The 143,380-nt window shown below is 37.6% G+C and overlaps 2 protein-coding genes and 2 pseudogenes across 4 annotated transcripts; all 4 read right to left on the bottom strand.

Moving 5' to 3' along the window:
* Positions 1 to 32,875: 32,875 nt before the first annotated feature.
* LOC309966507 (olfactory receptor 2A12-like) lies at positions 32,876 to 33,800 on the bottom strand (annotated as a pseudogene). The gene has a single exon. The product of its transcript is annotated as an olfactory receptor 2A12-like (transcript).
* Positions 33,801 to 78,490: 44,690 nt separating this feature from the next.
* Positions 78,491 to 115,836, bottom strand: OR6B1 (olfactory receptor family 6 subfamily B member 1; the record flags this gene model as incomplete). Its single annotated transcript, XM_082846239.1, is given in 7 exon segments — positions 78,491 to 78,825; positions 78,828 to 79,480; positions 104,065 to 104,165; positions 114,512 to 114,575; positions 114,904 to 115,532; positions 115,536 to 115,577; positions 115,579 to 115,836. Coding segments are annotated over 7 exon segments (2,082 nt in total).
* Positions 103,027 to 103,968, bottom strand: LOC309966505 (olfactory receptor-like protein OLF3; the record flags this gene model as incomplete). Its single annotated transcript, XM_082846610.1, is given in 2 exon segments — positions 103,027 to 103,695; positions 103,699 to 103,968. Coding segments are annotated over 2 exon segments (939 nt in total).
* Positions 115,837 to 130,820: 14,984 nt separating the features above from the next.
* On the bottom strand, positions 130,821 to 131,779 carry LOC309966503 (olfactory receptor-like protein OLF3; annotated as a pseudogene). Its single transcript has one exon. The product of its transcript is annotated as an olfactory receptor-like protein OLF3 (transcript).
* Between the last annotated feature and the right edge of the window lie 11,601 nt (positions 131,780 to 143,380).

Raw genomic sequence — 143,380 nt, 5'->3', positions numbered from 1 at the left:
AAAACATTGATTGACAAGACGTTGCGTGTTTATGCTTAGTTCAGTTTTAGGTATATGGAGATTTTAAAAGAAAAAGGAAGTAGAGAAGAAGGGAGGGAGAGGGAGAGAGTTGACGGAGAGAAAACACAGGGAGCAAAAGAGAGAAGATACAGCACCTCTCCCTTCACTTCCTCACTATTACTTTACAATTCCTGCGGGGGGAGTCAGGGGGTGAGGCTGTTGGGGGGGGGCGTGGGGCATATAACACAGGAAAGGGGAAACTGAGCTCTGGAGAGCTACAGAGAGGTTAAAACCAAAACTGCTTCCGAAAAGTTGATAGGATTCAGATGGTTGGTGTCAAAGACGGAACTAAGTCTGGGGCACAATTTTAAAAGGCTGTTTATTTGTAGACGTTAGGCTCAAACTCATCTGCTGTTGCTTTTATGTCAGTAGGGGTACAAAATTGTTAGCAAGGACAGTAAGTTTTATACAGTAAAAAAAGGAAACACTGAGACAAGTCTCTGATTGGCAAACATTCTACTATGGTGGGAATTTTTTTTTTTTTTTTTGAAGAGGGAGAGTCCTTCTCATTGGGTTTTAAGGACATTTGGTAGCTCTTGGTTGGCTGCAAGGAGGTAAGGGAGCAGTTTAGGGACACTCAAAGGCAGAAGGGTTGTCCAATGTTAGAAGTATTTTCTGTGTTCCATTTCTTGAAACAAGTGGTTGGTTGAGGTGTTTCTGGGGGGTCAAACTGCCACAATGGTCCTCACAGGGCTGGTGGCAGGCAGCCCTGTGCCATGGCAGGCAGTTGGCATTAGGAAAGAGGTGGAGACCACTCCAGCATGGAAGACAACAGGAATGAAGACATGAAGTGATAATCAACAAACAAGGGGTCTCGCTATTTAAACAGTGAGAAGACCACCCTAATGAGAGGTCATGAGAAATGAAACCTGTGCCACCAGAAGATGAAATTTGAATGCCTACGACTAGACCTTTGGATAGTCATAGGACTAGACCTTTGGATATCATTTACAGGGTTTTGAAAACAAGTGTGAATAAAAAAACAAAAATTTAAAGAAGGTTATAAGAGAGACATTAATAAAGAGAGACCAAGTGACTTATAAGGGAATCACTACTAAGCACAGAGATGTTACTTTGAAAATAATTCTGGCCTTAATGATCCACATGTTCTTTGTGGGAAAGAAAAAAAATGCTCAGCATTTAAGTCTTGGAGAAAAATACACACACACACAATTTCTGAATACCAGAGACTGAGGGAAAATTCTGCCCATCCTAACTAGTGGAAAATACAAAGCTAACTCCAGGAATGAAGAGTTTGTACAGATTAAGAAAAACACTTAAGTGTTACATGCTAACCGTAGGAGCCCATTTTTAAGAAATTTTCTCAGGACTCTTTGAGTCAACTAGTTAAAAACAGCTATACAAGAGAAAGCCTTCAGAAAAGAAATAGCTTTTTCTACAGCTAAGAAAGTAGGGTTTATTCACAATGTGTGTTAGTGAATTTTATTTTTTAAGTTCATGAATAAACAGAGACGTTAACCAAATGTTTCAGATTTGTGTTCTATTCGCCATGTAAATGGCAAAAGTTACCAAAGTTATTATCCATGCATCCCATTTCCCTCCAGGAGAGATTCAAACCATTCATTAACAAAGTTAAAAAAAAAAACCACCTCATCTTGCATGAAATAACCACTGTCCCCTTTTGTGGACATCCTCCGAGCACTGATACCTTTAAGCGCCCAAGAGCAGTCTCCCAGTTATAAAGAAGCCATATTAGGGTCGCCCTTTGAATAACACAAACTACACGCTAAAATAAAGGAAGATTTTGGAGGTGAAAGAAGTTGCAGGCACTTACCTTCAGTCTTTCCCTCACCCCACTGCAGATTCAGAGCTGGAACGGAAACTCGGCTACCTTGGGAAAGCTGAGGTTTTCGGTTGCTGTACTTCTCAAAGACCATAATTGACTGAGATCATTGGTGACTTTGGGCAGCAAGCGTAGCAAAATACTGGATGTTTCTACCGAAGTTCCACGGTCTTTTATGACGACTCCTTTTTAGAAGAGCTCTCCCACCTACAGTCTTCCTTCTTTTTCCGTAAGCACAGCACCCTTGGGCTGCTTTCCCGCTGCCTAAATCGTTCCGTGGTTGAAGCGTTTCCTCACTACCCAGATTAAAAGACAGGCAGCTCCCACAGAGCTGTAACTGGCTATTTGATTAAAACTGGGATTTTTTTTACCCTTATTGGGAACATCAGAATCACCTGATGCCAAATCACAGCACCTGATTCTGATGTCGGTGTGGTGCCGAGTCCTGGCCCGTCATGCTCCGCGTGTGCTGCTAAGGACAGTGCTGAGGCTGGGAACATCGCTCAAAACAACTTCAAGGATGTTACTAGGTGTTGTGGGGAATGGGGGTGGGGGAGGAGTGATGTTTGTAAAAGTTAAACCTATTCCCCAAATAACCTCTTACTAGGAGAACCTTCAGGAGGATCGTTTTGATCAAGAGAACCTGCCCCTTCTTAGATCTATACCACCTGCAGGAATTTTAAAATGGGGAGAAGGAATCTACCTTACAGTCAAATTGCATTTGTTTTCCCCACCCCTCCGTTCTATCAAACAAGGCATTTAGGGATGGGGGGATGGGACTCGATTTTAGGAGCCAACAAAGACACTTCCGGGTCAAGCCTGGATCTGTCTCCCTACCCCTTACCCTGGAGAAATTTGCTGAAGCTCAAGTAGGGGAGAGTGTCTTGACCTTTTCCTAAGGGAGTTTTGAAATATGTTCAACCAGTTCTTTTTCCAGTTTACATTGATACAATCCAATCCTTACAAAAGGTGCCAGATGACAGAGAATCAGAAGTGGCTTCTCTGGGTAAGAACCTACTTACCACAGGGAACTTCCCACCGAGACCCTCCAGGAACGTTCCAGACACACTCCCCCACCACAGCCTTTAACCCTCTGTCCACTCGGCACTTTCCCCTCCAGTCTGATAGTCTCCTAGCAACATGCATTTGGATTATACCCCTCTCTTAGTACACCCCCTCTCCTGGGGGAGGGAAAGCTTTGGTGTTTGGGGGCACAAGAGAAGACGTGTGTCTGTCCTGAAGGTGACGGTCAAGAAGGGATTTTCCTTTGAGGTAGCTTACCTCGTGGGTTATTCCTTGCCTGGCACCGTCTGCATCAGCCAGAAACTTGTTGGAAATGCAAAACCTCACAGAAACTCCGGAGTGGAGCCCAGAAATCAGAATTTTAACAAACCCTCCAGGTAATCCTGGTGCAAACTCAGGTGTGAGAACCACCGGTGTGTCGTGTCTTCTGTGTTCTTCTCCTTTCCAAGTGCAAGAGAGAGAGAGAACAAAGGGGACTTACTACTACTTTTACTTTTGTCTGGAGCCTGTAAGGAAAAGGGAGAGACAATAAACAAATAAATGATAGATAAACCCACTGAACATAGAAAAGGACACACTTGCCCATAGAAAGGATAAATAATGGCTTATTCAAGACACATTCGGTTAAAGTTCTCTTTGAGTCTCCGTAGCTGCAGCTGAGAAGATGCTTTTGTTTTCAATTAAGAAAGTTGGCCTAGTTGATCCCTAACATCTCTTCCAACGCCAATTCAATGGATCTAGGAGTTTTTAGGATTAATAAAAAGTAGCAGGGAGTAAGAATCATTAAGAATATAGGAAGGAATGCTGTATTAAGTTGGGAAATATGTATATATTTAAAGACAACTTCTCAGACAAAATAGTTTTGTGCCCACATCACAGTTTTGTTTCAAACATGCTGGTAAATGAGAGGTTGCTGGTAAGCCGTGCTCCAGGTTGCCCCCTGAGAGTAAAAACATTTTGTAGGAAAAAAGAAAGGCAATAACAATAAAGAACTGTATGATTAAAGATTATTAGGCCACTCACAAAATAGATTAAAATGCAGGCAAGTTTCAAAACTGATAGTCAGCTGAGTGGGTGATCCAGAAAGGATCTTGAGAGATCACGAAAGTCCCTTAGAAAACTGTTGGAGTTTTATCAGGATTGTAATTGCTTTCAGCAGGGGCTGTGAATTGCCTCTTCCCCAAAGGCCTGTCTCATTACAGGTTTAAGAAAACTCTTTCCTCAGTTTCTAGTTTCTCTCTTCTCACGGAGTTTCTTTTTTCATTTTTGGTAAGTAATTTAATCTTCCCGAATCTTCCTGACTGCTTCGTCTATAAAGTGGGGAAAATAATTTCTTCCCCAAATGAAAGAATAAGGCTAGAAAAAAACAACTCTCTCTTTAGAGTCTTCCAAGGTCTATCACTGACTAATCAAAAGTATACATTAAAGGGGAAAGTTAATATGATGTCGTTTTCTATCCTTGAATTCTGATCTAACCGTAATGCCAAGCCTGTGGTAGATTGGTTTGTTCTATGTCATGTATCAGTTAAACACTTACATAGTTTCTGCTATGTGTTTGCATGCCTTATGCATTTACAAAAGTTAACTCAATCTCATGATTACCCTATGAGGCAGCTGCACTGTTATTCTCCCCATTTACAGATGACAGAATTGAGACAACGAGAGGTTAAATAACCAGCCCAGGCACAGTATCTGCTAAGTAGCAGAACCTGGATTTGAACTCAGGAAGCTGGATCCAAAGACTGTGTTCACCAAACTGTCTACTAATTGATATCCTGTCCCTCTGCTTGATTCTCCACCAGTCAGGCTGTGCCTTGTCAGGGATCAAATGACGACAGATCTTAAATAAGTTGAACTTTAAAGGGCCCCAGTAGGAGGGAATGAAATACCTAGTGCAGATAGTTAAAGCCTAGGTCATTTCCTTGTATTGAATTGTATCGCCCACTGCCCGGTCTGATGCTTGTGCATTTATATTTGTCATCTGTCCCTGGATTGAACCTTCTACACCATAGGCACTAGGATCAGCCCTTATTGAGAAGATGGTAGAGAAAGTGTCCCAGAAGCACCTGTTTTGACAACTGAGGTTCCCTACCTGTGTACAGTTAACCCCAAATAAGGTTCCCTACCTGTGTACAGTTAACCCTTGAACAGCACAGGGTTGAACTGCAGGGACCCACTTATATGCAATTTTTTTTCAGGAGTAAATATTATAATACTACACAATCTGTGGTTGGTTGAATCCACGGATACAGAAGAACTACCTGTAAGGAGAGCCAACTATAAGTTACACACGGATTTTCAAAAGCCCATGTTGTTGAAGGGTCAACTGTAAATGCTGCTGGTCACCTAGCAGGTTCTCTACACTATTCTTAAGAAAAAAAATATACCATCTCAGGACAGAAGATATTACTGCATTGGTGTTTTTAGAGCCCCTGCCATTTTCTCGAGGCTTTAAAAATACCACTTTCTCAGGTAGTACAAGAATGAAAGGATCCTTGCTGGGGATAAGAAACCAGAGATCTCTGAAGACTCTGAAGGCTAAAAAACCAATGATAATCAGGTGTAATAGTGATAACTAGTAAGTATATGGCTGCTACCAACACAACTGCTTCTTCAGGTGTGAGAGGCCCCAGAGTGGGCCCCCTGCTCTTGGATGCAGACCTCAAGTGGAAAGAGCCTTACTTCCGGGCAGCTGGACACACATGTTCATATTCTGTTCATATTGTGTCCACAACTGGGGACAATCCTCAGGCTTCAGGCTTGACCAGTGGTCTCTGGATAATATATACTTGAGAGTGTCATTTTCTCAGTGTATGCGTCAAGCACTGTGCTGATGCAGGATCTTATAGGCAGGTCTTAATCTTCCATGACATAAGGTTATTCCTATTTTACGGATGAGGGTCCTGTATTTTAAGTACTCACTCCATCCACACAGTAAGTAGGGAAAACACGGTTCATTCACCCATTTCTCTGGCTCCAACCTAGCAGTCGGTGTCTGTTCTTATAACTTCATGTATCTCTGTATTCTTGACCTCTGATATCTGAGGTATTGCACTGCTCTCATATAATGCCAGTGTTGTGTCCAGGTGTGTGTGTGTGTGTGTGTGTGTGTGTGTGTGTGTGTGTGTGTGTGTGTGTGTGTGTGTGTGTGTGTGTGTGTGTGTGTGTGTGCGCGCGTGTGCAGGCAGGTTGTCAGGGAGCATTTGTCTCCACTGTGACTTAGTAGAAACTTCCTAACTTTGGGAGGACCCTCCAATCACCAGAAGGCCACTACTGCTGGTCTTTTCCTGTAATGCAAGGTTCTATAAGCTTTACTATAACGCAGCTTACAATACAGTATTCCCAACTACATCAGAACAACAAAAACATAGCTCTAATATCTTGGAAGTATTACAGAAATGTAAAGGAAAGATGTGTGAAGGTGAAATTTTACTCTAGAAATTATTCTCTCAAAATAATGATTTTGAACCAGGTGATAGTTTGGAAATGCAGTTTTTATTCCCTTATTTTAAGAAGATTAACTTTTTTCTTTGATTTTTCCATTCATTCTCTGTAAAACAAGTAAGTTAATGGAGAAATGCTTTATATTTTTACCTAAAAATGAGCCATGTTTAATATTATAACCATATGATTTTTCCTATTTTTGATTATATAGAGAAGATAAACATTTGATTCACTGGAATAACTTTATAGTTTACAAGACTTGCTGATATTGCTGCATATACTTAAGCTTATTCAAAATATACAGCCTCACATTTTAGAATCTGAGGTACTGACTTTGGGCAACAGTTAAGCCAGTTTTTAAATTCGCACTGGAAGCACTGAGATCGTCTCCAGAAATATTTTCTTTGAAGAGTTTCTAACTCTAAAACTGGTGGCAATTTATATTTCAAGGAAATATGATTATCTTGCTCAGAAAGGGGAAGAAACATAGAATTGCCTTTATTTTAAAATTATAATGACAATCATACATTGGCAGCACATGTGAACAATTTAGACAAAATTATGATGGAAAAAACCTGCAACAAAGAAGTTTGTGGATAATGATCCTCTACCAGGTAAAGTGAATTCTGTTTATTTATATGTTTATTTAGATATTGTAAGTGTCTACAGCAGCAATCTGGACTTCCCCTTTTTTAATACCTATATTTGTTTACCGTGTTGAATATTATATATTTTAAGCTTTGGGCACTATATATTTTTTAAATGAAAGTTAATTATGTTTAATTTTGTAATTAATGTAGAATTTTATAACTCGAGGTAAATAAAATTTTTATGACTTGTCAGAAAATAGAGAATAATCAATATCGTTATGATACATTTTAAAATAAAAACTAAAAATCTTCTGCAAAAAAAGGAAACCATTAACAAAATGAAAAGGCAACCTACCAAATGGGAGAAAATATTTGGAAATCATATATCTGATAAGGGGTTAATATTTAGAGTATATAAAGAACTCATACAACAATAGCAAAAAAAAAAAAAAGAAGAGAGACAAGCCAGTTTCAAATGGGCAGAGGATCTGAACAGACTTTTTTCTGAAAAGGACATACAGATGGCCAACAGGTATATGAAAAGGTTCTCAACATCACTAATCATTAAGGAAATGCAAATAAATCACAGTAAGATACTACCTTACACCTATTAGAATAGCTATTATCAAAAAGATAAGAAATAATAACTGTTGGCAAGAATGTGAAAAGAACCTTTGTGCACTGTTGGTGGGAATGTAAATTGGTGCAGCCACTATGGAAAACAGTATGGAGGGTTCTCAAAAAACTAGAAAAAGAACTACCATATGATCCAGCAATTCCACTTCTATTTACCCAAAAGAACAAAAACATTCACTCAAAAAGATATGTGCACTCCCATGGTCACTGCAGCACTATTTACAATAGCCAAGACATGGAAGCAACCTAAGTGTCCATCAAAGATTAAATGGATAAAGAAAATTATATATATATATATATATATATATATATATATATATATATATACACACTTACACATACATATACATAATGGATGACAGAAATTTTGCCATTGGCAACAACATGCATGGACCTTGAAGGCATAGGGTAAGTAAAATAAGTCAGACAGAAAGACAAATACCATATGATCTCACTAATATGTGTAATCTAAGATAAAAGAAGACAAAAATAAAAACAAAAACCGAGCTTGTTGTTACAGAGAACAGATTGGTGTTTGCCAGAGGCAGGGGGCAAGGGGTGAAGGGTGGGCAAAATGGGTGGAGGTCAAAAGTGATCAACTTTCAGTTATAAAATAAATAAATCAAGGGGATGTAGTACAGCATGGTGACTATGGTTAATAATACTATACTGCATATTTGAAAGCTGCTAAGACAGGAGATCTTAAAAGTTCTCTTCACAAGAGAAAAAAATTTTGTAACCATGTATGGTGATGAATGTTAACTAGACATTGCAGTGACCTTTTTGCAATATATACAAATAGCTAATCATAAAAATCACCATTAGCATCACGAAGACAGTTGTTCAATCTGTTTTCATAAATCCAGAGGAACTTTTGCCACCATGAAACAGAAATAATGTTGGCTATAACATAGCTGTCTCATGCTGCTTGGTGCTACCCTAAAGCATCTTCAGAGAAGTTGTTTCAAAATTACAAAAATACTGGTGAGAAAAATTTCAAGAGCTTCAACAGCGGATTACTTTGCCTTATTAGAAATAATCCCACAATAAATGTAAGGTTTGAGCAATGCTCAAAACCCATACCTCCAGTACAATTTAACCATTACTAATGAATTTCGTTCATTTGACCAACCCCCTTGGGGTTACAGTGTAGACAAGATGCCCGTTTACCCTAAATTCCTCACTTTTTCACTAAGAGCAAAGATATTTACTAACCTAACCACAATACAATGATCAAAATCAGACAGTTTAATACTGACATGATTCTTCATTTTATAGTAAATTATATATAATTGGCCTCTAGCCCAACCACTCCCCGTGTAGGACCCAATCCAAGGTTACATATTATATTTAATGTCGTCTGTCTTTAGTTTCCTTTCATTTGGAGTAGTTACTAAACCTGTCTGCCTTCCATGATGCTGATATTTTTTAAGAGTATAGAGCAGTTCTTTAGTAGAGTGCTCCTGCTCCTCGAGTTGAAATTGTATGAAATTCCTCATTTTCGATTCAGATTATTCACTCTCTTCAGGAAAAACAGGTATCCTCCTCGGTGTATCCATGAGTGGGTGTATGATGTTAATTTGTCCCATTGTTGGTGATGCTAACTTGGATCACTTTGTGAAGATGGTGCCTCCCAACTATCTCCGTTATAAAATCGTTCTTTTCCCTAATGTAATTTCTGGAGCATCCATTAAAATTAATATGTAAATACTCTGTTCCTCATAAAGCTTTCAGGCACTAATTTGAGCATCTATTGATTACCTGACTCACTCAATTACTGGTAATGATTTTTGCAAAATGTGGCCTTCCAACTCCTTCATTGCTTTTGTATTTAGTATTGGCTGTCAATTTTAGTATACGGAAAAGTTCTCTCTCTCTCTCTCTCTCTCTCTCTCTATCTCTCTGCATCTGTATCTCTTATCTCTCTTGCTCTCTCTCTTCCTCTCTTTCATCTATCTGTCAATGTGGGCTCATGAATATTTTTATCAAGGGATTACAATTATTTATTATCATTACATGCTTAACTGTCCTAGATATGAACCCTGAAAGCTTACTCCTTTGTCATTTTAACATGTTCCCATAATTTTTGAGTACTTCCTTACTTCTGATAAAGACATTTCAAGCTTTTTTTGTACATTCCCCACTTCAGCCATGGACACAGCCATTTCTTCAAAAAGATCTGATTACTTTCAGTAAATAATCATATAAAGCAATATCTGAATTTTAAAAATTTATATTTTTATTATGATTTTTACCAATTTTTTGATGTCCTCATTGAAAAGAGCTAGCATTTAATTTGGGAATGTATACAAATTGTTACAGGGGATAACAGATTCTTTTAATTACTTCTGAAAACATACCCTAACTGTCTTCCTTTATGGACTCAAATCAATTTCACTAAATTGAATAACAGCTTTGAAGAAAATGGTCTTGATATTATTCAGTAGTTTATTTTTAGGTAAAATATATATTGTAACCAGCACCCTATTACTGATCCAGTTTATACTATTTTCTTGCTTTTATTTCTATTTATAAAATTACAGGCTTTTGAACAGTTTAATTTAGAGAGTAAAATTTTAAGAGTTTGGTTCCTTGTGTGAATAATGTGGTACCTACCTTGTATGAGCTTTTGACATCATTTCAAAAGTTTCTTTCAAAAACATTATGAAACTCTGTTTAAAAGACTAAAGAGGTAATACCCCAAAACATACAATCACAGATGATCATTGTTAATGCTTTGTATATACAGTTATACCTTTTTACTCTATAATCCACATATATATACATATATATATATATAATGAATTTTACCTATTTCTTTCATTTACAAACGTATCAGGAATGATTTTCCATGTCAAAATATTTCTCTGCATCATACTTTGAACAGCTGCATACTATTTCCTTGAATAAAAGTATCTTACTTTATTTAATATTTTATCTCCTCATTAAGTACATACAGTATAATATTTCAGTGATTACATTTTATACATATGTATGTTTTATTTTTTTCATGAATTCCTGTAATAAATTCTGAGACTGGAATGTGCTCAGTCAAATCAATCACTGTGTATGGATGCACGTATCTCTGGTTGTCCAAAAATTAAACAAGCAGAAGTCCCTCGTGTACAAAGACATCTCCCCAGTGGGAAAGGATGTCTAAGTTGACAGTCATGACTCTACGATCCTAAATCTACCTTTTCCATGTGGTTGTCCCACTCTTATGGCTTCTCCTATCATGCTGGCTCCCGAAGGGCCACTGATCCTCTTTAAACACTTTGGTGAAAGTCTGCTTAACACCAACTTCCTTTGGCTCATTCTTATCTCAGGTTGATATTAGATACTGAGCAGGAAGAAAAATATTAAATGGAAATTAATATTCCACAAAGCTTAAGTACAGCCTGACTTATAATGTGTACAGCTGTTTGGTTAACAGGCTGAAATTCTCTCTTACTCTTATTCTTTCTCCACCTGCTACCTGAGCTATCTACCCTTTGAGAGAGTTGACACAATTTTATACAAAATTTGTCTGTGTTTCTTCCTCCCTAGGTTCCATGTGGTTCCACGTGAAAGAAACCACTCTAACACCACTATTCAGATTTCCTTTCTGGACAGCTTTATAACTATATTATTAAGAATAAGAGATACCGATTTCTCAAGTGGTATCTAATCTAGTGTTTTCTTCTCAATTCGAGTTTTTGGCTTGAGAAGAACTCCTGTTTCTCCTAGGTGATAACATCTGTAATTATTAGACTCTGTGTGTCAAAAAGAGGGAAAGGTTTTTACCTATACAAGTTAAATAATTACAAGTTAACAATATTTTAATATAATACCATATCACTTTAAAATGTTGCATAAATATAATGCCATTTTATCACACATGGCTTACAGTAAAGTTTCAATAGAACAATGTATTCCCTCCCAGATAATTATGAGTTAATTCTCTTAAGATGATGGATATTATTTTAGTTCACACATTTTTTTAATGTTTACGAGTATAGGATGAATTCAGCCATTTAAAATGCTGAGAATTACTGTATATCTTTTTGGGGGCTATCTGGTGTCAGTAAATGCAAATTCTCAGGCTGGTATATATTGAGTTGGAAAATGCATAGGAGTCATGCAAAAAGACCAGTGCAATTGCAAAGTGTTCTTATTACTCCTCTCATTGCATAATCCTGAAAGGGTGTTGCAGTTGGGTCATGGCCATCCTCTTTTGAACCATTTTATTGCAGTTTACTACCAGTTACTATAAAGAGAAAAGTGGCAGCCTGCTTGGTCTTCTCTAGGCGCCGTTATAAGGCTAATGACCTATAAAAGGGGTCTTTTCTACTCTTGGAATTAGAGTAGATTCATATGGTGAGGCTCTTCAGGCACCTATTAAATGTGTAGGCTTGGTCAAATATGAAAGTTAAAAGAGGTATTTCCTCACTATGAGATACGGATAATCCTCAAGATAAAAATCAAAAGGTACTTATACCAAATGTCATTTATTTGAACTGAGATACCCTTTCACCAAATAATAAGTCTTACGGGTAAGTCTTATATATCTTTATGTCTCATAATAACTAGTATAATTCTAGATGAAAAAAGCACTCAGGAAGTGTTTGTTAAATGGATGACTGTCATTTTTAGTTCAAAATATGCATACACTAACTATCTTCTATTTGCCACTTTCAGTTAACCAAGACATGCCTTCTATTTTAGTAGAAAAGTTCACAGTTAGGATCTGATCACTGGGAAATGAAACAGAGACAAAAATCATAGATCCCTTCACTTCCATAAATATGACTGCATTTGGGAGGGTTCTATATAAATGGGCATTAAGTTTGTAACACTGATTTTTGCTACAGTTAAAGAATATTTCTATATTACATAAAGTGGGAGACAGCAACATCTGTACTGCAAAATTCTTAGACACACTTGAACACAAAAAGCAATGTCTAACACATTTAATCTCTGAACAGAAAGGACAATAATATTGTTGAAGGTACTTCAGTCTATTAGTATTCAGTAGGAATATGTGTTTGTCAGCTTTTTGGTCTAGGTATTTTTGTGCCTGAATTAATAAATCTTTTAACTTTCCTTTTTCATCACCATTATTACCATTTTGTGGTTAAAAAATCATCAGCATGAAAATAAGATTGAAGATAGCTCAAACTCTTAAGCAGATACAGTACCGGACTAGAGAAGAAAAGATCACAAAAATGATGCCAAAAACGTCACTCTCCCAATAGAGTAAATAAAAGAATAACAGCTCAGATAACAAAAGGTTTACATGGTCAGTATGAGCAATTCTGTCTACCTGGGCAGTCCTGTGGCTCAGAATGTTTCTTGATCTACGCAGGTTATTTATTTCTCCACCTCTTGTCAGGAGTGTTGGCACTCATTCTATCCTATTTGTGATAGGAAAGATATTTATATAAAATATTGTGATTTCAAATCTGATAATCATCACGACAGGGTGATAACCTAGGATGGTTCCAAAAAAATTAGACATATGGCAAGCTTACCTCTTACATTGTCTCAGCAAAGATTTACTGTTAACTGTTACTAGAATTTTATTTTCCATCAAGGGAGGCTTCCCTGGACATCGATATCTTTATTTAGGCTAGCTAATATATAAAGTCATTTTATTAATTTGGCTATTTCAGAGCCTTATTCAGAGACAACGCCTAGATACAGAGCCTTTCATTCTCTGAGCCCCTTTTCTTTGAGAGAGTGGTGCTAGCCCAGACCGGCAGCACTCAGTTACACTGGGAGGTGATTGTGAGAGAGATGCTGAGGGAGTGCAAGAGCCCTCCACCCACAGCAGAGAAGGCAGAAGTTCCCTAAAGTCGGGGAGGGAGACATCGGTGTCTATTATTCTGCCTACAATGTACAGTATGAATTGGAGGAAAGCTCACCCAGGGATGTCGTTCTTGTCCACAGAGCCAAGGTGGTGTCTGCTGCTGTCCTGTCCTATCTCACCTACCTGTACTGAAAACTACCTCCCAGGGTAAATTAATCTCTTCTGCACAAGGAGATATTAGCTCAGGATCTTCTCATGAGAATCTTCTCTGACCTAGAATAAACCCCACAGAGGTGAGAAATGTACCTCTAAAATGAGTACAGTACCCTGCTCCCCCAGCAGCTTTCAGAGGATTAAATTCCAGATAAAAGAGGAGTTGCTCATTGGAACCCCAGGAGCATAGGTTTTATTTTAGAATCAAATTTAAAACATTCTTGAGTTTCTATTGAAAATTCAAATTCCCAGAAAGATCATAAGATATAATACATTTTTGTCTTCTCTCTAAAGAGGAGGTGGAGGGAAACTCCTGAATTTTCTCTCTGGAAGAGAGCTAAGATTATGTTGAATTGTCCTTGGAGGAAAAATTCTAGGGAACAGTCAGAGCAGACACTAGCATCATTCTGTTTCTACACAGATTTTCAAGTATCTCTAGGGTTATAAACCAGAGACAGATATCACAAATTACGGTACCCACGCCCTTAAAATGATTAGTTTTATGAACTCATGCTCCTCTACAACCCCCGTGAAGTATACATTTAGATGGTTGAGAGGTGGGTTTCCACGAAGACTGTTATGACAACCCTGAGAGAGAACAGATCCCCCAAGCCAAGGTATACTTCTATCTGCACTAAGGGTGGATAGGTACAAATCAGGAAGGATTCTAATAGCCAAAAGCAAAAATTATTAAGCCCTTCTTTGTTTCAGGATATGTGCCAGATGCTTTATACTGACTACATAGTTTAATATCATCATTATCTTCATTTTACAGATGTGGAGATTGAAGTTATATTAAATATAAATTTAAAATAAATTATAATGTATAAATTATTAATATAATTACATATATTAATACATAACAAACATAGTATACATACTTATATAAATAAATTATTTAAAAAATAAAGTTTTTGATTCTTTAAGTGGGAATCTCTGAGAATATTTCCAAGGGTCCATGGGATCAAAAGTATTTTCACAATAATATTTAGACACTTTTTGCCTGTCTCACTCTCACTCTCTTAGTGGAATTTTCCAGAAGCATCATGGCATGTGATATTGTCACACATAGAATGCAGAAGAAGATATGAAATCCATCTGTCTTCTCTGTTAAGCGAAACATTGAAAAATTTTTCAAAAATGTAAAACATAGCTACTGTTTTCACTGTTTTTTGTTTTGTAAAAGATAGTTATTTTTCATAAAAATACACTATATTATATAATGGAAATATTTCTAAATGAATTAAAAGTAAATATTTAATAAATTCTCAGTTTTAATTTCTAACATGACACATATCAACAAAGATAACGACGTACATAAAATATGTTTGTATCCTCAGTAATTTTTAAGAGTTCAAAGGGGTCCTGACCAAAAAGTTAGTTACCATTGAAGTAAATGATAGATTACCAATCTGGCAAGGGCCAGAGCTGGAAACAAATGAATTTTATCTGACACCAAAGAGTTTTAGTTTTCTATTGCTGCTGCAACAAATTAACACAAATTTAACAGCTTAAAATAACGCATCTATCACCTCACAATTTCCACTGGTCAGCAGTCCTGGTCCCAGTCAGCTGGATTCTCTGCACGCGTCTCACAGACTGAAGTCGAGGGTTTGGCTGGATTTGCGATCCTTATCTGAGGTCCTTGCGTGAGCCCAGCTTCATCTCACAGCAGATATCTCCCTGACTTCCCCCACTGATACTAGATGGAGGAAGGCTCCATCTGCTGTTAGAAGGCTTACCTGATTGGGTCAAGCCCCAAGATAACCTCCATATTTAACATCAACTGATTTGCAAAATCCCTTCACAGAAGTACCCAGAGTAGCGCTTGATTAAATAGTGGGGGTAGGGGGCAGATATTTTAGGAGAGCATCTTTAGAAGTCTGCCTGCAGTACAAAGCCTTTTTTCATAACTGCTGAGCAGCGCTTTCATTTTTTGGATCCTATATGTTTCCTCAGAAAGATGCATCTTGTCATCTTTATTATCGGCCGCATGTCTCCACAATTCCCACCCAAAATAATCATGACCCTCAATCCTAACTCAGAATGAAAAAATGTCTATTTCTGTCTTACTCTAAGTGATAAGATTAAAACATTTTAATTTCTTTTAATTCCCAAATTATAGGAATTTAATTAACTCTTTTTACAGAGTCCACCCACCTGGACCATGGCCTAGTCTCTCTTGCAGCAAAATCATCATATTTTTCTAAGCATTTACATTTAGAAGAGCATTTATATAACAGCTATAGGAACAGTTTATTTAATACAATAGATACAGCAATAACATGAGTATACCTAACATTTGGAGGAGCGAGTGTAGGGTAGGGATAGCCTTGAAGAAACATGTATATCCTATAAAGCCATGATATACATTTTCATATTTTTGTACTAATTTGATTACTTGTTCCCCTTTGAGTTTGTAATAAGCTTGTGCAGAACTATTTAGTGTAGAAGTGAGCTGAATAAAGGTTAGCTAAATAAAGTTCTTCCTCAGGCCAGCCATCTTCCATTGGTATTAGATTCTGAGGCAGCTTTAACCCATCTCCCCAAACATTTGATCATCATTATCATGTGACTTATTTAAATAAGGTAGTTGAATCTTAGCAACAAGCCAATATTACACCGTATTACAGTACAGGCATGGTACAATTCAGTTTCATTACAGAACCAATCAGTAAGAATTAGAGGTCTCTGCTATGCCTTTCCAACAGATCTGGCCCTTGTCCATATACCATATTATTATTGTGGACAGGTGTCACTACAATTATCCATGATTCACTTATTTCTGGGTTTCAAGTTAGTTGGGGACAAAGCCAGTTACCCTATCTCAGTTTAAAGACTCGTACTAAAACTAGTTTCTATTGTGGGCTGTTATATAGTGGGGCCCACTTCTGTGCCTGCCCCACCGTGACAAGAAGGACGTGGCGTTATTCAGACGAGTTTCTTTTCCTCCTAACGTACTACAGATTATGTCTTCTTCTGATCTGTTCTTCGTAAACAAGAGGGCAATCACGATGCATCAATGAAAATTACAAATGCCTCCAGAGAAAAAGAATAAGTTCCAAGGTCAGTAAGATCCCCATAAGTGTACCCCTTTGGCTTCAGCAGCTAGAATGGAGGGGCTCTGCCCCATAGTTACTTTGGTCTCCATCTGGATCAAAACAGTCAAGAGGTCTTGGGTCAGAGCTGAGTCCTAGCAGTAACCAGCTTTATTTCTTGAATCTGTCTGACCCATTTCACTGAAATCTCATCATGTTTTCAGGCTGACTCCTATCCCTTGCTTTTTTCCTAGAAAGAATTCCCTCTAATCTGTTCATTCTAGTTAAGAAAATCTTTTTTCTACTGGCTGTCATGCCTCATTAAAAATGAATTCAGCTTGTTCAGTGATGTCTAGATGGCCGCCTATCTCTTTTAAAGCCACTTTTTTGTTTTGTGGGACAATCCACCATGCTTGTTGTTGCCACTGTGTACTAATAGCATGAGTGCAGTTATGCATATGTTTTGCTCCCTCACAATATTGGGTCCCACATATAGGTCTTGATAAGTAGCCTACCTAGATGTAATTTAGTATGAGTATGCCGTAAGTCCTCTTAGAATCTTCCTCCTGTCAGGGTAGGGTCATTTCCCATGAAATTCATACCCACTGTGCGAAGTCTATGCTTTATTCCTGTCAGAAACCCACTGTCTTCTCCTATTCTGTTTAACAGCTTTCCATCCACAAAAACGGAGGTGATGTGTATCTGTCCATAGCACACTATGGACTGCTAGGAATGAAGCTGATATATTTTGTCCATTATAACCAAAGACCTTTCTAAGCATGTGATCATCAAGATTTATAGTTACACAGTGATCCATCAGCTGAGAACTGTACAACACATGGTCCGACGGCCACAGGGATAATGGCTCCCAGAAGTTTCTTCCTAATGAGATCCTTTGCAGTAGAAGCAACCTGAAAAATAAACGTCAGAAGTTACTGCTATATCACTACAGCTCCATTCAGTCACCAACAATGGCGCCAACTTATCATAAGACCAACGTGGTCCCAGGTGCACTGGCACTCAGGAGTGCATGCTTCCATTCTAGGTTCCAAAAGCAGCGTTGGTTTCGGCAAACATATGACTTCACATTTTTGTGCATGTGGCATAATCGTGTTAAGAGACAACATTCTCTAGCTGTGAGCTTTTCTTGAGGCATCAATATTAGACTTCCTTTACTGTTGTCAAATTTTTAAGAACGCACAACCTAGAAGGTGCCATTTATGTTTAATTGTGGGACATTACTGAGGACGATAACCTCAGGGAGACAGCCTGTCAGATAGCTCTGAGAATGTCGTCCTCAAGCCGTCAGCACTGCAGCTGGTCGCGCACCCTGAGGGGAATTCAGGATGGAGGAAACCAGGATACTGGCCCTAGACAGTCAGGGTGCATATCAAAGGAATGATTTCAATGAGCCCAGACTCATGTATCTTCTTATACATAGAAAAGCACTGAAATCATTAACTTAAGATATCTAGATTTTTTGGTAAAATTTATTTATTTTTATTTTGCTTTTATAGAGCAGGGATTCATCATTTCATGAGCTTGAAGTTTACAGTTGGAAACTGTTCTTTCTTCTTCAAATTACTTCATATATTTCTTTTTTAATACGTGTTTTGAGTAAGACGGACAGAAGACAGAAATGTCCAAATCTTTTTGTGAAAGGATAGCAAAAAGATATTTCAAATCAAATTGCAGAGCAATTTGTCAGTGGAATATTTTAATACCAGGGAATTGGTAGAAACAGAGAAAAATTACTCACAGTTGAGTTGTATGCAATTCAGAAATTGGCATGTTGATTTCAAATTGAGGAGAACCAAGAAAGCAAGAAGAAAACAATAGAGCATAATGACAGAATGGAATTTGGCACTTCGGGGACACACCAATTACTATGCTAATAAGTCCATGAATCAATCTGAATACGAAGGCTCAGGGAGCTCTTAATCTAGAGGCATGGATATTTTGTAAATTGTTTAGGCCCTTTTTGAGAAAGTACATTCTGTCATCAAGGAAAGCAGGGAACAAAAGTAATGACAGAAAATCAGATAATGACCTCAGAAAAAGTCTCATATGCATATGTTTAGAGCTAAAAAAGACACAGGAAGCTGGAAAGACTAAATTTCTTTCCAAGGAGAATGTTGGGAGTCATGGGAGACCTCCAGGAGGGGAAGTATGGGTAAGAAGCTGAAGAAGAACGACAAGCAGGCTGAGCAGGACCTGGGCCAGGGAAGCCTGTGTGGGCCTGAGATGGATCCTGGGAGAACAACAGGGGAAGAGCCCAGTGGGCTCAGCTGCGAAGTGAGCATCTGTGCTCCTACTGCATCCAGACCAGGGACCTCGGATAGCGGGCACAGGGATGCTTCACTATCAAATATGCAGGTTCTTTGTTTGTTTTTGTTGGAGATTTCTACAGCGCTTTATCATAAATGGACAAATCTATCAGGGAGAAAATCAGCACAGCCACAGCTGAATTCAACACCATCGACCAAATGGATATAACAAACATCTACAGACTGCTTCAACAACAGCAGAATACACATTGTCTCAAGCTCACGTGAAGTATACACAACGACAAACCACATTCTGGGCCATAAAACACACTCTAACAAATTTAAAACGTCAGAAATCATATAAAGTCTGTTCTCAGACTGCAGCGAAGTCAAACTGGAAGTCAATAACAAAAACAAAGCCGGAAAATTCCAAAATACTTGAAGATTAAGCGTTTCTTTTTTTGGATGTAGTTTTAAAATTTTTATTTATTTTTCCCTTTTTTCTCTTATTTTTATTTTTTCACACACACACACTGTATTTTATTTTTACAAGAGATAAATAGACTGACACCAAGCACTGTCAATGGATGACCACAACAAAAGCAACAATGATTGCAATTACCACACACGAAACACACTCACACTATGGCATAATATTGACATTCGGTCCAGGAATCCTCCACTGTAACAGCTCCGTTACTTTGCAGTGAAAATTGATTTGTATATTTTTTGCCTCTGAGTCCTTGTGGGATTTTTGTTTTTACTCAAACAGAAAGTCACAAAAATTATAATCATCCTCATCAGTTCACTCAGTTCCATGTCATTAATTTTTTTTATCTTGATCTTTTGTTAGCACTTTTATGAATTCATCAGTTTTCCATTAGAGTTCTGAAAATGCTTATTCATTCAGTTCAACAGTATAGTCAGTTACCAGAAACCTGTACTTGTCAGAGTCTTTTCCATGAATTCCTTGAAGATGAAACCCTTTTATAGGAACATTTTTGCAAAAGCATCAGAGTACACCCAGAACTGTCTGTAAATGACAAAAGACTTAAAAATGACCACGGTTAAAGATTTGATGAAAGTTCATAATAATGCAACTGACAAGGAAATTTAGTTATTTCTGAGATATACATTTTAAAGTAATAACTAGAATTATGACTTATAACATTATACCAGAATGTATAAGATTTTTAGAAATTTCATGTAATGTCTGAAACATTTATATTAACATATTTCCATACAAATAACCTAAAGAAAGTTTAGTATTAGTTGTTTTGTTTACACTGCAGGTTCTTATTAGTCATCAATTTTATACACATCAGTGTATACATGTCAATCCCAATCGCCCAATTCAGCACACCACCATCATCACCCCACCGCGGTTTTCCCCACTTGGCGTCCATATGTTTGTTCTCTACATCTGTGTCTCAATTTCTGCCCTGCAAACCAGTTCATCTGTACCATTTTTCTAGGTTCCACATACATGCATTAATATACGATATTTGTTTTTCTCTTTCTGACTTGCTTCACTCTGTATGACAGTCTCTAGATCCACCCACGTCTCAACAAATGACTCAATTTCGTTCCTTTTTATGGCTGAGTAATATTCCATTGTATAGGGCTTCCCTGGTGGCGCAGTGGTTGAGAGTCCGCCTGCTGATGCAGGGGACGCGGGTTCGTGCCCCGGTCCGGGAGGATCCCACATGCTGCGGAGCGGCTGGGCCCGTGAGCCGTGGCCGCTGAGCCTGCGCGTCCGGAGCCTGTGCTCCGCAACGGGAGAGGCCACAACAGTGAGAGGCCCGCGTACCGAAAAAAAAAAAAAATTCCATTGTATATATGTACCAAGTTATTAGCCTCCTTTTCCCATATGATTAGAATTGTTTGACTAATCAAAGTTCATAATTCAAACAATCTGGAATTACAGAGTTTTACACATAACATTTTTTAGTAAAATTTTTTTTTTTTAAGTAAAATATTTTTGAATGAAACCAGTGGCCTAGAAAAAAACTATTTTCAAATGGCAGCAATAAATGAGGGGAAAAATTTCTTAGTGAAACATTTTTCATCAGGCGTGAACTCCAGACAAACCATACATTACACTGGGTGTCAAGAGCACTTTTTACAGGTTTGTAGGAAGGTCATGAGGAGACAGCTCTATTACGGTAGCTGTCTACACAGACTACTGTTGAGAACGTATGTGAGGACAAGATAGAAAAAATACAGTAAAATAAAGAAAGCAATTTTCTTCCCTTTCAATATGGAATGGTTTTCTGCATTTTAAAAATCTCAGTTCAAGAAGCCAGAATTTTTTTTTCCTGAGAAAAAGCCTGTGACAGATAAGATAAAGAGAAAAATACCTGAAATGAAGGTGCCTTTAAGTGTCCACCCTGCTACACCTTAAGGAAAAGGCTTTCAGTGCACAGAATGATGCAAAAGGTTTCATGAATACATCGCTCTGTTCTTCCACAGCACGAAAATGAGCAAGGACTGAAAAGGGCAAGACCCCTCTGAATAGGGATGAAAGCAGCAGGGTCAGCAGTGCTGGTGAGACCGTCACTCCCATCTCGACTCTGCAGGGGAACCATGCGACCTTGAGTCACTGATTCTGAGCCTCATTGTTTTCATCTGGAAAACAGTGACAGCAGGGTCTAAAGGGCTGGTGTGAAGAATAAATACCATTAACCAGGTACACAGTAGGACTTAAATAAATGTTAGCTCTTACTAATTGTATTAAAGGGACCACAACTCCAAGGGAACATAAATCAGTGGGATTAAAGATGCAACAAAATTATGGTATTGTAAACTCTTTCACATTTATCTTGCTTCTTTTCAGTTATTTTTGAGTTTAAATAGAAAACACACCACTTTACTCTCATTTCTATTAATATTTTTATGTGCTGATTTTTTTTTTTTTTTTTTTTGGCAGTACGCGGGCCTCTCACTGTTGTGGCCTCTCCCGTTGCGGAGCACAGGCTCCGAACACGCAGGCTCAGCGGCCATGGCTCACGGGCCCAGCCGCTCTGCGGCATGTGGGATCTTCCCGAACCGGGGCACGAACCCGTGTCCCCTGCATCGGCAGGCGGACTCTCAACCACTGTGCCACCAGGGAAGCCCATGTGCTGATTTTTAAAATTAACTTTAAAAAGGAATTTAAAGAAATAGAAGAATCCTTTAAAGTAACCTCACTCCTAGACTGAAGAAAATACAGGTTTTAATAGTCAAATGGCAGTTCTGCTATGCCAAAATACCAATGTGAGAAAAAGTAGTAAATCTTATGAAAGAAAGTGGGGCAATTTAGAATATTTCACACTGAGTCAAATTAAAAGTTTCTACTGATCACTCTCTCAGAGTGACTGCCCTGGGGCTGTCAAAGTCAAAGCTCTGAGGAAGCACAGAGTTGTCCAGTTTTCATAATTACTCAGATATTATTTACTCTCTGCATCTGTAACTTCAACACAGCCTGATCCTCATGAATAGCTTAGTGTAAAAAACAAACAAACATGGATTCTGACCCTGACCGCCTGGGTTCAAATCCTGGCTTTGCTGTAGGCTAGGTTGGTGATCTCTCTGTTCCTCTCCATTCTTTAGTTCCCGCAGCTGCAAATTGGGGTGGATAAACCTTACCTCGTAGGACATTTGAAAAGTTAAATGAGTTATCCCACATAAGCCACTTAGAGTTTAAATATTTATTATAAGGACTGGAAGCCATTATTGGAGAGTGAATTCTGGTTCTAATATCATAAGGAAGCATGTCATAGAATCATAATATTGAATATTTCTCTGCTAAAATAAGGAACAAAAAGAGAATCTGTATACCAACAGAACTGGGCAAGCAAACCACTGACCTCTTCCTTCGCAATTTTTTATTTTTTATTTGGGGAACGTCCCCTGACATTCTTTATAGCCCTTTAGCCAGATCCTGTCCTACATGGATGAATAGCCGATTCCTCTTCTCTGACACAGTCATGACAAACCCAAGAGATGCCACAGAAGGGGACATAGACAGGGGTCCTGGAGGGCCAGAGGCATTAAGGCCACACCACGGGGATAGATAGTGGGCCCGAGAAATACCTTCAGGACCAAAGTCTGAAGATAGGTTCAGGACACAGGGAAGACATTCAGTCTCTAATACCTGCAGCCAGTGGTTCATTCACCCCCCCTTTCCTGTTTCCACGTGCCAAGCTTTCTCATGACTAATGAACTTAGAGTGCAGAATCTCTTCTTTCCTCTACAACATGGCCTCAGGCTGAGAAGAAACCTCACACAGAGGGAGAACTAGGATTGATTCTCCTCCACAGGGGCCTCATCGGGAGGCGAAGCCCAGACACACAGCTCTCAGCACAGAAATGTATGATAGACTCCTGCAAGTGAAGGCTTTTTCTATCATTTGGACACAACCCTCTCCCTACAGACACAAATAATGATCAGGGGACAGAACCGTGTGTTATCACCTCTACTCATGTCCTCCTTAGAGAGATTTAACGTCTCTGCTGCTTTCCTATCAGCAGGTGAATGCATTTCCCATGTTTATTCATTTTGGTCTTTCAGTATCCCATGAGAACTGTTACGTGCATTTGTTTGGGATTTATGTGTGTTTGTGTGTTTTGCTTGATTGGGTGAGGCCAAGATGTCTCTAAAGTATGTAAGACCCTGGAACAGAAAACAGAAATTTCAAAATCATGTCATAAATTAACTTTTCTCAATACTTATTTTATCAGTCTTAAGGTCGCTCTACTCTCTAAATTCTCCTGTTCATAGAGGAGAGGATATATTTATTGATCTTTCATGGGAGGGGCCCTATGGACCCTGTTAAGGCATCATCTTGTGGACACAGGTATCTCCCCATGTAGAAAGTGTTGTTGCCAAATAATCACTGCACATTTCTCACTTTCAAATATTTGTGACTTGGCAGTTTAGATATCTCGCCTTAATTTTCTCTGGTTTGCCATCCTTTTCAAACATCTCTAAATTTCACAGCTACGTTTTTATTTCTTCATTGCAGGTTAAGGCCTACAATTGAAATGTACACCTTTCTCTTAATCTCTCTGTCTCTCTCTATTGTCCTCTTTCTTGTGCACTAAGCGATAATGTTTGATGATTATAAAGTCCTTACAGTTCTAACTTTCTCAGTTTTGATCTTAACCTAGTTTCATAGAGAGTCTTAGTTCTTAAACTGTGGAGCAAGAAGCACTTCAACACAGAAGTGATATATTTAATGTATTAGAGAGCAGAATAAATATTTTAAGAGGAGGCAAACTGTGGTTATTTCATTTCTTATAGTAGTCGTGTGTCCAACAGCTCCTCAGTCCACTTACCTCCTTCTTCTCCAATATATACTCTCGTTTCATTCAAGTACTGCTCCCCAGCACTCCTACTCTGAAATGCTTACTCCTTGTTTCAAGTCAATTTTATCCTCGTATTACCCATTTGACATCAAACATAATACTAACCCTTCAAAGCACTCATGGAGCCTCTTCAGCCACCTCAAACGAAATTGGACTCCCTTCTCTGGTTGACTAAAACACTTACAGCATCCTTCAAGGTTGTGCTTAATTTTTTTTTTTTACATTTTAGTATTTTTATTGTCCACCTTTCCTGTATTTTACAAGCAAAGCCAGATTATTACAGAAAAATACATTTAACTCACCAACAACCAGACAGAGCTAAGGATAATAATCTGGTTCATGTTCCTTCACATATGCATAGTTACCATTTTATTTAGTTTGATGAAGACAATATGGTGACATTTAACACAGCTTTATGGATACAAAGAGGTGTCATCACCATCTGTCTCCTTTTTTTTTTTTGCTTTTAATCTCTGAATTGGCTAAGGCAAAATATTTATTCTGGAAAGTCTTAGATTTCTTGTGTCTATTTAGTATTTATATTTATCCATATTTTATATTTTACTAAGAGTAAATATTACAAAGCATAATTGGCTCCATCATTAATGATGGACATGTATTAAATGAAAGTCAATTTAGAGATAAAAGAGTTTCCAGACTACATTTAAATACATACCTACAGCTGCACCTAAATATCATTTTAATATTTCACCATCTCTGAGACAGAAATTCTTCCCACACAGGATTGAGTTCTTTCTTATTTTGTTAACTCCTTTTAGCATATAGAATTTCAATGGGGTATTTGAAAAAGATAAATGTTGTAAGCAATGATGAGAAATTAAAAGTGCTGATGACTCTTTTTACCATAACTTCTGCCATAGCACACGTTTTTAACCAGAAGAAGCTATTGTAGGATTGCTCCACCAAAACAAAGGAGTAAACCAAGACGGAGAAAGATACGAGATTAAATATACTAAGGAGTACAATACAGTATAAAGGCAGATGAAGTTGGTAGAAAGCAACAAGTCCAGACAGAAGGAAAACAGAATCTCCTCAGGGATGCGTATATTATCAGAGGTGGCCCAGGACGTTTGTAAGGTGTAGAAACTCCTAGCCATTGGCACAAAGAATCCAAGCAGAGGGAAAAAGTAGGGAATTGGTTAACATCACCTTTATTACTGGCAGCTGTGAGCCTTTAATCGATCCATACTTCCTGCTTAGAAAATCAGGCAACAGAAAATATTGACTAATAAAGAGTTTTCTATTCAAAGTTTCTGCCACTGCTGATGTGCTGTGGATGAATGGTTTTCAAGTGGGGTGTTGCTTCTCTTTCTTACAGCAGTGGATCTCCAGTGATTGCCTCTCCTTGATTGGGCTGATTAACAGGACCACACATTGCACTGCACTTCGCTCAGGAGTTGTAGATTTGGTGCTGACTCCCTTATCAAATGTTTACCATACACCAGTAATGGGTCAGGCACCATTTAGGTTACACGCACTAAGGGATACCACTGATCCAGAGAGTCAAAATCTGCATTCCCCTGATTCACATCCTAGGAGTAAACAGGAGAGCTGCATTCATGTCACCTTCTTTCTTTAAACTCTCCACCGTTCTTTACCATCCTCTCTCTCCACCCACTTTTAGGGAAAAAAAAAAAATGGAGTGTTTTTGTTGTAAAAAGGACATATGTTCCATAATACAAAGTAAAGCAATTCTGAAAAATACTAAGGAAAAATCTGAAAGTATCCCATACCAGATCACCTAAGCTACCCATTATGATTAACAGCTCAGTATCCTGGAGATTTCTTCATGAATACATACAGATTCCAGGCTAATAGGACAGATAGATGAATAACTTAACACAATGTAATTATAGGATATTTTAGGAAAGTATTTTGACTTTTTTTGTGTGTAAATGGAATATTTTCCCAATATGAAAATAAATTAAGTAATTCAGGAAATTACAACCATATCACCCACACATTTGGTTACTGGAATCCTACATCATCACTTTGCTTTTAGAGAAATATAAACAAAAAAGGATAAACCGATAATGAGAAATATTTTTATAAAAATTGGTTCATACCCTTCATGCTATTTTAATATATATGCATTTACATATATATATACACATATATATGTATTTTTAATGTAGCAGAAAGAAAAGTACCTACTATGAAACAAAAATAATCTACTGCAGAATCCTTTTTTAACTGCATAAATTCTTAATGTACTCTCCTTGATATAAATATAATTTTTCATTGTATTTAGATTGTAGCCATTAGGTTTTTAAACATAATGCCTGATTTTGAAAGAGTATTAACTGAACCTCTAAAATTGAAGAATGAGAAAATTAGCACATTTCAATTTTCCACTTCTCAAGATTTAAGAAGTTTTGCTTCAGAACTAAAAGTTTTTAGCAGATACTGCCAGTTGTCTGCCCTATGGCAATTAGCCCCTTCTTTACTGACCTGGAACTGATCTTCTTCAGGTATTAGGTGGTAGAGTTATCAAAGAAAGGGGCCTCACTCTGAGCCACAGGGAACTGATCTAAGTCAAGCTCTCAATTTCATCTGCTTCTTCAGTGACTGGTTTAGAGACAGCCATGTGGCCCAATTTCACCAATGGAATGCAAGTAAGAATCTGCTGAGAGGAATTATTCTGGAAAAGATTTTCTTCCCTGATAAAAATGGAAATACATACGAAAAGAATTTTTCTTTGCTTCTTTGTCAGTTTTAAATATTGTTATGTCAGAAAAATTCTCCCACCAAAACATCTAAAAATGGCTCATCAACCATACTGCTCTCCCCAAATAAATCTTCATACTACTTCCATTCTTAAAGGTTATTCTGGGAATTAAAGACCTTATTTTCTTTCTACTCTTGCCTTACCTTTATTCTCCTTTGGTAATTTTGCTAACTGTTTCTCCTTCGGACAGAAGAGAGAACTGTCTGTGTTTTGTGTAGAATCATTGGATCCTTAGTGTAAACTATACTTGCATATAGAATTAGCATAGCATTAAGAATACAGGCTCTGGGGCTTCCCTGGTGGCGCAGTGGTTGAGAGTCCGCCTGCCGATGCAGGGGACACGGGTTCGTGCCCCGGTCCGGGAGGATCCCACTTGCCGCGGAGCGGCTGCGCCCGTGAGCCATGGCCGCTGAGCCTGCGCGTCCGGAGCCTGTGCTCCGCAACGAGAGAGGCCGCAACAGTGAGAGGCCCGCGTACCACAAAAAAAAAAAAAAAAAGAATCCAGGCTCTGGATCTAGATTACCTGTTTTAGATCCAACTGTTTCATATGTTATCTCAATGACCCTGGGTAAGTTATTCAACCTCTCTATTCCTTGGTCTCCTCATGTTAAAAAATGGGAATTAAAAAAAGAAAAGAAAAATGTATCTGTCTCTCCTCTAACTTATGTGCTCCTTGGTTTCAAGAAGAAGATGTGGGGATGCCTATTGTTCAGTTTGTCAACAGAGATTTATTGAGGGCCTTCTCTGTGCCTAGTTCTGCTCTAGATACTACAGACACAGCTATGAGGAAGACAAAGTGGATACTTACAGTGATTTTGTATGTTAGAAATTGTAAACTGAAAATAAACATTTGAACAGAAATAAAGCAGGATAACTTCAGATCCTTAAAGATGCCAGGAAAAAGATACGCTTGAGAGATATGACAGAAATTCACCTAGTCCAGACAAGTGGGACTCTGAAATATGCTGGTCTTTGAGAAGGTGACATTTGAGACCTGACAAATTAGAAGATCTGGTAGAAGAGAATTCTCTGTCTGTCTTTTCAGTCTTTTTATGCTCTTTGTTGATTAATAGACATTCTTAATTCCAATCTAGTCAAATTTATCAATGTTTTTTCTGGTGGCTAATAATTTTGTATATTAATTGAAAAATCCTTCCCCTTCATAACTTCTAAAAGCTTTATAGTTTGCCTTTGACACTTAGGCCTTGAAAGTGCTAGGCTTGAGCATCTACATGGTTACTTAATTGTACCAGAACCTTTTTCTGCAAAGCCCTTCCTTTCCCCAAAGATCTTCCATGCCATGTGTCTCGTATAGCAAGAGTTTATAAAGTCTTGAGTCAGCTTCTGTGCTTTGTATTTTGTTCAGTTTGTTTATTGGTCAATCCCTGGATGAAGACCACACTGTTTTACTTATTCATACTTTATAATACATTTTTATTATAAAATCCTCTCACTTTGTACTTCATCCTTTTTAATGGTGCCTGGTCTAGACTTTGCCCTTTACATTGTATTGATAGAATCAGCTTGTCAAGTTCTACAGACACCCACACATTCTCCTGAGATATTGTAGGACAGTGATTAGAATTATATTGAATATATTCATCAGTTTGAAGAGATTAAATGTTTGTAATATTATGTCTCTCAATCCAAGAGCCTGGCTTATCTCACATCATATGTCTGTATACATAGTTACCATAGTGCCTCAATAAATTTTTCTAATTCTCTCTTTATAGTTTTGAACATCCTTTGTTAGATTTATTTATAAGCATTTCAAACTTAAGTCCTGTTGTTTATGATAGCATTTTATAACATTTCATCTTAATTACAAATTATATTAACAAATTAATTTATTATTGTTATTGTTTTATTTATATTTGGCAGGTAAATCTTCTTTAGGTTGCAAAGAGTCTTATGAATTGATGTTGAATTTTGTCAAACAATTTCTTCATTGTATATTTTAATTTGTTAATATGACAAATTGTTTTTCATTGTTGGAAGGTTAAACAACTATTGCATTTTCAGAATAAAAACTATCATAATTTAATTTTATTTTTTATGGACTTGTTTTACTAATATTTTCTTTAAAAGGAAGTGAATACTGCCGCCATATCCTGCCTGCCATCTGCCGCACACAGTGGGATGTCACACCAGGACCTTCCTTCAGACAGGTCTGGACACCAAGAGGGCTAAAAATCCGCAACAGAAACTCTCTGGTAATTAAGCAGCACCCAGCAACAAATGAGCACAGCTGTGCGGCTGACAGGGTCTTGGTGCTCCAGCCTGGTGTCAAGCCTGAGCCTCTGAGGTGAGAGAGGCAAGTACTCCCACCTCAGAGGCTCTGGTGCCACGTAATATCAATCAGCAAGAGCTCCCCCTGAGATCTCGGTCTAAATGCTAAGACTCAACTCTACCCAACAGCCAGCAGACTCCAGCGCTGGACACTCCATGCCAAACAACTAGCAAGAAGGGAACACAACCAGACCCATTAGCAGAGAGGCTGCCTAAAATCATACTAAGTTCACAGACACCCCAAACCACACCACTGGACGTATCCCTGCCCACCAGAAAGACAACATCCAGTCCCACCAACCAGAACACAGGCACTAGTCCCCTCCATCAGGAAACCTACAAAATCCACTGAACCAACCTCACCCACTGCGGGCAGACACCAAAAACAACAGGAACTACGAACCTGCAGCCTGCAGAAAGGAGACCCCAAACACAGTTAAGTTAAACAAAATGAGAAGACAGACACATATGCAGCAGATGAAGGAGCAAGGTAAAAACCCACCAGACCAAACAAATGAAGAGGAAATAGGCAGTCTACCTGAAAAAGAATTCAGAGTAATGATAGTAAAGAGGATCCAAAATCTTGGAAAAAGAATGGAGAAAATACAAGAAACATTTAACAAGGACCTAGAGAACTAAAGAGCAAACAAACAATGATGAGCAACACAAAAAATGAAATTAAAAATTCTCTAGAAGGAATCAATAGCAGAATAACTGAGACAGAAGAAAGGATAAGTGACCTGGAAGATAAAAGAGGGGAAATAACTACTGCAGAGCAGAATAAAGAAAAAAGAATGAAAAGAATTGAGGACAGTCTCAGAGACATCTGGGACAACATTAACTGCACCAATATTTGAATTATAGGGGTCCCAGAAGAAGAAGAGAAAAAGAAAGGGACTGAGAAATATTTGAAGAGATTATAGTTGAAAACTTCCCTAATATGGGAAAGGAAATAGTTAATCAAGTCCAGGAAGCACAGAGAGTCCCATACAAGATAAATCCAAGGAGAAACATGCCAAGACACATATTAATCAAACTATCAAAAATTAAATACAAAGAAAAAATATTAAAAGCAGCAAGGGAAAAACAACAAATAACACACAAGGGGATCCCCATAAGGTCAACAGCTGATCTCTCAGCAGAAACTCTGCAAGCCAGGAGGGGTGGCAGGACATAGTTAAAGTGATGAAAGGGAAAAACCTACAACCAAGATTACTCTACCCAGCAAGGATCTCATTCAGAATCAACAGAAAAATTAAAACCTTTACAGACAAGCAAAAGTTAAGAGAATTCAGCACCACCAAACAAGTTTTGCAACAAATGCTAAAGGAACTTCTCTAGGCAGGAAACACAAGAGAAGGAAAAGACCTACAAAAACAAACCCAAAACAATTAAGGAAATGGTAATAGAAAGATACATATTGATAATTACCTTAAATGTAAATTGATTAAATGCTCCAACCAAAAGACACAGGCTCACTGAATGGATACAAAAACAAGACCCATATATATGCTGTCTACAAGAGACCTATTTCAGACCTAGGGACACATACATACAGACTGAAAGTGAGGGGATGGAAAAAGATATTCCATGCAAATGGAAATCAAAAGAAAGCTGGAGTAGCAATTCTCATATCAGACAAAATACAAATCAAGACAGTATGGTACTGGCACAAAACAGAAATACTTATCAATGGAACAACATAGAAAGCCCAAAGGTAAACCCACGCATATATGGTCACCTTATCTTTGATAAAGGAGGCAAGAATATACAGTTGGAGAAAAGGCAGCCTCTTCAATAAGTGGTGCTGGGAAAACTGTACAGCTACATGTAAAAGAATGAAATCAGAACACTCCCTAACACTGTATACAAAAATAAACTCAAAATGGATTAAAGACCTAAATGTAAGGCTAGACACTATAAAACTCTAAGAGGAAAACATAAGCGGAACACTCTACGACATATACCACAGCAAGATCCTTTTTGACCCATCTCTTAGAGAAATGGAAATAAAAACAAACAAATGGAACCTAATGAAACTTCAAAGGTTTGCACAGCAAAGGAAAACATAAACAAGATGAAAAGACAACAATCCTCAGAATAGGAGAAAATATTTGCATTGAAGCAACTGACAAAGGATTAATCTCCAAAATTTACAAGCAGCTCATGCAGCTCAATATCAAAAAAACAAACAACCCAATCCAAATATGGGCAGAAGACCTAAATAGACATTTCTCCAAAGAAGATATACTGATTGCCAACAAACACATGAAAGGATGCTCAACATCACTAATCATTAGAGAAATGCAAATCAAAACTACAATGAGGTATCACCTCACATGAGTCAGAATGGCCATCATCAAAAAATCTACAAACAATAAATGTTGGAGAGGGTGTGGAGAAAAGGGAACACTCCTGCACTGTTGGTAGGAATGTAAATTGATACAGCCACTATAGAGATCAGTATGGAGGTTCCTTAAAAAACTAAACATAGAGGGCTTCCCTGGTGGCGCAGTGGTTGAGAGTCCGCCTGCCGATGCAGGGGATGCAGGTGCGTGCCCCGGTCCAGGAGGATCCCACGTGTCGCGGAGCGGCTGGGCCCATGAGCCATGGCCGCTGGGCCTGCGTGTCCGGAGCCTGTGCTCCGCAACGGGAGAGGCTGCAGCAGTGAGAGGCCCGCGTAGCGCAAAAAAAAAAAAAAAAAAATACTAAACATAGAACTACCATATGACCCAGCAATCCCACTACTGGGCATATACCCTGAGAAAACTGTAACTCAGAGTCATGTACCACAATGTTCACTGCAGCACTATTTACAATAGCCAGGACATGGAAGAAACCTAAGTGTCCATCGACAGATGAATGGATAAAGAAGATGTGGCACATATATACAATGGCATATTGCTCAGCCATAAAAAGAAATGAAATTGAGTGTTTTGTAGTGAGGTGGATGGAGTTAGAGCCTGTCATACAGAGTGAAGTAAATCAGAAAGTGAAAAACAAATACTGTATGCTAACACATATATATGGAACCAAAAAAAAAAAAAAAAAGGTTCTGATGAACCTAGGGGCAGGACAGCAGGACAGTAACAAAGATGCAGACGTAGAGAATGGACTTGAGGACATGGGGAGGGGGAAGTGTAAGCTGGGACAAAGTGAGAGAGTAGCATTTGGTATATACACTACCAAATGTAAAATAGATAGCTAGTGGGAAGCAGCTGCATTGCATGGGGAGATCAGCTTGGTGCTTTGTGACCACCTAGAGGGGTGCGATAGGGAGGGTGGGACGGAGACACAAGAGGGAGGGGATATGGGGATATATGTATACATATAGCTGATCCACTTTGTTATACAGCAGAAACTAACACAACATAATAAAGCAATTATACTCCAAATAAAGATGTTGAAAAAATATTTTCTTTAAGATATTTGCATCTGTGTTCATGAACAGGATTATACTGTGTTTTCCATTTCACAGTGTTTAACTCAGCATTGTTATCAATAGCTTAAACAGTTAGGTATTTAGTTTCTCATTTTATAAGAAGTCTAAAGATAAAGGACTCAAAAAGACATTCAAGGACCCAGAGGCATGAGGATAGGCTCACACAGGTACTCCAAACCATCCCTCACATTGATTTCTTCTCCAGAAATCTCCATAGGGCACCCTTCACCTCTGCATTCCTCAAACTATAGATTAGGGGATTCAGCAGCACAGGGTTGAAAAGGCTGTAAAACAATGATAGAATCTTCCTTTGCTCTTGAGAATGAATGGATTTGGGGGCCGTGTGCATGACAATGGCACTGCCACAGAAGAGCTGGACCAGGCAGAGGTGGGAGGAGCAGGTGCAGAAGGCCTTTCTGCGGCCCTCACCTGACTGGATCCTCAGGATGGCAACCAGGATGCGTGTGGAGGAGACCACCACCAAGCAGAGGGGCCCAACTAAGACAAACATGGAGCCCACAAAGAGGACGATTTGGTTGAGCCTGGTGTCAGCACAGGCCAATTTGAATACTGATATGATTTGACAGAAAAAGTGGTTTACTTTTTTGTGGTCCACAAAAGGGTAGCTTCAAAGTGAAAGACATGGACCAGAGCCAAGAGGAAACTGAATATCCAGCAAGTGGCAGCCAGGACCATGCACACTCTCCAGCTCATGATGACAGCCTAACAGGGGGTGGCAGATGGCCACACACCAATCATAGGACATCACCACCAAACATACACTTTGACAACAAATGCCAAATACAGAAAAGTCTGAAGTATGCATGGAGCAAAGGAGATGGTTTCCTTCTGCATTATAAATTTGCCATCATCATAGGGACAGTGCTTGAGGCATAGGATATGTCAACGATGGCCAGGTTTGAGAGGAAGAAGCACATGGGGGTGCGCAGTCTGGAGTCTGGGCAGATGAGCCCTAGGATGACTCCATTTCCCATCAGCGTGAGGCTGTAGAACAAGAAGAAGAACCCAAAGAGGAAAACTTCAAGTTCTGGGTCAACCTGGAATCCCAGCAGGATGACTTCTGAGATCCACGTCTGATTGCTTCCCATGTTCTTTTGACAGATAAATAAAATGCTTCACTTAGGACAGAAATTTTAGAGCTGAGGAGTAGAAAAAGAAAAAATTGATATGCTCATACAGAGTGAGAATTTATGCCAGAAGCCACAAATCAGTAATTCATGGATCCAATCCAGCCCAAAGCCCTGTGATGTTGATCTGATAATTTGGCTTTTACTGATATTTAAAAATTTAGTTATTGACCAATTTTAAGATGAACCTATTTGCAGGGCAGGAATAGAGATGCAGAAGTAGAGAATGCACATGTGGACACGGGGGTGAGGGGAGAGGGGGGTGGGATGAACTGGGAGATTAGGATTGACATATGTGCACCACCATGTGTAAAACAGATAGCTAGTGGGAACCTACCATATAGTACAGGAAGCTCAGCTCAGTGCTCTGTGGTGACTTAGATAGGTTGGATGGGGGGTATGGGTGAGTGGGGGGGAGGTCCAGGAGGGAAGGGATATATGTATACATATAGCTAATTCACTTCGTGGTACAGCAGAAACTAACAAGACATTGTAAAGCAACTATACCCCAATAAAAAAAGAAATTAGATTTTGCAGAAAAATTGAGATCTCTGTCTTCTCTTCAAAAAATAAAATATTTGTCATCTCTTAATATTCTTTGTAAGCAATAATTAGCTGATGCTAATGTGAAGATAGTAGCAGATCTTTCGTTTACCACTGTTTTCACTAATCTCTACTTTCTCCCAGAAACTGAAGCTTAATGATGCTGAACAATTTTATCAATGTACTTATGCTACTGGATTATACCTCATTAAAAAGAAAGTGAATATTCATCGTCAAGATGAGTTCTTAGGTTCTCCTGTACTTCAAACACACGGAAATAAAATATAAAATAAACCCCCAAATATACAACCAGAGTTTAAAGTGAGACAATTCTTCAATACAAGAGAAATTAATCAGAAACATGATATGCTCCAAGTATGAAACTGGAGAATCAAACCCAGAACTCAGCTTTTATGGAGTCAAGACAAGTTTTGGGGTACTAATATAACTGATCGAAACTAAGGGTTTGGATTGGGCCCATAAAACAAGATAAAAACAAAACAAAACAAAAAACACGCTATCGGGCTGCTGGATACGGTGATTATAATAAGGAAGTCAATATGCTTGCTGGCTCTGCCATTAGATCACCAGAGCCTAAGACACTGTTATAGGACCTGATTCTATATGAGGGGCCCATGGAGTCAGGTGAAGAACAATGAAAACTTAAAATCACAAGACAGGAAGAAAGAAAAGGTGGAGGGAAGACCAAATTAAAATAAAAATACTAGTAAAAACAAAAAGACTTCCACTCAAAATGTGTGCCTAAAAAACACATACAAACAAATTTCATGCTAAAGAGGAAAACAAGGTAAACAATGGAACCTTGAATTCATTCAAGATGAAATTACATGTACAGAAAAATCTTCCAAAAACTCTAATATAAGTAAGGATGGTTAAGATGTTCCAAGAGATTAATGAAGGCATAATATTTACTAAAATGATAAATTAAGAAAAATAAATAAGGCAGGAAAACAGTGTATAAAAATTGATCATCTATGGACCTCTGAAATAAATATAGCCACACAATTTTAAAAAATCAATAAAGAGGATAATTTCCAGACCTAATATTAAGGAGGGAAGTAGTCTTGGGAGGTCACATTAAGAATCCACCTGCACTTTAATACAGACAGAAAACTAGTATTTTGAAAGTGGAGTTTAGAGACATGAATAATAGATTAGAGGCTACATTTAGATATGATAAAGTTCCCGGAGCAAAAAAGAATGGAGAAAATGGTAAAGAAACAGTATTTGAAGAGATTTCACCACAAACATTCCAGAATTGAAAACAAACCTAAGTCCTTAAATTACAAACATTCATTCTACTTAATGAGTGTAATACATAAAGATAAATGTACACTCAAGCAATTTTTCATAACTGAATTTTTCATAACTGAAGATGACATGAATCTTTAGATAAAAAAATGTACTCAGAGAATAGAATAGGATAAATAAAAAATAAATTCTCAAAAAATGTAAGTTTTTATCTCTTTATTATCTTTTCTCCATTCTCTACATTTCACTGTGTGAAACCATAGATAAGATGTAAAGACAACCCTCAGAATGGGAGAAAATATTTGCAAACGAATCAACGGACAAAGGATTAATCTCCAAAATATATAAACAGCTCATGCAGCTCAATACTAAAGAAACAAACAACCCAATCCAAAAATGGGCAGAAGACCTAAATACACATTCCTCCAAAGAAGACATACAGGTGGCCAAGAAGCACATGAAAAGCTGCTCAACATCACTAATTATTAGAGAAATGTAAATCAAAACTACAATGAGCTATCACCTCACACCAGTTAGAATGGGCATCATCAGAAAATCTACAAACAACAAATGCTGGAGAGGGTGTGGAGAAAAGGGAACCCTCTTGCACTGTTGGTAGGAATGTAAATTGATACAGCCACTATGGAGAACAGTATGGAGGTTCCTTAAAAAACTAAAACTAGAATTACCATATGATCTGGCAATCCCACTACCGGGCATATACCCAGAAAAGCCATAATTCAAAAAGATGCATGTAGCCCAATGTTCATTGCAGCACTATTTATAATAGCCAGGTCATGGAAGCAACCTAAATGCCCATCAACAGACGAATGGATAAAGAAGATGTGGTACATATATACAATGGAATATTACTCAGCCATAAAAAGGAACGAAATTGGGTCATTTGTTGAGACATGGATGTATCTAGAGACTGTCATACAGAGTGAAGTAAGTCAGAAAGAGAAAAACAAATATCGTATATTAACGCATGTATGTGGAACCTAGAAAAATGGTACAGATGAACTGGTTTGCAGGGCAGAAGTTGAGACACAGATGTATAGAACAAACGTATAGACACCAAGGGGGGAAACCACGGTGGGGGGGGGGGGTACGGATAGTGGTGTGATGAATTGGGCAATTGGGATTGACATGTATACACTGTTGTGTATAAACCTGGTTACTAATAAGAACCTGCTGTATAAAAAAACAAAATAAAATTCAAAAATTAAAAAACAAAAAACTAATACTAAACTTTCTTTGGGTTATTTGTATGGAAATATGTTAATATAAATGTTTCAGACATTACATGAAATTCCTAAACATCTTATATGTTCAGGTATAATATTGTAAGTCATAAGTCTAGTTATTATTTTTAAATGTATATCTCAGAAATAACTAAATTTCCTTGTCAATTGCATTATTAACTTTCATCAAATCTTTAATAAAAAGAAGAAGATGGTATGAAGATTAAAACAGGAAAATTATAAAATCAACCATAACTATAGTAAACAGATAAGGGATAAGGATGAAGATGTAAAATATGACACCAAAAACCCAAAACGTTCGGGAGGGAAGAAAAACATGTAGATCTTTTAGAATGTGTTTGAATCTAGATGACTATAAGTTTAAGACAAGTAGATATAAGTCACCATATATAAACCCCATGGTAACCACAAACCATAACCAACAATAAATACACAAAAACTATAGAGAAAGGAACACAAGCATACTACTAAAGAAAATCATAAAGCCACAAGGGAAGAAACTAAAGGAAGAAGAAACAGAGAAGAACTACAAAACAACCTGAAAACAAGTAACAAAAATGGATTACGTAGATATCTATCAATAATCTCTTTAAATGTCAGTGGACTAAATGCTCTAATCAAAAGATACGGGGTGGCTAGTTGGATAATATAACAAGATCCTTCAATATGCTGCCTACAGGAGACTCACTTCAGAGCTAAAGACTCACACAGACTGAAAGTGAGGGGATGGACAAATTAATTTCATTCAATGAAAATGACAAGAAAGATGGAGCAGCAATACTCATATCATATAAAATGGACTTTAAAACAAGGTCTATAACAAAAGACAAAGAAGGCTATTATACAATGATAAAGAGATTAATACAAGAAGATACCATATTTGTTAACATATATGCATCTAATTTAGGAGTGCCTAAATATATAAAGCAAATAGTAACAGACATAAAGGGAGATATTGGTAATAATACAATAGTAGGACACTTAATCACCCCGCTTACATCAATGGACAGATCATCCAGAAGAAAATCAATGAGGAAACAGGAGTCTTAAATAACACATTAGCCCAGTTGACCTAATAGATATCTATAAGACATCACATCCATAAACAGCAGAATAAACATTCTTTTCAAGTGCACATGGAATGTTCTCCATGATAGATCACATGCTAGTCCACAAAAAAGTCTCAACATATTTAAGAGAAATTATACCAAGCATTTTTTTCCAACAACCATATGAAACTAGAAATCAATTACAGAAAGAAAAATATGAAAATCACAACACAAGGAGACTAAACAAAATGCTACTAAAAAGCCAATGTGTTAAAAAAGAAATCAAAGAGGAAACCAGAAAATACCTTGAGACAAATGACAATGGAAACAACTTTCCAAAATCTATGGGACACAGAAAAAAAGCAGTTATAATAGGCAAGTTTATAGCAATACAGCCCTACCACAAGAAACAAGAATATTCTCAAATAAGCAACTTAACCTACCATCTAAAACAAACAAAGCCCAAAGCCAGAAGAAGGAAGGAAATAATAAAGATCAGAGGGAACAAATAAGAGATTTAAAAAACAACAGAAAAGGTCAATGAAATTAAGAGCTGATTTTTTGAAATGATAAACAAAATTGAAAAGCCTGTAGTTAGGCTCATGAAGAAAAAAAGAGATCACCAAAATAAACAAAATAAGAAATGAAAGAGGAAAAATTACAACCATTACCACACAGATACAAAAAAATCATAAGAGAATATTATGAACAGTTATATGCCAGCAAATTGGACAACCTAGAAGAAAAGATTATATTTCTAGAAACATGCAGTCTTCCAAGACTGAATCAGGAAGAAACAGACAATCTGAATAGACCAATCAGTAGTAGTGAAATAGAAACAGTAATCAAAAAACTCCCAGCAGATGAAAAGTCCAGGACCAGATGGCTTCACAGGAGAATTTACCAAAAATGTAAAGAAGAGATAATACCTATCCTTCTCATACTAATCCATAAAAATTTAAGAGGATGTAACACTCCCAAATTCATTCTACAAGGCCACCATTATCCTAGTACCAAAACCAGACAAAGACACTACAAAAGAAGAAAATTACAGGCCAATATCTTTGATGAATATAGATGCAAAAATCTTCACAAAATATTAGCAAACCGAATTCAACAATAAGTAAAAAGGATCACACATCATGATCAAGTTGGATTTATTTCAGGGATGCAAGGACGGTTCAATATCCACAAATCAATCAACATCATAAACCATATTAAAAAACAAAGGATAAAAATCAAATGGTCATCTCAAAAGACTCAGAAAAAGCATCTGACAAAATTCAAAATCCATTCATGATAAAAACACTCAACGAAGTTGGTGTAGAGGGAACATATCTCAACATAATAAAGGCCATTTATGACAAACCTACAGCTAACATCATACTAAATGTTGAAAAGCTAGAGGCTTTTCCTCTAAAACCAGGAACAAGACAAGGATGCCCACTCTCACCACATATATTTAATATAGTATTAGAAAACCTAAAGACAGCATTCAGACAAGAAAAAGAAATACTAGGCATCTAAATTGGAAGGGAAGAAGAAAAACTGTCACTCTTTGCAGATGACATGACACTGTATATAAAAAGCCCTAAAATATCTTTAAAAAAATATTAGAGCTAATAAATAAATTCAGTGAAGTTGCAGGATACAAGATTAAGATATGAAATCTGTTGCTTTCCTGTGCACTAATAACTATCAGAAAGAGAAAGTAAGAAAACAATTCCATTTCAAATCACATCAAAAAGAATAAAATATCCAGGAAAAAACATAACCAAGGTGGTGAAACGTCTATACTCTGAAAACTATAAAACACTGATGAAGGAAATTGAAGATGATACAAAGAAATGGAAAGGTGTCCCATGCTCTTGGATTGAAGAGTTAATAGTGTTAAAATATCCATACTACCCAAATCAATCTAAACATTTAATAAAATCCTTATCAAAATACACAAGGGGTTAATATCCAAAATATAAGATATTTTAATATCCAAAACATAAGAACAGCTCATACAATGGTACAGATGAAATGGCTTGCAAGGCAGAAACTGGGACACAGATGTATAGAACAAACGTATGGACACCAAGGAGGGAAAGCGGCAGGGGGGTTGGGGGTGGTGGTATGATGAATTGGGAGATTGGGATTGACATGTATACACTGATGTGTATAAAATTGATGACTAATAAGAATCTGCTGTATAATATATATATATATATTATTCAAGTCAAAAAATAAAAAAAAGAACAGCTCATACAACTCAAGGTCAAAGAAAAAAAAAACCTAATTTGAAAATGGGGAGAGGACCTGAATAGACATTTATCCAAAGAATATATACAGATGGCAAACAGGCACATGAAAAGATGCTCAATCATCAGAGAAATGTAAATTAAAACAACAATGCAGTATCACCTTACAACTGTCAGAATGGCAATAATCAAAAAGATCACACGTAAGGAGTGTTGCGAAGGATGTAGAGAAAAGGGAATCGTAGTATACTGTTGGTGGGAATGTAAATTGATGCAGCTTCTGTGGAAAATAGAAAGGAGGGTTCCTCAAAAAACTAAAACTAGAACTACCATACAATCCAGCAATTCCATTTCATTCCTGTGTATATATTTGAAAAAAAATAAAACATTAATTCAAAAAGACACATGTACCCCAATGTTCATAGTAGCATTATTTACAATAGCTAAGATATGGAAGCAACCTATGTATCCATCAACAGATGAATGGAAAAGGAAGACTGGCCTATATATAAAATGGAATATTACTCAGAGTCATAAAAAATTGAAATTTTGCCATTTTTAACATGGATAGATCTGGAGGGTATTATTCTTAGTGAAATAAGTCAAAGAAAGACAAATACTGCATGTCATAATTTATACGTTGGCATCTAAAAAAGTGAAACGGATGAATGAATATAACAAAACTTCAACTGACTTATGGATATAGAGAACAAACTAGTGGTTACTGGTGGGGAGGCTGAAGGGGTTAGAGATGAAATAGGGGTAGGGGATTAAGAGGTACAAACTACTATGTATAAAATAAATAAGATACAAGTATATATTATACAGCACAGGGGATACAATTTTTTTAAAGACTTTAAATGGAGTATAATATATAAAAATACTGGATCACTAACATAATATTGTAAGTCAATTATACTTCTATTTTTTTAAAGGCAAATATTTAAGAGATGGTCAGAGGAAGATAAGTCTCCCAATGAGAGTTCAAAAAAGATCAGAGATGGGCAGCAAACGAGAAAACATGAATTAAATAAAATCAGTGAGCTATGATATATGTTATGCCAGGATGCAAACTATTCACTTTAATCCTATGAGTAATTCCAAGTTTATTTTTTAGACACAAGAATATTCTTCTGCATAGAGCTACACTGAAGTTAACACTGAAGTTAATATTCTTCTGCATAGAGCTACACTGCATAGAGCTACACTGAAGAATGAAATAAAACCAAAGTTACTAAGAGAAAGCCATTATCATTCTTCAAGAAAAACGTAACACTTTTTCACATCATTTCCCATTTGCATTGACCTGTTAAAGTGTGAACCTTATGCAGTGTGTATAGAAAATTTTAATTTCCAAAGAGTCTGTTATTAAGATGCTAACCAGAAATAAAAGCGACTTCACCATGAAAATAAAAAGTGGTTATTTCCCTACGTGAAACAAGGACCAAACTGACAGAATATAATGCCAAGCATGGAGAGGCAGATGACCAAAGATTTCCAAAATGAGATTCATCAACTGTTCACCCTGCCAGGAATCCACTGCATTCAAAAGGAGCTTCTGTCAGTACCCTGGAAACACACCTACCATCCAGCAACTCATCACATTATTCTTAATTCCTGAACACACTTAGAAAGGCATGATGATTTGGCAAGTAATGGAGTTTACACCTTCTCATATTTTCTCCAATTAGGGGATGAAAGTCAACATGATCTCTTATAATTCTAAGACCATATTACAGACTCAAGAAAAAGGAGAAGGAGCAATGACATCTTCAAACACAGAAGAATCAGTATTAGATATTCAGTAATTAATATATATGATTCTGAAGGACAAATTGTATATCTGTAAATTTGTTGGGTCTTTGTTTTTAACATCTTTATTGGAGAATTGCTTTACAATGGTGTGTTAGTTTCTTCTGTATAACAAAGAGAATCAGCTATATGTATACATATATCCCCATATCCCCTCCCCCTTGCGTCTCCCTCCCACCCTCCCTATCCCACCCCTCAAGGGGGACACAAAGCACCAAGCTGATCTCCCTGTGCTATGCAGCTGCTTCCCACTAGCTGTCTATTTTACATTTGGTAGTGTATATATGTCCATGCCACTCTCTCACTTCATCCCAGCTTACTCTTCCCCCTTCCCGTGTCCTCAAGTCCATTCTCTACATCTGCATCTTTATTCCTGTCCTGACCCTAGGTTCTTCAGAACCATTTTTTTATTCCATATAAATGTGTTAGCATATGGTATTGTTTTTCTCTTTCTCACTTACTTCACTCTGTATGACAGTCTCTAGGTCCAGCCACCTCACTGCAAATAACTCAATTTCGTTTCCTTTTTATGGCTGAGTAATATTCCATTGTATATATGTGCCACATATTCTTTATCAATTCATCTGTCGATGGACACTTAGGTTGCTTCCATGTCCTGGTTATTGTAAATAGTGCTGCAATGAACATTGTGGCACATGACTCTTTTTGAATTATGGTTTTCTCAGGGTATATGCCCAGTAGTGGGATTGATGGGTCATATGGTAGTTCTATTTATAGTTTTGTAAGGAACCTCCATATTTTTCTCCATAGTGGCTGTATCAATTTACATTCCCACCAAAGGTGTGTGAGGGTTCCCTTTTCTCCACACCCTCTCCAGCATTTATTGTTTCTAGACTTTTTGATGATGGCCATTCTGACTGGTGTGAGGTGATACCTCATTGTAGTTTTGATTTGCATTTCTCTAATGATTAGTGATGTTGAGCATCCTTTCATGTGTTTGTTGGCAATCTGCATATCTTCTTTGGAGAAATGTCTATTTAGGTCTTCTGCCCATTTCTGGATTGGGTTGTTTGTTTTTCTGATATTCAGCTGCATGAGCTGCTTTTATATTTTGGAGATTAAAAAAAATCCTTTGTCAGTTGCTTCATTTGCAAATATTTTCTCCCATTCTGAGGGTTGTTGTCTTTTCGTCTTGTTTGTGGTTTCCTTTGCTGTGCAAAAGCTTTAAAGCTTCATTAGGTCCCATTTGTTTATGTTTGGTTTTATTTCCATTACTCTAGGAGGTGGATCGAAAAAGATCTTGCTGTAATTTATTTTAAAGAGTATTCTTCCTATGTTTTCCTCTAAGAGTTTTATAGTGTCCGGTCTTCTATTTAGGTTTCAAATCCACTTTGAGTTTATTTTTGTGTATGGTGTTAGGGAGTGTTCTAATTTCATTCTTTTACATGTAGCTGTCCAGTTTTCCCAGCACCACTTATTGAAGAGACTGTCTTTTCTCCATTGTATATCCTTGCCTCCTTTGTCATATATTGGTATACCATAGGTGCGTGGGTTTATCTTTGGACTTTCTATCTTGTTTCATTGATCTATGTTTCTGTTTTTGTGCCAGTATCATATTGTCTTGATTACTGTAGATTTGTAGTATAGTCTGAAGTCATGGAGTCTGATTTCTCCTGCTCCGTTTTTTTCCCTCAAGACTGCTTTGGCTACTCAGGGTCTTGTGTGTCTCCATACAAATTTTAAGATTTTTGGTTCTAGTTCCATAAAAAATGCCATTCGTAATTTGATAGGGATTGCATTGAATCTGTATATTGCTTTGGGTAGTATAGTCATTTTCACATTATTGATTCTTCCAGTCCGAGAACATGGTATATCTCTCCATCTGTTGGTATCATCTTTAATTTCTTTCATCAATGTCTTATGGTTTTCTGCATACAGGTCTTTTGTCTCCCTAGGTAGGTTTATTCCTAGGTATTTTATTCTTTTTGTTGCAGTGGTAAATGGGAGTGTTTCCTTAATTTCTCTTTCAGATTTTTCATCATTAGTGTATAGGAATGCAAGACATTTCTGTGCATTAATTTTGTATCCTACAACTCTACCAAATTTATTGATTAGCTCCAGTAGTTTTCTGGTGGCACCTGTAGGATTCTCTATGTATAGTATCATGTCATCTGCAAACAGTGACAGTTTTACTTCTTCTTTTCCAATTTGTCTTCCTTATATTTCTTTTTCTTCTCTGATTGCCACGGCTAGGACTTCCAAAATTATGCTGAGTGATAGTGGTGAGAGTGGACATCCCTGTCTCCTTCCTGATCTTAGAGGAAACGCTTTCCATTTTTCACCATTGAGAATGTTGTTTGCTATGGGTTTGTCATATATGGCCTTTATTACGTTGAGGTAGGTTCCATCTGTGCCCACTTTCTGGAGAGTTTTTATCATAAATGGGTGTTGAATTTTGTCAAAAGCTTTTTCTGCATCTATTAAGATGATCATATGGTTTTTATTCTTCAATTTGTTAATATGGTTTATCACATTTATTAATTTACATATATTGAAGAATCCTTGCATCCCTGGGATAAATCCCACTTGATCATGGTGTATGATCCTTTTACTGTGGTGTTGGATTCTGTTTGCTAGTATTTTGTTGAGGATTTTTGCACATATATTCATCAGTGATATTGTTCTATAATTTTCTTTTTTTGTAGTATCTTTGTCTCGTTTTGGTATCAGGGTGATGGTGGCCTCATTGAATGAGTTTGGGAGTGTTCCTTCCTCTGCAATTTTTTAGAAGAGTTTGAGAAGGATAGGTGTTAGCTCTTCCCTAAATGTTTGATAAAATTCACCTGTGAAGCCATTTCCTCCTAGACTTTTGTTTGTTGGAAGATTTTTAATCACAGGTTCAATTTCAGTGCTTGTGATTGGTCTGCTTATTTGCTATTTCTTCCTGGTTCAGTCTCAGAAGGTTGTGCTTTTCTAAGAATTTGTCCATTACTTCCTGGTTGTCCATTTTATTGGCATATAGTGTTTGCAGTAATCTCTCATGATCCTTTGTATTTCTGCAAGGTGAGCTGTTACTTCTCCTTTTTCATTTCTAATTCTATTGATTTGAGTCTTTTCCTTTTTTTTTTTTTTGATGAGTGGCTGTTTATCAATTGTGTTTATCTTCTCAAAGAACCAGGTTTTAGTTTTTGATCTTTGCTATCATTTCCTTCATTTCTTTTTCATTTATTTCAGATCTGATCTTTATGATTTCTTTCCTTCTGCTAACTTTGGGGTGTTTTTGTTCTTTCTCTAATTGCTTTAGGTGTAAGGTTAGGTTGTTTATTTGAGATGTTTCTTGAGGTAGGATTGAATTGTTATAAACTTCACTCTTAGAACTGCTTTTGTTGCATCCCATAGGTTTCAGGTCGTTGTGTTTTCATTGTCATTTGTTTGGTATTTTTTGATTTGCTCTTTTATTTCTTCAGTGATCTCTTGGTTATTTAGTAGTGTATTGTTTAGCCTCCATGTGTTTGTATTTTTTACATTTTTCCTTTAATTGATGTCTAGTCTCATAGCGCTGTGGTCGGAAAAGATACTTGATATGATTTCAATTTTCTTAAATTTACCAAGGCTTGATTTGTGACCCAAGATATGATCTATCCTGGAGAATGTTCCATGAGCACTTGAGAAGAAAGTGTATTCTGTTGTTTTTAGATGGGATGGCCTATAAATATCACTTAAGTCCCTCTTATTTAATGTATCATTTAAACCTTGTGTTTCCTCATTTATTTTCATTTTGGATGATCTGTCCATTGGTGAAAGTTGGGTGTTAAAGTCCCCTACTATGATTGTGTTACTGTCGATTTCCCCTTTTATGGTTGTCAGCATTTGCCTTATGTATTGAGGTGCTCCTATGCTGGGTGCAAAATATTTAAAATTGTTATATCTTCTTCTTGGATTGATCCCTTGATCATTATGTAGTGTCCTTCTTTGTCTCTTGTAATAGTTTTTATTTTAAAGTCTATTTTGTCTGATATGAGAATTGCTACTCCAGCATTCTTTTTGATTTCCATTTGCATGGAATATCTTTTTCCAACCCCTCACTTTTAGTCTGTATGTGTCCGTAGGTTTGAAATGGGTCTCTTGTAGACAGCATAGACACAGGTCGTGTTTTGGGATCCATTCAGCCAGTCTATGTCTTTTGGTTGGAGCATTTAATCCATTTACATTTAAGATAGTTATTGATATGTGTGTTCCTATCACTATTTTCTTAATTGTTTTGGGTTTGTTATTGTAGCTCTTTTCCTTCTCTTTTGTTTCCTGCCTAGAGAAGTTCCTTTAGCACTTGTTGTAAAGCTGGTTTGGTGGTGCTGAATTCTCTTAACTTTTGCTTGTCTGTAAAGGTTTTAATTTCTCTGTCGAATCTGAATGAGATCCTTGCTGGGTAGAATAATCTTGGTTGTAGGTTTTTCTCCTTCATCACTTTAAATATGTCCTGCCACTCCCTTCTGGCTTGCAGAGTTTCTGCTGAAAGATCAGCTGTTAAACTTATGGACATTCCCTTGCATGTTTTTTGTTGCTTTTCCGTTGTTGCTTTTAATATTTTTTCTTTGTATTTAATTTTTGATAGTTTGATTAATACGTGTCTTGGCGTGTTTCTTCTTGGATTTATCCTGTATGGGACTCTCTGTGATTCCTGGACTTGATTGACTATTTCCTTTCCCATATTGGGGAAGTGTTCAACTATAATCTCTTCAAATATTTTCTCAGTCCCTTTCTTTTTCTCTTCCTCTACTGGGACCCCTATAATTCGAATGTTGGTGCGTTTAATGTTGTCCCAGAAGTCTCTGAGACTTTCCTCAGTTCTTTACATTCTTTTTTCTTTATTCTGCTCTTCTGTAGTTATTTCCACTATCTTATCTTCTAGGTCACTTATCCATTCTTCTGCCTTAGTTATTCTGTTATTGATTCCTTCTAGAGAATTTTTAATTTCATTTTTTGTGTTGTTCATCATTGTTTGTTTGCTCTCTAGTTCTTCTAGGTCCTTGTTAAACGTTTCTTGTATCTTCTCCATTCTACTTCCAAGATTTTGTATCCTCTTTACTTTCATTATTCTGAATTCTTTTTTAGGTAGACTGCCTATGTCCTCTTCATTTGTTTGGTCTGGTGGGTTTTTACCTTGCTCCTTCATCTGCTGTGTATTTCTCTGTCTTCTCATTTTGCTTAACTTACTGTGTTTGGGGTCTCCTTTCTGCAGGCTGCAGGTTCATCGTTTCCATTGTTTTTGCTTTCTGTCCTCAGTTGGTAAGTTTGGTTCAGTGGGTAGTGTAGGCTTCCTGGTGGAGGAAACTGGTGCCTGTGTTCTGGTGGATGAGACTGGATCTTGTCTTTCTGGTGGGCAGGTCCACGTCTGGTGGTGTGTTGTAGGGTGTCTTTGACCTTATCATGATTTTAGGCAGCCTTTCTGCTAATGGGTGGGTTTATGCTTCTGTCTTGCTAGTTGTTTGGCATAGGGTGTCAAGCACTGTAGCTTGCTGGTCGTTGATGTGGAGCTGGGTCTTAGCGTTGAGATGGAGATCTCTGTGAGACCTTTCGCCATTTGATATTGCATTGGTCTGGGAGGTCTCTGGTGGACAAAAATCCTGAATTCGGCTCTCCCACCTCAGAGGCTCAGACCTGACACCTGGCCGGAGCACCAAGGCCCTGTCAGCCATTACTAGTGTTGAAGGGTCTCCTGCAGAGGCGGGGGGTAGCTTTGGCTCACCGCGGGGACAAGGACACTGGCAACAGAAGTTCTGGGAAGTACTCTTTGGCGTGAGCCCTCCCACAGTCCGCCATTATCCCCACCAAAGAGCCCTTGTTGGGCGTTTTTAAGGAAACCATCAAATTCTCCTATAACCTCTCAACTACTAAACATTTGGTAGAGTGCTTAGCTGACAGAGAAGTATTTCTCAAAGCATGGTCCAAGGACCTCCAGCATGAGAAGAGTACTTCACTCTTTATACGGAAGCTAAAAGGCTTTGCAAACTCTAAAGCTGAAAGTAAAGGTAAGATGCTATTTTTAAAATAAAATATTTCATGCATGCAAAGAACTTTAGAGACCATACTGTCCAAAGGTGTCATTTTAAAGATGAGAATACTGAAGCTGTAAAAGGTATGATTTCTTGAAGACTAAAGGCAGATTTAAGATAATAATCCAGGCATCTCGAATCTAGTGTATTCAAAATGTAATGGTTAGTTTTCTTCTCCTTGTCTTACCTATCACAGTAAGTTGTATCACTGCACCCTCAAGTTACTCAAGTGAGAAAGGAATCACTCTTGATTCTTCTTCCTCTTCAAAATGTGTCTTAATTCTGTTCACTTCTCTCCACCATCAGTGCCACCACCATAGTCCACAGTCTATTAGGGGGGTTAGTTCCTGGATAAGAGGAGAGGAGAGGTTTGAGGCTCATAGTTATAATGGCCTTAAATGCATATATTTAGCATTACTTCCAAATTGAATAGTGTAAACAGATATAAATTCATTACATCAACCTATATTTATTGTATAACCTTCAATTCTCATCCCATTACTGGACCATGCTGCCTATAAAATACTATAAATAATATTTTATTATCCTATAATTACCTTATCTCTAACAAAGATAGATTTTGTTATTTTTGTGTATTAAAAGCATTAATTAGTTATATGAAAACACTTTATCTGTGCCTTTCTTAACCTCTGTGAGGCTTTATTCTAGTCAGGGCCAACCAAATCCACGAAACTAATGTAAAGTCACTTAACTTGGCCTCTGGCTTCCATTCCTGCCTCAACACAAGACTTTCTCTACATAGTAACAATTATCCTTTGAAAATGCAGAACATATTGCATATGTCTCCTACTTAAAAATCTATAACATCCTCCCTTTGCACATCATAAAACCAAATGCCTTTCAGAAGTTTTGAAAGAGAGAAATGGTCTGGCCCTTCCTCCTTCTTAAACCACATCTCTTTTTATCTTTCTCTTTGATTAGTGAGTTAAACCCACACTGGGCCTAGAACAAGTTCTAGATCATATCAAACTCTTTCCAGCCTTGGGATTTTTTCACTCACTGATCCCTATTCCAGAGGTATGCTCTCGGTTTAATTATCACTTGTCCCCTTCTACCCCAACCACACTTCTATTATCCACTCAAGAGCACAGGTCACAAATTACAATTCTTATGCCTTTCCATTGTTTGCATATATCTAATTGTTAGCGACAGTGCTGTGCTCTTCGCAGTACATCAGAGCATACCTGACACTGACCCATCTCACCAGTGGCAGTGTTTTAATCTTGATCATCTGATTATGTTGATATCTTCCAGGTTTCTCCACCACAGACTCCTGATTTTCCCTTTGTAGTTATAGAGTTTTGTAGGAGATATTCTGACATTGTACCAACATTTTGATCTTTGAGAACTTTATCCACCAGGTTCAGCCTCAATTGATGACTTCTGTCTAAATCAATCAGCATTATAATGGTCACCAAATGACAAGTTTCTATTTCTATCATTTATCCTACATTTATGAAATATCATTCTACTAAATAAGAGCTTACACATCTTTCATTATTTTATTGGTAATTTGTTTATATCAGTATGGACTCATGGATCCATATTTTACTCAGTGGACTGTAATCTGTTACCTTCATTTTTTGTTTTTATTTGGCCAATAAGAGTTCCTTCAAGGTGGCATCCCCACTGTCTTTTGAGTATTTTCTTATTTCTGGTATAAAAGATGTTACAGACTGGTGAATGGATAAAGAAGATGTAATACACATACATATACACAGTGGACTATTACTCAGCCATAAAAAAGAATGACATCTTGCAATTTGCAGTGACATGGGTGGACCTAGAGAGTACTAGGCTAAGTGAAGTAAGTCAGACAGAGAAAGGCAAATATCATATGGTTTCATTTATCTGTGGAATCTAAAAAATAAAACAAATGAACAAAAGAGAAACAGTTAAAGACACAGAGAACAAACAGGTGGTTGCCAGAAAAGAGGGGGAGAGTTATGAGTGAAATAGGTGAGGGAAAGTAAGAGGTCCAAGCAGGGGGATGTAATGTATAACGTGGGGAATATAGTCAATAATAAGGTAGCATTTTTATATGGTGATGAAGGTGGTCAAAATGTACAAACTTCCAGTTACAAGATAAATAAGTACTAGACATGTAATGTATCTATCACATGATAAATATAATTAATACTGCTGTAGGTTATACACAAAAGTTGTTAAGAGAGTAAATCCTAAGAGTTCTCATTGCAAGGGAAAAAAAAGTTTTTTTCTATTTCTTTAATGTATCTGTATAACATGATGGATGTTCACTAAACTTATTGTGATCATCATTTCATGATGTATGTCAGTCAAAGCATTATGCGATACACCTTAAACTTATACAGTGCTGTATGTCAATTATATCCCAATAAAACTGGAAGGGAAAAGAAGACATTAAAGGCTCTTCTTGTACTTTTTTTTGAATCTTACCCTAGAATTAGCCATTTCTTCAGGAATCCCTGTAACTTTCAGTGGAGATGAGCATTTAAAAACCAAGATCTGAGCTCTCAGTGTGTTCACTGCCAGTTGTGTGTCAGTATTTCTAAGCCCTCTAGGCCAGCAAACAGGGGTAGGAAATAAATGTATTTACATACTTACATACACACACTTACATATAAACATACATCTATAACTACTTCTGTATTAATATATTTCAAAGCATGGTTTTACATAAAATGATCACTTGTACTTCATCAAAATTAAAAACATCTGTTCTTTGAAAGACACCATTAGGAACATGAAAAGGCAAACCAGAGAGCTGAATAAAATGTTTAGAATACATATCTGACAAAGAATTTCTATCTAGAACATATAAAGACCTCTGAAATTTAATAAGAATACAAACGACCCAAATAACAAATGGGCAAATGGCTTGAACAGATACTCCAAGGAAGATAATATAAAAAGGGTCAATAAGCACATTAAAAGATGTTCAACATCGCCAGTCATCAGAGAAATACATATTAAAACAATGAGATATCACAATATACACATTATAATGCTTAAAAATTAAAACCCAACTGTAATGAAAATGTTGAGCAACTGAAATTTTCATATATTGTTGGTGGGAACAACTATTTTTCAGTGCCAATAAAGTAAAATATACTTTTACATGGTGAAGTATGTAAATACTTCTAGACATTTTCCAAAGAGAATGAAGTCACACAAAGACATGTACACAAATGTTCAGTGCTGCTTTGAAAAAAAATAGCAAAAACTAAAAACAATCCAAATATTAACCAACAGTTGAATGGATTTAAAAAATTTTGATATATCCATACAATGGAATGTCATTCAGTAAAAATAAATGAACTGCTAATACATGCATTAACATGGATGAATCAAAAACATGATAAGTAAAAGAAGATTAAAAAGAGAATATTCTGTGATTGCACTGATATGAAATTGTATAACAGGCAAAACTAATCTACAGTGGCAGAAATCTATAGTGGCATATCAGAGGATAGGGCAGAGGATAACAGGGCATAACTCCACTGAAAAGGGATACCAGGAGAGTTCTCTGAGCGATGGAAATGATCTAAATTTTGATTGTGCTGATTTGTCATGACTCACTGGACTGTACTCTTAAAAGAAATACACTTAATTGTGTGTAAATTATTCCTCAATGAAGTTGACTAAAAAACAAAATAAGTTCATACTGATTGCTCCATTTCAATCCTACTCTCTCTGGGTGCTTTCTACCCTATTACCATTTTACAGTTGTGAGTACCTTTTCCAGTTGCAAGTCCTCAAATTATTTCCTTACTTGCTCAATCAATTGCTTAGTTGCTCAATGCATCCAATCTCCAAACCATGCTACTTCTACAATCCAGTACATGTACACAGATTCCTGACACATCACCCCACCCACATCCATACAGCTGGCCAATTGCTGATTTCTTCTTATAGAAAAAGAAGGTGGGAAAGATAGAAATATTTAATTGTTGCATTTTATAGTTTTATTCTCTTTTCTTCATTATATCTGTTTCCACTGATTTCTTCTTTTCTTTTTGCATTTGTCTCTCACTGGAAAAATCCATATATGGAGTTTTTACATAGGGTTACAGATGGTCCAACTAGGCATTTTGTTGAGATTTTCTCAAATATAAATGTCTCCTGGGCTCTTTGGTTTATCCAACGAATTCTCTAACATCTTGTCTAATTGTGAGCAGGAGGTGTAGAATGCACCTGAGTGTAAGAGAATGAGGTGCAGGGAGAGTAACTGGGCTCACCTTCTCATCCTTCAGTACTCAGACTTTCACTTAATTCCTCTGTTTGCAGACCGAAGCTTCACTGGCTCCTGCTTTGTCTGGGACACCAGAATTTAAGGCTTCTAATCTTCAGGTTTTCCATAGAATGAGATCTTTTAAATTGAATGGGCTCATTTAAATTAAATGTGCTCTTGCCCAGGGTGAGATGTTACCTAGCTGTGTAGGGATGGTGCAGAAGTCAGAAGATCCAACCACTGTAATAACAGACTTTCATTTTATCTCCATTTCACCTTTTGGGTACCCCGACCCTCCACTGTTGCTAGTGTCCTCAAGTCTCTAGCCCCTAAAGGGCTCTGAGAGGTAATTCATCTTACTTCTTAATGGTTTCCCCTTCTGCATGCTTGTTATTTGGTTGCTTCCTCTCTGATATGTTCGTTATCATCCCTCCACGTACTTTTCATATATTTTTTAATGCTGCAATTTCTCTTGTTTGCTATGTCTCCTCTGCCATTCTATTTGTTCTTGTGGATTATACCTCTTGCTCTATTGCTATATCAGTGGTATCTTAGCAGGGAGAAAAGATACACATGTATGATCAATCTTCCTCACTCTAAAAGAGTACTTATCACTTAAAATTTTTTATTTCTATCAAGTAATTCTTCACCCTAAGAATTCTCTCTCTAAAGTAAATTGCATTTAATTCATCTAAATTGTTACACAAGAAAATAATCCTAGCATATTCAGGAAAATCTTTTGACTACTAGTAGTTTGCTGGCTTATTTTTTTCGAGAGGTATTTGAGAAATGGGGAAAATATTTACGTTTACATAATGGTCTAAATCCTCTTTATTAAATTCCATCAGAGATATCATGTCAGTGTCTCTCCTGCCTGGACTGTCTATAATGAATTGAACTCATCCCAGGTTCTTCTTCCATTTACCTTAATTCCAACCCTGTTCCACCGGTATGTTTGATAGGTGGTTAAGTATGAAAATCAATGTAAATGCAAGGTCAAAGAACTCAGAAGAACTGGTCACATCAGCAATAAATTTCAGTCCTTTCCATTACTTGCTTCATGCACCCACACTTACTTCTACACATGAGTTTAAATTAAATGGTCTTCAGCACGAATTGCCCGATTGGTTCAATTACATGTCCAATCTGCTTTGTGCACGTATAAGCATATATATGTATTTTTTTTTCTTTGTTGATTTCTTGGGGATGAGGGGATCACCTGACATAACCATCAGGTTAATGAAAGCCCTGAGGTAGCCTGAGTCTGGGGACAGAGTTGGTGAGTGTGTGCTTATGCTCTGCACTGTAGATCTGGTGGGCGCTGTAGGTCCCCAGTTGCCAGCCAATAGGACAGAGGCCCAAAGTTTGTACTCAAATATGAAACTAATTGGAAGAGTCTCACTTATCAGTGACTTATTAAAGACTTCCAAAGTACTCTCCCCCACTTCCTCCCTCCCTCAGTGACTGCAAATGAATTTGGAGAGATTCTAAGTTAAAAGGTGTGTGCACCTCTGAGCCTGCCCAGGGAAATCACCGTTAGGGTTTCTTGGAGGTTTTCATGCCCTTACTCCCCCAAAGCTCCTGCAACTTTGGTTAGTTCTCTACAGAACCTAAAGGCTCAGGAGCCTTTTAGAGAACTCATTAAAAAGACACAGCTGGAAAGCTGCCTCAGGCATCTTGGCAGAGATGGAAAAAAAAACTTTTTAATTGATCTGGAAGGAATAGAAACTATTTCAGGATCTAAAACTAGGTGTCAGAAAAAATGTCCTTGTGGAGTTCATTAAAACTTTGCCACTATTAATTACAGCAGCAGAGCTCTCCTCAGGCAGTTGCTCAAGAAAAAGTCCTCTGCTCAGCAGTGGGGCCCCAGAGTTAAGGTTTAAGTGGAGTGTGGGGATACCCTCCTTGGAGATTGGGGCTCCAAGTGTCTTATCAATGGATTGAGCTCTACCTGCAATATATTCCAGGTACACTGTTAAGGGCTTTATATGAATTACTGTGAATTATCCAAATGATATTTTAAAGTAGATGTTTATGACCTTCCTGTTTATAAAAGCAAGTTCCATCAAGTTAAATAACTCATCCGAGGCCATATAAATGGCAGCCCCAAATTTAAAAATGATTCTGAAGCCTTTTCCATTTTTCTGCTAATAGACTCTAGTATGAACTCAAGCACAGTCTCTAGACCATCTCATAGTCTCTAGTTCAGCTACTCAAACAGCTGCCCTGTATATTTTTTCTTAGCAACAGCAAGGAAGACAAAACAAAGCAACATTAATGGAAGATATGATGATAACCCCAGGTCTAACTCAACCATCTCCTTGCCATATATTCCATTTATACACATTTGCTGATATGCTACAATAGAACTGTCTCAATAGATTGATACCAAATCAATGGTAAATTATTCAGCCCTCTTAGTTCTTCCGTAAGCCTTAACTAAGGCTCAAGCCACGGGGGAATGCTTGAGGTTAATGAGCTACAGTGTTTGTCTGGGTCCTTTAAGAAGCAGGTGCCAAGACAAGATTAGATGCGCAAGGGATTTATTGGGAAAACACCATGAGGGAAAACGAGGGATCCAGTGAAAGCCTGAGGAGCCATCTGATGCTCGTCTGATTCCTGTGGTGGAGAGAAAGAAGGAAGGGATCAAGGCATGTGTATCACCTAGGGCCACAGTTGGAAACAGATGGCACACTCAAATGTGATAATTTGAGGAAAGTTTAATAAAGGGACTCTTTACAAAGGTATGTGCAGGGTGTGGGGAAACCACAAGGGAAAGTGCAAGATCCCATGCTAGTGCAAGAACCTGGGCTATTGATAAAGCTTTTTACAACCCCTAGGTCTAAAGGAGAAGAGATTGATGTTACTAGAACCTGGAGACAAGGAGGGCTGTGCAGAAAGAGCAGCCTGATAGAAACTGGAATCTTAAGGCAAATGGACCAGTCCACACTGATGCTGCAGAAAGTAATAAATACTTAGCCTCACTCTCCCTCTCTTTGGTCTTTTGCCTTTGTTTCTAATGAGCCAAACCCAATAAGACGCCAGAGGGCAGTGAAGCCCCATGACGTAGTACATGCAGATCAGTCTTCCCAGGCACAGAGCAGGGGAGAGAAAGGTAAAGTGTGGATGTGGAGAGGCAAATGGAAGATGCCCACACAGCATCTGATTTGTATGTTCATCATAACTGGCCATGGTTTTAGACTCCATCAGATCAGAAACCTCAAAGAAATTACACACATTTTATTTATAAATATTTCCTTATATGAATAAATAACATTTTGGATAGTAATAAAAGTACATTAATTAATAGTGATAAGAAGAGGGAAAGTTCTTCTTTAGCAAAGAATGTTAACTAACAACTGTAAAAGGACAGAATTAGAAAATCACTATTTTGTGGCCAACTTAATAATTGATTCAGGCAGTCAATGGATGCTAAAATAATTGGCTGAAAATTGTTTTAGGAGACATAATCCTCACATAATTTCCAAGATTCATGCTGCAGAATACTAATTGATTTCAAAGGAAGAAAAAGTTCCTTTACAATGGAGAAATCTAATAGAAACCAGTCTACCAAATTACCAAACTTAACATTATCAATATTGGGACAGACTGACATCATGGGCCCCCTAATATGATGCACTAGGAAGAACACAACATCATCTATGTAGAATTCCTTCCAAAGAAGTTTTATCTGGCTCTAAATATGATGAATCCAAATTTCAGGACATACTACAAAGCAACTAGCCTGCATTCTTAGAAATGTCAATGATGTGAAAGACAAAGTCTGAGATTAAATGAAACTAAAGAGATAAGAAACTAAATGCAATGAATGAACTTTGATTGGATTCTGAACTGGAAAAAAAAATCCAAAGAACCATTTGTAGATAATAATATTGTATCAATGTTAAATTGTGTGAGTGTAATAATGGTATTGTGTTTAATATTTGTTCTTAGGAGATACATGTTATTCATTGGTGAGAAGGTTGTATGTACATATATTCTATTAAAGTTTACTCAAAATGTCTAATGTACTTAAAAGTGATTCAGCAATATATATATATATGTAAATTATATACATTTATTTTGAATATACATTATATACTGTATCACATAATATATATTATATTAACACACACACATATATATATATGTTATTTCCCTCTTTAACCTCAGCATCATTGACATTTAGACCACATAATTCTTTGTTGTGGAGTGTTGTCTGATACATTGTAAAATGGTTAGAAGCACCCATGGTCTCCACCCAGTAGATGACTATAGCATCCCTCTCCAATTTTAACAATCAAAAACATCTCCAGACTTTGTAATATATCCCTTGGGGAAGGGGTACAAAATTGCCATGGATATATGTATACGAATAGCTATACATCTATATAGAGCTAGGCAGTTATCAAGAGAAAGCAAGATAGGTAAATAGATAGTTGATAGGCAATAGATAAAATATATCAAAATACTAATACTTAGCAATTAGTAAATATAGGAGGAGATATAGGTGTTCACTACATTATTCTTTCCAAAATTCTGTGAATTTTAAAATCTTACAATAAAACATCAGTTAAAAAGAAAAATTGAATCAAATAAAGCATCAACTAGACTGGCCAAAAGATGTGATCCAAAAATAAGACAAAGTAAGAGCATGAGATACAAAACAGTCTGTATCTGTCAGTCTGACTCTGACCCACTTTCCTTCTCTCACCATTTACTCTGATTTACTTTTGATAGCCAAAGATCACAAAAAATCTGTCCATATATTTTTTCTATTTCTTATACTTTTAAATTATCCAACACAGAGCAGTTACCTGGCACAGAGGTGGCCACCAAACACAAGCTGTCGTTGCCACTGTGAAACATTTAGGGTCAGCCTCATCCCTACTCATGCTCTGCTTTGGGTTTTAGAAGATGGTGTTCTATTTATGAAAAAAAAAAACTACTATACAAATAAAATAACCCTACCCTGAAGAATCAGTCTAATTAGTGAGTACACATTTCCAAGTCAGCCTGCTTGGGCCCCCTTACTCCAACCTTCTCTCTTTTTCTTCCCCTGTTTTCCAGTCTCTCTTCTCATGCTAAAACCCTGAGTTTAATAAAAAATAAAAATAAACATTATTCAAGCTGCTCTTTCCACACTTAAGGCTCTGGTAAGGTTATTTAGCTTCAGCTACTTTTAATTCCATCATTTAAGCTAAAGATTAATAATTTTACCAAGCTGCTTTTTAAAGAATCAGATTAATGTGATTAAAAGAAGAAAAAACAGTACGATATGTTCAGCTGAATTGCCTATATTTCTCTCCTCTGCTCACTCTCTGACCACTGAGCCCTGTGGCCACCTATAATCTCTCAAGCACAACATCCACTCATTAGCTTTCCCATGCATTGGAATTCGCTTCTCTTGGTTCTCTGACTTCCTGAGACCTTCTAGTCTTTCCATTTTTCCTCCCTTTCTTCTATTACTCTCAGCTGTTCTCACTTTTTTTCTCGACCTACTTATACTTCATGTTCCATCTCTTTAACAATGTTTTTAATAAATGATCTAAATCCCATTGTCCTTTCTCTGAAATTGCCTGGGAAAGACACTGCTCTTGGATCCATCCCACTCTTTTACTGTCTTTCCCTTCAGACTCAGGCTGAGCACTGCTGAAAAACTATGATCTTAGATATTTTTATCTAAAAATCTCAAAACAGGGGGGCTTCCGGCTTTAGTAATGGGATGTGTCTTAGTCTCTTTGTGCTGCTGTAACAAAATACCATCGACCGAGTGGTTTAGCAACAACAAGTATGTATTTCTCACAGTTCTGACGGCTGGGAAGTCCAAGATGATGGCGCCAGTAGTTTTGGTGTCTTGTGGGGCCCCGATTTATGTGTTATAGACAAGCGCCTTCTCATTGTGTCCTCACATGGTGGAAGGGACTAGGGCATTCTGTGACGTCTTATACGGCCACGAATCCTAATCAGGAGGTCTCAGCCCTCATGACCTAATCACCTCCCAGGCCCCCACCTCCTAATACCATCACCTTGGGGATTAGGATTTCAACATATGAATTTTGAGGGGACACAAATATTCAAACCATAGAAACATTTGACATTTCCACCTTCTCTTCCTTGACGTTCTCCATAAACCTCAAAGACAATAAAAAGCAAAAATTACAAACTCTATTTTGGAAAAACTAAGGTCATCCTTTTGTTATTTTATAACTTTATTGAAGTATTATTGAAGAACAATAAACTGCACATATTTAAAGAGTGCAATTTAATGAGTTTTGACATATGCATGCACCCATAAATAGCACCACAATCAACATCACCCTCAAAAGCTTCCTTTGAAATCCATGCTTCCTCGCACCTCATTCACAGTTAATCTCAACTCTGTTTTCTGTTACTATAGATTAATTTATATTTTATAGAGTTTTATTTGAAAAGAGTCATACAGTATATATTCTTCTTGATAAAACTTTCTTCATCCAGCATAATTATTTTGAAATTTGTAGGTGTGGTTGCTTGTATCAATAGTTTATCTCTTTGTATCGATACATAGTATTCTGTTGTATGGATGTACTATAATTTGTTTATCCATTCACTTATTGATGGACATTTGTTGATGGACAATTTTGGCTACAAATAAAGATTCTATGAACATTTGAATGCAAATATTTGTAAGGATCAATGCTTTCACCTCTCTTGGACAACGACTGGGCTGTATGGTAGGTATATGTTTAAATTTCAAAGAAACTATCAAACTGTTTTCCAAAGTGGTTGTGCTGTTTTACATTTCCACTACCACATGATGAGAGGTCCAGCTTCATCAACACTTTGTATGGTCAATTTTTAAATTTTTGTTGTTCTAATAGTTGTATATTACTATCTCATTGTGGTTTTAATTACCATTTTCCTAATAATTAATAGTATGCAGTAATTTCCTTTGTGCTTATTTCCTACATGTATATATTTCTGTGAAGTGTATATTCAAATCTTTTGCTTACTTTGTTGGGTCATTTGTCTTATTATTGAACTGAGGAAATTCTATACCTAACACAGATGTATATTTTTGGCAAATATTTTCTCCCAGCTTATAAGCTGCTTTTTCATTTTCTTTATACTGCATTTTGAAGACTAAAATGTTTCAATTTTTATAAAGTCCAACTATCAATATTTCCTTTTATAATTTGTTTTTTGGATATTATTTTAGAAATCTTTGCTAACCCAATATCACTGAATTTTCTCATATTTTCTTCTAAAGTTTTAATAACTTTACCTGTTACATTTAGAGCTACAATACATTTTGGATTAATTTCTATATGTGATGAGAGATAAGGGTGGTTGAGTTTTGCTATTTTTTGTTTATTTACATATGGCTATGCAATTGTTCTAGCACAATTTGTTGAAAAAATTGTTTCCCCATCGACTTCTCTTAGCACCTTTGTCAAAAATCAATTGGCATTTTAATAGTAGCGGATATTCTTTTACTTGAGCATGATATATCTCCATTTCTAAGGTTTCCTTTAAATTGCCTCAAAGTACTTTGTAGCTCTCAGAGTATAGCTCTCACAACTTTTGTCTCATGTTTCATAATTGTGTTGCTATTATAAATGGTTTTTGTTTTCCAAATTCAATTTTTATTTGTTTTTAGTACTTAGAAATATAATTGATTTTGTATATTGGCTTTATGTCCTGCAATCTTGCTGAAATAACTTGTTAGTTCTAGTAGTTTTTTGCAGTACCTCTCTCTGTGTACATGTACATACACACACACACATTATCTGAGGATAAAGATATTTTTCTTTTTCATTTCCAATCTATATACGTTTTATTTCTTTTTACTGCCTCAATGAACTTTCTGGATACTTCGGTACAATACTGAATAAAGGTGGTAAGAGATAAGCCACAGACTGGGAGAGAGTATTTGCAAAAGACAGTTCTGATAAAGAACTGTTATCCAAAACAAACAAAGAGCTCTTAAAAGTCAATAACTGGAAAACAAACAGCTCAATTAGAAAAATGGCCAAAGACCTCAATGGACACCTCACCAAAAAAGACATCAGATGGCAAACAAGCATATAAAACGATGCTCCACAGCATATGTCATCGGGAAAATGCAGATTCCAACAATAAGATACCATTACATACCTACTAGAATGGCCCAAATCCAGAACAATTACAATATCAAATGCTGGTGAGAATGTGGAGCAATAGGAACTCTCATTCATTTCTGAAAGGAACGCAAAATGGTACGTACACTTCGGAAGACAGTTTGGTGGCTTCTTACAAAACAAACATGTTCTTATCATATGATCAAACAACTGTACTCCTTGGTATTTACCAAAAATAGTTGAAAATGCAAGTCCAACAAGAAAAGTTGTACATGGATATTTATAGCACCCTTATTCATAACTGTGAAAACCTGGAAGCAACCACGATGTCCTTCAGTAGGTGAATGGATAAATAAACTATGGTATACCCGAACAGTGGAATATTATTTAGCACTAAATCAAAATAAACTATCAAGCCATAAAAAGACAGGAAAGAAACTTAAATGCATAATTCTTTGTGAAAGAAGCCAACCTTAAAATACTACCTACGGTATGGGTCCAACAGTATGACCTTCTGTAAAAAGCAAAACTATAGAGACAATAAAATTATCAGTAGTTACCAGAGGCTGAGGGCGGAGGGATGAATAGGTGAAGAAAAGAGAATTTTTAGGGCAGTGAAAATATTCTGTATCATCAATCATAATAAATGTGCCACTCCGGTGGAGGATGTTGATAATGGGGGGGGGCTATGCCCATGTTGGGGGGCAGGGAGTATATGGGAAATCTCTGTAGCTTCTGCTCAATTTTGCTGTAAACCTAAAATTGCTCTATATATAAAGCATTAAAATAAAGAAACAAGTCTAAAAAAGAAATCTAACCCTGTATTTCCCCCAGAAGTGCTAGTTCTGTACTTGTTAATTCAGTGTTCACCGCGCCTTTATAGAACATAACTACTACAAATAACTAAAAATCAACTGTATTATTCTGGTTCATAAGGAAATTTCCTGTTGGTTTTGGCTCTTTCTTTACTTGTCCAGGAAAAATTTATCTGCTTCAGATAGTCCATGGGAAACAGACCAATACAGCCCATTCTCATTATTTGCAGTAGTTGTGTTCTATAAAGTCACTGTGAACACTGAATTACCAAATACCGAACTAGTGCTCTCAGGTAAAATACAGCATTAGGTTCCTGCAAACCTCTAGTCACAACATGTTTATCAACCAAAATGCCATTTGCATTATATAGGTTCCCTTACCAAAACAAGCCCATCTCATCAGCATTGAAAACTTACACTTCCACGTAACTTTTTTTCTTGTATAACACTTAGCAAGTATTCTAAAAATTCTTTCACGGTCCCCATATCTACAGAGAATACCTTGCCTGAGCGTTTAACATTTTTCACGCTGCACTGCCTTTTGAAAACTGTGAGCCAGACAGCACTAGCTGAGAAGGGCTAACATTTTTCTGACTCTGGGTAACATGATCACAACATTTTTGGCTTTAAGCCTCACAACAATGCTGCCCATTACACCTTTTATCAGTTTTCATCTCATGAATGCACATTTTAGCCACGTTTCCATCTCTTCCATAGCTTCATCATGCACTATAGCTGTTACATTAGCATTTTAAGAGAATTCTTACGTACACATCAGCAAATTTCCTCTTTGTTTGTTTTTCTGGATATACTGTATTGTTGATGCATTAACATTGGATTCAAGGCCAAGAGCACTATAAATCATGCCTGAAGAAGGTTATCTAACCTTCATCAACCAAATTTATGGTTATTTTTTCCATAAAGTGCATCACAGTCTTCTTCTGCTTAGGAACACTAGACAGTACTTCAGTGTTACATTTGGGAACCATTTTAAACAGTGAAATTACCAACAAAAGGCACCAAAATGTGAAAAATGTGGCATTAATTAGACCACAAAAGGGACACGAGTTTACAACACAAGAGCTGAAACAAGAAGGCAGAGTATCAGCTTGTTCACCTTAGCTGGAAACATGCACATTGAGAAACTAAAATGTTCAGCCACTCTGCTCATGTCCATGAATGACCATGAAGGTATCCCACGTGTTTATTTGGGGTTACACATACGTTTTAGCAAGTAGACAAATTCACAATTACAGAATATTCAAATAATGAGGATTGGCTGTATCTAGGAAAATACTCTGCACGAAAAAAGGAAAGAAACTAGAAAACTTAATAGGTGATAAAGAGTACTCATGAGAGAAATTTTCTCACATAATAGATAAAAATGGCAACCAAACATTTCTCCATAAAATTTTATGAAGCTCTTTTCTCTGTAAAACAAAACTTTACAGAGACTCACAACTTTGTAGAGAATCAAGAATTTAGGAAAAGACAAATGGATAAAGAAGATGTGGTATATATATACAATGGAATATTACTCAGCCATAAAAAGGAATGAAATTGGGTCATTTGTAGAGATGTGGATGGACTTAGAGACTGTCATACAGAGTGAGGTAAGTCAGAAAGAGAAAAACAAATGTCGTATATTAACGCATATATGTGGAACCTAGAAAAATGGTACAAAAGAACCGGTTTGCAGGGCAGAAAGTGAGACACAGATGTATAGAACAAACGTATGGACTCCAAGGGGGGAAAGCGGCAGCGGGGTGGGGGTCGTGGGATGAATTGGGAGATGGGGATTGACATGTATACACTGATGTGTATAAAACAGATAACTAATAAGAACCTGCTGTAAGGTTTCCCTAGGGGCACAGTGGTTAAGAATCTGCCTGCCAATGCAGGGGACATGGGTTCGAGCCCTGGTCCAGGAAGATCCCACATGCCACAGAGCAACTAAGCCCACGAGTCACAACTACTGAGCCCACGTGACACAACTACTGCAGCCTGCGTGCCTAGAGCCCGTGCTCCGCAACAAGATAAGCCACCACAATGAGAAGCCCGCACACCGCAACAAAGAGTAGCTCCCACTTGCCACAACTAGAGAAAGCCCACGTGCAGCAACGAAGACCCAGTGCAGCCAAAAATAAATAAAATAAAGTAATTAAAAAAAGAACCTGCTGTATAAAAAATAAAATAAAATTCAAAAAATAAAAGAATGTGTGTATGTGTGTAACTGAGTCACTTTGCTGTACAGCAGAGATTGGCACAACATTGTAAATCAACTACATTTCAGTAAAAAAAAGGTAATAATAAAATATGGAAACAAAATGCAGTGCTAAAACTGGCCTGAACTCTTACAAAAAGTAATCAGACAAAAAGGCTGAGTATGGGGCAGAGAATACTCTTCTATATTAAAAGAAACTAAAAAGACCTAACAACCAAACATGTGAACCTTGCCTCCTGAACTGAAATAAAAAATTCTGTAAAGACATTCTTGAGACCAGTAGGGATGACACGACTGAATGGCTGTTTACTTCCTTGGATGTGATGTGGTGCTCTAATGGTGTATGTAGAGTGGTATCTCTCAGTCTCAACACTCTGCAGACAGATAATTCTCTCTTCTGGAACTTCAGCAGCATTTCTGGCCCCTGCCCACTAGGTGTCAGGAGCACCACACCTGTTCAGGTGCAATAAACTGAAAAGTCAGTGCCGGTTTAGAATTAGGAATGAAGGTTGCATCACATCATGAATTTACTAAAGAAACACCTTAAAATGGTTAAATGGTGAATTTTATGTTACGTGAATTTTTTCTCAATAAAAAATGTAAAAAAAAAAGAATTTAGGAAAAACACAGTGATGCAGCAAAAGGAGATGAAATATGGAAATATAAAGCTTAAAATAGAAACGAAAAACTATGGAAAAACTCCAGAAATGAAGTTGAAATTGGAATGGGGAAAAGAGAATAGAGACAGTGCTGGAAACACACTAAGGAAATTGAGCATAAAAATAATAAAAGCAGCATAACCAAATTGAAATAGAGAGTTAAATTGAATTAGGAAAATAAAAGATATGAAAGTTAGGCATAGGAGACAATGCTTTCATTTTCTAAAATATCTAAATCATAAAATACAAATATTTAAAAATACAATTCAAGAAAATTTTTGTGAAGTAAGAAAATAAATGAATCTAGAGACTGAAAAGACAAACTTTGCCCCTGGTAAACTGACACAGAATGACCATATAAGAATATATCTTAGTAATGTTATTAGATTAAAAACATAAAGAATCATGTGGTTAGAGAGCAGAAAAAACTACTTATAAAGCAAAAAAAAAAAAAATTCCATCTGGACTTAACACATTTCTATAGCAATATTCAATGCTAAAGTTTGTGAAGCAACACCTACACAATCCTTCAGGAAAGAAGGAATCAACCAAGTTATATACCCAGCCAAATGGTTATACAAACACAAAAGCACAGTGTAGAACATGCAAAAAATCCAAAGAATATCAGTCCTAGAAAATCTATGGCAAAAGAATTGGCAGTGAGAATTGAAGCGTTTTAATTGTAGACTATGCTGAATATAATTATGAGGATTAAGGTGATAGAGCAAAATTCAAATGCTTAGAACATGCCCTGACAATGTAGAAACAAATATAAGTAACAAAAGTTGACAGGAAAGAAGGAGAGGAGTTCTGTAATGCTGACTTTCTCATCTTTGGTATCTAGGAACAAAAATATTTCACTTAAATAAGAAAACCAGGTGATTTATAAGTACATTTACTTGATGACAGTAATTACCAAGAATGATAAGATCAACTAAATCTAGGTGGAAGAAAAGAGAGAAAGAAAGAAGGATAAAGAGTAAGTACTCAGAAAAATTTCATTATTGCCCACAGTAGGTAATTATTACCTGTGGCAGATAATCAAATTCAATGTAAAAACATAGAAAATTAAGGATGTTATACAAAGTTATAGATATAAAACATAACCTCTAGAATGAAACCACAGTTTTCCTAATTATTAATAGACATGTGCATGACAAAAATAAAATATACAACACAGTTTTTCAAGGCTATAAACCCATCAAGTTTAACATAAAATTAGATGTAGAATCCATACCAAACATTGTAGTCACAACAATAAATGTAAATAGACTTAAACTCACTTACCAAAAAAATCTTAGAGACTAGATAAGAAAATCAAAGTTCAAGTCTATGCTGTTCACAAGAAACATAGGCAAAGCAGAGATTCAGAATATTTAGAAAGAAAAGTGTGGACAATGGCAAATGGGGCAAATAAAGCAAGTAAGCAAGTAAACAAGTAAAGCATGAGTTGTAATCTCAATATCAGAGAAGGCTTAATACAGACCAAAAAAAGCATAAATCATATAAGGGCATTCATAACACCAAGCAATGTAAGTAACACAGAAGATACAATAGTTATAACGATGTAACTTCAAATGAAATAAGGTCAACCTTCTCAAAGCAAAAACTACAAGTGATTTAAGGAGAAATAGAAAAACAGAAGCGGTAGGAGACATTAGTTCACGTTTCCCAGTCCCTATCAGATCACTGAAAAAATTAAGATATGGAGGATTAAAAATAGCATAATCAATAAAGTACATCGTATTAATATTGCACAGACTCTATTCTGAAAAAACATGAGTCTTCTTTCCACATGCCAATAGAACACTCACATACACACAAAGGTCACATATCAAGACTTAAAGAAAACTAATTTCAAAAATTAGAACTAATACAGACATTATTTCCTAAACACAATCCAAAAAAATATAGAATACTAGTAAGAAAACTAAACATCCATGGTCTCTTAAAAATTAACACAACATGTAAACACTATGTCAAAGAAACTTTAAAGAATTGCTTAGTGATGCAAAAACCTGATCAAATGGAAAAACTTTTATGTTATTGAATAGGAAGTCTGAGCATTATAAATATGTCAATTCCCCTAAGCAATTCAATAACTATAATGCAATTCCAAAGTAGCAACAGGATTTTTAAATTAGATAGGACGTGCTAAAATCATATGGAAAACTAAAAAGCATGAACAACTGGCAAAATTTTGTAAAAGAAGAGTCATAAGGAAGACTAAACTTTTTCTATTTTCAAACTTCATAAGATTACAGTAATCAAACAGTGTGTTACTGGTGCATGAGTAGAGATACATCATTGGATCAGAATAAAAAGACCATAAATAGACAAGTGTATACTGGAATTTTATGATGAAAATGGCATCTCAAATCAGTGATGCAAAGTACAATAAATGTACTAAAACCTCATCAAGACACAACACAAATTCAACCTCTCCTAAAAACTACTTTTTATTCACTTCACTCTTAGCACATTTTTCTTATTCTTCTGAATTCTTATAGAAATTTTTGTCCAGATATTTCATTAAGTATTTTAACTCATATTGAATAATTTAAATATTTCATTGTCATCTTTGACATATTAATGTCTATTTTCTGTGCTGGCAGTAAATTATGTGAGGTCATGAACCATGCTTTATAATTCTTAATATCCCGTCTAACTTCATTTCACATAATAAGTGCTCAGCTTTTTGCAGACCATGAGAAACTTCTTAAACTTTCAAAATCTCAGTTTAGTAATTTGTATAATGAATTATACAGATTATATAGACCAGATGATCTTCAAGGCCTGTCTCAGTACTAACTCTCCAATGCCAATTTAATCATTGAGTATTACTCACATTTGCCACTAGATGGTACTGACACCAAATAAACACTGCTTGAGAAAATTGACTTTCTTTTATTAAGTGAGTTGTAAAAGTAAATTATCAGAATAGGTAGCCTATTATGTATACCAGTTATAATTTGTGAAAAATCAATTACAGAGAATCATAGAATTTTTTCTACTTTTTAAAATGGACAGTTATTTGCTAATAAACAACAATAAGTATCCTCAAAACCCACATTTTTTGCAGTAATGTTTGTGAAATCAACCGAAAATAACTTGTTAAACAAATGCTTACTGAGTTCCTACTCTGAACACAAAAATATGATGGTTGTTTGAGACTACACAAAGGTAAATCATGCGTGGATGCTCTTATAAAGAAAATGAAATACACACAATTTTAAAGAACAAAATACAAATTGAAAATGAGTTTATTCAGAGGCTTGCAGATATTACTTTCAGGTCAGAAATCAGCACTCGTCTTCATGGGGAATGGGGCATTTTATTTGGGGGTTATGGGCTCAATTTGTTGTGTCACATAAAAAACAAAAGCTTGGGGCTTCCCTGATGGCGCAGTGGTTGAGAGTCCGCCTGCTGATGCAGGGGACATGGGTTCGTGCCCCAGTTGGGGAAGATCCCACATGCTGCAGAGCGGCTAGGCCCGTGAGCCATGGCCACTGACCCTGCGCGTCCAGAGCCTGTGCTCCACAACGGGAGAGGCCACAACAGTGAGAGGCCCGCGTACCGCAAAAAAAAAAAAAAAAAAACAAAAAAAAAGCTTGTTAAAGCAGATAGTAGAGGATATTGAATATAAAACAAAGGTCTTTGGGCTTTATTCAGACAATGAGATAAAACTGAAGACTTTTTCACACAGAGTTTCATGATCAGAGATATGTTTAAAAGTTATGACTTTCTGACTGAAAGTGAGGGGATGAAAAAGGTACTTCATTCAAGAGAACAGGGGTAGCAATACCCACATCAGACAAAACAGGCATTAAAACAAAGACTGTAACAAAAGACAAAGAAGGGCATCATATAATGATAAAGGGACCAAGGGACCACTACAGGAGGATATTACACTTGTTAGCATATGTGCACCCAATACAGGGGCAGCTAAATATCTAAAGCAAATATTAACAGATATAAAGGGAGAAATTGACAAAAATACAATAATAGTAGGAGACTTTAACAGCCCACCAACATCAATAGACAGATCATCCAGACAGAAAATCAAAGAGGAAATAGTGGTCTTAAAAGATACAACAGATCAGTTGGACTTAATAGATATCTACAGGCCATTCCACTCAAAAACGGCAGAATACACATTGTTTTCAGGTGCACATAGAACTTTCTCCAAGATAGATCACATGCTAGGCCACAAAATACATCTCAACAAATTTAAGAAAACAGACTATACTCTAAAGCTATAGTAACCAAAACATCATGGTACTGGTACATAAATCAATGAAACAGAATAGAGAGTCTAGAAATAAACCCACACAGTAATGGTCAATTAATCTACAAAAAAGGAGGCAAGAATATATGGAGAAAAGACAGTCTTCAATAAGTGGTACTGGGAAAACTGGATAGCTACATGTAAAAGAATAAGATTTGAATATTTCCTCATTCCACATACAAAAATAAACTCAAATTGGATTAAAGTTCTAAATGTAAGACCTGAAACCATAAAACTCCTAGAAGAGAACATAGGCAGAACACTCTTTGACATAAATCACAGCAATATTTTTTGTAGATCTGCTTCCTAATCCAAAAGAAATAAAAGCAAAAATAAGGAAATGAGACCTCATTAAATTTAAAAGCTTTTGCACAGCCATGGAAACCACTGACAAAATAAATATGCATCTACTGATGGGAGAAAATATTTGCAAATGATATGACCAATAATGGGTTAATATCCAAAATATAAGAACAGCTCACATAACTTGGTATCGAAAAAACCAAACAACCCAATTAAAAATCGGGCAGAAGCCTGAACAGACATTTTTCCAAAGAAGATATAAAGATGGCCAACAGGCACATGAAAAGATACTCAACATTGCTAAGCATCAGAGAAATGCAAATCAAAACAACAGATATCACCTCATACCTGTCAAAATGGCCATGATCAAATAGAAAACAAATAACAAGTGTTGGCAAATATGTGGAGAAAAAGGAATCCTTGTTGTATACCATTGGTGGGATTGTAAATTGGTGCAGCCACTATGCAAAACAGCATGCAGTTTCCTCAGAAAACTAAAAATAGACCAACCATATGACCAGAAGAAAATGAAAACTAATTCAAAAAGATACATGCACCCAAATGATCATAGCAGCATTATTTACAATAGCCAAGATACGGAAGTAATGTCAGTGTCCATCAAAAGATGAATGGATAAAGAAGACGTGGTACATATATACAATGGAATACTACTCAGCCACACACAAAAAGAATGAAATTCTGCCATTTGCAACAACGTGGATAAACCTACAGAGTATTATGCTTAGTGAAATAAGTCAGACAGAGAAAGACAAATACACTGTGTTGTCACTTATATGAAGAATCTAAAAAATAAAACAAATGAATGTGTATAACAAAATTAAGACAGATTCACAAATACAGAGAACAAAGTGGTTACCACTGTGGAGAGGGAAGGTGGGGAGGGGCAAGATAGGGGAATGGGATTAAGAGATACAAACTACTATGTATAAAATAAATAAGCAACAAGGATATATTATTGTACAGCACAGGGAAATATAACCACTACGTTGTAATAACTTTAAATGGAGTATAATCTATTAAAATACTGAACCATTATGTTTTACACCTAAAACTAGTATAGTGAGCCAACTATACTTCAGTTTAAAAAAAGTTATATCTGCTCCCAAAAAGACTACATGATCTCACTGATACATGGACTCTAAAATAGCCAAATTCATAGAAGCAGATAGTAGAATGGTGTTTGACAGGGCTGATGGAAGGGGCAAGGGGGATGATCAAAGTGTACAAAATTTCAGTTATGCAAGAAAAGTAAGTTCTGAAGATCTACTACAGAACAGAGTGCTCAGAGCTAACAATACTGCATTGTATACTTAAAATTCTTCTAATAGGATAGAGCTATACTAAGTGCTCTTACTAAAAAATAACAATAATTAATAATAACAACAAAAAGGGGGTGGGAGGAAACTTTGGGAGGTGATGGTTATTATGTCATGGCTTTGATGGTGGTGATATACTTGAGGTGTACACATCCCCAGACTCATCAAGTTGAGTATATTAAATACACACAGCTTTTACATGTCAATTATACCTCAATAAAGCAATTTTTATAAAAGATATATCTGCTGGTGGTGTGGTTATTTGATGAGAATAAGAGAAAGGAAATAGGGCTACTGGTTGAAGGGATATGACAGTACATTCTTGTGAGAGATTCTGATGGCTTAGAGATGAATGATGGCAACAGGGATTGAGGGGTATAGGCCATCAAGGAACATAGTAAGGGATGGATTGAAGTGGAGAGCGAGGAAAATGAGAACAAAGATAATAACTGGGTAATAATTGGAGAAAATGAGTCAGTTTTATTTTTAAGAGTTACGAAGATATTAAAATGATTAATCTGAACATCCTGAGTTTTAGAAGCTGACGCTACCGCTTCTCTCTCCACAAATCCAGTATTTTTTTCTGCTCAGCGACAGCCACAGCTCCCCATTTCTGTTTTTGTAGCATGCTACATGTTCGCTGATGATTTTAAAAGCTACTAGATTTGTTAAGTAAGCATTATGATTGTAGCATCATCTAAAGCAAATACTCATAGCCAGGTCTTTCTTGAGTCTGTTAGTAATAGCTACAGAATTGTGTACATCTTTAGGATTCTTCTCATAACGAAACTTTTCAAGACATTTAGAGTAGTATTAGAGAAATACCCTGTATAACCTTCTTAGTTCCTTTCCTTTTACTCAGAAGCACAAACTCTCCCTTAATTCAGTTCAGGTTAGGTTAACACTGTTAATCAGGCATCAGCTATATGCCAGGGGCCGTGTTAGACTCTCGGGAGACAAAGATGAATAAGACAAGTTCCTATTCCTTTGATATCAGGAAAGAGAATGCAGGACAGCTGATTGTGCCTCAGACAGAAAGGGAAGGGAAGGTTCCTGAAAGAGGTGATACCTATATTGAGTTAAAAGAATGAAAAAAACAAAAACAACCCAATCACATAACTGGAGATGGCAGGATGTTTTAAGCTCAGGAAATAGCCTGAACCAGACAGAGATGCCTAAAACAGCATGTTGTGTTTATAAACTACAAGAAGTTTGAGACCAAAAATGTTAGGTGGGAATATCAGACACTGATGCTGGAGAAGTAGGTGCCGAGGTGGGAAGCATGGGCAGGAACACAGCAGAGAGCTTTACGACCCAGCTAAGGACCTCGTCTTCGTAGGTGGTGAAGAGAAACAATGAAATGTTTTAAAGAGGAGTGTGACAGGAGCACAGGAGCATTTTCATGTAGGGGGGAATAATTTTACCTCGGAAACAGGCAATACAGCATTTATTAAGCAGAAAAGCAGGAGAAAATATGAGGTATGTAAAAAAAGGAGGAGGAGTACCAGAGAGAGGAGGACGAGACACAAAAATCTTGCAGTGCGTCCACTCCTAGACAAACACTTCTTCTATTTTGTATCTATATCTCTAGATTTTTTTCTTTTTAGATTCTTATTGTCCACATGGCCTCAGCCCACCATGGGGACATTTCAGTGTCTCAGACTAATCATGAATCAAAAGAGAAACGCTCCAAATGTCAAATATGTTTTATGCAGAGTTATAATAACTGCTTTAGTATGCTCTCAGTTCTGAGCCCTACCGTTACCATGACAACCTTCACAGCAAAGGTAGGCTGATGAAGTTGTTCTGATCCAGAAGCTCTGCCTCGCTCTTTGATGCTTTAGATTTTTTAATATCAAATAAACCACAGCCTCTGTGCATACTCTGTTATACATCAGAAACATTAATTTGCCTGAATTTCGTATTTCAATATAACTTGTTTACCCTGTGTATACACTTACGGGGTCATAACCAGCCCAACCCACAGAGGCTTCTGGGCCTCAGAAGAATCTGTCAATAAACAAAAGGGAAAAAGGAAAATCATATTTTGCCATTCATTGTTATTCTGCCTTGGTGTAATATCACTAGTACAGAATGTAGGAAGCAGGTTAAAGAACAGCCGCCTAGCTCTCTCAGACTACACTGGGCTATTAAACCTTCATCTGATTGATATCTGACCCATCTACTCTCATCTCTGCATCCTGAACATTATTAATGCTTCCCCCTTTTATCTCTCTTCATGAAAGTATACATATGCCATATATTCATGTATTTTATGAGATCATACTGTATGTCGTTTTTGTAATTGCTTATCTGCAAATTAATTTTTACCCAATAGTATACTACGAGCCACTTTCCATGTCATTCTTTTTAGCTACAATATTTTCCATCACAAGGACATTTTTCTCTATCCAAGTATATTTTTTAACATGCTGGGGTTTTCTTTATTCATTTTTTTCTATTATAAACAACATGGCAATGAGAATCTCCTTAATTATTCCCACATGTATGCATTTCCTTACTATAAATGTCTAAATTGGAATTATCATACTACAAGTTTTACTTTACTCCCAGCATTATAAACCTTCTCCACGTAACAGGCCACTCTAATTCTCACTACAAGCGGCTAAACTCATGTGTTTTGCCTATAAAACTTTGTCCCAAACAGAAATAAAAATAATCCTTTATTGAACACTTACTCTGTGCTGAACACTAAATTAATTACTTTATCTGTATTCACTTATCTTCAAACCAATGCAATGAAGTAGGTACAGTTATTAGCCTCATTTTACAAATGAGGAAACTGAGGCACAGAAGGATTAAACTTGCCCAAGTTTACGCAGCAGGAACTAGTTTCAAAGTAGGTAGTGTGGCCCCAGAACCTGTGCTTTTCAGTCACTGGACTTTATCTGTCATGACTGGCTACTTCTCATCATTCAGGCTTTGTGTAAAATGTTACCTCCTCATAGGCCTTCCTAGACCACTGTTACTAAAGTCTTCCATCATCAAAAAGTCTACAAATAATAAATACTGGAGAGGGTGTGGAGAAAAAGGAACCCTCCTACACTGTTAGTGGGAATGTAAATTGGTGCAGCCACTATGGAGAACAGTACGGAGGTTTCTTTAAAAACTAAAAATAGAGCTACCATACAATCCAGCAATTCCACTCATGGGTATAATACCTGGAGAAAACCATAGTTCAAAAAGATGCATGCACCCCAGTGCTCATTGCAGCACTATCTACAATAGCACTATTTACAATACACGGAAACAATCTAAATGTCTATCAACAGATGAATGGGTAAAGAAAATGTGGTATTTATACAATGCAATATTACTCAGCCGTAAGAAAGAATGAAATAATGCCATTTGCAGCAACATGGATGGACCTAGAGATCATCATACTAAGTGAAGTAAGTCAGACAGAGAAAGACAAATATCATATGATGCTGCTTATATGTGGAATCTAAAAAAAATGATACAAATGAACTTATATGCAAAATAGAACAGACCCACAGACATAGAAAACAAACCTATGGTTACCAAAGGGGAAAGGAAGGGTGAGAGATAAATTAGGAGTTTGGGATTAACAGATACGCACTACTATACATAAAATAGATAACCAACAAAGACGTACTGTATAGCACAGGGAACTATACTCAATATTTTATAATAACCTATAATGGAAAATAATCTGAACAAAAAAGATATATATGTATGTATAACTGAATCACTTTTCTGTACACCTGAAACTAACAACATTGTAAATCAACTACACTTCAATAAAAGAATAAAATGAAGTATTTCCTAGCCACATGCTATTATCATGTTGCTCATTTACCACTTGCCCTGCCTCGCCCCACTGCCCCACATCTAGTCTCCAACAAATAAATAATGAACATGTGCCAACATTCATTTAATCTGTTAGTAAGAAACAGGAAGACAAAATAAATTGTCCCAACAGCATTAAGGAACAGAACTTTACACAGTCAGCCAGGAAAGGAATACCAACATAAGACTACTGAGTTAGATATAAGCCTGGTGAACTTTTCACAGCCCAATAAACCAAATCAACTTTGGTTCAACTTTTCTAAAGAGGCTGCAGAATTACAACATCTTGTCAATGTCTGCAGGTTAACTGATAACTATATAGGGCTTTAAATTCTGCACCTTTGTTGTAAATTGTTGGTCAAATATACGGCAACGTTCTCCAAGAAAGCTCCATTAGTATCAAACAGGCTTATTAAAAAAGGCTTTGGCATAATAACAAAAAGTCAAGAAATTGTCATTCTGCCTTTTTTCCAAGTTTGAAAAAACTTTTTTAAAATAGAACAAGAGCTCTATTCTTCCTATACAGAGAGGATTGCTTATTGGCTTGTCATCTTGGACCTGGAGCTCAATGTAGCACCCATGAGAATTGGGTTGTCTCCATCCAGCAGTAGAGGGGAGCGATGGGGGAGGATTTCTTTCGGTAAGCATGAGCATCTTAGAAAGTTTACCTTAGGAAATAAGGTACATGGGGGTTCTAGGCAACCAAAATGGAGGAATGTAGTGGGCATTTGCAGTTCTGAGCAGCCGAACTCAAATTGCTCCCTTGTCTTGACAACAAAAATCCCAATTTCTTCTGTCTGGAATGATCTTTGCCCAGTTAACCAGATGTCTTGCTCCTTCAGCTTCTTCACATATTTGCTCCAATGTCACTTCCTCAGTGAGGATTTTCTGGAACCTCGTAATTACAATTTGAAATCTTGGGCTTCCCTGGTGGCGCAGTGGTTAAGAATCCGCTTGCCAATGCAGGGGACACGGGTTCGAGCCCTGGTCCGGGAGGATCCCACATGCCGCAGAGGCTAGGCCTGTGTACCACAACTACTGAGCCTGCGCTCTAGAGCTCGCGACCCACAACTACTGAAGCCCATGCGCCTGGAGCCCATGTTCCGCAACGGGAGAGGCCACCACAGTGAGAAGCCTGTGCACCACAACAAAGACCCAACACAGCCAAAAATAAATAAATAAAATTTCAAATCTTGGTGGGGGGCTGGTGGTGGGATGAATTGGGAGATTGGGATTGACATATATACACTAACATATATACACTAAACTAATATGTACAAAATAGATAAAAGTTCAATGGCCCACAATTTTTACTTAATGTATTACATGAAATTTTCTCCATGACAATAAATATCCTTCTAAAATATGAAACAAAAAAATAAAGTAAAATTTCAAATCTCCACCAGCACTTTCCAGTACTCTTCCATACACTGTTTTCCCCATAGCACTATTGCCACCTGAATTGGTATACATATTTGTTTCCTAGGGCTACTGTTGTTACAGTATTAACTAATTTGTTAATTAATTAAAACTTAACTAATTTGTTAATTACAACAAACTTGATAGCTTAACACCACAGATTTATTTTCCTACAATGATGGCGGTCAGAGGTCCAAAATCTGGTGCCTCCTTTGAAAGTTCTAGGGCAGCATCTTTCCCTGCCTTTTCCAGTTGTTGGTGGCTCCAGGCATTCCTTGTTTTATGGCATCATAACTCCAGTCTCTGCCTCCATCTATCTTCACATGGCCTTTCCCTCAGCCTTCTCCCCTTCTCTCTCTTAAAGGAACATGTCATTGGATTTAGGGTCCACCCAGATAATCCAGGATGATCTTATTTGGAGATCTTTAATTTAATTACATTTCAAAGACGCTTTTTTCCAAATAAATTCACAATCACAAGTTCCAAGTTGAGGATGTGGACATATATTTTGAGAACCACCATTCAACCCACTACATTATGTATGTATGTATATATGTATTATAAATGTAAAAATATATTGTCTGCTATCTGTTCCTACCTACGAGGGTGACAAGTTTTTGTGTTTTGTTATTGTTATATCCCTATCACTTGTACCTAGTACATAGTAGATACTCAATAAATACTAGTTGAATGAGCTAATTAATATAGTCCCTTTAAAAATATACTGCATGTATAAGTAATATTTTTTTATTTGATGAAGCTTCTTATAAGCTTGGTTGATTATAACTAATCCTGAGGGATTATAATTAAATCCTGCTAAAACTGACTACCAGAGTTTATATTATGGTTACCTAAACCCACGCAGGCTGGCTCAAAACTTATCACTTGCTCTATGCATCTCACCTTACAAATAGCTCTCTTCTGTGTGCATTTATCCATTACACTGCTATTAAACATCTTCTCTCTGCTGAGGCTGATTCCCATCTTGGTCTGATCTGTACCGTCTACTTTTCGGAGGCCATGCATTTAGATATTCTTCTCACAAAGAGGTCAAGGCTACATTTTGCTGATTCCCATCTGCTCTTTGAAACACAATAGAATTTATGAAGAAATTCTACTTCCATGCTCTCCCTCATTCAGACACTTCTGAAAATAATAAAGAAACAAGCATCCCCTTCTATCGGGAGTCTCCCAGCTTATATACACGAAGCTCAGGCAGTGTGGACAGTTTCAGACAGGTCGAGGGCACAATCTTCCCCACCAGTTTCCTCGTGTAAACCCTCCCCAACCTTCACCTTGCTTAGGTCTCACGCTGGTCAACGTTTTTAACAATCAAGATCTTCTGCATCATGCCAGGTGATCTTCAAGACCACTGTGTAAAGGAAGCATCATTATTCCTGTTTTACATGTGAGGAATCTGTTTCAGAGAGTTCAGATGGTTTGTTTCAGCTCACATGACAAAAACATTCCTGGGACTAAAACTCAGACTGTCAGCAACCAGTTGGTTGTTTACACCCCTCATTTACTGATTTCTGCTAAAGGTGTCTTTGCCTGTTTTTCCCTGTACACATTTCACAGCCCTATATGAGTGTACTGTTATGTTTTGAATCATCTGAATTATCTCAAAAATAATCACTTATCTTTATATGTTTGGGTTTTAAATGGAAATACATTTATAACCACTTCTTTATGTATGAAGGGACCAAAATATGTTCTAGGAGCAAACATTAAATCATTTCCATTATAAGAATCATTTCCTTTTGTATCTTTATTCTCTAAAGAGGTTTGCATTTTACCTTTGTTTCTTTCTTTCCTGAGGAGTATACTTCACATGTGTCCATTTTTATTTTATTAACAGTTCTCTAGATATAGTAATTGATTATTCCAACCACATCCCTGCACAATTGGCTTCCACACTAGGCTTGCTAAAGAAGCATGTTTCCTCTCTGGGGAGATCCCATGAGCTAAGAAAGGACCTAGGGCTTAGAGTGAGCGGATCTGGGTTTTGACCTCTGTTCCCCACTGTCTGTGGTTATTCATTATTTACTTCCTTCTGTTCTGGAAGTTTGTAAAATGCAGCAAAGAGCCCACCTAATGGCTCTTACTTCAGAAGAAAGAGAAAATGTTCTTGAAAGTACTGTTTGTGAAAGAGGATGCAAATTATAAAAGCCATTCTGTTTTAAACTGCTCTAATGGAAGACTTAAACTCCCACTGACATCAGCATGTTACATTGAATACAACTTAAACTATAGCTCCCTTTGCCATTGTCAGAACTATGAATCGAGAGCGGGCATATCCATGTGCCCTTCTGCAGGTGTGTGGGCTCATTTTATCAAAAAGGTAAGGCGTACATGGGTAGGGTGTCAGATAAACAAGTAGGAGAGTTGAGAGACACTGTGGTATAGGACGAAAATCTGTCAATTCCTAAGACTGGGCGAGTTATTTGTATATGAGGTGAGGGAGTGAGCCCAGAGGAAGTAAAAGAAAACTGAAGAGGAATGAGGGAACACTGGGATCAGAAGAAAGGAGGACTGTGAGGGCAAGCTTCCGTTAGCAAATAATATATGAGATGATATTTATTTATCAGCTATTATGTGCTCATCCACTAGAGGATACAAATAAACATACTGTGACATCTAGGAGGGAAGTATGAAATTCAACACGAAACAACTGAATAAGTTATATAAGAAGACAAAATATCACTGAAAAAGGTCCAGTTCACTTACGGATAACAGAAAGCACTCCAGCTGTTTGAAGCAAAAAGGTACTTAACGCAGGGAAATTGGTGCTTACAAAAAGTGCTGAAAGGCGTAGAGGAACAGTCTCTAGTCTCTGCCACCAAGACTGACTCTTGGCATAACATCCAGAATGGACTGTTGAAGCAGCTGCTACCTCTGTCTCAGTCAGGAAACTGAGAAGTCAGGAAGCTGTCAGCAAATCTGTTGCCCCCGAGTGTTTAATGCTTGCTAGATAAAACAGCTAATTCATATGCTGCCATCTCTCTCTCCCACTTAACTCAGGAATTTACTCACAGTCTTAGAAACCCCATTTTGGACGAGAGCCAAAGGGAGTTCTCTATTCAAGGGGTATGCCCTTAGCACACACACTGATGCACACCTCAGGGCACAGCCAAGAGCCCGCGGTTAATGTGGATGTGGTGAGGTCACGCTAACGTGCGGAATATCCAGGTGAGGCATTAAAGGAGAAAGGGCGGAGGACGGGAGGGCAGGCACCAAGTCAAACTACTTCTTTCTCATCAATCGTAACAGACCCGCCAGGTCGGGCGGCCTGGCAGTAAGCCAGTTTCTTCAGAGCCTCTCTGACCTCTCGGTTCCTTAGACAATAAATGAAAGGGTTAAGAGCAGGGCTAACAATGGCATAGAAGATGGAAATAACTTTGTTCATGCTGAAGGCACGAATGGCTCGGGGCCAGACATGCATGAAGATAGTAGCTGAAGAGAAGATGGTGCCCACCACGAGGTGGAAGGCACAAGCAGGAAACGCCTTCTGCTTTCCTGTGGGCATGCGTAGGATGGTGGCCAGAATGCATCCACAGGACAGGACAGTGAGAGCGGGGGCGAGAGGAAGATGACCAGTGCCAGGACAAAGTCCCCCAATTCAGCTGTGGACATGTCTGTGCAGGAGAGGTTAAGTACTGGACAGATAGCACAGAAGACATGATTGACGATATTGGGGCCACAGAAGCTGAGGCAAGAGATGAAGTAGATCTTAGCCAAGGAGATGCCAAAGCCATTGGTACAGGAACCAAGAGGCGGGAGGAAGCAGAGCCCATGGCTCATAATGGTGGGGTAGTGCAGTGGGCGGCAGATGGCCACATCACGGTCACAGGCCACGGCAGCCAGGAGCACACGTTCTGTGCACATGAGTGCAATGAAGAAGTAAAGTTGTATCATACAGTGAGTGAAGGAGACGCTGTTGCTCATGGACCAAAAACTAAACAGCAACCTGGGTACAGTCACAGAGATGCACCAGGTCTCCAAGGACAGGCTGGCCACGAAGAAGTACACAGGCTTGTGCAGCGGCAGGTTCTGCTGCACCAACAGGATGATGATCACATTTTCAGCCACTGTCGGAATATAGGCCACGAGCAACATGAGGAACACTGTTGCACGCACACCCCAGTTCCCAGGAAACCCCACCAGAATGAACCTGGTGACCCGTGTCTGGTTCTCCACTTCCATATTGGAGACACAGGGCTTAACTCTCCTGGGGGAAAAAATCACTTGGTCAGACTTCCATCTTTTGCCTTCTCTGACTAGTAATAACAGTAACAGATCATGTTTTAATAGTATATTACAGGCTAGATCATACACTGGGTACATTATGCACATAATGTAATTTGATTCTCACACAGCCTCTTTATACATGGTATTATACCCATCTTAGTAATGAAGAAACTGAGCTTTGGAAAGGTACTAAGTTACTTAACCACATTCCCACTGGCAGCAGGGCAGGAATCACATTCAAGTCCAAGTCTAAACAACATGCTCTATCTAATATCCTACACTGCCCTTCACAACCACACCCAAAGTAAACAGTATCAAAGCACCATGTTCCATGTTACCATCGCCAATTCTAAAGGATACACCTGGCTTTCTTGGCCTTTCATCCACCCAGAGCTCTGGAAATTCTACCTTTACAATTCATCTATCCCTCACATACCAATACTTTTTTCCCTCTACAATCCATGGAGATGGAGTGAAACCTGTCATATTCTGTGAGGTGCATGAGAAGGTGCGATGAGGACAGTTAGGCTTTTCAGTATTAAAAACATGGACCTCAGTCAAGTACCAGGTTTGCCCAGAGATTGCGATATGAACCTTGAAATCTTATCCTCTCTGAAACCCAATTTCGTCTTCTGCAAATGTGAATGTTAATATTTATCTAGCTTATGTCAACGTGGATCAAAACCCAAATGAAATAATGTAAATAAAATTTTATATAAACTCTAAATGACAGTAAGTGTGAAAGGGCTCTTACCCCATATTAGGGCATTAAAAAGTAGGGATGGACTAATAGTAGTGAGGAGAGTAACTGCTATGGGCCAAGCAGAATGGTGAGCATACTTGAGCTTCCTCTTGGGGAGATTTAAGTCCTTGGGGGTGGAGGTGAGAGTCTCTCGGAGGAGATTTTTTATAAAATAAGCAAACAATAAGAAATACATAATAAAATATGAGACATTTTCTACAAAGGTTAAAAAACTCAACATGATACTCATGTGATTGGGGAAGGTCTCTCTGACCTCTGGGGAGGTAACATTAAGAGAGAGAAGGATGCCAGGGCCCCAGCCCATTGAAGAGTGAGGTGGGAGAGAGCTGCACTGAGATAAGGCCAGTGCTGTGCTGTGATGGATGGGGGAGGGAGCACAGGAATAGGTGGGAAAGGTGGGCAGGGCCAGCATGAGCAAGACCCATAGGTCATAACAGGGGATCCGAATAGTGGTCTAAAAGCAATGAGAGAGATAGCTCCAAGATGGCGGAGGAGTAAGACGTGGAGATCACCTTCCTCCCCACAAATACATCAAAAATACATCTACGTGTGGAACAACTCCTATAGAACACCTACTGAACGCTGGCAGAAGACCTCAGATTTCCCAAAAGTCAAGCAACTCCCCACGTACCTGGGTAGGGCAAAAGAAAAAAGGAAAAACAGAGACAAAATAGGGACGGGACCTGCATCAGTGGGAGGGAGCTGTGAAGGAGGAAAAGTTTCCACACACTAGGAAGCCCCTTCACTGGCAGAGATGGGGGGTGGACGGGGGGAAGCTTCGGAGCCACGGAGGAGAGCACAGCAACAGGGGTTCAGAGGGCAAAGCGGAGAGATTCCCACACAGAGGATCGGTGCCACCCAGCACTCACCAGCCCGAGAGGATTGTATGCTCACCTGCCAGGGCAGGAGGAGGCTGGGAGCTGAGGCTTGGGCGTTGGAGGTCAGATCCCAGGGAGAGGACTGGGGTTGGCTGCGTGAACACAGCCTAGTGCGCCACAGCTAGCCAGGAGGGAGACCTGGAAAATGTCTGGAACTGCCTAAGAGGCAAGAGACCATTGTTTCGGGGTGCACAGGAGAGGGGATTCAGAACACTGCCTAAACGAGCTCCAGAGACGGGCGCAAGCCGTGGCTATCAGCATGGACACCAAAGATGGGCATGAAATGCTAAGGCTGCTGCTGCAGCCACCAAGAAGCCTGTGTGCGAGCACAGGTCACTCTCCACACCTCCCCTCCCGGGAGCCTGTGCAGCCCGCCACTGCCAGGGTCCCATGATCCAGGGACAACTTCCCCGGGAGAACGCACCTCGTGCCTCAGGCTGTTGCAACAACACGCCGGCCTCTGCCGCGGCAGGTTCATACTGCATCCTGCACCCCTCCCTCCCCCCCGGCCTGAGTGAGCCAGAGCCCCTGAATCAGCGGCTCCTTTAACCCCGTCCTGTCTGAGCGAAGAACGGACGCCCTCCGGCGACCTACACGCAGAGGCGGGGCCAAATCCAAAGCTGAGCCCCGGGAGCTGTGCGAACAAAGAAGAGAAAGGGAAATCTCTCCCAGCAGCCTCAGGGGCAGCGGATTAAAGCTCCACAATCAACTTGATGTACCTGCATCTGTGGAATACCTGTATTCCAGGTACAAATCATCAAATAATACAACAAATCATCCCCAAGTGGAGGCGGTGGGCGCTGGGAGCAGCTGCAGTTGTGGCTTGCTTTCTGCGTCTCACTTGTTTCTGCTTCTCTGTCTGTCTTAGTTTAGTATTTCGAGTTTGTTGCCCTTCTTACCGTTGGTATATTTGCTTATTGATTCAGTTGCTCTCTTCCTTTTATATTGTTTTCCTTTTTCTCCTTTTGTGACTGTGACTGTGTAGCTTCTTGGTGTGATTTTGGCTCTTTGCTTTGCTTTTACCATTTGTCCTGGGTTCTGTTTGTCAGTTTTTTTTTTTTTTTATATTTTTAGTATAGTTTTTAGCACTTGTTATCTTGGTAGATTTGTTTTTGGTTTGGTTGCTTTCTCCTTTTTTTTAATTACTTTTTTATTTTTAATAATACTTTTTAAAAAATAATTTTATTTTCTTTCTTTCTTTTTTTCCTCCCTTTTCTTCTGAGCCGGGGGGCTGACAGAGTCTTGGTGCTCCAGCCGGGTGTCAGGCCTGAGCCTCCAAGGTGGGAGAGCCAAGTTCAAGACATTGGTCCACCAGAGACTGCCCAGCCCCACGTAATATCAAACAGCGAAAGCTCTCTCAGAGATCTCAAACTCAGCACTAAGACCCAGCTCCACTCAACGACCAGCAAGCCACATTACAGGGCACCCTATGCCAAACAACTAGCAAGACAGGAACATAAACCCACCCATTAGCACAAAGGCTGCCTAAAATCATACTAAGTTTATGGACACCACAAAACACACAACCAGATGTGGTCCTGTCCACCAGAAAGACAAGTTCCAGCCTCATCCACCAGAACACAGGCACAAGTCCCCTCACCAGGAAGCCTACATAACCCATTGAACCAGGCTTACCCACTGGGGGCAGACACGAAAAACAACGGGAACTATGAACCTGCAGCCTGCAGAAAGGAGACCCCAAACACAGTAAGTTAAGCAAAATGAGAAGACAGACAAATACACAGCAGATGAAAGAGCAAGGTAAAAACCCACCAGACCTAACAAATGAAGAGGAAATAGGCAGTCTACCTGAAAAAGAATTCAGAATGATGACAGTAAAGAGGATCCAAAATCCTGGAAATACAATGGAGAAATACAAGAAATACAAGAAACATTTAACAAGGACCTAGAAGAACTAAAGAGCAAACAAACAATGATGAACAACACAATAAATGAAATTAAATAAATGAAATTAAAAATTCTCTAGAAGGAATAAATAGCAGAAAAACTGAGGAGGAAGAATGGATAAGTGACCTAGAAGATAAAATAGTGGAAATAACTACTGCAGAGAAGAATAAAAAAAAATGAAAAGAATTGAGGACAGTCTCAGAGACTTCTGGGAAAACATTAAACGCCCCAACATTTGAATTATAGGGGTCCCAGAAGAAGAGAAAAAGAAAGGGTCTGAGAAAATATATGAAGAGATTACAGTTGAAAACCTCCCTAATATGGGAAAGGAAATAGTCAATCAAGTCCAGAAAGTACAGAGAGTCCCATACAGGACTAGATAGTCCCATACAGGATAGTCCCATACAGGATAGATCCAAGAAGAAACATGCCAAGACACCTATTAATCAAACTATCAAAAATTAAATACAAAGAACAAATATTAAAAGCAACAAGGAGAAAGCAAAAAATAACATACAAGGGAATCCCCATAAGGTTAACAGCTGATCTTTCAACAGAAACTTTGCAAACCAGAAGGGAGTGGCAGGACATATTTAAAGTGATGAAAAGGAAAAACCTACAACCAAGATTACTCCACCCAGCAAGGATCTCATTCAAATTCGATGGAGAAATTAAAACCTTTACAGACAAGCAAAAGCTAAGAAAATTCAGCAGCACCAAACCAGCTTTACAATAAATGCTAAAGGAACTTCTCTAGGCAGGATATACAAGAGAAGGAAAAGACCTACAATAACAAACCCAAAACAATTAAGAAAATGGTAATAGGAACACACATATCAATAACTATCTTAAATGTAAATGGATTAAATACTCCAACCAAAAGACACAGACTGGCTGAATGGATACAAAAACAAGACCTGTATATATGCTATCTACAAGAGACCTACTTCAGACCTAGGGACACATACAGACTGAAAGTGAGGGGAAGGAAAAAGATATTCCATGCAAATGGAAACCAAAAGAAAGATGGAATAGCAATTCTCATATCAGACAAAAAAGACTCTAAAATAAAAACTATAACAAGAGACAAAGAAGGACACTACATAATGATCAAGGGATCAATACAAGAAGAATGTATAACAATTGTAGATAATTATGCACCCAACATAGGAGCACCTCAGTATAAAAGGCAAATGCTAACAACCATAAAACGGGAGATTAACAGGAACATGATAATAGTGGGGGACTTTAACACCCCACTTTCACAAATGGATAGCTTATCCAAAATGAAAATAAATAAGGATACACAAGCTTTAAATGATACATTTAACAAGATGGACTTGATATTTATAGGACATTCCATCCAAAAACAACAGAATACACTTTCTTCTCAAGTGCTCAAGGAACATTCTCCAGGATAGATCATATCTTGGGTCACAAATCAAGCTTTGGTAAGTTTAAGAAAATTGAAATCGTATCAAGTATCTTTTCTGACCACAACGCTATGAAAATAACTCTCAATTACAGGAAATAATCTGTAAAAAATACAAACACATGGAGGGTAAACAATACAATACTAAATAACCAAGAGATCACTAAAGAAATCAAAGAGGAAATCAAAAAATACCTAGAAACAAATGACAATGAAAACACGACGACCTAAAACCTATGGGATGCAGTAAAAGCAGTTCTAAGAGGGAAGTTTATAGCAATACAATTCTACCACAAGAAACAAGAAACACCTCAAAAAAACAACCTAACCTTAAACCTAAAGCAGTTAGAGGAAGAACAACAAAAAAAACCCAAAGTTAGCAGAAAGAAAGAAATCATAAAGATCAGATCAGAAATAAAAAGAAATGAAGGAAACAATAGCAAAGATCCATAAGACTAAAAGCTGGTTCTTTGAGAAGATAAACGTTGATAAACCATTAGCCAGACTCATCAAGAAAAAGAGGGAGAAGACTCAAATCAATAGAATTAGAAATGAAAAAGAGAAATAACAACTGACATTGCAGAAATACAAAGGATCATGAGAGATTACTACAAGCAACTATATGCCAATGAAATGGACAACCTGGAAGAAATGGACACATTCTTAGAAAACCACAACCTCGCGAGACTGAACCAGAAAGAAATAGAAAATATAAACAGACCAATCACAAGCCCTGAAATTCAAACTATGATTAAAAATCTTCCAACAAACAAAAGCCCAGGACCAGATGGCTTCACAGGCGAATTCTATCAAACATTTAGAGAAGAGCTAATACCTATCCTTCTCAACTCTTCCAAAATATAGCAAAGGGAGGAACACTGTCAAACTTATTCTACGAGGCAACCATCACCCTGATACCAAAACCAGATAAAGATGTCACAAAGAAAGAAAACTATAGACCAATATCACTGATGAACATAGATGCAAAAATCCTCAACAAAATACTAGCAAACAGAATCCACCAGCACATTAAAAGGATCATACACCATGATCAACTGTGGTTTATCCCAGGAATGCAAGGATTCTTCAATTTACACAAATCAATCAAAGTAATACACCATATTAACAAACTGAAGGAGAAAAACCATACAATCATCTCAATAGATAGAGAAAAAGCTTTCAACAAAGTTCAACACCCATTTACGATAAAAACACTCCACAAAGTAGGCACAAAGGGAACTTACCTCAACATAATAAAGGCCATATATGACAAACCCACAGCCAACATCGTTCTCAATGGTGAAAAATTGAAACCATTTCCAAGATCAGGAATAAGACAAGGTTGCCCACTCTCACCACTATTATTCAACATAGTTTTGGAAGTTTTAGCCACAGCAATCAGAGAAGAAGAAGAAATAAAAGGAATCCAAACTTGAAAAGAAGAAGTAAAGCTGCCACTGTTTTCAGATAACATGATACTATACATAGAGAATCCCAAAGATGCTACCAGAAAACTACTAGGGCTAATCAATGAATTTGGTAAAGTAGCAGGATACAAAATTAATGCACAGAAATGTCTTGCATTCCTATACACTAATGATGAAAAGTCTGAAGAGAAATTAAGGAAACACTCCCATTTACCATTGCGACAAAAAGAATAAAATATCTAGGAATAAACCTACCTAAGGAGACAAAAGACCTGTATGCAGAAAACTATAAGACACTGATGAAAGAAATTAAAGATGATACAAACAGATGGAGAGATATACCATGTTCTTGGATTGGAAGAATCAACATTGTGAAAATGACTATACTGCCCAAGGCAGTCTACAGATTCAGTGCAATCCCTGTCAAACTACCAATGGCATTTCTCACAGAACTAGAACAAAATATTTCAGAATTTGTACGGAAACACAAAAGGCCCCGAATAGGCAAAGCAATCTTGAGAAAGAAAAACGGAGCTGGAGGAATCAGGCTCCCTGACTTCAGACTATACTACAAAGCTACAGTAATCAAGACAGTATGGGACTAGCACAAAAAAAGAGATATAGATCAATGGAACAGGATAGAAAGCCCAGAGATAAACCCACACACATATGGTCACCTTATCTTTGATAAAGGAGGAAAGAATATACAATGGAGAAAAGAGAGCCTCTTCAAGTGGTGCTGGGAAAACTGGAAATCTACAAGTAAAAGAATGAGATTAGAACACTCCCTAACACCACACACAAAAATACACTCAAAATGGATTAAAGACCTAAATGTAAGGCCAGACACTATAAAACTCTTAGAGGAAAACATAAGCAGAACACTCTATGACATAAATCACAGCAAGATCCTTTTTGACCCATCTCCTAGAGAAATGGAAATAAAAACAAAAATAAATAAAGGGGACCTAATGAAACTTAAAACCTTTTGCACAGCAAAGGAAACCATAAACAAGATGAAAAGACAACCCTCAGAATGGGAGAAAATATTTGCAAATGAAGCAAATGACAAAGGATTAGTCTCCAAAATATACAGGCAGCTCATGCAGCTCAGTATCACAAAAACAAACAACCCAATCCAAAAATGGGCAGAAGATCTAAATAGACATTTCTCCAAGGAAGATATACAGATTGCCAACAAACACATGAAAGAATGCTCAACAACACTAATCATTAGAGAAATGCAAATCAAAACCACAATGAGGTATCACCTCACACTGGTCAGAATGGTCATCATCAAAAAATCTACAAACAATAAATGCTGGAGAGGGTGTGGAGGAAAGGGAACCCTCTTGCACTGTTAGTGGGAATGTAAATTGATACAGCCACTATGGAGAACAGTACAGAGGTTCCTTAAAAAACTAAAAATAGGGCTTCCCTGGTGGCACAGTGGTTGAGAGTCCGCCTGCTGATGCAGGGGACACGGGTTCGTGCCCCGGTCCGGGAAGATCCCACATGCCGCGGAGTGGCTAGGCCCGTGAGCCATGGCTGCTGAGACTGCGCGTCCAGACCCTGAGCTCCGCAACAGGGGAGGCCACAACAGTGAGAGGCCCACGTACTGCAAAAAAAAAAAAAAAAAAAAACAAACTAGAAATAGAACTACCATACGACCCAGCAATCCCACTACTGGGCATATGCCCTGAGAAAACCATAATTCAAAAAGAGTCATGTACCACAATGCTCACTGCAGCTCTATTTACAATAGCCAGGACATGGAAGCAACCTAAGTGTCCACCAACAGATGAATGGATAATGAAGATGTAGCCCATATACACAATGGAATATTACTCAGCCATATAAAGAAATGAAATTGAGTTATTTGTAGTGAGGTGGATGGACCTAGAGTCTGTCACACAGAGTGAAGTAAGTTAGAAAGAGAAAAACAAATACCGTATGCTAACCCATATATATGGAATCTAAAAAAAAAGTGGTTCTGAAGAACCTAGGGGCAGGATAGGAATAAAGACGCAGACGTAGAGAATGGACTTGAGGACACGTGGAGGGGGAAGGGTAAGCTGGGACAAAGTGAGAGAGTGGCATGGACATATATACACTACCAAATATAAAACAGATAGCTAGTGGGAAGCAGCCACATAACACAGTGAGATCATCTCGGTGGCTTGTGACCACCTAGAGGGGTGGGGTAGGGAGGGTGGGAGGGAGACGCAAGAGGGAAGAGATATGGGGATATATGTATAACTGATTCACTTTGTTATAAAGCAGAAACTAACACACCATTGTAAAGCAATTATACTCCAATAAAGATGTTAAAGAAAATACAATGAGAAGCAAGTGAAAGGATTCAAGCTGAACAGGGGCACGGTATGATGCATGCTTGGAAAGATAACTTTGTCATTGCAAAAGATTCTAGGGAGGCAAGAGTGGGAGTTGTGAGACTATTGGAGGGTGCTCAGGGAAGGTGACAGTAACCTTGAAAGCGGTGGTTTCGGGGAAGTGAGTGCACTGAAGATCCATTTTAGAAGCATCTTTAATGGTAAATGATGGATTAAATATGGGAGGTAAGAGAAGAGAGAAATCAAGGAGGAATCTCAGGTATACGGCTTATCAGATGGAATTGTGCCATTTACTATGATGGGGAAATCTTGGGATGTTAACGGACACTTCCTCAGATTTGAAGAGATGGCAATGGGCATGAATTTGGTAGGGTTTTGTTTTGACGAGTTTTAACATGAAGCCTGAACAATCAGTCCAGAATATTCTCTAATAATAATTTATCAATTATTGCTAGGTGCTGGGAAATTTGCTAAGTATTTTTTGAATATCCCATTTAATCTACAAAACAAACCAGTGAGGAATTGTTACTCTGATTTCACAGAGGACACTGTAGTTTAGACTGATTAAGTAACATTTCCAAGTTTGAGAGTAATGAAATCAGAATTACAGTGAAGCCATGGTCTGTCTGACTACAAAAGCATACCCTCAACCGCTAGGCTCTCTCATGTACAGATAAGGAATACCAGATTTTGCCCTCAACACCTTTTTTATATTTAAAATTTCTGATAACTTTAGGAAATGTTCTCTAACTGTACTGAAATTTCATTATAGGCACAGGCTATTAGAGATTTTAAGAAATTTTAAGAAATGTGACACAGATACGTATTTAATCACACATATAAAACAACAATGAACATATAGAAATGCCTGGTAAATGTATCAGAGAAGAGATAATCATTAGATTGAGTCTTAAAATATAAATAAGTTAGAGGATGAGGCATTTTAGGCAGATGAATCAGAGCGAACAAAGGCATAGAGATAGGAAATAGCCTGACATTTTCAGGGAAGTAACTCATTAAGATTTACCCGCTCTGTGAGTGGGCAAGTTAATGAATGAACAGAAAAGGAGAGAGAGAAAGTGGGGGACAGGAGAGCGAGAGAAAGGAGGTGGGGGAGAGAGAGAGAAAAGGAGAGATAAAATAGTGTTAAGGACCAGATTATGGAGACCTTCATATGAAGTCCTAAGGGATTTAAGAATTATCCCATATTATAAACAGTAAGTAATCACTGATCGTTTTTCAGCAGCTGATAACATCCTCACATTCCACCCTGGTTATTGAGGTGAGGGAGGGTGGATCTGGATGAGTCAGGGTTGCCAAATCAGAGATTAAGACACTAGTTGGAATACACCCTCATACTTTACAGACACACTCTTAAAGACACACACGAAGAAAAGAAAAATCACCCCAGTTACAATATTTGTTAAAGAAAAAAGACAACCCATATTTAGACATACCTGTTCATAAGTCATACAAGCAACTTTGCACTCCTAGAGGAAGCTCAACAAAAGACCTCCCTCTTTCTCATCAACTAAATGAAGAGCGCATAAGCACTAACTATTGCACACGAATAGGAGGAATTAACTATATGTGTTGTCAATGTATTATCTTACCATAAACTTTGTAGACCTTTTCACTCACTTATTTTATACAATATTAGTTCCACAGGGGAAAGAAATTCACTCATGGCTACATGCTTTGAGAAGAACCACATTTGAATTTATTCTTTGCTGAAACACGAAAAGAAGAAAAAGTACTACTTTTAAACCTATTTATAGATTTTCAATTATTATTCAATCTTCAGTTGCTTGAAACAGGACAATCATATCAGCACTCCAGGGGAGATATTAATATCCAAAGTAAACATATTGCTAGACTTCAGTAAAATTTTAAACAAAAGCTTTTGTTTTAAATGCTTGTGCCATAATTGTGTGCTAAATAAATTTATCATGATGGGATCATTATTACTTTGTCAGCTGCCTTTGGGAACCACTTGACCAGTATTTCATGTTCTGGGACAAAACTCTAGTTTACTGAAATCATTCCTCTGTAATCTGATGAACTCTTAAGTACTCTCACAGAAAGAAAAGCTCTCAAATTCACTGGGGTTTCATGAAATGATAAATGGAAATATTGGCAGTTATAAGCAATTCAGTCTGCCACATGTGTTTATGGTAATCAAGCAGCCTTTAACATAGTTTATCTTAGGGCTGAAGTATAAAAAACAAATTGCAACAAATAAAAGTAAGGCATTTCTTTCAAATCCCTGACCCCTATTTATCTCAAAATCCTAGCATCCCCCAAAACGTCTGCCATCCGCCAACACGTTTCATTTGATATCATCCACAATTTTCCAAAATGGATTTTAAATCTATCATGATGTGGTGGTCACTAATGGAAAGAAATGGCAGAGTGTCCACCAAACAATAACTGCACTAACCACGTTCTGGTCACCTGTTGTGGTGGCAGTGCTCCAGGGAGACTAAAAAGGGGGAGCACACTTCTACTCCAAAGGTAGGGAATGTCCGTCTAGTAATTCTATGAATTACTGTGTGAGCCTTTATACAGCACGTTTAGGGTCTGAACTTCATACAAATAATCCCAAATAGGTTAGAGATGTTCATCAGATACAAACCGGCTATATTCCATGACATGCTGACACTATCTTATCCTAGCAGCTATACAGGCTCTTCTTGGAGCTGTTTTTTCATACTTGTTGGCAGTTCCAGGTTGGAGAATTTTGCAGATCTCTGTCCAGGATATGTGGGAAGCATTAAGGAAACCCAGGGAACTCACTGTCTGTTGTGTTGTCCCTCAGGTCCTGAGGTCCCTTGGCTATGTTTTTCCTTTCTTCGGTGTATTCTTGTATCTGTTCTGTTATGCCCAGATTTTTTAATTGTAAAGGACAGTTCACTTTTTTATTACTAAGTGGTATTCCAGTATATGGATATTACCCTGTGTGTTATCTATTCACCACTTGATGGACATTTGGTTCTGCTTGAGGCATGCTTTAGACACTTACCCAAGACGTATATGTCTCTGCCTTGGTCTTCACTTCCTGCAGAGCCTGAAGGTCACCCAGAGGCGAAATCCTTCTCAGCCTTTTTCTAAGCATGACTCCAGCCTTGAGCATGCCTGAAGCCTTCTCAATTCCCTGGCATGTACCTGAGGTTTTAAAAGCCCTTATTCTCCTATATATATCCTTTTCCAGCCTCTTCCTTCCCAATCTTTTCAGTCTGGCTGTTGGCTGTCTCGACTGTTAACCCTAGTGTCAGACTGCAATACTTTTGCCTTTAAACACTTGCCGCAAACGCCACATGGAAAGCCATCCCAGCCCTAAGAACACTGAGTCAGTGAAACAAAGGCAAGCCTTTATGTCAGCCCTTCAGGTAGCTGCCAGATAAGTTGAAACAACCAAAATTCTTTGACAATAAGGTCCAGATTGCTGGTTTTAACTAGCAACCTCCACCAGGAGTATAGACTGTCACGTTCATGGCTGTCACCAATATGGGAGGTGAGAGGTAATAAGTGGGCAACTGAAACGCCCCAGCACTATTTTACCAAAATGCAGCAGTTTCAGTCTTTATTAATCTTTCCCCATTTTGTAGTCAATTTTTTACTAGATTTCAGAGTTCTACAAAAGTTAATTCCAAAAGTTTTTGCCAGCTTATTTGCTGTTTTGTGGAGAAATAAAGTCTTGAAATTCCCTATTCACCATTTTCAGTAATGTTTACAGAAACATTACCTTAAATATGTATAGAATATAATTTATATTTATATATTTAACCTACATATTTAAATGCATATATACACACACATACTTTGTATATTGCCTTTGCATCTTTCAACTTTGCCAAACTCCCTTATTAATTCCAAGGGCTTTATTGTAGATTCTTGGAGATTTTCTATGTAAATGATAATGTTGCCTGAGAATAAAAATGATTCTATTTACTTCTTTCTAATTTGCATTCCTTTTATTTCTTTTTCTGGCCTTATCACTTTCCAGATAAAGAAAAATGATGATCATGGATATCAGCTACTGTTCACAATCTCAAAGGGAAAATTATTCAGTTTTTCACCATTAAGTATGATGTTAGCTATGTTATTTGTATATAAACTTTATTAGGTTAAGAAGTTTCCTTCTACACCTAGTAAAGATTTTTATAATTAATGTTGAATTTATTTACTTTTTTGCCATCTATTGAGGTGATCAATTGGTTTTCCCTTTTAGTCTGTTGATATACTGAAATATGTACACTGATTTAAGGATGCTGAACTAAACTAAAATATAAACTGTTCTTTTTTTGTAAATTCCCAGATTTTATTTGGTAATATTTTTAGAATTCTGTGTGTCTGTTCATGAATGTTATTGGTCTGTGGTTTTCTTCTTGTAATGTCTTGGTTTGGTTCAGTGTGAGGGTAATACTGGCTTCATAAAATAATGTGGTGTTTACTCCTTTTCTGTTTTTTGGAAGAGTTTGAACTAGTATATATAGTTTAATAGAATTCACTAGAGGAGCCATCTGGGCCAGGAAAGGTTTTTCATTGTACCTTCAATTTCTTTTATAGGTAGAAAATTTGCAGGTTACCTATTTCTTCTTATGCAGGTTTTGGTACTTTTTGATTTTCCAGGATTTTATCTATTTCATCTAAATTCTTGAGATTATTGGTGTAAATCTATTGAAAATATTGTCTTAGTATTTTTTTGAACAAATTAATTTTTGAAGTATAGCTGATAACAATGTTGTGTTAGTTTTTCTGATGTAGACCAAAGTGTATATATTTTTTCTTTTTCATATTATTTTCCATTATGATTTATTACACAATATTGAATATAGTTCCCTGTGCTATACAGTAGGACCTTGTTTATCTATTTTATATATAGTAGTTTGTATCTGCTAATCCTAAACTCCCTATTTATCCCTCCCCAGACCCATTTTCCCCTTTGGTAACCCTAAGTTTGTTTTCTGTCTGTGAGTCTGTTTCTGTTCATGAATGAGTTCATTTGTGTCACATTTTAGATTCCACATGTAAGTGATATCACATGGTAATCGTCTTTCTCCTTCTGATTTACTTCACTTAGTATGATAATCTCTAGATCCATCCATGTTGCTGCAAATGGCATTATTTCATTCTTTTTATGACTTAGTAGTATTCCATTGTATGTACGTACCATATCTTCTTTATCCATTCATCTGTCAATGGACATTTAGGTTGCTTCCACATCTTGGCTACTGTAAATAGTGCTGCTATGAACACTGGATGCATATATCTTTTTGAAATATAGTTTTCTTGTTCCCAGGAGTGGGATTGCTAGATCATATGGTAATGTTATTTTTAGTTTTTTAAGGAACCTCCATACTATTCTCCATAGTGGTTGTACCATTTACACTCCTACCAACATTGCGGGAGGGTTCCCTTTTCTCCACACCATCTCCATTTATTATTTGTAGACTTTTTGATGATGGCCATTCTGACTGGTGTGAGGTGATAATCTCATTGTAGTTTTGATTTGCATTTCTCTAATAATGGGGTATGAGCAGAGGTCTAGGGTATGATCACCAAAGTTGATGACTGAAGTGGGTCAGAGGACAAAACAATGGAAAGAAATAGAAAGTCAAATAACAGAGATGCCAGGATACTGAATGGATCTTTTGCACTGATGTAGAAATTTTCACGTGTACAACAGAATTAGTAGTAAACCAGCGTAAAATAAGGAGGATGGATGGTAAGTGAAGAAAAAAAGAGGGGATGATGGTGCAACAGTCTGATACCATATGCTTCAAAGGAATTGGAGTAATTTAGGAAAAAGTAAAAAGAGCAATGGTCTGGAAGTGGCAGAGGATCAGGAAAGATACCCTCTTCACTTTCCTACTCAGTATTAGAGAAAATATAAGAGAAAATGAGTGTGCATTTCAGAGGACTGAGTGGAATCAGAGCTCTCAGTGAACAGTCGGCTTGACGTTCAAGTACGAAAGAGAAGAATACATTTTTAAAAAGCCATTCAGAATACAGAGCATTTTGCTGATAATGGAGCACAAGTTTCAGGGGACAACTGGGAATGATTGTGATAATCAGAGCAGATTAGTATTTTGGTCAGATATTTAGGACAAATTGAGATAAAAGCCCAGATGATGAAGGACAAGCTGTAAACTGTGGACTTCCTGCCAAGCCTCAGATACACAGGGTTAAGAGGCATGAAAGAGTTACTTGGGATAGTCTCTTAAGGGAAAGTGGTTAATCAGAGGTAATTAAGACCTCTTTCTAGACACTGGGCTATATCCAAGTCCTTATTCCCTCGGGGGGCAGCAGCTTCATTTTGTACTCCCCACTCTGGCCTTTGTTTCTTCACTTTCAACATGTAGAAATTTAGAGTTTTGGTTTTTTTTTTTTAAAGATTTGATGAAAGTTCATAATAATGCAATTGACAAGGAAATTTAGTTATTTCTGACATATACATTTTAAAGTAATAACTAGAATTATGACTTATAACATTATAAAAGAACATATAAGATTTTTAGAACTTTCATGTAATATCTGAAACATTTATATTAACATATTTCCATACAAATAACCCAAAGAAAGTTTAGTTGTTTTTTTTCTGTTTGTTTTTTTATACTGCAGGTTCTTATTAGTCATCAATTTTATACACATCAGTGTATACATGTCAATCCCAATCGCCCAATTCATCACACCACCATCCCCATCCCACCATGATTTTCCCCCCTTGGTGTCCATACGTTTGTTCTATACATCTGTGTCTCAACTTCTGCCCTGCAAACCAGTTCATCTGTACCATTTTCCTAGATTCCACATACATGCATTAATATATGATATTTGTTTTTCTCTTTCTGATTTACTTCACTCTGTATGACAGTCTCTAGATCCATCCACGTCTCAACAAATGACTCAATTTCGTTCCTTTTTATGGCTGAGTAATATTCCATTGTAAATATGCACCACATCTTCTTTATCCATTCGTCTGTCGATGGGCATTTAGGTTGCTTCCATGACCTGGCTGATGTAAATAGTGCTGCAATAAATATTGGGATGCATGTGTCTTTCTGAATTATGGTTTTCTCTGGATATATGCCCAGTAGTGGGATTGCTGGATCATATGGTAGTTCTATTTTTAGTTTTTTAAGGAACTTTCATACTGTTCTCCATAGTGGCTGTATCAATTTACATTGCCATTAACAGTGCAAGAGGGTTCCCTTTCCTCCAAACCCTCTCCAGCATTTGTTGTTTATAGATTTTCTGATGATGCCCATTCTAACTGGTGTGAGGTGATACCTCATTGTAGTTTTGATTTGCATTTCTCTAATAATTAGTGATGTTGAGCAGCTTTTCATGTGCTTCTTGGCCATCTGTATGTCTTTTTTGGAGAAATGTCTATTTAGGTCTTCTGTCCATTTTTGGATTGGGTTGTTTGTTTCTTTAATACGGAGCTGCATGAGCTGTATATATATTTTGGAGATTAATCCTTTGTCCACTGATTCGTTTGCAAATATTTTCTCCCATTCAGAGGGTTGTCTTTTCGCCTTGTTTATGGTTTCCTTTGCTGTGCAAAAGCTTTGAAGTTTCATTAGGTCTCATTTGTTTATTTTTGTTTTTATTTCCATTACTCTAGGAGGTGGATCGAAAAAGATCTTGCTGTGATTTATCTCAAAGAGTGTTCTTCCTATGTTTTCATCGAATAATTTTATAGCGTCCGGTCTTACATTTAGGACTCGAATCCATTTTGAGTTTATGTTTGTGTATGGTGTTAGGGAGTGTTCTAATTTCATTCTTTTACATGTAGCTGTCCAGTTTTCTCAGCACCACTTATTGAAGAGACTGTCTTTTCTCCATTGTATATCTTTGCCTCCTTGTCATAGATTAGTTAACCATAGGTGCGTGGGTTCATCTCTGGCCTTTCTATCTTGTTCCATTGATCTATGTTTCTGTTTTTGTGCCAGTACCATATTGTCTTGATTACTGTAGATTTGTAGTATAGTCTGAAGTCAGGGAGTCTGATTCCTCCCACTCTGTTTTTTTCCCTCAAGACTTCTTTGGGTATTCGGGGTCTTTTGAGTCTCCATACAAATTTTAAGAGGATTTGTTCTAGTTCCGTAAAAAATGCCATTGGTAATTTGATAGGGATTGCATTGAATCTGTAGACTGCTTTGGGTAGTATAGTCATTTTCACAATGTTGATTCTTCCAATCCAAGAACATGGTATATCTCTCCATCTGTTGGTACCATCCTTAATTTCTTTCATCAGTGTCTTATAGTTTTCTGCATACAGGTCTTTTGTCTCCCTAGGTAGGTTTATTCCTAGGTATTTTATTCTTCTTGTTGCAGTGGTAAATGGGAGTGTTTCCTTAATTTCTCTTTCACATTTTTCATCATTAGTGTATAGGAATGCAAGACATTTCTGTGCATTAATTTTGTATCCTGCAACTTTACCAAATTCATTGATTAGCTCTAGTAGTTTTCTGGTGGCACCTTTAGGATTCTCTATGTATAGTATCATGTCATCTGCAAACAGTGACAGTTTTACTTCTTCTTTTCCAATTTGTATTCTTTATATTTCTTTTTCTTCTCTGATTGCCATGGCTAGGACTTCCAAAACTATGTTGAATAATAGTGGTGAGAGTGGACATCCTTGTCTCCTTCCTGATCTTAGAGGAAATGCTTTCCATTTTTCACCATTGAGAATGTTGTTTGCTATGGGTTTGTCATATATGGCCTTTATTACATAGAGATAGGTTCCCTCCGTGCCCACTTTCTGGAGAGTTTTTATCATAAATGGGTGTTGAATTTTGTCAAAAGCTTTTTCTGCATCTATTAAGATGATCATATGGTTTTTATTCTTCAATTTGTTATTATGGTTTATCACATTTATTGATTTATGTATATTGAAGAATCTTTGCATCCCTGGGATAAATCCCACTTGATCATGGTGTATGATCCTTTTAATGTGCTGTTGGATTCTGTTTGCTAGTATTTTGTTGAGGATTTTTGCATCTATATTCATCAATGATATTGGTCTGTAATTTTCTTTTTCTGTAGTATCTTTGTCTGGTTTTGGTATCAGGGTGATGGTGGCCTCATAGAATGAGTTTGGGAGTGTTCCTTCCTCTGAAATTTTTTGGAAGAGTTTGAGAAGGATGGGTGTTAGCTCTTCTCTAAATGTTTGATAGAATTCACCTGTGAAGCCATCTGGTCCTGGACTTTTGTTTGCTGGAAGATTTTGAATCGCAGTTTCAATTTCATTACTTGTGATTGGTCGGTTCATATTTTCTGTTTCTTCCTGGTTCAGTCTTGGAAGGTTATACTTTTCTAAGAATTTGTCCATTTCTTCCAGGTTGCCCATTTTATTGCCATAGAGTTGTTGTAGTAGTCTCTTAGGATGCTTTGTACTTCTGCGGTGTCTGTTGTAACTTCTCCTTTTTCATTTCTAATTTTATTGGTTTGAGTCCTCTCCCTCTATTTCTTGATGAGTCTGGCTAATAGTTTATCAATTTTGTTTATCTTCCCCAAGAACCAACTTTTAGTTTTATTGATATTTGCTACTGTTTTCTTTGTTTCTATTTCATTTCATTCTGCTCTGACCTTTGTGATTTCTTTCCTTCTGCTAACTTTGGGTTTTGTTTGTTCTTCTTTCTCTAGTTCCTTTAGGTGTAAGGTTAGATTGTTTGCTTGAGATTTTTCTTGTTTCTTGAGGTAGGCTTTTATAGCTATAAACCTCCCTCTTAGAACTGCTTTTGCTGCATCCCATAGGTTTTGGATCATCATATTTTAATTGTCATTTGTCTCTAGGTATTTTTTGATTTCCCCTTTGATTTCTTCAGTGATCTCTTGGGTATTTAGTAACGTATTGTTTAGCCTCCATGTGTTTGTGTCTTTTACTTTTTTTCTCCTGTAGTTCATTTCTAATCTCATAGCGTTGTGGTCAGAAAAGATGCTTGATATGATTTCAATTTTCTTAAATTTACTGAGGCTTGATTTGTGACCCAACACGTGATCTATCCTGGAGAATGTTCTGTACGCTCTTGAGAAGAAAGAGTAATCTGTTGTTTTTAGATGGAATGTCCTATAAATATCAATTAAATCTATCTGGTCTATTGTGTCATTTAAAGCTTGTGTTTCCTTATTTATTTTCATTTTGGATGACCTGTCCATTGGTGTTAAGTGAGGTGTTAAAAGTCCCCCACTATTACTGTGTTACTGTCAATTTCCTCTGTTATAGCTGTTAGCAGTTGCCTTATGTATTGAGGTGCTCCTATGTTGGGTGCATATATATTTATAATTGTTATATCTTCTTCTTGGATTGATCCCTTGATCATTATGTAGTGTCCTTCCTTGTCTCTTGGAACATTCTTTATTTTAAAGTCTATTTTATCTGATATGAGTATAGCTATTCCAGCTTTGTTTTGATTTCCATCTGCATGGAATATCTTTTTCCATCCCCTCACTCTCAGTCTGTGTGTGTCCCTAGGTCTGAAGTGGGTCTCTTGTAGACAGCATATATATGGGTCTTATTTTTGTATCCATTCAGCAAGCGTGTGTCTTTTGGTTGGAGCACTTGGATCCATTCATGTTTAAGGTAATTATCAATATGTATGTTCCTATGACCATTTTCTTAATTGTTTTGGGTTTGTTTTGTAGGTCCTTTTCTTCTCTTGTGTTTCCCACTTAGAGAAGTTCCTTCAGCATTTGTTGTAGAGCTGGTTTGGTGGCGCTGAATTCTCTTAGCTTTTGCTTGTCTGTAAAGCTTTTGATTTCTCCATCGAATCTGAATGAGATCCTAGCTGGGTAATCTTGGTTGTAGGTTCTTCCCTTTCATCACTTTAAGTATATCATGCCACTCCTTTCTGGCTTGTAGAGTTTCTGCTGAGAAATCAGCTGTTAACCTTATGGGAGTTCCCTCGTATGTTATTTGTCGTTTTTCCCTTGCTGCTTTCAATAATTTTTCTGTGTCTTTAATTTTTGCCAATTTGATTACTATGTGTCTCGGCATGTTTCTCCTTGGGTTTATCCTGTATGGGACTTGCTGTGCTTCATGGACTTGGGTGGCTATTTCCTTTCCCATGTTAGGGAAGTTTTCAACTATAATCTCTTCAAATATTTTCTCTGGCTCTTTCTCCCTCTCTTCTTCTGGGACCCTTATAATGCGAATGTTGTTGCATTTAATGTTGTCCCAGAGGTCTCTTAGGCTGTCTTCATTTCTATTCATTCTTTTTTCTTTATTCTCTTCCGCAGCAGTGAATTCCAGCATTCTGTCTTCCAGGTCACTTATCATTCTTCTGCCTCAGTTATTCTGCTGTTGATTCCTTCTAGTATAGTTTTCAGTTCAGTTATTGTATTGTTCATCTCTGTTTGTTTGTTCTTTAATTCTTTAGGTCTTTGTTAAACATTTCTTGCATCTTTTTGATCTTTGCCGCCATTCTGTTTCTGAGGCCCTGGATCATCTTCACTATCATTATTCTGAATTCTTTTTCTGGAAGGTTGCCTATCTCCACTTCATTCAGTTGTTTTTCTGGGGTTTTATCTTTTTCCTTCATCTGGTACATAACCCTCTGCCTTTTCATCTTGTCTATCTTTCTGTGAATGTGGTTTTTGTTCCACAGGCTGTAGGACTGTAGTTCTTCTTGCTTCTGCTGTCTGCCCTCTGGTGGATGAGGCTATCTAAGAGGCTTGATGGGAGGGACTGGTGGTGGGTAGACCTGACTGTTGCTCTGGTGGGCAGAGCTCAGTAAAACTTTAATCCACTTGACTGTTGATGGGTTGGGCTGGGTTCCCTCCCTGTTGGTTGTTTGGCCTGAGGCAACCCAACACTGGAGGCTACCTGGGCTCTTTGTGGAGCTAATGACAGACTCTAGAAGGGCTCACACCAAGGAGTACTTCCCAGAACTTCTGCTTCCAGTGTCCTTGTCCCCACGGTGAGCCACAGCGACCCCGCCCCCCGCCTCTGCAGGAGACCCTCCAACACTAGCAGGTAGGTCTGGTTCAGTCTCCCCTGGGGTCACTGCTCCTTCCCCTGGGTCCCAATGCACACACTGCTTTGTGTGTGCCCTCCAAGAGTGGAGTCTCTGTTTCCCCCAGTGCTGTCAAAGTCCTGCAATCAATTCCCTCTAGGCTTCAAAGTCTGATTCTCTAGGAATTCCTCCTCCCGTTGCCAGACCCCCAGGTTGGGAAGCCTGACGTGGGGCTCAGAACCTTCACTCCAGTGGGTGGACTTCTGTGGTGTAAGTGTTCTCCAGTCTGTGAGTCACCCACCAGTTATGGGATTTGATTTTACTGTGATTGTGCCCCTCCTACTGTCTCATTGTGGCTTCTCCTTTGTCTTTGGATGTAGGGTATCTATTTTGGTGAGTTCCAGTGTCTTCCTGTTGATGACTGTCCAGCAGCTAGTTGTGATTCTGGTGTTCCCGCAAGAGGGAGTGAGAGCACATCCTTCTACTCCGCCATCTTGGTTCCTCTCCTCGAAATTTAGAGCTTTTAAAACTCAATTTTACACTTAGAAGGTTTTAGCTTGTTGCCTGTCTTATCACAACTTCAGTTTCATGCCCCCCAGTCCTTCATTTAAACCATCTTTTGTTTGAAGTTTTCACATTTTTTGTTGTATTGCCTGTAGTCTTAATGAAGGATGAATGGGTCATAATTTTGAGTTCTTGCATATATAAGTATGTATTTCTATCACCATTTAAAAGTGAATGATGTCAAGAGAATGGAAAGACAATCCAGATGCTGAGAGAAAATTTTTGCAAAAGATACATCTGATACAGAACTGATATCTAAAATATACAAGTAACTCTTAAAAATCAACAATAAGAAAACAAACAACCTGATTAAAAAATGGCCCAAAGACCTTAACAGACACGTCACCAAAGAATATATAGAGTTGGCAAATAAACATATGAAAAGATATTTCATATCATGTGTCATCAGGAAAATGCAAATTAAATCAACAGTAAAATACCACTACACACCTGTTAGAATGGCCAAAATACAAAACACTGACAACACCAAATGCTGGTGAAATATGGAGCAATAGAAACTCTCATTCATTGCTCGTGGGAACGCAAAGTGATATAGCCACTTTGGAAGACAGTTTGGTGGTTTCCTACAAAGCAAAACATACCTTTACCATACGATCCAGCAATCATGCTACTTGGTATTTACCCAAAGGAGTTGAAAATATGTTCACATAAAACCTGCACACGAATGTTTATAAGCAGCTTTATTCACAATTACCAAAACTCAGAAGCAAACAAGATATCCTTTAGTAGGTAAATGAATGAACTGTGCTACATGCAGACAACAGAATTTTATTCAGTTCCAAAAAGAAATGAATGATTAAGCCATGAAAAGACATGAATGAACTTAAATGTAAATCTCTAAGTGAAAGCAGTCAATCTGAAAAGGCTGCATACTATACGATTCCAACTATAAGACATTGTGGACCACTTTTTTCCAAGTTTGCAGTGATACATAATTGACATGTACTATTTTGGTGTTTATTTTTATAACTTTTTCTGCTTATTGTATCCATTGAAAAAGAAAGACAAAATAAACAGAAGGAATGAACTGGAGAATCAAAATTCAAAATAATCTTGGCAAGTTGGTGTGATGTGTGAAAATCAGTAACAATTAGCAGAACAAAATGCATATACCTTTAAGTTAAAAAAAAAGAAAAGAGTGTAATGGGTATAGAGTCTTTGTAACCAGATTATAGGAACCAGGTCTTGGGAAATTAGTTGTATAAAAGACTGGTGGGCTTCCCTGGTGGCAAAGTGGTTGAGAGTCCGCCTGCTGATGCAGAGGACACGGGCTCGTGCCCCGGTCTGGGAAGATCCCACATGCCGCGGAGTAGCTAGGCCCGTGAGCCATGGCCGCTGAACCTGCACGTCCGGAGTCTATGCTCCACAGCGGGAGAGGCCACAACAGTGAGAGGCCCGCGTACCACCAAAAAAAAAGACTGGTAATGAATAATTCTGGAAATAAGATAGTGGTGATGTTTGCACAGCACTGCAAATGTAATTAACGCCACTGAAGTGTACACTTAAAAATGACTAAAACAGCAAATTTTGTTACATATTGTATGTTTTACCACAATAAAAAAAGACTACAGTGAAGCCACAGATTTCTCATCTTAAAAGCAAATGAGATCCAGCATAATGGCCTGAACAAACATTCTATCATATATTATTTATTTCAGGATATAATATCACAGTCTAGACTAAGGCACAGATGGTATTGAAAGTTTCAAAACTGATACTATTTTTTAAAGAGTTGAAAAAACCATTTGTGGTTATCCTGGAGGAAATTAAGCTATTCTACAAACAACTGGAGTATTGTCATGTAGAAAGAAAAACAGACATTATCTATTCTGTTCCACAAAAGTATAAGTGAACCTAATTGGTGGAATTCATCTACCCATTCAATCCACAAACCAGGTCTGCTTGATGAAGTCATGGCTCATTTCTTTAAACACTGGTACGCTAATAAAATTTTTAAATAGGCAGATGATGTCTAAATACTACTGAATACCTGAGAGAAGACGACCTAAAAAAAGGCCCTCTGCTGAATCACTGCCATGTAAATTATCTGGTATTGGCCTATATAAGGAAAGCCATTAATCATGTGGAGGAATTCTCCATTTGAAAGCAAGGGTCTGACCATAATAGTCTTCCTTAGTGAGTGTGGCAGTCCCACCTTCACTTATCTGATCTCTTTTTTGATTCTGCTAATAGATAGCAAGAAGTTCTTATAGTCTTTACCCTTTATCTCTGAATTTCTCTAAAAATTTATAGAGAGCAGCTGTAACTTCTTCATTCCTCAAGCTGTAAATCAAGGAGTTCAACATAGGTGCCACCACAGCATAGAATAGAGCAACCATCTTCTCCTCTTCCACTGAGGAGGCTGACCATGGCCCCAGGTAGGTGAAGATGGTAGTCCCAAAGCACACGCAAACCACAGTGAGGTGAGAAGCGCACGTCCCAGACACTTTGCTACGTCTCTGAGTAGAACAAATGCGCAGAATGGCAACAACTATACGACCATAGGAGAACAGAACCAGGGAACAGGGAAGCATGATCACCGGAAATACTGAGGCAACCACCATGACCTTGTTGAAGTAGATGTCCACACAGACTAGCCGTAGAACTGCTAGGGTCGCACAGGCAAAGTGATTAATAACACTGTGACACAGGAGAAGCCGAAAGGTGATGATTGTTTCCATCAGTGAATTCATGAAACCAGCCACCAAGCAGCCAGCAGCCAGCCCCAGGCACAGCCCTCTGTGCATAACGACTGCGTAGTGCAGCGGGTAGCACACCATCACGCAGTGGTCACAGGCCATGGCTCCCAGCAGAAAGAACGCAGACCCACCCAATGCCAGGGGTGCATAGAGCTGGAGCACACAGCTGTGGAATGGGATGGACTTCTAGACTGACAGCAGGTGGGCCAGCATTTGTGGGGCAAAACTGTTTACACAACAAAAGTCCACAAAAGATAAAACACTAAGGAAGAAATACATGGAGGTATGAAGCCTGCTGTGCAGTCCGATCAGAAGAAGAATGAGGAAATTTCCCACAACAGTCGCCAAGTACATGGCCAAGATCAAGACAAAAAGGGAGACTTGAGTCCCCCAGTCACTGGACAGCCGCAGCAAAATGAACTCACTCACCCATGTCTGCGTTTTATTTCCCTGGCCCATGAGTTTCTCCGGACTGAACTAATGATGTCAAAATAACAAATTAAGGAAAATCAGAATTTGAAGGTGGCTTTTAGACCACAGGGAGAATCTACCCACCTGAACTTAAAGTTCTCCTTGAATGTCTCAGCCAAATCATCATCCAAACTCTGCTTGAACATATCCGTAGATGAAGAACACAATGGGACCCAGTTTTGCAGCTGGAAATCAAGGAGAAAAAAAGTTACATTCTTGAAATTCAATTTATTGGAAGATAATTTCTTCTCCTAAACATCTGCTCTTAAATGGAGGAAAGAAATTAATGAAGTGGTTAGACAAAATCCTAGTCAATTTAGTAGTTACTATAGGGAATAATTTCTTTCTTTCTGGTGCGACATTCTTTAGCCCACATGACTTTTTCTGAATTCTACATGATGTTCTATACCATTTTTTTTTAAATGTGTGTGTGTGCATTTTTTGTTTGTTTGTTTGTTTTTCAGTAAATTTATTTATTTATTTATTTTTGCTGTGTTGGGTCTTCGTTTCTGTGCGAGGGCTTTCACTAGTTGCAGCGAGCGGGGGCCACTCTTCATCACGGTGCGCAGGCCTCTCACTGTCGCGGCCTCTCTTGTTGCAGAGCACAGGCTCCAGACGCGCAGGCTCAGTAGTTGTGGCTCACGGGCCTAGTTGCTCCACGGCATGTGGGATCTTCCCAAACCAGGGCTCGAACCCGTGTCCCCTGCATTGGCAGGCAGATTCTCAACCACTGCGCCACCAGGGAAGCCCTGTTCTATACCATTTAACTTTCTTGTTTTGTTTACTCTGGATACCTCAGACACAACTCTACTCACCCCTCCTTAATGAACTGTATCCATGAAATCCTGAATGTTTTAAGTGATATTCTCATACTTCTTATTACTAAGTGATTTTGAATTTATTTTCTGTAATTTGCCCTTTTAATTTGAGAGTGGCAGGTGGAAGGCCTCCTCTCCACCCACCTCATACCAGTCGCCCAGGTGGGCAAGATCAACCCAGGACGGCCAACTTCAAGACTCAGGCTGAATGAAGAGAAGGTATACAGAGCTGCTAAAGTTTATCTCTTATGTCCCCCAAGGGAAATTTAATAAAGCATGTAATGATGTCAGGTTATTACTTAATAATAATGTTTTCTCAAGGAAGGGACAACTTATTTCCCAATATAACAGGGATCAGTCCTCAGCAGAGAAAGCAGAAGGATAGAAAATCAGGTCTTAATTACAGAACATGACCACAGACAGTAGTAGTTTTTTGACCCAAAATCAAAATTTCTTTTATGTTTGCTCACTCTAAGAAAGAAATAAGTGATCCATAACTCAAATATACAGATGGGAGTTTGAGGTTTCTGAGACAATCCTGTGACAGTGCATGAAAGATTCACGTGAAGAGAATTATTCCCATGGCTTCTATACTATTCATGCTATAATTACAGATGGACAGCAGATTACACTTATTGAAAGTTTCCAGTTTCAGCATAAAAACTTTTAGAATGACTGTTACAGATCATACCACTTACAACACAGATGGTTGGAGGACTTAATATTATAGTTTATTATCATATGGTTAGTTATAAAATACTCAGAATTTAATATTGCTTTGAATAAGGTCCAAAATGTCAAGGAATTATTAAAAAGAGAGCTTTCAGAAATTGAGTATCACACAGAAATTAGTGGAAATGATCAAACAATGTCAGATACCACGTTCAAGGCCTTGCACTGAAAGCTTTCAGTCACTTACACCAAAATTGATTGGAACAAGATACTCAGCTGCAACACTGGCAAAGAAATGCACAATATTTAAAGATATAAATAATATTCTTCACTACATGAAAAGATAAAGAATTCAAACTCTTGATGACAAATAGGTATAGTTTATAATCAAGAATGAGTGTTTTTCTAGAATGTTGAAAATTAACAGCTTGTCAGCCTCACAGCTACAAACCAATAGCCTAGTCTTAATTATTGTGCATTCCCTTCTTTGTAATTTTATTTTGCATTTTACCTATTTATACATCAATTTCTTTTTGTTCTGCTACATTTTACACTGGAATAAAAATTATTGTCATTATACTTGTTGGAAATTTTCCTAGTCATTTCAAGCCATGATAAAAATATGGACTGGTAATGTCTACAGTGCTTTCCTATTCCTATGTAAATGGACTCTGGCATTCCAATGCTTTTTAGAGATTTACCAATAGCTAGAGACCACACTATAAAATACAGCTGAATGCAAGACCCATCCATCTTTCCGCATCCATTCACTTTATTCCCAACATATGGCTGCCTATGCTTGCAGTTTTCAGAATATTTGGACTGAGAGAGTCATCAGGCCCATTGTGACAGACAAGGGAGTTTTCTGGAAAATTCATTCTAAGTACGTTATCTGGGGATATCAGTTTTGCATCTAAGCATCTGAACTATATTTTCTCCACATGGAAGTGTTTGCTCTTGTTTTTACTTTCTCCTTCCCCACCTAATATCATGATGGCTATAGATGGCCATGATGTGTATATATATCATATATTTGTGGTTCCACGTATTAGTGAACTCACACAGTTCAAACCCATGTTTCAAAGGTCAACTGTATATATGTGTGTATTTTTTTCAAAACTTGCTAACAACATAGATATTGAAGAAATTAATATTTTGTGTTTAATGCTTTATGTTATGATTTAATTAAATAAACAACTATGTAAATCACTAATAAAACCTAAAACATACCAAAGTGGATGAATTGTTTCCAAGAAGTATTTCTACTGTGACCTGTTCTTTAAAGGAATACCAGTGATTTGTCCTACGTTGTATGTTCAGGCCTGTCTCCTGGGGCTCAAATGTAACTGTGATGCAGGAACTCTTCCAGGTTTATCAGCAGGTATATATGCGCAGATAGGTAGCATGGATGTGACAGTGATAGTTAATGGTAGATTCATTTACACTGTTTACACTTCTATAACCAGGACTCAAACGAACGTCAATTTTTAAAAGTCAATGTAACAACAAAAAAATAAATGGTGTCTTTTTACCTATCTCCAAAACCATATCCCAAAAAAAGGGTATCTGTGCTTAAAGTCATGTTGCTTTTGCTCAGTAATGAAGTCAAGCAAGTGAATTTCCAAGTGACACATTACTTGCAAGCAATTTTGTCTTTTTTAAATAAAGTACATTTGATATTTTTAAAAAGTGATGTGTAAAGTCAAAGTAAACCTGTTTCTTTGTAAAACTGTTTCAAATAATTTAACAGGTCAACTGCCCTGTGAATCACTGAACGGTAAGGTTCAGTTTTAGGAAATGTTCTCAGTCTTGTCTATTATTTTGGAGACAGATGGCAGGAAGAAAACAAACAAGCTCCTGAAACACTTCTGCCCAGAGTGCAAAAATCCACTGGAGTGGGAAAGATGGTAAGAGAAGAAATAAGAATCCTAATTACACTTATTTTTATACTGAGTTGATATAAAGACTTCATTTGCTGAACACTCACTCTGTACTAGGCATCATACTACTTTATACATCTACTAATATAATATAGTATAATAATATTCACAACAACACTCTGAACTTTGGCTTATTAGCTCTGTTTTACAGATGGGAAGAGGACTAGACCATGGAGGAGTCAGCAGGCAAACAGGATTATCTGATAGCCTGGGGCACATCAATCATCCTGCTCCTACACATAGCAGACCTTGTGTATAGCACAGTCATTTTTTAAAGGTTGTGGATTCACCTAACATGGAAATCAGAAGACATATCAAGAGGACTAATTGAGTTCCTACTTTTGATCCATTTACTTCACAGTCATGGTGGACCAGAGTAGGTACTTCTCACTCACCTATGAAGTTGAAGTCTGGCCTTCAAGCCACATCAGCAACATAAGGAAAAGACACACAGCCCATCACCCCTATTAGGGACTCTCTTCATGAAGTATGTGATTAACTGGCCTCTTTCATAAATTTGAAAAGGTGATCATGCTTCTACTTTGTGTCTCATATGGTGATGAAAACACAACATCTTATAATGGATACATGGCAGGAAGTTCTTTCTTCCTCTTGTAAGAGAAAATTAAGGGCTCTAATTATGGAAAATAAGGAAAAAAACAATTTAACAGAAATGGATAAATCGAGTGCTTATTTTTTTTAATTAGCTTTCAAAAGAAGATTTGAACCTAAGGATAGTTTTCTCTAGCCAAAAATATCCCTAACAAGTAAGAGATGAGACATGACGAAGGGTCCTGGTCTGAAGGTATGAGTTTTATCTGGTTGGGAGATTTGTCCCTTCTGAGCTGTCTCCCACGGGGAACTTGGAATCTATTCTCTGTAGTGGTGAGTGCTTATAAATAGTGCCAACACATCCCCTACTGTGTAAACAGTTACTATCGCACTAACATAAAGAGAGGGCTATGTTTCCAGTTCACTTGGCAGTCACACCAAAGGCAGAGGAAAACTGTTGAGTGGCCATGCAGCTAAGCCAAAATCATTACACAGGTGGAGGAGAGAGCCAGGAGTTCTCTCCACTCAGAGGAACACTTTCCATAGTGTCCTCTTTGGATCCCACACATAAGCACACTCACTCACGCTCAAGCTGTTGACAAGCTCCTTTGCAAACCTACTCAGCTGTACACTCACAAACATAATCTGAAGAGCCAGAACGTATTTTTTAGGATAAATTTGAAGCAAGTGCAGTTGGAACAGGTAACTTTTTATAACTTAGTGATAAAATCTCAAGGGGCCAATTATTTTTTGTTTATTAGATTTCTTTTATTTTCCATTTCCCTCTGTCTGGTCACTTCTGCATCTAACACCCTAACCTACATTTCAACTTTGCAAATGAACGTTTTGTTTCCTTGTCCCTGGAGCATGGGAAGGAGCTTGCCAAACTTTAATTTCTCAAGGGAAGTGTGTCTGAGTCTTCAGTGATAACACTTTTGGATGGTGGGAATTTTTATCCCACTTTAGGACCGTGAAGATTAAATCGAAACTTTCTCATTCCAACTCATCCATCTCCACGTTCCTCTAAGCAATAGCTCCTGGGCCGGGCAACTCACGGGACCACTGAGATGCTCTATGGTACATCATCTAATCCGAGGTTGGACAGGGAGAGTTTTTTATGCCAATCCCTAAACAGATGTTGCTTATTATTGGGCTGCTCTCAGGTTTGGAATTCTACCATCACATCCTGTAACCTTAGCAATTTCACCTTTCCCTTCACTTTAAGGAAGATGATCTTTCATATCCTGGTTTGTACTTAGGGATTTTTAGCGTTGGGAACCTTTAATAAAAGTACAACCTCCTCTGTGAAAACCCTCTAGTGAGGATGTTAAGCATTGTGCAGTGGTACCTCTAGTCCCCATTTCCTTTCCCAGGAGTGGGAAGGGAGATTTCCACTGTACGCCTTGTCTATGTCAGAGTGCCCAGTCTGTTCTCATCCTCTGCTCAACTACCTGGCATTGCCCCAGAGAAGGGCTTATTCTGGGAGCTGGTGACAAAAGCATCTTCTGGTGACCTAAAACCATAAAACTCTAGGAGAAAACATAGGCAGTTTCCTCTTTGACATCAGTCTCAGCAATATTTTGTGTGTGTTTGTCTGTCTCCTCAGGCAAGGGAAATAAAAGCAAAACTAAACAAATGGGACTACGTCAAACTAAAAAGCTTTTTCATAATGAAGGAAATCATAAAATGAAAAGACAACCTACTGAACAAAGGAAAATATTTGCAAATGATATACTGGATAAGGGGTTAATATCCAAAATATTTAAAGAAATCACACAATTTAATATCAAAAAAAAAACCCAAAGAGGTCTATTAAAAAATGGTCACAGGACCTGAATAGACATTTTTCCAAAGAAGACATACAGATGGCCGACAGACACATAAAAAGATGCTCAACATCACTAATCATCAGAGAAATGTGAATCAAAACCACAGTATCACCTCACACCTGTGAGAATGGCTATCAACAAACAGACAACAAATAACAATTCTTGGCAAGGATGGGGAGAATGGGGAACCCTCTAGGCAGTTCCTGTTGGTGGGAATGTAAATTGGTGCAACCCTATGGAAAAATGTGGAGGTTCCTCAAAAAATTAAAAACAGTACTACACAGTCCAGTAGTTCCACTTCTGGGTGTTTTCTGAAGAAAACAAAAACACTAATTCAAAAAGATATATGTACTCCTATGTTCATTGCAGCATTATTTACAGTAGCCAAGATACGGAAACAACCTAAGTGTCTACAGATAGATGAATGAATAACGAAGAGGTGATATATAGCTATATACACAATGGAATATTACTCAACCGTAAAAAAGAATGAAATTTTGTCATTTGTGACAACACAGATGGACCTACAGGATATTATGCTAAGTGAAATAAGTCAAACAGAGAAAGAGAAGTACTGAATGATTTTACTTATATGTGGAATCTAAAAAAACAAACCAACAAAAAAAAACAGAAGCAGACTTAACAGATAAAGAAAACAAACTGGTGATTGGAAGAGGGGTGGGAGGTTGGGGAAAATAGGCAAGAGAGATTAAGAGGTACCAACTTCCAGTTACAAAATAAATAAATCACAGAATGTGATGAACAGTATTGGGAACATAGTAATTTGTAATAGATTTATCTGGTGACAGACGGTCATTAGACTTATCATGGTGATCAATTTGTAATGTATATACATGTTAAACTACTATGTTTTATACTTGAAGCTGATATACTATTGTATGTCAACTATACTTCAATTTTTAGAAGTAGAGTAACAGGATTACATGGTGCAAGAACAAACGAACAAATAGAATAGAGTTCAAAGACAGACCCATATATAGGTAAACTTAATGTACATGAAAGTTATTAAAATGACTGAATAGACTGTTTAATAAATGGACCACACATGGACATAAACACTAGATCCATATTTAACAACATATGTAGAAGCAGATGTCTAAAGAAATACTAAAGATAAACTAAAGAAATACTGTGAAAGGTAAAAGTATAAAACTTAATTAAATAAAACAGAATATATTATGACCTAGATACAGGGATTTTTTTTTTTAGAAAAACAAAACTTCGTAAGCATAAATCATTGGACAAAAATGTGATAAATTGGATTATATCAAAATGAAGGTTTTTCATTCAACAAAGGACTCTGAATAAAACTGACAGAGAGGTGATGGATCAGAGGTATGTATTTGCAATGGCTATAACCAAAAAGGGTTCATATTTATAATATACACACCAACAAGGAAATGGTAGAAAACTCAAAGGAAAACTGAGCGAAGAAAATGAACACAGAGTGTCCAGCAATAGAAACCCAAAAGGCTGACAATATGGTTCACTCAGGAAATATTTATTTGGTGCTGACTATAAGACAGACAGTATTCTATATTCTTGGTATATATACTTACCTGAACCAAAGAGCCCTGCCCTCAAGGGGCTTATATGATATTCTGGGGGCAGCGGAGGGATGACAGACAGACATTAAACAATGAGTTAATTGCAAATATGTTAGAAAAGATAAGTTCTTTGGAAAAAACTAAATAACAAGGTAAGAGGGAACAGGAGTAGGGGGCAGGGAGAAAGTCTGCAGCATCAAATAGGGCAGTGATGATAGTTAAATGAAGAATTGGAGGAGATGAGGAAGTGGCTAACTGAGAAAGAAGCATTCCAGGTAGAGAGGCATAGTTAGGGGATTTAATTCTGAATAACTGCATGGTTGAAAGGAGGAAGGACGTGATTCGAGTTCTGTCTTAAAGGGATCACTGAGTGCTGGGATATAAGAATAGAAGCAGGGAAATTTGATGCAGGCAATGGCAGTAACCCAAGTGGGAAGTCAGGGTGGCTCACACTGGGGTGTAAGAGTGGAGATGCTGAGAAGTGATCATACTATGTATATATTTTGAAAATAGAGATAACAGGCTATTCTTGCCAATTTATGAGAGAAAGACTGGGAAATTGCCTAATCACTGCAATGATGGAGTTACCACGAACTGAAGCGGGGAAGGCATGGATAGAGTGGTGCTGGGTGAAGGCAGACAAATCAGAAGTTCAGCATATGAAGACACATTCATACTGATTACTTATCAGAGTAACGCAAAGTAAGACAATTTTATATCTTTTAGGCTAGAAAAATTCAAAACATGCAGGCTGTGGATGGATAAGAGCCGTCAGGCACTGACGTACGAGTGTAGACTTATAAAGCCATTCTGGAGAGCATTATCCATTACCTAGCAATTGGCTCCTGTGTATATTCCTTAAATAAATTCTCACAGGTCCTTAACTGCACATGTATTATGATGTTCACCATCGGGCTATATGTGGTGGTAGGGAGCTGGGTACCATAGCTAAAATATGGTGAACACCGTGGATTACTCTGAACAGTTAAAAGTAATAGACTAGCAATATGTATCATTCTTAAAAATATAGTGTTAAGTAAAAAAAAAAAAACTAAGATACAGTCTGAGTAGTTAACATATATTTTAAATACATAAATGTACTCTCAAACATCATCATATGCATTAAACATATCAGAATAGTTGAGGAATAAAGAATGGGATCAAACAGAATTAACTAATAAAAGAAGCCTTGTATGGGTGATAATATTTCATCTACTGAACAGTATTATGAACCAATTAACTCTGAGCCTGAGATTTTTTAAAGCCTATTTACTATTATACTAAATTCCAACATGCATTATCTTCATATATTTCATAAGAGGCAACCTCTAGAGTAGTAAAGAAAATTTCAATTAATAAATCAATCAGCAGGAATTTATTAGCATTGTTAAGGCACTGGGAACACAAATAAGATAAAAGGCATAGTCCTTGCTCTCAAGAACCTTATAGTCTAACTGATGAATATAATACTTTGCCCTTTCCAAGGCAGAAACTTGAATTTTCTCCTTTTAAAACTGGGAGATCAAAACATCTCTACTCTTGAGATTTTACTCAGAAATTTGAGCCCAGTTATTCATGATGCTAACTGATAGGATTCAGAATTTCCACTGAAAGGAATTATTTATTACTAAATTTATTAGTGCTTATTAGTAAATTATTAATACATTGGATAAGTCTCAGATTTCACATACAAAAAATGTACAGGTCTACAATTATTTTTTCCATGAATGTCTATGACTTGTTAAAAAAATAAATTTTCCTTTTATAGAGATTTAGCCGTTTTCTTCCAACCCTTGTTAGACAAGCAGTGTGCCATGAGAGCAGTGAGAGGAAGGAGTCAAAATGCAGATGAAGAAGCAGGCAGCAGCTGGACCAAGTTAGGTCCTGTACTTGTGGAGTTTGGATTTTATTCTAAGCAGGAAAAGGATGTGACTTGATTTATTTTCTAAGATAGAGGAGACTTCTACAGATCAAATGGCCCAGGTCACTCAAATAAATTGTAGGGAAAAGAAAGAGTTGGAGGGGACCTATAGATTAATGAGATTTCAAAGCATATCAAATTGAAAAAAATGGGCAAAACTAAACTACAGTGACAGTGACTAGGGATGTTTGCTTGAATAATATAGCCATAAAGAAATGCAAGACAGTGATTACTACAGAGGTCACTAGAGCAGTTACTTTTGGGAAAAAGTTGTGATTATGATGGGGCACATGGAGTGACTGCTACAGTAGCTGGCAGAACTGTTTTATGTTTTGTTTTGTTTTTACTTGAGTGGTGGTTACAAGAGGGTTTGTCTTACAATAATTCACTAAGCTAACATTTATTTAGTGCGGTGTTCTGCCTGTGTTTTAGTTTACAAAATAAAGTCACAAAACAAATAATAATTTTAAAAATTAAAGCTGTTGTGTGCAGAATAGAATGTAGAAAGCAGAAGTGGAAACAGAGAGACCAGTTGATCACATATTTTGTTGACAAGCTAATGGAATCTATTGCTGGGTAGGGTGTAAAATAAAGGAATCAAGAATTACTCTGATGTATGATGGATCCTTTTACTAAAACAGTGAAGGCGTATTGGGGCAACAGGAAAGGAATAGCTTGGGATAGAGGAAGCAAGAACAACAGCTCTATTTTAACTATGTTATCAATGAGATTCATATAATGTAAGTGAAAGGAGTTAAGCAAGCCTTGATACATGTGTTTGGAGATCATGAGAAAGGTCTTGTCTGGCTTGGAGCTAAAAAATACATAGACAGATAAAAAGATAGATAGAGACAGAAAAGTTGGATGGATGAATGGATAATGAACGGGTGGATGGATGGATGGAGAGATAATAAATTGGGTGGACAGATGCCGTGGTTCTGGGTAAGGTGGCTACCTGGAGCAGACACAGAACAGTGATCTACTAGAGCCACAGCACAAGGAAAACATTCACTGTGAGTCACTCTATATAGAGAGAAGGCTGCATAATGTGTAGTGCTATAATTGTGTCCTACAAGCTATTTTTAAAAAAACAGTTGAATACCTACTCTATGCCACCACTCTACTAGGCATTTTACATAGATAATTTATAATCTTCAAAATAATCACACACACTGGATATTATTACTTCTTTTTATAGTTGAGGAAACTAGAGGTCAGTGATGTTAAGTACCTTTTTCAAAGCAACATTGCTGGTGATGGGTGGGGTCATGAAACAAAGTGTGGCTCTTCTCACCCTGAAAATTTTTACTGTTTATGTTTCATTTTCTGAGGGAATAGGCAGGAAGTATATGAAAGTAAAAGGGGGCATATGAAGTCCAGAAGGAGAGATTATCCAGCAGACTGCAGCTTAATAATTAAAGGCTTTTTTTTTTTTTTTTTTTACCGTATGTGTAACAGGTCAAAATGTGGATGAATGTGGAAAGTCAGTCTAGAAAAACTTGTTCACCGTGATCTACCTTATGAGAAAATCTGAGAAGAAAGGGCATGTCCATCATTTTCTCTTTGTTTAGAATGTCGTTCTATGGGCTGTTGGAGGGAAGGAGAAATTCTATGAATCTTTACCCTTTGTCACTAAGTTTCCCCCACACTCTTCTAGAGGTGCTCATCACTTCCTTGTTCCTCAAGCCATAGATTAAGGGATTCAGCATTGGGGTCACCACAGCATAGAACAGGGTGACCATCTTCTCCTGTTCTGCTGAGGAGTCAGCCATGGGTCTCAAGTATGTGAAGATGGCAGTTCCAAAGCACATGGAAACCACAATGAGGTGAGAGGCGCACGTCCCAAATGCTTTGTGGTGTCCCTGGGCAGAATGAAGACACAGAATCGCAGCAACTATACGACCATAGGAGAACAGAACAAGAAAACAGGGAAGCATGATCACCAGAAATCCTGAGATGGCCACCATGACCTTGTTGAAGGAGATGTCCACACAGGTCAGCCTCAGCACAGCCAACATCTCAGAGGCAAAGTGATGAACAACCTTATGGCACAGAGGTAGCTGAAAGATGATTGTCTGCATCAGTGAATTCATGGAACCAGCCAGCAAGCTGCCAGCAGCCGGCCCCAGGCACAGCCCTCCGTGCAAGGTGACTGCACAGTGCAGTGGACGGCACACTGCCACACAGCGGTCATAAGCCATGGCTTCCAGCAGGAAGAACTCTGTGCTGCTCATTGCCAAGGAGATAAACAGCTAGAGCACACAGCTGTAGAATGGGATAGACTCCTGGGCTGACCAGAAGGAAGTGAATGAGCGTCTGGGGGACAGTTATGTTGATATAACAGATGTCCACGAATGACAGGATACTGAGGAAAACGTACATGGGTGTGTTTAGCCTGCTATCCAGTCTGATAAGGAGGATGATGAGGAAGTTCCCCAGCACCGTCATCAGATACATGGCCAGGAAAAGGACAAAGAGGGGGACCTGAGTCTCCCAGCAGCTGGACAGTCCCAGCAGAATGAACTCACTCATGCATGTCTGGTCTTCCCTGCCCATGAGCTTCTGAAGACCAAACCCAAGTTATAAATCAAAAAAACTAGATACGTAAGGTGCCAGAGGACCTTATAAGGTCACTTAGACCAAACAGCCATCTAATATTAAGTGGTGTGGTTTCTCAGATTGTATGTCTCCTTCTGGGAAACAACAGATCCAAGGAGAAACTTCCTTAAGCAGAAATGTTTTCATTAAAATGCTTATTTGAGTTAAAAAGATTAACCGTAAAACATGATATTTTTTCTTTAAAGCCAACTCCTAACCATGGAGTTTGTTTACTTCCCTGTTAGACACCGGTTTTTCCCTCCTTACTATCTCAGAATCCATACTGAATGGAACCTAATAGGTATGAACAGGTTTTCTTTTTAATTTACTTTTTTTACTTCTGGATTCTTGGACTATGAAAATGAGATACTAAATTTCCACCCTTTTAAAATCACAAATTTGGGGTTGTAAGTTAGAAGGTAGCAAATATAAAATAGTTTTTGGTAGCTAAAAATTACCGAAAATTACATCTTAGAGTCAGTGAGATAAAAAATGAAGACCTGGGTGACCAGGCTCATTTTTGAAAAATCTTCACCTGTTTGTCTTTTACCTGGCTGAGAGAATAAGAGGAAAGAATCTGCAATACTGCATTTCTCCTCCCTTGAAAGAGCAGCAGATCATGGGGTCGACAGCAGAGTATGGCTGTCAAGAAACAAATCAAAGATGCGTTACCTGTCTTCCTTAGTAAATGCTAAGAGCTCGAAGAGTTGCCACACGTGCTGGCCTATTAACTAAAAGCTAAGGGGAAACTGCTTGCACATTCCCTCTGATTCTATTTGTATTTATTCTAGATAGTGATTATTGTGATTTGGAGACCACATAATGTGATGGAAAAAATTAATTAGAATTAACTCAGTGAAATGACTGTTGATGATCTCTTTCCTTTAATCGTCCTTACTTTTATCTTTATCTGAAATATTTGACTATCCCCTGCCCCTTAGAAAACTCTGTCTTTTCTCATCCTTGTGCTATGCTCCCTCTACTGTGACTCACATGACCAGAAGGTAATATTCTAGTCTGCTCAATACCATCCCCAAACTTTCTAATCCTGCTGATATATTAGTATTTCCGAAAGCTCAAGGGCTCTAGTATTCTTTCTGGAACTCTTAGTAATCTTATTTGTACCTTGTCAAATCTCAAGTGATTTCCAAAAACCTCACGGACTGAACAAAGCCCACTCTAGATTTCCCACATACCCTGTCCCTCTAATTACTCTGTCCTTTAGGTAGAGAAAGTGAAACGCATGCACTGCTGTGACAAGGAGATATTATCTGTTTGCTGTCTGTGATCAGATAGTGCCATTAAATATATGATGAGAACCATATTTTGTGTTGAGGGCGTTCATGACAGTAAGGGCAGCTAACTGCAGATAAACAGGGTGCCAAAGGTGATTGGATTAGCCAGCAGAGAAGGGTCTATTGGCATTTGCATTTGATAATCTTTTATCTAGAAATGAATTAAGCTTGATAAACCATTCCTACTCTGAGAGATAATTTACGTAAATTACAAGAGGAGGCAATAAAAGTACAAAATGTTCCTTAATTCTTCAGAATTTACTCTAGAGCTTCAGATCAGCAAGCCACTTTGTAATATTTCTATCAAAGAAAGAGGAAACCTACCTTTTTATTCCCAATGAAAAGGGAAAAGTTGGAATATAAAATTATCACTGGTGAAGACCTCAGGTACAAAAGAGAGATAAGTGACTTCAAAGGGGAAAATCAGTGCCTGAGACCTGTCAGCGGAACCTGACAATGTACAGATGATATTTTAATAGATAATATTCCTAGGGAGGTGCATGAGGCAGTCTCTGATTCTGCTATAATACATGAAACAATTCATGTAACATGAGTTCACCAGGAGAGGGCTAAAAGGAAAAAAAAATACAGTGCAGGAGGTAGCTGATGATTCTTTAAGGTCTTCTCAGGTACCAGATAAGGAGACTTGACTGAAAAATCTGATGATAATATCTTGTGGTTTTGAGTTTTCACTTCTTAAAAACTAGTAATAGTTAAGGGCTTGACAAAGAAAATGCAGTAATCCCTGGTCTTGGATCAGTAATTCCGCTTAAAGGCTCAGCAAGGTATTGTTTACAAATAGAAACACTCATGGTTCACATGACACGTTTCTGTACCATCTTCATGTTTTCTAAAGTGCCTCTCCCCAGGAGTGAATGAACGACCTGCTTGGCCAATGAACTTGCATTTCCCAGTTCGACTGTCACTACTACAGCTGCTCCTCAGTATCCCTGGGATTGGTTTCAGGACTCCAGTGGATACCAAAATCCACAGATGCTCAAGTCCCTTATAGAAAATGGCCTAGTATTTGCATGTAACCTACACACATCCTCCTGTACACTTTAAATCATCTCTAGATTACTCATAATATCTAATTACAAAGTAAATAATAAGTAAATAGTTGCTAGCATTAAGCAAATTCAAGTTTTGCTTTTGTGAACTTTCTGGAAAATTTTTTAATATTTTCGATCCATGGTCGGTGAACCCACAGATGTAGAACCTGTGGATCTGGAGGTCCGACTGTAGCTTCTTCATCTGTCTAAAGGGAGCACAAATTCAAGTCTGTCCCAATTCGCTGGAGTGAGAGAAGTAGGGAGGATAATAGAAAAAGGATATGACATCAATAGGAAAAAGAATAATTTTTTAACCAAAAGTAAAATGTTTAAAACACTTTTGAAAATATGGTATGTAAATAAAAGTTAAAAACAGATTTTCAAAAATAAGGTGGAGGTGTTGTAAGTGACAATAATAGTAAGATAAACAGCATTCCTAAACCACCTCTCCTTCCAAGAACTGTGATTCAAGCTTCCTAAAGTTCCGCATCAGAAGTGTTCTCAAAGGAAGCCACCTGGAAAGCTTGAGATTTCCCAACAATGTTAACTGGCTAAGTTGCTATCCCCACCCCATTCCCACTTCCTAATGCATACCTACAACTACACTGCTTGGAGCAACAGAAAGTTTAGAGCCAGTCTTCTAGACGAAGTTACCTTCTCACCATCACTGTTTAAGAATGAGCTGGTTAACACAAACCTGTTCTCAGATCCAAATTTCCAGCAGTGGACAAGTGCTGGGGGGAGTGCAATGTGACACAGGGAACACGACCTGTAGTAAATAAGTTCAATGTTTCCCATGAATGCAGTAAAAGCCCCAGACTAGGTGCTTCATTTCTCAGAGGTATTCGAGAGAAATTTCTCCCCAGTTTGGCTACCCAAATGTATTTTCTTAAAACCAATTGCAAAAATGGGACCTTAATCTCTGTAGTAACCAAACTCAACCCAAGTTTCACATGAGCCCAGAAAGAAGCTGTGTATTAAGGAAATCCTTGCTTCTTGACCCATAATCCTAAGAACCCAATGGAGAGCCTCTGAGCATGACCGCCTTACCTCCAGGAAAAGAGGTCAGCATTGCCCAGGAAGAGCAGGGCTGGGCAAGAAGTGGGATTTTATTTTCCCTCAGAGATAAAATCTCTACAGGCCAATTATGCTGTGCTTGTTAGGTTTCCATTGTTTTTTCACCTTCTCTGTATGGTGACTCTCTCACCTTAAACTCTCATCTGCTTTTAAAAGAATTTACAAGTGAGAATTCAGTTTTCCCTGAGCCAGAAACAGGAGAGAAGAGAATCTGAATCCCCAGTTCCCCTGGAGACATTCTCCTGTCTTTGTTGAAGTTTCACTTTGTGGTAGTTAAAACTTGCCCATGACTTTCTGTCCATGTACTCATGATTGAGACTATCTGAGCCAAAGCGCCCAATTATTTATGGACCGTCAAGGGGATCTTTGGGCAATATCTCCTGGAACAAGGTTCTGAAATTGTACATAAGCTATGACCATCTATTATCTACACAACTTACGCAACTTTTTCATGGGACATATCTCCATTTTGTCTCACTGTTGGGAGGTTCCTTTTAACTGGGCATTGTCATTATGTATTTTTGTATCTAGATTTTTGCCCTCATTTTCTAAAAATACTACAAAAATTTACTACCCACTTAAAGGCATCTCAACTCTGATATCCATCCCATTGATGGATATCTAGGTGGTTTCTAATTTGTGGCTATTAGAAACAACACTGCTATGAACATTCACAGAAACACACTCACACACACACACACTCATCTTTTGTCCCAGACATGTACTGTACTCGTTTCTGTTGCCTAGTAGTGGAACTGCTATATCACAGATTATGTGTGTGTCCCACTTTAGCTAATATCACCAGTTCTGTCAAAACAGATGTTTCAATTATATTCCCACCAACTCTGTATGAGTATTCCTTTGCTCTAACATTCTTTGTCCTTGGATTAAGTCTTTTTCATTTTAGCCATTCTGATGTGTACATAGTAGTATCTCACTGTGATTATATTTTACATTTCTATGATAACTAATGAGGCTCTACATATTTTTAAGTATTTACTGACTATTTGGATATTCCACTTTCTGAGGTGTGTGTTCAATTTCTTGCCTATTTTCCTATTGGGTTATTTCTCTTTCTCTTATTGATTTTAGTTCTTTATATATTTTGAATATGAGTCACTTGTCATTTATATGTATCACAAATATTTTCTCCCACCTATTCATTCTCTAATGGTGTCTCTGATGAAGAGATGTTCTTAATTTTAATGTAGTTCTATTCATAGTTGTTCTTCATATAGTTACTGCATTTTGAGTCTTGAGTGAGAAATCTTTCTCTCTCCCAAATCACGACGTTATTCTTCAATGCCATCTTCTGGGAGTTTTAATGTTTTACTTTTCACATCTACATCAACAATGTATCTGGAATTTATTTCTGTGCATGATACGACATAGGAACCTGGATTCATTTTTTTCTATGTGAATATCCACTTTTATTGAGAGACAGTTCTTTCCTCACTATTCTCCTGTGTTACCACAAACCAAATTTTAATTTATATGTGTAGGTTTTTCTCTAGACTATTTTTTAATGATCCATGGGTCTACTTAGATCTATTATTATACCAGTACTGCATTGTCTTAATTACTGTAGCTTTATAATAAACCTTGTTTATAGTAGTATAAATCCTCCAACTTGATTCTACATTTTCAAATTGTTTCGGCTCTTCATGGCTATTTGAATATTCAATCTGACTCTAGAATTAGAATTAGATTTCCAGGGAAAAAAAAAAAAACTTTGTGAAATTTTAATTGGGATTTTACCTAAAAATCAATTTGGGGAGAAGTGACATTTCTATACTATTCAGTATTCCAATCCATAAAAAAAATATTCTCCCATTTATTTAATATCTTTCCTTTTTTCTATGTATATTTTTTCTGTGTGTTGTATATGTCTTATTAGATTTGTTCCCAGGTATGATGGTTTGAAGTGCTGTTTTAAATAGTAACTTTTAAATTATATAAAAATGTAACTGACTTTTATATATTAAATATGTATATATGAAATTACTTTTGTGGATGAGTGGTGTTATTTCTTCCTTATATATTTGGTAGAATTCACTGGTGAAGGCACCTGGCCTGAAATGCTCTTTGTTAAAAAATTCTTAAATATGGATTCAAATTTCTTAGTATATAGGACTATTCTATTTCTTCATGTGTCCATTTTGGTCAGGTTTATCTTTCCTGGGAATTTATCTTTTTCATCTAACTTTTCAAATTTATTAGTCCAAATCTGTTAATATCTTCTTATATATTTTAATGTATATAGAATCTGGGGTAATGTCTCTTTTCTTTCCTAATATTGCCTATTTCTTCCATTTCTCTTTGTCTTCTTTTATTAGTCTTGGAAATGGATAATAGTTTACTATACACTATTTTTAATATCACTTGATGCAAGGAGAACAAAGATGGGGTAGTCCCACCCCTTAGAAAACACCATTTAATAGGTACAGGGAGAAGACAAATATTTCCTCTTTCAAGCACTTAAATCTGGAAACTATAAAAGAAATCAAACATCATGAAAAATTTCCTAAGATATAGGTGAAGAGAACAGAAGTATCCACCACCCAAAAACATAAAACTCAGTGTCTGTAATCCAGTAAAAAAAATTTCCAAGCATACAAAGAGGCAGAAGAGTTTCCAGGCCACAGCCCAAGGAGAGGGAATGCAAACAAGCCATAATGAGGAGAAAAATCAACGAATAAAAATTATGCAGTAACAGCAGAGGTGATAAAATTAGAATACAAGCACATTAAGATAGCACTATAAATACACTTCACATTACAAGAAGACAGAGAAAACACTAAGCATGATGAGGAAAGAAACCAAAGATATAAAAATACCCAATTCAAACTATAAGGTGATGAAAAATATGATACCTAAAATGAAAAATACACTGGATAAAATCAATAGCAGATTAGACACTGCAGAGGAAGAGATCTGAGAACTTGCAGACATAGCAATAGAAACTATCCAAAATGAAGTAGAGAAAAAAAGAGTGAAAAAAATTGAACGGTGCTTCAATAAGCTGTGAGAAATATCAAACATGAAATCAGAGTCCCAGAAGTAAAAAGGAGTACTGGGGTATAGGGGAAGACATAACCAATACTTTACAAATATTAAGCTCAAATTTCCAAATATAATGAAGAGAAAGAACCTACACATTCAAGTAGTTCAGCAAACCTCAAGCATTTTTTAAAAATGAAGAAAAACATCACAAAGTGCTACATTATCAAAGTGCTGAAAAGCAGTAATAAGAACAAAATTATGAAAGCAGTTGTAAAAAGAATGCATTACATACAGAGAAAAAAAATATTAACAGAAAAACTGAAAGAAAAAAAATGCCGACCTAGAATTCTATGCCCAGAGAAAATGTCTTTTAAAAATAAAAGAGAAATAAAGATACTTTCAGTTATTGATAAAAGTATTCATAGTCAACAGACAAAATATTACAAGCAAAGTTAAGGACATACATCTAAGAAAAAATAAAGATGAGAATAGAAATCAATGGAAAAGAGAAAAATAGAAAAAAAAATCAAGATGATTCTTTGAAGGCATCAATAAAATTGATGAACTTCTATCTAAACTGATCAAGAAAGAAGAGACGCGACACAAATTATCAATATAAAAAATGAAAGGGGTGACATCACTACTGATCCTACAGACATCAAAAGAATAAAAACAAAACCTTATGAATATAGTCTATGTTAACACATTTGACTACTCAGATGAAATGGAAAATTTTTAACTTTCTTTCACAAGTTTTGTGCTGCCAAACTCGTAAAAGAAGAAACAGATAACGTGAATGGTCCTATATCTAAACAACAGACCAAATGGCTTTACTGGTGAATTAAACCAAACATTTTAGGAAGAAGTAGTACCAAATCTACCAAACTCTTCTAGAAACCTTCAGCAGAAGTAACTTTGCTCCTTTAATTCTTTAAATATTACCCTGATATCTAAACCAAACAAAAACATTGCAAATAAAAAAAAGAAAACTACAGACCAAAATCACTCATCATCATAGACACAAAAATACTTTTAAAATATTAGTAAATTGAATCCAGCTTATAAATAAATATGTTATTTCCAAGTTGAGTTTATCCCAGGAATGCAAAGTTAGTAAAACTTTCAATTGGTCAATATTCTTCCAAAGTGTCAAGGCATGAAAGACAAGGAAAGACAAGCTGTTACAGAATGAAGGAGATTAAAGAGAAATAATAAGCAAATGTAATGTGGGATCCTGGATAGTATTCTAAATTAAAAAAAATAAATAATTAGTGAGAAAACTGATAAAATTAGACCAAGCACTATAATTTACCTAAAAATGAAATAATATTAATTACACCAATGTTACATTCCTGGTTTTGTTATTTGTACCATGGTCATGTAAGATGTTAACTTTACGGTAAACTTTCTGTATTATATTTTCAAACTTTCCTTAAGTCTAAAACTAGTTCAAAATAAAATCATTTTTAAAAAAACTAAAAAATGTGATTTACCAAATCAAGAGTCTACAGAGATTACCTATATATGATAATATATATCTATTGAGATATATATATGATATATATGATATCTATATGAGATATCTCAATAGACATGAGAAAAATTTTGACAAAATTCAATATCCATTAATTATAAAAACTAAGGAATCTAGAGATAGAAGAGAAAGTCCTCGGTCTGAAGAAGGACATTAACAAAGTTCTAATAGTCAACATCCTTCTTAATGGTGAATGACTGAATGATTCCCCTCTAAGATCCAGAAAAATGAAGCAGATTTACTCTCAACACCCCTATTCAGCACTGTATTAGAGGTTCTAGTCATTGCAATAAAGAAAGAAAAAGAAATAAAAGGAGAATCTACCAATAACAAAAAAAAGGAAATCTAATCAGGGGTTTTAACAATGACAAAGGATGCACATCAGTATGAAATAATAAATTTTATTTCTATATTCTAGCAATGAATAAAGTGGAAACTGAAATTATAATAGAGTATCATGTAAAGAACATTAAAAATCACGGAATACTAGAAAAAGAGCTAATGAAACGTGTAAGATTTTTATCATGGAAACTACAAACAAATTGATCAGAGACATTAAAGAAGACCTAAATAAATGGAAAGAAATACCATGTTCATGAATTGTAGGATTCAATATTGCTGAGCTGACAGTTCTCCCCTACTATTTGACTTATAAATTTGATGCAATCCTAATCAAATTTCCATCAGGCTGTTTTGAAACATTTGACAAGCTGATTCTAAAATGTATGTGGAAAACAAGGAACCCAGAATACAGACTAAGTAATTTTGAAAATGTAGAACAAATTTGGAGTGACACTCTCTGATTTAAAGACTTACTATTAAGCTACAGTACTCAATACAATCTAACACTGCTTTATCAGTAGAGGCATGGATCAATGGAACAGACAAAAGAAGTTTCCCTTTCTAGCCAAGAGACAGAAACAGGGCTTGAACGTACCCTCCCATCAGAAAGAACTATAGATCAGGACAAAATATATTAAACTACAATTTTCATGGCATTGGACAACAGGCAATGAAGGACAATGATCCATGAGATATGGTGAAAAAATACCACGTTAACACTAATCAAAAGAAAGCTAGAGTTTCTATAGTAATATCACTCAAAGTAGATTTCAGAGCAAAGGACACTACCAGGGATAAAGAAAAGCATTCCATAATAGTAAAAGATTCATCAAGAATACAGAAGAATTGTAAATACTGAGGCACTTAATAACAGAGCCTCAAAACACACGAAGCAAAAACTGATAGAAATGCAAGGAGAAATAGGCAAATTCACAATTAGAGATTTCAATACTTCTCAATAATTGATGGAACAAGTAGAAAGACGCGAATAATAAGGAAATGGTAAGGAAATAGAAAACTTCAACAGCACTATCAACAGTGGACTAATTAACATTTATAGAATACTCCAATCAACAATTACAGAAAACACATTTTTTTCAAGGATGTATGCGACATTTACAAAGATTGAACATATGACTGGTGATAAAATAAGTTTCCATTAAACAAAACAATTCAAGTAAAAAATATGTTAATGCCTCATAACCCTAACAGAGGGCTTGACTGAGGAAGGGCCAACCTGGACCCATCTCTGAGCTTCTTCCGCTGGAGCTAGCAGACAAGTCAGGATTTTGTCTCTCACATCATGCTGTATATCTGGGGCCTCCAAGGGTCACTTTTTCCACGTCACAGAGGAAATCGATGAATGATAGAAAAGAACAAGCTCCACAGAGAGAAGCAAAGCCAAGAGGCAGAAAATAAGAAAAAATTTAAAAAGACAAACTTCAAAAAAAAAGTTTAGACTCTAGATTCAGTTATTCATGATACCATTCATGATACTGATTACAATATTCCACAGTTAAGGTATTTATTTAATTTTTAGCTTTGCTTCTCCAGTTTGTTTTGGGTCTTATCACTTGGAACTCTAACGGTCCTAACTATAATGGTAACACTACGGCTCTGTGGGTTTTTCACATCTTCACCTGAACGCTGATCCACACACAGCAGACTTAAAGTGCCGAAACTCCCTGTGGTATCCCAAAAGGGGTGTCCTTGTCGAGAGTTAGAACGCCTTTGGGTTCAGACAAGCCAAGGCTGAACTGCATCTCGGCTGTATGTGTTGATTACTCGCAGTCTGAGCTTGCGTGAGTTACATACACTTGAAACTCATATTTTATCCCCAATGTGGATAATAGTATCTGTATTGTAAGGAAAGGCATTAATATAAGCTTACAGAATTTAGGAGACCTTTAAAGTTTAAAATTAGTAAGTGTAGCACAGAGCTAGCTAATAGTACTCTGCTCTTTCAGATTTTTATAAATCTGACTTAAATCCTATATTTATATAACTGATGGGAATTCTAATACCCCCTCTAAAAGTCTCTAGACTTCTTGGCTCCCAAAAAGTGAATAAACAACTGTGAAACAGAACTACTTTATAACAGAACCCCGCAAAGCACAGTCATTAAATAAAAATATATAGAACAGGTGATCAAGTGTCCGGACTGCTCATAGGGGCTTGATGAGGGAGTATCACAGCACTGCCACCAGGTACTTGGCCAGAAGTTGAACAGGGTCTCCAGTGACTCACGTCCCACAGCAGGGTGAATTCACTCAACTTTCAGTTGTCCATACCTTTGTGGCTGTAAAAGCCAAAAGTAGGGGTAGAAACCAACTGGGCAGAAGGATTTGCTTACATAGAGTAGATCAAGGTAGTCAAGGCCCAGGGTTATAGACTAAAATAGTAAAAAACAGATGAAGCAGACATCAAGCCTATAACGAATTAACTCTAGGACTATATGCCTTCTGACCTCTGTGCTTATGATTCACTTGTGAATATTGGTGCCCAAACAAGGAATAGTTCTCTACAGATGGAGCAGTTTGTCTCAGCCCTTTATTCATCATCATCCCTCAAAGAAAACTTTTTAGACATCTTTTTCTTAATCACCCACCCCATGAAAATTTAATACCTTAGATATTCTGTATATCTGTTTATATGGTCCCTTTGAAGGACCATAAGCCATTGCGATATCGAAGATATATTTTGTGTATATATATATATATATATATATATATATATATATATATATATGTTTGTTTTTTTTTTTTTTGCGGTACTTGGGCCTCTCACTGTTGGGGCCTCTCACTGTTGGGGCCTCTCCCGCTGCGGAGCACAGGCTCCGGACGCGCAGGCCCAGCGGCCATGGCTCACGGGCCCAGCCGCTCCGCAGCATGTAGGATCTTCCCAGACCGGGGCACGAACCACGTCCGCTGCATCGGCAGGCGGACTCTCAACCACTGCGCCACCAGGGAAGCCCAATACCGAAGATATTTTTGCCCCCCGCCCATGAAGACCAATTTTCACCGCTTGGGGGACGATACCTCCTACAATGAGAATGCATGAGACAGAATTTGTTCTTTGTTGCCAAAAATTAGAGGTCTGTTTTCTAGACACTATTCTGGCGTCTACTCTTCTGTCAGACCCCTTAGATTGTTTGGGATGGACTAGTGAGTTGGTCAGGGAGGACAGGAGGTGGGGGAAAATGGGTAGAACACTTTATGAGAAAAAAAACAAAGATAAGAGCAAACAGTTATCAAGTGCTTTCTGTGTGTCAGCCGTTTTACTAACTGCTTTACATACATTTCACTCAATACTCTCAAATTTCTCACGAGGAGCTTATTATTCTTCGTAAGCTATGAAAAAGAGAGCTGATTCTTAGAGAGGTTTTATAACTTGCCCAGGATCGCACTTCTTGTTTTGTTATCCTGCTACACTTTGATGAGGAAGATGCAGAAGGCTCAAAGCAGTCAGGAAATAGCATGCATACAGTGGTGAGATATTTTCCATGAGATGGAAAACAATCTCATGATACTGAGGGTCAGATTTCACTGAGAGTAGCCTAGCCCAAATTTGGAACTAGAAGGACAACCAAACCACATCAGTCTGACTTGGTTATGTATATTTTATAGGACCTATATTTTATACAATAGGCTTAGATCTCAAAATCCTGAATTTTAGTGGGATGAATAGGGAGAACCTGATGGTCCCAGACATCATGATAAGGGACAGTACAGAGTGAAGCTTCAGCTTGTATGTAAGGGAATGTGTCCCCAAAAGACCTGTCACTGTGGTTAAATGCTGCTACGGCTAAGAAGTAATACAAATCATCCAATTAATATTCAACCGATATCTAAGAATTATGCTCAGTGTGCGATTCACGTCCTCCATTCACCCATTAGTATGGACTCCTTAGATCTTGGGTAAATGGACCTAAATGACTATGAGAAATGAGATGCTTTCTGAAATGCAAACTGAAGTGAGAGCCACTTCATTTTCTCTTAGAAGCCTACCATTATAACAGTCTACATGCAGAAAAGAATCCCTTCTTCCTTTGAATATCAGGACTCTTTATGAACCCTTTCTTCCTCTGAGTATCAGGGCTCCTTATGCGCATACCTCGTGTTATAATTTTGCACTTTTGTTCTATTTCCCCGATAATGGTGTAGCAAACTATTGCCCAAAGGCCAAATTTGGCCTGCCATTTGTTTTTGCACGGCCCACAAGAAAAGAATATTTTTATATTTTTAAATCGTTGAAAAAATAAAAAGAATATTTTATGATGTAAAAATTATATAAAATTCAAATTTAAATTTCAGTGTCCATATATTTAGATTTATTGCTACCAGCCACATTCATTCTTTTTTTATGTATTATCTATGGCTATTTTAGTGCTACCATGGCAGAGCTGAATAGCTGTGATGTAGAATGTATGGCCCACAGAGCCTAAAATATTTTCTATCTGTCCTAATACAGAAATAGTTTCCCAACCCCTGCCCTAGAGGACTGTAAATTTCTTGAGGTAGCGGCTATACCTGAACACAACTTTGATACCCCACAATGCCAAAAGCACTGTCTACAACAAAGTCAATGCCTACAAAATGATCAACTGTAACTTTGTTTTAGAGAAGGCTGAGAATAAAGTTGGTCAAATTAGAGGAAAAATATGACCTTTGTGACCTTGTAATTGAAGACACTGAGATGAAATTCAGACATACTTTAGGCTCAGTGATGTCCACAGGTAAAAGGGGTACATTTGTCTATACCCATGTGGACTATTAACCTTCATCATTCTCGGACTTCCCTGGTGGTGGAGTGGTTAAGAATCCACCTGCTAATGCAGGGGACACGGGTTCGAGCCCTGGTCAGGGAAGATCTCATATGCTGTGGAGCAACTAAGCCCGTGCACCACGACTACTGAGCCTGCGCTCTAGAGCCCACAAGCCACAACTAATGAGCCCATGTGCCACAACTACTGAAGCCCCCATGCCCTAGACCCCTTGCGCCACAACTGCTGAGCCCATGTGCTGCAACTACTGAAACTCGTGTGCCTAGAGTCCACGCTCCGCAAAAGGAGAAGCCACTGCAATGAGAAGACCGCGCACCTCAACAAAGAGTAGCGCCTGCTCACCACAACTAGAGAAAGCCCAAGTGCAGCAAAGAAGACCCAACACAGCCAGAAAAAAAAAAAAAAAAAAACCTGCACTATTCTCAAGTCTCACTCCTGTATCTCTTCCTCCTTCCCCTGTACTCTCAGCCATGGGTACTCCATCTTATTTCAGAGAAAATAGGTGCCGGTGGAAACCCTTCAACTTCTGGTCACCAACGCCCAAACGCAAATCAAACAAAAGCCAAGCAACTGACTTAATAATGAGACCAAAAAAAAGAAGAGTCCCTCTTTTATGCTCCTTGAAGAGAGTGAGAGGACCCACTACTACCATATTTTTTGTCTCCTTCCCTTACCTATCCCTTGTGTAATCATTTCTTTCCCCTCTTTTACCTTATTTAGGTTTATCCTCAGAGACAAGGTACACTCACAGACAATGCCAGCTCACAAGAGTTACAGAGATTAAGTAGGGTTTTGGTGTGTGTGTGCGTGTGTGTGCGTGTGTGTGTGTGTGTGATGGGGAGGGGAATACAAGAAGGCCTTTAATGTGGAGACTTGAGAATAACACCTGCAGAGCAGACTGACCTATCCTGATAACACAAAACCAAAGCTGTATTATCGTTCACTGGCTTCTCCAAGAAAACTGCTTTGCTTAGATTAACTATGTCTTAACATTGTATTCATTTATTTCCTTGTTTATTTGCTTATTTTTTTCCCAAGATCTCAGAGAAAAGAAAGTTTGCTGAATTTTCAGAAATTACAATTTTACCTTTTGAATGGTACCCAATATACATGCAATAGTTTTCTTATTAAATTATGCATATGCTAATTAGCAGTAACTGAATCTCATATTTTTCTTAAATAATGTCATTGTGTACAAACAACCCTCGATTATATCCTTATCATGGTAAAACGTGACTTTGGTCGATGTTTCTCCTCTCATTTATTTCCATTACTCAGACAGAGTCTGTATACCCACATGCGGTAGGTCATCCACAAAAACATTTTAATCAGCGTTGACAGCAGCGCCCTCCTTAGGATACTGACTCACACAATTAATGAACCTGACTATATATGCCACACAATATTTTAAGTGAGTGTTCAAATATGAAAATGCATTTTGTTCCCAATGGAAATACAATAACCTCTTTAAAATGTGGTTGAATAAAATCAGTGTTCCAAGGTACGATCCAAGAATGGGTCAATGATTACAACAATTTTTCATGCTGCTATCAAAACCAATAAATGGTATTTTCCTCAAATACTCTGAGGCCATATGAATGGATACTGAGTGGTTAACAGTGGGAAGTTCTATTACAGCAGGGCTTAATTTCTCTGAACATGCTGCTGTGACATAAAAACACCCTTACATCCCACACCCCAATCCAATCACTCAGCCTCCTACCCGGTACCACAAGTACACATTTTGTCATCTCCTTCCTGGTTGCCAGGGCAACGCAGTAACAATGCTTCATATCTGAGTTGGGTGGGAAAGCATACGAGCAAAGCTCTTTTCTCTAAGTGATGCTCATGATTCATCAAGTTGCCAGTTTTGACGTTAATCCAGATAACTGCCCTAGTAGTTTCTGAAAGGCCCCCTTCACCTCCTTATTCCTCAGACTCTAAATCATGGGGTTCAGCATGGGTGTCAAAATGGCATAGAAGAGAGAGATCAACTTCTCCTGAAAGACAGAAGGGCTGGAGCGTGGTTGGATGTAAGTGAAAATGGCCGTGCCACAGCACAGGACAACTACTGCGAGGTGAGAGGCACAGGTGTGGAAGGCTTCCTTTCTCCCCTCTGTGGACTGGATCTTTAGGGTGGTGGAGATGATCTGGATGTAGGACAAGAGAACCAAGCAGAAAGGTGTCATCAGCAGAACAATACTAGAAACCATGACTGCGATCTCACTGGAGGAGGTGTCCACACAGGCCAGCCTGACCACAGCTAGGAGTTCGCAGGATATGTGATCAATATACTTGTTGTGCCCATGGGCAACTGAAAGGTGATGGTGGTCTGCATGAGAGAGTTGACAGAGGCACTGACCCAGGATGTGATGGCCAACTAGTACAGAGCCCTCCATGCATGATGACCAAGTATCTCAGGGGGTCACACACAGCCACATAGCGGTCACAGGCCATCACTGCCAGTAGAACTAACTCAATCCCACCCAGGCCCAGGGAGGAAAATAACTGGGCTGTACAGCTCACATATGGGATTCCTTCATGTTCTGCAAGAAAATGCACCAGCATCTGAGGGACAATGCTTGTGGCATAAGAGACATCAACAAGGGAGAGGTCGGTGAGAAAGAAATACATGGCAGTCTGGAGTTGGCTGTCCAGTCTGATCAGAATAATAAGGAAGTTCCCCAGCACTGTCACCAGGTACGTAACCAAGAACAGGACAGAGAGAGCCAGAGAGAGCAACCCGAGTGTCCCAGTCACTGGACAGGCCAAGGAGAATGAATTCTCTCACCAAAGTATGGTTATCTGCTCCCATTTAAAAATGTGAGGGTTATTAATCTGCAGAGAGAGACAGAAATAACAGAATCTACTGAATCACAGAACCATAAAAATAACTTTTATCAATACAAACTATATACAATTGGCCACCCTTAGTCAGATGTTTCACATCACTCATGGGCCAAGATGACAGGCTTCATCCTGATATACACTGTATCCATTCTGCATCAGAGAACAGGACAGCACCTTCATAAGGACTTGATGTTGTCCCTGGGAGGCCCAGTTAAAGCCTGAAGATAATGCATTACAATTCTAGGAGCTGCACATCTTTACCAACTTGCCTAAGTTTCTAGGGCAAGGGAAGGATGGTAGATAACAATGGCAGGTAAACTGATAAACAGTGAAGAAAAGCTTGGTAGGAAAGTTACAAAAACTACCTTAAATATGTCAACTAGATCCATTATGATGACATGTATAAATCTATTATAAAAAGAAATATTGAAAAGAGGCAGGGGCTTGTGAAAAGATCTGGAATCAGAGAACCTAGGTTTGAAAACTGATTTTATTTACCAGCTATGTGATGTGGATTTACTGACAAACATTTACATATGAAACAGGTAATATTATACAACTCACAAGTACATTTAAGCTCACACGTAGGTAATTTATGGTGAAAGTACTCTCTGAACTATTACTTGTAGCAGTACTGTAGTAGTATGGGTATTAGTAGTCATATGATCTCTGCCTTGGCGTAAATAAAGTAGCAAACATGTTTTTCCCATGTAACCCCCCCCCCCAACAATTCAGTCATAAATAATATTGGAGGCAACTTTTAATAGAACTGAGGGCTTAGGAATAGCTGGGTCACTTTGAGGGCCTGGGGACCATTTGTCTTTCTGACAGCCTTGGGTCTCTTTAGCCTCAGTGAGATACAGTGGGGTAGATGATTGTAATTGTACCTTGTTCTTTTCATTTTTCTCCTTTCAACTTGCTGCTGTTAAAAATCTACCCTTTTATATGGGCTCAAAATGAAGGAAATGAGAGTGTGAATGCTTGACTTTTTATTTACAAAAGAGAAAGGGAAGCAAATGTTTAAATACCTTTCTTTTTTTTTTTTGCTGTACGCGGGCTTTCAAAAAAAATGAATAGTCTTAGGTTAAAATTAATCAGGTAGCATACCAACGGAAGATATTTCAGCTATTTTAATAAAATACTTTGCTGTAAAACATAATATAATAATTCTACAGATAATAAATTTTAGAAATAAGACAAGATTGTGGATTGTGTGGGAATTCTGCTCAGGATGAACTTAATTCTGTATACATTTAGACATCATAGATCTGTTTGTGCATGAAAGTGATGTGAAGAAATTTGTGTTGCATGATTAACGTGGAGGCAGTGTGTAGGATGTGTTAGATCAATTATCATCACCAAATAATGGGTACCTGCCCTAATTCAGTCATTAGTATAGGAATGTTGGGTCTTCAACTGCTTAATTTCACCGATGATCCTTTCAGTAGGCCAATATTATCCACATTATATAGGTGAAGAGTAATGAGACTCAGAGAGGCCAAGTGGCTTGCTTCAGAAAGTGGAAGAGAATGAATTCAAAGCAGAAACTATTAGACTCCGAAGCTCATACCTGCACTCAGTGGCACTGTCACCTGTGTGTAATGAGGCACAAGCTGTAGTGGAGGGAGGTGCAGGGTGAGTAAAAGGAGCACAGGGGAGTCACTGGCTGGCATGTTCTCCAGGCGGCCTGCACATGCACCAGGGGAAAAAAATGATGTGATGATGATCTGTTTTGTGTCATTTCCTCTATGGATGGGTTAAGTCTTTGAACACAGGTAAATGTAATATTCGCCTTGAAACACCAACATCTAGCCAAGATGAGACTTTATAGATATTTGCCAAATTAATAGAAAAAGAAATGTCTACTTTCTGCTGCAGATCTGCTATATATTCAACAAAGTGAACAGATTTTTTAAGTTAAATATTTTCTTGCAGTCTTACAATTATATCTGAAGGCCTTCTTTGAGGCAAGTAGATGTTATTTCAGCCTGACCATGTTGAAGAAAAGCAAAGTGAGGGGCAGTGGTAGAAGTATCTTGATAGGGCAGTGGAGGACACCAGGTTTGTGGACATTACAAAAGAGGTTTATGAAAATTTATGTATCTGAATCATCAAATATATGGCCATTTCTAGACCTACTTGCTCTGTTTTGTCCTTTAAGAGGTTTTCAACTTAAAAACAGAACAATTATTTTGCCAGCAAAATGGGCTTATTTGGGAGAGGGTTTATTGCAAGAGAAATCGCAATTCAGGACATGCAAGCTGTAGCAGAAGCCACAGGCAAGTCCCACAAACAAAGGAGAGGAACCTTACAGAGTAAAAGGAGGATGTTGGGAAGGGTTGTTTTGAACCAAAGTCCTTTGGAGGAAATTGAGAATTCAGGGTTGTGATGGTTTCTCACTGGCTGAGTTGCTGGGGTAGTCCTTACTTACAAGAGATGCAATGTGTGTATCTTTTCCTGTTGAGGTTTGTAATTGATGATTCTTTCCTGTTGATGATTCTTCCCTGGGGCCTATAATTGACAATTCTTCCTGTAATTTACACTGATGGTCGGCTTGAGACTCCCCATCAGGCCTCCCTTAGGCAGGGTTTTCCTTTATTAATTTTCACACAGGTAAGAGAGTTGAAGCATAGACAATATTCACTTTTCTGCTCAGAGACCCTACCCTAACGCCAAAGGGTTTGTGGATGACAGAAGTAGCATCTGCCCTCAAGCCCTCTTACTGCCTTATCTCCTATTTTCCTTTATTTTGTACTTTATTTTGTACACTGCATGAAAAGTTAGTGAATTAGGCAGGCATGGAGAAATAATAAGAATGAATCAGTCCTATAAAAACTTTTAAAATGTAAATGGCTTCTTATTAATATTCAAAATTGACATAACATACAATTCTACTGAAAAAGCACTTTCTGGGTGAAAGAAAGCAAAAAGTCAACTCCATTCCTCTGTACATCTACATGAATTCATACCTCCTTCTCTGCCTTCGACAGAGTAGCCTCCATCTGCCGCAACTAGAGAAACCCCACGTGCAGCAACGAAGACACAATGCAGCCAAAAATTAATTAAAAAACAAAAAACTGAGACCCTTACAAATGACAGAGGGATGAGGAATGACACAGAAATTATAGGAAAAATCAGGCATGAGGTTTGGAGAGCAAAGACCAACTCCTCACGGTTAAAATATAACCTTTGCTGAACCTAGTTAAACATACTTCCACGTGCCTTCTCCCATTATTCCAGTTATTAATACAACAAATAGAACTAAAATGCCTTCTATGACAAAGAAATGAAAACAGAAAATTTGTTTTCAGATTCCTAATACGACATATTTTATATAATTTAATACAACTAATTAGTTCAACTTAGTCAGTTATGATTTTTTTTTGTTTAAATAAAGAAAATGTGTCCATTTAAGCTTAAACCTATTTGACCTCTGTATTGGGATTCTAAACAGTCTTGGATGGGACAAGTGAAAGCCCTGAATAAAGAAGCAGAACACATGACTGTGGGCCCCACATATTTATACACCTGCGCCATAGCAACAGCCCTTTCAGTTAAAGAAAGTTCTCTGACTCGTGACTCAAGAGTTAGCTGATGTAGACACTGAGTGTATCCACCTTGAGAGGTAGTATTTGCATCATCCTCATGTACGGAAACAGGATCCAGGGCCCTTTGGGTGGCTGACATCTCAAAGATGAGTCTGACATGCTGAAAGAAGAATTAATCTTTTTTTCTATTTGGGGTCTTGTTAACCTCTTTAGCCTGATACGATTACCTGAATTTTTACTTAATCAAGTCCAATTTTTAAAACTCAGTTTCTCAAACACGTGCAACCTAACATTCACTTTTGGTGACATATTTTATTATGGTTTCATCCTGTGAATTCTCACCTTCTTTGTATTTCTTGTCCTCTGTTGCTAAGACCAGGGTTTTCTTTTGCAGTAAAATTCCCTCTGTCTGGCAAGTCTCCACAGTGCAGTCCCTACAGCCAATTCTAGAGGAACCAAGCCTGGGATGGGAGGAGACATAGATCCTAACTCCAAGTCACTCCCTAAGTGCTGAAGGTCTTTGCATAAACCATTAATTGCCTTACATCTTAATTTATCTGTTATTAAAAGGAAAAGCATAGTATCATGTGTAGCAAACCCTTCAGAAATAATTGAGACAGAAGGCTTTAAAGCAATTAATAATTTATCTTTTCTTGTCTGGAAATGTAATATGTTAATATTCCCACCATCTGCTAGTTAATACTAATACGTAACTAAAGATTTTATAATTCTGGGCTTCTTCCTTTAGTGTCTTTGTCTCTTTGTAACAGTACTAATAAACCTGGGAGAGGTCTGTTGAAAAATATTATACCCAAGCCTCATGCTTTCTGCAAAGCAGAATTATTTTACTATATAATTTGCTATGATACTTAGAATAAGATTTCACCAGTCATGTTTCATATCCCTAATAAGTCACATAATTTCACACTCCCACATGCTGTTGATGCCTCTCAAATATTAATCAGGGTCTAACAAAATAAACATCTCTGTTACCATCTATGTCTAAGTGGATCTAAAGAACTTTCCCTTCCAACAAAGAGATGGACCATGTAGAATAGAAACCCCCAAATTCCTTGGGCTCCAGGCTCATAAGTTATCTGGGACTGACTGTGATTGTGAGGAGCACTGCTGGGAGGAAGCTGACAAGAGCTCCAGAAACAGCTCCAACACAGACCTAATGAGCTTCGGCAGCAGTTGTGCTGGCCAACGTTGGGCCAACAGATTCCCCTCGGGAGCCCCATGCATTAGAATGTTAATTGCTGCCCCCATTCCCAATTCTCAAGAGCAGGGCCTCCATGCTGCCCTTCTCCCTGTGGAAGGCTGTTCTCCATCCTTCTCCCACCAACATCTTCATTATAGCCTTAAGTAACTCTAAAAAGAGAAGCAGCTTACTGAGGCTTTAGTATGTTCTATAACCCAAGTCAAACTTTAGCCTTCAATGCCCCAATCTAGGGAGAAGTGATGGGGCTGCATCTAATTCTAGTGTAAATACCATTTCTCCCCTTTTGGATCCAGATGCCCTTATTTCTTCTCCTAGAGACAAGAGAGATGTACACCTCAGTCCCCTGATGTACGTGCAGTCTCATGGGCTTCTGTGAGCATTGGGAGTATAATGGACATCCTAGTACATTTCTCATAGTACTACGAGCTCAGAAAATAGACATCAGCATTAAATACACAGATGTTAAAATCCAGCTCTACAGAAAGTTGATAAAGGGAGCTTCAGCAACTACTGAAAAAAAATGGAAAAGCAGTAAGGTCACCCAAAATCCTTAACACAGAAGGGTGAAACTTCTACACCTCTTTAAACATTTTTTCAGGTTTACTGATGTATAATTAACAAATAAAATTGTAAAATATTTGATGTGCACAAAGTAATTATTTGATATATGTATACATTGTGAAGTGATTCAAACTATTTTTTAAATTAAATTTTGTATTTTAAAATCATTGTGGATTTACATGCTGTTGTATTAAATAATACAGAAGTATCCCTTGTACCCTTTTCTAGTTTCCCCCAATGGTAATATCTTGCAATTTATAGATTTATAGCTTTACATTTAAGTCCATGGCCCACTTAGGTGAATTTTTTTAATAAGCTGTAAGACCCATGGAGCTGCTTTTCTTTCTTTTGCCTATGGATGGATGGCCAACTGCTCCAGTACCACTTCTTGTAAAGTCTATCTTTCTCCATTAAATTGCTTTGGACCGTTGTCAAAAATTAGTACGGTACATACATGTATTTATTGCTGGGTCCCCTATTGTGTTCCACTGATCTATGCATCTATCCCACATAGACGGGATACCACATAGTCTTTATTACTGTCGATATATAATAAACCTTAAAACTGGATAGATTGATTCCCCCCTCATTTTATATTCCTTTTTCAAAATTGTTTCACTATTCTACTTCCTTTGCCCTTCTATATAAATTTTAGAACAGTCTTCTGTATACGTACAAAAAAGTCTTGGGCTTTTGATAGGAATTGTGTTAAGCCTATATATAAATTTGTGGAGAATTCAAATCTTCACTGGTCTTCCAATCTGTGAACACAGTATCTCTCATTTAAATAATTTTTTTTCTTTTATTTGCAATATGTAGTTTTAAGCATATAAATTCTGTATATTTTGTCAGATTTACATAAAATTATTTCATTTTTGAGCTCTTGTAATTGGTATTGTATTTTTAATTTCAGTGTTCACATATTTATTGTTAGTATATAGAAACACAATGGATTTTTGCTTCTCTTATAGCCTGTGGCCTTGAAGAATTTACTTACTCTAGGAGATTTGCATAGATTCCTTGGGATTTTCTAGGTAGACAATAGAAACTATCTAGTAGGGACAGCTTTATTTCATCGTTTCCAATCTGCATGCCTTCATTTTCTTTCTTACTTTACTGCATGGCTAGAATGCCTAGCACTACGTTGAATAAGAATGTTGAGAGCAGATATTACCACCCTATTCCTGATCTCAGGGGGAAATCATTCATTTATTATTTAGTATAGTGTTAGCTGTGGGCTTTTTGTAAATGCTGTTTGTCAAGTTGAGGAAGTTGCCCTCTATTCCTATTTTTTGAGGATTTCTATTGTGAATATATGTTGAATTTCATCAAATGTTTTTCTGCATTAGTTGATGATTATGTAATTTTTCTTTCTTAGTCTATAAATATTGTCTATACATCGATTTATTTTCAAATGTTGAACCAGACTTGCGTTCCTGAAATAAACTCCACTATGCTGTATACTTCTTTTTATATATTGATGTATGCTATTTGCTAATACATTGTTAAGAATGTTTACATCTATTTTCAAGAGATATATTGGTTTGTGGTTTTATGTGTCATCTTTTTTATGGTTTTGGTATCAGGATAATACTAGCTTCATAAAATGAATTTGGAAGCACTTCTTTCTTCTAATTCTGGAAAATATCAGGCAGAATTCGTGTTAATTCTTCTCTGTCTGGTAGAATTTTCCAGTAAAACCATATGGGCCTGGAGAGTTATTTGGGGGGAGTTTTTACATTATGAATTCAATTTTCTTAACAATAAGAAGATTAAAAGGAGGAGGGTACCTCACTACAGCCAGGTAGGGGTGAAAGTCTAGGCTCTCCACATAGTTTCCACTGATGCCCAGGTGGAGAGGTGGCTCACTGCTGGCTGGCATGGAGGAAAATCCTGGCACCCTACTTGGCCATCTCTAACACAACCCCAACAGGAGCTCTGCAGAAGGCCCTTGCCTGAGACTTGGAACAAAGGATGAGCCTAAGACTGAGAATCAGAACGAGAGAAGAGAAACCTCTACCCCCATCAAAACTACGTGCCGGGGCTTCCCTGGTGGCGCAGTGGTTGAGAGTCCGCCTGCCGATGCAGGGGACACGGGGTTGTGCCCTGGTCTGGGAAGATCCCACATGCCGCGGAGCGGCTGGGCCCGTGAGCCATGGCCGCTAAGCCTGCGCATCCGGAGCCTGTGCTCCGCAACGGGAGAGGCCGCAACAGTGAGAGGCCCGCGTACCGCAAAAAAAAAAAAAAAGTGCTGGAAGGCAATGGAGTGACAATTGTAAAGTGCTGACGGAAAAAGAAAAGCTGTCAACCCAAATTTCAGTGAAAATATCTTTCAAAGATCAAGAAGAAATAGGAGTTCATCAGAAAAAACAAAAACAGGACTTATTGCTAGAAAACCCACACTACATAAAAGTTCTTGAAAATTTGTCAGACAAAGGAAACATAATACCAGACAGAAATTTGGATACACACAAAGACATGAAAAGTGCTGAGATGATAAAACTGAGGATAAACATTAAACTCATTTTTAGGAAGTTTTAACAGACGACTATATAATAGAGAGTCTAAAGCAGGGTCCACTCAGTGTTCTCTCATGTGAAGGACACAGGAGCAGCATGTGGCCTTCAGCCTCCACAGACCAGACCATCGCAGGGTCAGATCCAGGCTGGAGATTCAGTGTGCTTCTGATGTAGTCTGCTTTTAATGTGGTGTATCCCTGATCTAATACCTAAATAGTACAAAGAATATTTTTAAAAATTAGGATGCAAGTGGGAGAAAAGTAGTCACATGAACGTTTAATGGATAATTGATGATTTAAGGAACTACTGTTAAATTTTATTAAGTGTAATAATAGTATTTTGGTAATAAATTTAACAAGTCTCTGTCTTTTAGAGGTACATAATGAAATAGTGCTTCAGAATAATTGAAGGAAGGAAAAATGGTGGTGTTATATATAAAACAAGATTGGCCATGAGTTGATCATTGTTGAAGCTGAGTGTTGTACACATATGAACACGGAGATTCATTACTATTCCTTCTCTTTCACAGATTTTTTAAATTTTGTATTAAAAATTTCGTTAATCGTATCAAGAGCCAACCATTTTAATGTAAAAATGAGTAACTCCTTATATATTAATGACATAAAATGGATTCCAAAATATGTTGAAGAGTAAAAAAAGTAAGGTATAAACAGTTTGTATGTGTACAAATTGTGTTAGAAGGGCTATTTGTATATACATACATACATACAAACTGTGTTTGCTTTGGAAGAAGACTACAGTGAATGTGTAGAAAAGATTTGTTTTTTAATATACCCTTTTGTACTATCAGAAAATTTTGTAGCTCCAAGTAATTCAAAATAAAATAATATGTTCTAAAAATCAATTTTCAAAATCTTGGCTCTATCCCCTACTTGCAGTGTGGCCTTAAGACGTTTCTTAACCTCTCTGGGCCTCAGGTGCCTCTTCTATAAAGTAGGGATAATAAGAGTGTTTTCCCCAAAAGGCAATGTACTAAATGAGTTAACAGTGAAAAGTGCTTCCAACCACGGAACATAAGAACTCAAAACTCATAATTTTACTTGTATTCTTCAGAAAAATAAATAAGGAAATGGTCTAATGCTTAAGAGATTCAAAAGTTTCACCATGTAGCCCATTACCCAGGTAGAAGAGTCTATTGAAAAGTTCGGATATTTCCAGCTGGGAAACAATGTTTTGTGAGGGTTTGGGGTTATATACACTGTAATCCAACGGCTCTCAACTGGGGGTGATTTTGCTCCCCAAAGGGCTTGCTTTGCAGACAACCTTCAAGGATGCCTTTATTGTTATTAAATTCTGAATCTGATTTTTATTCTCAAACATTTTTAGCGTCCAACTTTAAAAAACAAGTTTTTTCTTAATGGTTTTATTGTTTAGAATTTCCTCTTCTGTTGCTCCTGTATTGACAGCTCGCTCTCTCCTCTCGCCTACAGACCCAGAATTCTTTCATAAGCAGCTACTAATTAGGAATGCCTGTAGCCGCCAGGTGGCCAGGAGGAATTTAATTAATTGGCACTGGCTGAGAAAATACCTCCCTGAAAAAACATAATGTCTACAAAATGAAAAAGAGAAAAACAGAAGTCAACAGATAGACTCTGTGGTACTCTGTGGTACACGGTATTATGTTTCTACATAGGTAATGCCCACTCTCAACATTTCTGTTTTCTCAGAATGAACACTGGTTGACTCTCTGAGTGAAGTGAAACAAGCAGTGAAGCTGGGTAAGGGTAAAGATATCATGGGACAGATGGTGGACAAAAGCCACAAGTACTGTGACCTCAACAGCAGTCACAGAAACAAGGATTTAGCATCTTCACACATTTTCTTCCTTGATGTGTCCTGTGTGCACTTGCATATTTGACCCATTTTCTTCTTTCATTCCCTTTCCCCCTCTCTTACATATAGCGTGTGCTCATGGTGCCACATTTTTCACATTATCCCACCAATTACAGAATATCCAGAGAGGATTTTCACATTCTAGAGAAGGAGCAGGGTCCACCTAGGAATTCTGGTCTTAGAGATGGATGAGTCTTTGATACCACTGGAGAAGTCAGCTAGCACACTTGAGTTGTGCATTGTGGTAGGCAAGAGCTTTTTACAGGGGAGGAGTTGTTAAGGTTGTACGAAGGAAATATGTTTTTTAACCCACATCTGAATATTCCCTCTCTGTTTGGGGTATCCTCTCTCATCAGAGACTAGAATGTTCTCAACATCCCTTGCAGCAGGGGCACAGGCGTGACCCAAGCTCCGTCCCTCAGGTGCTTTTGTGCCAGAATTTGGCACAAAGACCAGTAATGGTAGAGGGAGGAGCCACCCAGAATTAAACGTGATAAGGCTGGCACTATAAGCTGTAGCAAGTCCAGCACAGAACACACTGTCCAGGCCCACCAAAGACTTTTTGGGGTGGTGTCCTCATGGAATCGGTTCTGCAGAATGATTTTTGACCGTTTTGCATGACACTGGTCAACTCCAAGCCTGATTCTCAGAGACTATGTGAGCTACTTTGTACCCCTTAATAAATGTGTTTTCTGCTTTAATTAGCCAACGTTTGCATCTATTGCTTGCAACTATGAACACTGGATGGTGATGATATACGTGGAAACTTGATAAATAACAGGAGTGGTATAATGACTCGGTTTTTTCTTCTTTCCAATTATCTGTTAAAATGCCATAAGAGAAGAAAGAAAAAGTGCAAGTTTCCTTTTTTGTTTGCCCATCTGATTTTTCTTTAAAAAGCTTGGACCCAGGCTATAACCACAGGGAGGAGACCCTCAAAGAAATGTTGCAAAGATTAACCCTTGAAACTTCAAGGCAGCAATCTCAGTTCACTGTCTTGCCATGACCTGAATGCACCAACAGGACCGCTTTGCCCTATAAATGGATGACTCACCACAGATAATCAGGAAAATTACTTCAAGCTATGTCAGCAATTGCCTCTGATAGTTTTCAATGCCTGCCTTCTGTCCCTGCCAGAGTCAATTTCCTAGCTTAAGCACCGAGAGCTAATTGAGAAGATATATTTGGTTTGTTTTTCTATCTACCTTCATTATCTGGAAAAATCTTCAGTATTTCCTGATCTCAATCTCCTCAATCTTTTTGTCCCATCCACTTGAAACCCAGAATACAGCTTTAGATTCATAGAGGCATGCCTTTCCTAAAACCATGAAAACACCCATGACTTTGGTGGTACAAAAAATATTTTAATCGTATTAAATTTTCTTTCCAGTCCTAAAAGCCTTTTGATTTTTTTTTCTACAGGCATACATCATTTTCCTGAGCTTTCCAGTTACTGCATTTTTTACAAATTTAAGTTTTGGTGGCAACCCTGCATCAAGCAAATCTATCAGCGTCATCTTTCCAACAGCAATTGCTCACTTTGCGTCTCTGTGTCACATTTTGGTAATTCTTGCAGTATTTCAAAATTGTTCATTATTACTATATTTGTTATGGGGATCTGTGATTAGTGATCTTTGATGTTCCTATTGCAAAAATATTATGACTCGCTAAAGACTCAGATGATGATTAGCATTTTTAAGCAATATTTTTTAATTAAGGTATGTAATTTTTTTAGACATAGTACTATTGCACACTTAAAAGACTACAGTATAGGGTAAACATTAACTTTTATGTGCACTGGAAACCAAAAACTTCATGGGACTCCCTTTATTTCAATGCTCACTTTATTGTGGTCATCTGGA

This window comes from Leucopleurus acutus (genome assembly GCF_964270905.1).
Source record: "Leucopleurus acutus genome assembly, chromosome: 9".
Lineage (NCBI taxonomy): Eukaryota > Metazoa > Chordata > Mammalia > Artiodactyla > Delphinidae > Leucopleurus > Leucopleurus acutus.
Note: the sequence above shows the minus strand (reverse complement) of the source record. Positions and strands in the feature narration are given on the sequence as shown.